The following is a 144,179-nucleotide window of genomic DNA, read 5'->3' as shown; positions in this document are numbered from 1 at the left end:
TCCGGTGCTGTACAGTATAACTTACTCAAAAGAGGTCTGCTCCCTCCCATCTCCATGTTTTTATTTAATTTATCTTAGATTCAATGAGAATAGGGCAGTAGATGCAGATTATTGTTATTTTTTTCTGTAAATTTCCAGAGGGTTGGCAGCCTCCTTTTTAATTCTAGGTCTCTGTATTTTGGCAAGTGTGCATTTAAAAAAGGATGCCAAAGCTAAAGTGTCCTTAAAGCATTAAAAAAGGAAGTTGCTTTTAAAAAGTATATATGAAGAGAAATTATGTGGGGGAGTGGGGGATGGATATTTTAGGATTAGTCATGCATCCTGCATCAGAAAATTCAAAATTATGAAATTATGTATTAAATCAATCAATTTGGGCTCTTTTTACATTAATAGCTTGCCTATAGCTCAGCATGATCAGCCCTTCCAAACCTCAAAAAATCTTTTAGGCTTAGAGCTTCTCAACCATCATCTATGGAGGGTTCCTTAAATCTTTTCCTTCCCACCACAGCTTGGATCACAAAAAATAAAAATAAAAATAAAAAATCTGTGGCTGGGAAGAAAAATGCAACACAGACCAACAAGAAAATGTTTTCTTCTTTCTCTCTCTGCTACGTAGCCCCCCCCCCCCACTTGATATATAAACAGAATTGATGCCTGCCAACATCTCATCTCATCTGGCCATCGAGATAACTCAGTGGGGGCCAGGTGGCATCAACAATTTAGTTAGAGGGGAGTAGGCACACTTTTCATAACATTAGTGATTTGGCAATTCTAAATCTCTGGTCATGTAAGTTAGATAGCTTGTGTTTGCTTTCTTTCTTCTTTTTTTAAAAGTATTTTGAGTATCAGGGTCTGTCTCTCCTGCATTCTTTGGCTAAGAGCACTGCAGCTCTTTAAGCACTTCTGATACTCAAAGAATTCACCAGAAGACATTCTTCCATGCCTACCATAATTCCTCTCTAGGCTTAAAAATGAAAATAAATTTCATTTTTAATGTGTGTCACTGTGCCCACAGTAAAACAAAATGACAAGAAAGGTTATCTATCTGTCTGTCCATCTGTCCGTCCGCCCATCCATCCATCCATCCATCCATCCATCCATCCATCCATATCTATCTATCTATCCATCCATCCATCCATCCATCCATCCATATCTATCTATCCATCCATCCATCCATCCATCCATATCTATCTATCTATCTATCTATCTATCTATCTATCTATCTATCTATCTATCTATCTATCCATCCATCCATCCATCCATCCATCCATCCATCCATCCATATATATATATCTATCTATCCATCCATCCATCCATCCATCCATCCATATCTATCTATCTATCTATCTATCTATCTATCTATCTATCTATCTATCTATCTATCTATCTATCTATCTATCTATCTATCTATCTATCTATCTATCTCTGTCTATCTAGATTGCAGCAGTAAGAGAAGTACATGTCATCTTCTTCTTCCTTACATCTTCAGTTCTTTCGGGTGGATTCCATTTTCCCACTTTTCATTTAAAAAACAATTGGCAACAGTATTTTATAAAACACCAAAGTATTGAAGTATAGGTAGTCCTCAACTTACAACCACAGTTGAGCCCAAAATTTATGTTGTTAAGTGAGACATTTGTTAAGTGAGTTTTACTCCATTTTATGACCTTGCTTGCCTCAGTTGTTAAGTGAATAATTGTAGGGGATGTTAGTAGCCTAGCTGTTAAGTGAATCTGGCTTCCCCACTGACTTTGCTGGACAGAAAGAGGATCAGATCTTGGGACACACCAACAGTCATAAATATGAACCAGTTGCCAAGCATCTGGATTTTGATCGCATAATCATGGAGATGCTGCAAAGGTCATAACTATGAAAAATAGTCATAAGTCACTTTTTCCAGTGCTGTTGTAACTTTGAATGGTCACTAAATGACAACACTAAATGTTGTAAATTGAGGACTACTTCTATAATTCCTTCATATTGTTGAGTAAATGAGATTAATCTTCTGACAAGCATTCTTGCTAATTCGTAGTAAGCACTATGTTAAGAAGAGAAATGACTTCGAATGCTGAAGACAATTGCATTATAATAATAGTTTGTTTATATATTTAGTTATCAAATATATATGGCAGCTCATCTCAAAAGAAGGGAGTCTGGGTGGCATACAGGATCACACAATTTGTTCTTTGCCCAGATTCTCATAGCTTCAAGGCACTAGGGTAAGACATTCATGGCTTTGCTTAATTTGCCAGGAGCAGAAATTATATTATTTGTAATCAACAGCATACTACAATCTCAACTAATCCCTAGAGCTCAACCTAATGAACAGAGTATCATATCTGGTGACCCCTAAAAGCTGTAAGACATTCACAGATAAACAATTGCCACACTGCTAGTAGCTGTTATGGTTCATGTAGTTTCCCAGAAATATTATACTATGGCGTTTGTCCATTCTATATTTTTTGCTTGGAGCAAAGCCTGTCAGTTACCACAGAGAGAGATATTTAATCCATGTTGCACTTTTGCACAGTATTTTTGGTCTTCTGTGCTACAGATCACAGGAGGCATGATGTAAATGGAGAAAAAGCAGCAATCCATGATTCAGGATGGTAGCATTCTAATCATCTTCTGAGCAAAGGAAAAGTGATTTTTCTGTTTATATGCCCATGTAGCTATGTATGTATATGTATGTAGAACATAGAGTAATAGTGTTGGAAGGGACCTTGGAGATATTCTAGTCCAACCCCCTGTTCAAGAAGGAAATCCTATACCATTTCAGATAAATGACCATCATTTATCTGAAATGACAGTCATTTATCTGACTGAGATCACTGGAGACTTTTGAAAGCTTCCAGTGATGGAGCACCCACAACTTCTGAAGGCAAATTATTTCATTGGTTGATTGTTCTCACTGTTAGGGAATTTCCGCTTAGTTCTAGGTTGCTTCTCTCCTTGGTTAGTTTCTATCCATTGTTTATAACAGGGGTCCCCAACCCCAGATCTGTGGACCACTACTGGGCCGCGGCATGCCAGCAACTGGTCTGCACAAACAAGGAAAGCCCCATATACGGGATGCAGGCAGCACACAAAACCATGCCCCCTCCGGTCTGCTGGCCTGGTGGTTCCAGTTTGACCAGAGGGTACAACAGCCGGGCAAATCTGTGTCGGAGTTCATCGTGGCCTTGCGACAGGCCACCTGTCTCTGCCAGTTCTCCAACCTGAGACTTCAGGACAGGCTTGTGTGTGACCTAAGAGACAAGCGTCTGCAACAGAGGCTTTTCGCAAGGCCTGATGTAACTCTCCAAGATGCTCAGGATGAGATCTTGGCCGACGAGACGACCGGAGGCACGGTGCAAGCGGTACAGACTCCCCTGCCCAGCAGCCCAGAGGAAGCAATAGACAACGAAGGCGCTACGTACGGCTGCTTAAACCCAAACTAAAATTGGAAGTCCATTTACAAGGCATTCCTTGTAAATTGGAGCTAGACTCCGGCTCTGCAGTCTCAATTATTTCTGAAGAGACATTTAAACTTGTTTGCGGCTGGAGCAAGCAGTGGGTTAAATTGAGGCCCTCCAGCATCTTGTTAACCAACTTCCAAAATGCCCCAGTAAAAGTTAAGGGGGAGGCCACCCTTTCCGTGCAGTTTAAGAGGTTTCAGGGGCACTTGGATGTTATCGTAGTCGAAGGCCGTAGGACCAGTTTAGCCGGGTTGGACTGGTTTGAGGCATTGGGCATCATAATATATGGCATCCACAGATTGTAGGGGAACAACATCAAATCTGTCTGCAAAGAGTTTGCAGACGTATCCAATAGTAAGCTGGGGAGGTACACAGGGCCCCCCATTTCATTTAAATTAAACCCCAGTGTCTTACCTATTAGAATCAAACCCAGGAGAGTCCCCTTCGCACTCAAGCACAAAACTGAGAAAGAGCTAGACAAACTAGTAGAACAGGGGGTCCTACAGTGGACAGTGGGAGACCCCGATAGTCACCCCCCTCAAAGCTAACAGGGAGATCCATATCTGTGCTGATTATAAAGCACACTAAATAGGGCCCTAAACCAGCACGCTTACCCAGTCCCCACAGTCAGCCACGTTCTTGCTTCCCTCCAAGGCGGCGCCATCTTTGCTAAACTAGACCTCGTGCAGGCATACCAGCAGCTGCCAGTTACCATGGAGACAGCAGCAGCACAAACAATTGTAACACATAAGGGAGCCTTCAGAGTTAACCGCTTGCAGTTTGGAGTAAGTGTAGCACCAGGAATTTTTCAGGAAGTAATGGAGCAAACACTTAAGAGCATCCAAGGTGTATGCCCTTATTTTGACGATGTCCTCATTGCTGGAGAAACAGAGGAGGTGTTAGCAGACAGACTGAGGGCAGTTTTACAGAGGCTTCACTCTGCAGGTCTCAAACTAAAAAGAGACAAATGCAGCATAGGGGTTACATCCACAGAATTTTTTGGGTTCAGGATTGATGCCAGCAGGATTCATCCCGCAGAATCCAAAGTGAAGGCCATTAAGATAGCTCCCACTCCCAAGAACAAGGCAGAACTGCAAGCCTTTCTGGGATTATTAAACTTTTACCACTCCTTCCTACCCCACAAAGCAGCCATAGCTGAACCCCTGCATAGACTCCTAGATAAAAAAGCTGCCTTTAAATGGACCAAGGTCCATGACAAAAGCTTCCAGGACCTAAAGGCTCTACTGTCCAACAAGTCCACGGTCACCCATTTCATAGAAACCAAGCCTATCTGCATCGCTTGTGATGCTTCACCATATGGAGTGGGAGCAGTGCTAAGCCATCTGGAGGGAAAGGGTACACAGGTTCCCATAGCTTACTACTCTAGAACCTTGTCAGGGGCAGAAAGGAACTATGCACAGATAGACAAGGAAGCCCTGGCAATAGTGGCTGGGGTCAAAAAATTCCACGACTATCTGTATGGTAGGGAGTTCACAGTGTTCACAGACCATAAGCCTCTATTAGGCTTATTCACCACTGACAAACAAACCCCACAAATACTCTCCCCTAGGATGCTCAGATGGTCCATATTCCTATCAGCTTATAATTTTAAACTGATTCATAAGCCAGGGAAAGAAATGGGCCATGCAGATGGGTTAAGTAGGCTACAGCTAGCAAACATAGAACCAGATCCGGCACCAGCTGCACAGATACTGGCAATCCAAGAGCTACCAGAATGCCCTCTCCATGCAAAGGATGTTGCAGCGGAGACAGCCTCAGACAAAATCCTGAGCAGAGTTCAGTCTTGGGTATTCACAAGGTGGCAGGATAAAAGTCCAGGCCCAGAATTCCAAGTGTATTTTGTAAGGAGGCATGAATTGTCCGCACATAAAGGATGCCTGTTGTGGGGTAGTAGGGTTATTGTACCATCAAAACTAAGATATAGGGTGCTACAATATCTACATGAAGGGTACCCTGGCATAGTTCACATGAAGGCTTTAGCAAGGAGCTACCTTTGGTGGCCAGGCAGTGGAAGAACAGGTACAGGGATGCTACACTGAGATGCCTCAAGCACCTGTCCACAAATTGGAGGCAACACATACGCCCTGGTCCAGGGTCCATATAGATTATGCTGGTCCATTTCAAGGACAGCTTTTCCTAATAGTGGTAGACAGCCACTCAAAATGGCTGGAGGTAGTGCCAGTCCCAAATATGACCACGGCCAGAACAATCCAAGTGCTCAGGAGACTTTTTGCCACACATGGTCTGCCTGATGTTGTGGTATCAGATAATGGAGCTCAATTTACCACTGCTGAATTTCATGAGAGCAAACTTGATTAGACACACCACATCCATGCCCTTCCACCCGTTGACCAGTGGACAAGCAGAAAGGATGGTGAGAACAACCAAAGACGCACTCAGGCACATTATCGTCGGTGATTGGCACCACAGGTTGGCAGAATTCCTATTATCACAACACACCACACCTTGCACAGCCATGGGAAAGAGTCCGCGGAGCTCAATTGGGGCAGGTGCCTCATCACCAAACTGGACAGGCTTCACCCTGACAGAGTGGCGTCTGAGGCTGCACAACCCAAAACCCCAAGAGAACTATACTCGGGGGACTTGGTTTGGGCCAGAAACTATGGTCTGGGACACTTGTGGATTTTGGGGGTGGTGGTTGACAAAACTGGCCCCTTATCTTACGTAGTAGGGTTGGAGGGGGGTTGTCAGGTCAGATGGCACATAGACCAAGTAAGGAAAAGAGTTCCAGAAAGGTCAACAAGCGACCACGGGGAAAATTACCCCTCATTGAGTTTCCAAGCTGCACACAAGCTAGCTCACATTCCCCCTACCAGCACCACCAACAAACAACCACGTCCGAGCCCAAAGAGGATCAGGAGAACCCTGATCAACCTGGACAGCAACTCTTCCAGGACTGCGGGCAGCCAGAGCTCACCTGCAGACTCTCCAGTTCAGGAGAACTTGGACATCCAGAATACGCCGAGTAAGGTGCCAGCCCACAAGGGGGAAGAGACCCTAAGACGTTCATCTCGGCCCCATAGGCCACCTGCGTACCTCACGGACTATGTGCGCAAATAAGGGAAGCCGGGGGCTAAGTCCATTGGGAAGTTGGTTGTCATGTATGTAAGATCATTGTACGTGTATATAGTTTTATCCTTTAAGGGGGAAGGGGTGTTTTATGTATTAGGCTTTATTGGAACATCTAAGCTTGTATAAGAGTCACCACCAGGAGGCATTGAACTGTAACTGTTTTGGCGGGAAGCATTTTCGGCGGGAAACAGAGGTTCAATCCGATTGGTTGGTTGAGTAACTGACCAGGTGCTGGACAGGTATATATAAGAGGGCAGTTAGCCCCTATTCCCCAGTACAGTCACCTCCACCAAATAAAGAGCTGTTATGTTGTACTCATCGTCTTGGCGTCCTTCCTGCTCTCCAGAACCCACTACACGACAAATATTATTATTTATAATTACCAGATTTTTCAGGAGAATGATTGCAGAGAGACCTGGGTATAAGCCTCTAAGTTAGCTTTCTAAACTTGGGCTGGCATCCAGAATTAACCTCTTAATCGTAATAATAGTAATGATACATCTGGAGCACCACTTGAACACCACTCACATAGACAAAATCACCATCAGTCAATTGCAAGATATATCCTTAATTTGAGCTGCTTACATCATAGAACATTACCTTTATTATCAAACAAAAACATTGAACAAAAACATCTTCCTTCCTTTGGGAAGGAGTTGATAGATGGAATAAAAATGCCAGTCTAAACATCTGGTTGACTGGGCAACCAATCATAATTTATTACATTTATATGCCACCCAACTTCTAACATCTTTGGGCAGCTTACAATCATTAAGCATTTAAAAATAAAGAACTGTAGAACACACACACACACACACACACACACACACACAGAGAGAGAGAGAGAGAGAGAGAGAGAGAGAGAGAGAGAGAGAGAGAGAGAGAGAGAGAGAGAGAGACCCCAGCATAAAACAAAAGACTTGTTTATAATAGACCAGAAGTTAGAGACCTCATTAAAATTTTACATTTCAAATGCAGCCTCTGGTTACAAACATTTAATCTAACTTCTTCTAAAAATGCTCTTGAGCTGAACAAAGTCTTGGTAAGTGGTTTTTTTTTGGGGGGGGGGTGTATGTTTGTGTACTATGGAAATAGTTTGACATTGCCTTTTGTTTGCCATGATTTTATTTTTCCACTACCCAACAAATAGCCCTGAAATATGCTATTGCTCCAAAATAATATGGGTTCCCTCCAGACTATGGTGTTTTGTTTTTGTTTTTTTGCATACGGGAAGAAACTTCCTTTCACCCAGCCCATCCTTGAATGAATGATACATTAAAACATTGTTAGCAAACAACACCTGTGACAGCTAATGCATGAGAAATCCAAGTTTCTTTGTATATGTGTGTTACCAGATTGTAGTCCTTGGCAACAGCTATCTGATTAATACTGAAACTGCTTGCAGCACAGAATTCCAAGTCTGGACATTGAGATCTGTGAATCACTTAGAAAGCTTAATATTAAATCTGAATCTCCCTCTGCCTGTCTTTCATCTACTCTGTTCTGTCTGGTCTTCTTTATCTTGCATCTGCTTAGAAACTATCTAGGAACAAAATGAATTAAATGAGGAAGCTAGAATGATATATGTTAAAAAAAATCCTATACATAATATCGTACCTAGATGTAAACAGTATGTATAGCAATGAAAAGAATTTTGTTTTCTATATGCTGTATTTTTTCTTCCATTTCTTTAATTTCTCCTTTGTCCCTGTATGATGAAATTCTCAAACTATTTTTTTAAAAGAATCACATCTTCCCAAATCACAGTTGCAAAATGAACCATCTCAGAAAGCTACTCCCAGAACTTTAGCCTGCCTCTACCTTTGCTCTCAAGCCGTCATACTTGCTCTGTGACAGTGCAAAATACTTTGTCCCAGTAAATATAACAAAACCAGTAATATTTCAGCCCACTTGTTTGGGTGCAGAGGCGACCTTGAACAAGCTTCTCAAACACTTCAGAAATTTCAGCTATTTGAAGTGATCTTTGTGCGTTCTCCAAACAATTTCGCAGTTGTGTGATGTGCATTGAAACCCACTTCTGAAATGAGTAGATGCTATGGAGGGTTGTTATTATGATATCAATATGTTGGTAAATAGAATCCTTTCTTTTTAAAATTGCTTTCAGTTTTATGTTTTTTTGAAGCTCATCATGAGTCAGGCAATCCTGTGACTGTCTGGGCATTCTTCCAGCCCAGGAGACTATTAAAAGGTTTCAATAAAAACTTGATTCTGGTCAGGGAACCAATGAAAGGTATGACCAAGGTTTCTGTCAATACACTGAAACAAACATTTGCATAAAAAGAGTATTCTGCTGAGCTGAGCTTTTTACTGTACTTAAAAGGAAAAGCAAACAGGACCTTTAATTACTTTTTTGGGGGGAAGGGAGGCAGGAAACTAACCCTACCACATCTTTGTAAGGAAAAAAAAAGAGGAAGTGATCCACAGTTATTTAAATGCCTGTGACTCATGGGGGATTTTTCACATCAAATGCCATTTGTTTTCCTAAAGTCCTTGCTTTAAAATGTGAATAAGATTAACTCCATATGTCGTGGAGCATCCCATGGGAGACATCTGTTTGAAAAAGGCAATTAGATAAATAAATACCCTCTTGTATGCTTTTTTTAAATGATGAAGCCCTGTATCAGTTTTAGCTCTAGAAATACAAGATAAAAATGTTGAGTATGTGTGTGGGAAAGACACACACACACAGAGAATACTTTTGAAATGCTTTTACTTTGATTTCTGCAAAAGAGTAGCATCTTAAATAAAACAAATGACAATAATGAAATTGAGAACATTTTTTCAGGGTAATGGAATCTGGACTTTTAGGTAAGGAGAGTGTAACAACAGAAAAAAAGGCTTTGTTAATTTTAGTGACTAGTTTGGATAATTGCCACTGCAGGAGAGGTTATTTTTTATCATCCAACACACCATTGCCCCTGCTTGCATATATTACATATTTATATTTATTAGATTTTATCCAACATTTATTACTTTATAGATAACTCAAAGGTGGTGAAAGTACCTAATACTCTTCCTTTTCCTATTTTACCTCCTTTGAGATGGGTTGGACTGAGAGAGAATGACTGGCACAACCGTCAGTATTTTTTTAATGCCTAAAGTGGGACTTCAAATACTTTGGCCACCTAATGAGAAGGAAGGACTCACTGGAGAAGAGCCTAATGCTGGGAAAGATTGAGGGCAATAGAAGAAGGGGACGACAGAGAATGAGGTGGCTGGATGGAGTCACTGAAGCAGTAGGCGTGAGCTTAAATGGACTCCAGAAGATGGTAGAGGACAGGAAGGCCTGGAGGAACGTTGTCCATGGGGTCGCGATGGGTCGGACACGACTTCGCAACTAACAACAACAACAACAAAAGTGGGACTGGAACTCACAGTCTCCTGGTTTCTAGCTTGGTGCCTCAGCCACTAGGCCAAACTGGCTTTTCCTTCAGCTTTTGGACATGTCTGGAGAGATGTAAGCAGTGGTGGAATTCAAATATGTGAACAACTGGTTCTCTGTGTGGATGCCACTTCTGGAAGTCCATTCTGGGTCTGGGCAACAAAAAAAGTGGTGCGAACTGGCGGAATCCCACCATTGAATGTAAGGCATTTTTACATAAAGTGTCCTGAATCTCTATGTCATGTTAAGGATAAGGAGACAGTGGTGGCACAAAAAAGCTGTTCATGCCACCTATCTGACCTCTGTCACTATGCCAATACTATCTTCGAAATGTCTCACATTTCTTTTTAGTTAATGTTTTCCCACCACCTGTAGCCAACAGATCCAGGACAACAGTAGCCTGGAAGTCCCATAGCTGAGGCTGGCTGTTTTTTCAAGAGGCCAGCAGCTGTATCTTTATATATATAAGAGCACCTTTGAAGAATAATTTGTTGGTTGCAACTGTAGCTGGAAGGTACAGCTTTGTAGTGGTCCAGATAGGGAAATAATATGGTGGGGGATGATAGATGTGGCTTTCTCTCAGGCATGGTCAGGAGCTTCAATTTCACCAAAGGTAGAGGATAAATGCAGGAGGCATTTGAACCATATGGTATGAAAATACTTTTGTTGACATGATCAGCCCAGAGACAGACTTAGCTCAAAAGGAGAATAAGGATTACACCATAAAAGGAAGCCAACTCACATGCCCACCTGGGCTTTCTTCCAGGGACAAACCAGTTTTAGTCAGTCGCAGTCACCTGCCAAGAGCTGACCTCATTGCTGCAGATTAGGAAGCAGGAGCTAGCTTTGAGAAGTACAATAAATGCTGTCATCTATTACCAAACTCTTCCAGGAAAAAAAGCAAATAACCAGATGGTTTCCTTCCAGCACCCTGTAGACAGGGTTCCCATTCAAGAAGAACAGCACTGGCATTGTTTCTGTTGGTTAATCAACGTCTTGGTTTCTCAGTGGGGAAATTCAGGTAATTGTCTGAACTTAGGGATAATAACTGCCTTGTTACCTATAAATGAAACAGTGGAATGGAGCAGAGACAATAGAGTTCATAGCAAAAAACACAATTGAGGGCAATGTGATTTATCAGAACATAGTGTCCTCTTTGGAACACCGCAGGGCTGTTGAATGGAAGAGAAGAATGAGTTTGTCACTTTGGCCTGCCTTCTTTTAAGGTCCAGTTCTTCTATTCCAGAAACCAAGCTGATGTGGCATTTCCTGTCATCACCTGTCATATCACACTGAACTTTACAAGTACTTCTGGGATTCCAATCATGAAACTGATCTAAGGTTGTGTAATACATTCTAAGAGTATGGACTTTGAGCATATAAAGAGCCTTTTCTCCTTCAATTCCATTGCTGAACTAGATAAGAGAACTTCATTAACAGTGGTGGTGTCTCATGTCGTGCCCTCTCTGGCAACACAGTTTCCTGCGTCTTTCCTGAAATAATTGCTATTTCTCTAATCCACAGAAGTCACCATAGCGAACCACTTTGTCACTGTTTGTAACCCAACAAGGAGAATAAAGTTCCATTTTACATGGAGGATGAAGGGATCACTCTGTTCTTGTTTCCTGCTTGAAATAGTAAAACTTCACGTATTGGCTGACTCTTGATAGCCAATATTTGGTTGAATTCATCTTGAATTCAGTTGTACTGGATTTCTTTAGCAGGAGTACAGTTAGCTCTTGGGCTGTAGCTCTTATATAAATGATTTCTTCAGATTTCTAGAAAGATAAAAAGAAAAATCCCCAGCAAGGAGCTAGGGGAGAAAAAGGGAGGGCATTTATTTATTTAGAAAATTTATTTAGCCACCTACTTGGTCATAGTGACTCTAGGTGGCTTACAAACAATAAAAACACAATATAGAAAAAAAACACAATTTATGAGAGACAGACAGAGAAAGAGAGAGAAGAGAGAAGAAAAAGGGAGAGAGTGAGAGAGGATGGGTGGCCAACAAAAGGTGGTCTTATTTCACTAGGCTTACCTCCTTCTATGGACACACTGATTCAAATAGAGTATAGCTTTTGGGGAAGGGAAAAAAAAACAAACAAATTTTACTGCTGAACTACCATTGGCTTGTCCTTGCTGGTTGCTGACCTTGAAAAAAGTCAGACTTTATTTATATATGGATGGAAAATCCCAGAAAAAAATCCACTTTGTAGGATAGAGCAGGAAACTAAAACATTATCTTAGAAGGACACTAGAAAACCAATTACAAGGGAACAACAATTAAGTATTCCCTAAGAGTCAAGCTCAACAGCTCAAAGAGAAATCTTGCCTTTAGTTCATGGTTTTAAATATTTGTTTAGTCTTTATCCAATAATGAGGTCCAGAAGAAAACATTACTTATATTAAAGTGGATGATTAGACGGAGAAAGACAAATTTCCTTCACCATCTTTGGTGTTGGCTATATCTCCTGATAACATAGTGACTCATCCAAGATTAAGTTGTATTCATTAACAGATGAAATTAGAGGGAGGTTGTCAAGGAGCCAAGAACTAAATTTGTTCACACATCTTTGATGTCTTGAGTTCTCTCAAACAGCCGCTGGTTGCTTTTTATAACAAAAGCGAAAATGACACTTTTGGAGGTAAGATATATTCCCTTACACTCATTCTGCATTCATTTCTTCTTGCCCTATTTTTAATTTGGAACCATCCACCCTAGAATTAATAACAAATAAGCCACAGCAAGGTTTAAATGAAGTTACTGTTGTGTCTCAAATACAGAAATCAAATACAGGACTCTCAATAGTTTTTGTTTGGTTCTATGCTTATGCACCAGCTTTTTTTTTTTAATAGAAGATTACTAATGCAGCCGGTGAATGTGAAGTTCTTATAAAATTATGAATTTCAGGTATTTTTTTAATAGATTCAGTTTGTAGATTGCCAAGTTCCCTCATGACTTTGGTGGCATATCACACAACATAGTTGAAAGCAATATAACATAAAGTGATACATTTTTTTAAAAGAAAAATAGCACAAATTCTACATGATAATTTATTTCACTCCTAGGGACTGTACAAATCTTTGGCAAGAATGTTGTTCAAGAGGGCAAATATTAAATTAAATGATAAAACTCTTTAATGGGTAAAGAGAGAGGGAGAAAAGATGGGAGTGATGGAAGCAGTATGACATATGAATTATAAACTTCCCCCAAATCTTCTTCAGATTGTTTCACAATCCAAACCAGCCTTGTCTGTTCCTGATCCTAAATCAGAATGAGTTTGGATCTGGCTCAGACATTCCCCTGCAAAGATGGCAGGGAATAAACAGCCATGTGACGTCCTGTTCCCTTCTCACACAATTATCAATTATCACAGTTGGGGCACACAAACTCTTTCATCACAAGGAGTAATTGCCTTGAGCTGAGGAAGCTTTGTTAATACCTCTGCATGGCATAAGACACTCTTCTTGCTCCAACTTGAAGAAATTTCATTGTTAGCTTTTGGAATATGAAAGTTTCAGTCTGGAACTCACTCTGCAGAGCCTTTCCTATGCCACTGGAGCCAATGGATGCTAATGGATAAGTAATTAAGACTCTTAATTACAAAAGACTTGTATTAGATCTGATGCATGTTGCCGCCAGAATGGTTACAGAGTGTTGTAAATCAATAGGGTATCCTGCTTTTGAACATTTAGAATTATGCAGAGTGCAATCATGAATTTAATGTCATGCCTTGAATTGGGATTCTGACAGAATGGCTGTTTAGGTAGAACAGACCCATCTGTCAGTTTTGGAGGTGATTCCTACTTGGAAGAGAACAAGTGCTGGAAACCTAAGGGGTATTTGTTTGTGGAACCTACAGGCAGGAAGAAACAAGAATTAGCACACACTATAGCTCAGTGATGGCAAACCTTTTAGAGACCGAGTGCCCAAAAACTGCCCTGCCACCGCCCCACTCCCCATCCCATTCTGCCCCACCCCTACTCTGCCCCTGCTCCTGCCCCACTCCCTGCCCCAACTGCCAGGCCACCCACCACCTCCACGGCCTACAGCAGATTACCCACATGGCCCAGGAACACCATGGCAGCCATGTCCTCTGCCTGCATCCTGCAGCACCATCTGCTTACGATGGGGTGCGAGGGCAGAATCTTTTCCCCACTGCCCAGCTGCCATGTTCTGGGGGGGGGACTCTCCTCTGGTGGGGCTGCTGATTATGAGGGGGCCACAGGGGGAGGCAGGGCTGAAGCAATGGCATGTGTGCCCACAGAGAGGGCTCTGAGCACTGCCTCTGGCACGTGTGCCACAGGTTCGCCATCACTGCTATAGCTAAATCTTGCTTTCACCTATGAAGAAGTGAATCCACAAAGTCAGTTGGAACTCTGCTTGTTTCTGGTGCCATTCTTCTTCAACTCTTTAACTGGAGAATTTCTAAAATGTCTGCTCAGATTTTATCCCCAAGTTTTACTTTAAAGATAGCTTCAGAGCCTTGCCTTTTATTTTAAAGGTAGTTTTTGAGCTTCTGAGCCTACATTCTCAGGAATGAAAACTGAAGCTCTAAATGGTCTCTCAGACAAGGACAGGATACTTCATATGAAATCCATTCATCCATATCTTAACACCTAAAGGCCTCTAGCAGTAAGACTCACCTGTACCTTGATATGTCAGAAGGAATGGCTTTGTGGGTCAGGAGAACGACTCACTATCAAGACAAAATAGAACTGAGTCCAGAAAGAAACTGTAACCTGGTCTATTATCTGGTCTATCTTGAAGGACTTACATCCCTAGATGAAGCTGCAAATGCTACCATCTCCATTCTATATGTAGTTTTTTTTAAAAAAAACAGAGATGAGTGTTTGGATTGACCTGGAAAGGCTAACATATGTGAGTTATTATAGCCTCAATATTGAAAGGTGGAGCTTCACTACAATTGTAGGGCTCTGTTGAATGTTGCCTTCTGGAGAGAAATTTGCCCTAATCTATCATAGTTTAAATACCATAGTATGTGCTTGAGGCTGGGCACCTGAAAAGATCCTTTATTTCACAGAGGCATATTGGTGGCTATTAGCCATGATAATGTTCATTTTTCATGATTGAATATCAATTACTTGAGTGCAATAACAGGAAATGGAGACTGTTTTCTTCCTTTGCTTGTGAGTTTCTTAAATAAATCACCACTAATTATAGATTCTTCCTTTGATTCTACAGGCTTTTCCTTATATATTTAAAATAAATTAATTTCATTTCAAAATCATTTCTTTTCTGCCAACCTGAACAAATAAATTGAACAAATATAAATATATGGCAAATCACCTCCTCCTCCTCCTCCTCCTCCTCCATCTCTCCCCCTCCTCCTCCTCTTCCTCCTCCTCCTCCTTCTTGAATCAGACTGTTTGAAGTTCTGGTGAGACCTCTGACTCATATCACACTATGTCCAATCACACTCCAGTCATTTGAACTGAGTGAAGTGATGTGGTGTCATAGGACATTTAATAACTTGCCTCACACATGGCAGATTCCCTACCTGTAAGTGTGTGTCTGATCATGTGTATACATGCTGAGACATCATCCAGGAATTGCTTAGAAAATTAAAAATGATAGATGACTACAATTTTGTGCTTTGTTTTCAAATTGAACCTAGATAATATTCAGTTGGAAGAGTATTAAGGGAGTAGCTAGACTAAGAAGTTGAAGAGCATCTAGAATGACAAAATACTTCCATATTGTTTTGAAAAAAAGACAAAGCAATATGTGAGGGAGGGAGGGAGGGAGGGAACAATTGCAATCTCCCCAGATATGTTTCTACCCTACCCTATATAGGTGACTCAATTTCTTTGCCTATAGTAGGTCTAGAATATTGTAAGGTCAACAATAAAGGAAAGTATAAAATTCATTGGCTAACTTAAAGCTCCAAGCTTGGAACTGTTGCTCTGAATAATTATCTTCATTTACACAAAGCTCTCCAGTTATGTTGGGAGGGTGCATTCTGGGAGCTGAGAATCCCATTGCATCTGGAAATAAATCTAGAAAGCTTTCATAAGAAATAGTAGTCTAAACTCAAAGCCCACAGTGCCTTTGTGTGGGAGGGAAGATTGCTCAGGCCACACACATGGAGAGGATCACATCTCAAATATAATTCAGTATTTTAAATGATCCATTGGATCTACTTTGTTTGTTGAAGGCAGTAACTCCCTAGGGTTATTTCAGAATTTCAAATTTCCTCTCAAACTGCTGTTTCTTTTTTTTTTGGGGGGGGGGAAACCTTAGCATAAGGTGCAGTGAGAAAAAGTTCAAAAATGGGTGGGCCAAGTGGACATTCTGTCTCCAAGTATTTCAGATTTTAAAACTGGGCTTTGAGAAAGCCTGCTTTGTAGGAAAAAAAAACATTCAGTTTAAAAGAATCTGGTTCTTCAGTTTAAATATCCCCCTTTATTAGAAAGCAAAGCATGCCTTAATAAGGATCAGCAAAGGCAGAGGTCCACAACCTATTGGCCACGGCCCACTACTGGGTCTTGGCCTCTTGCCCACCAGGCGGCATGAGTAGCTGGGCAGTGCATGCATGTGTGTGCACTTGCTCACACTCCCTTGTGCCACTGTTGCTGTGAGTGTTGCGTGGGTGGTGGCAGCACCACTAGTCTCGTGCAGGTGGCAGTGTTGCCACGAACCTTGTGCGGGTGGTGGCAGGCAGGCAATGGCGGAAGCCTTGCATGGGGGTGGGGGCACAAGCCTTGCCAGTGGTAGCATCTCCATGAGCCTGGTGGCGGCAGCACCACGAGCCTCACACAGATGCCGCTGTCACTGAGAGCCTCTCATGCATGCTCACAGACCTGTTTGCGTGTGTGCACATGCATGGCTGGCCACATTCACAATTGCACATTCATGCATAAGGTGCCTGCCCCTCCCTCTCCCACCATATTGGAACCTAAGATGAAAACATATTTCTATGTACATTTTTCACATCTGGGACTACATGTGGTCATAGGGTAGATATGAGAAAACAGCAGCTATGATCGTGCAATCAAAGCCACATCACTTCTATTGCATTGCAATAGATTTTTTTTTTAGCCATCTTGACATTTTAGGCCAGCCCCTGCAGAGACATCACTTTTTTTTATTTTAGAAGCCTTCACATTCACAATAACACTGCCATTTGGGGTTCCTGTCCAGTTTCTAACAAGAGAATCAAACGACCAAAGGAATTCACTTGCACCCCGGGCCCAATGAAGAAGCCACTGCTGAAATTCCACCAAACCAAGAAATCTCCCAGTTCCCCAACAGGATATTTCCTAATTTGACAGATGACAAAGACTCATTGGGGGGAGGGGGGGGAGGGATATTTTTCAACAGGATTTTAAAGATCTCTCCCCCCCCTCTTTTTTAGTGTATTATAGGTATTGTTAAGCGAGAGAGAGAGAGAGAGAGAGAGAGAGAGAGAGAGAGAGAGAGAGAGAGAGAGAGAGGGAGGAGAGAGAGAGAGAGAGAGAGAGAGAGAGAGCTAAAATGTCTTGCTTAATTGCAAAGGATGCTGGAGATGAACATTTCGTGTCTTCAAATTTGTACCATTCTGTCTATTTGTTCTCAAAGTACAGACAACAACCTCACTCTGAGTAAGCTCCCAGCCAAAGTGGCATTTTCAGTAATTACATGCAAATGAAATCCAGCAAAGTAATTCACGTTCCTCCACAAACCCATAGTGAAAACGATGCCAAGAACTGAAAGAGAATGGAGGAAAGCCCCAAATTCTTTTTTTTTCTACTAGAGTTTCCCTTCTACCAGGTTCATTAACAACTTCAAAGAAATGTGGATGAAGTGTGCAACATAATATTATTTCCTCTGCCGCAAACCAGGAAGCAACTAGCTTTGCCAAATGTAGATTACTAGCGTAGACATTCTGGTCTATAGGTCACCTCAGGACAGAGGAGAAGTGAGGACAGATGCCTACTAGAGGGGAAAAGGACAAATATACAAAACTGGATTATGCCATGATAGTAATTTTCATTACATCAGTACATTATGGAATCATGCAAATGATACAGAGATAGAATAACTTTTCTATTGAAAAAAAACTCTAAGACTTTAAACAACTAGGGTTACCAAGACTATCTGGTCTAATCCAGCCTGAAAAGTAAAAGGAATTCACTCTTGCAAGATATGGAGAAAAAATTGGGGAAATTATTTAATGATTGCCAGAGATCAAGGATTTGGGTAAATATTATTAGTGATATAATTGATAGGCTAGGAATTATAGAGTATTGGCTTTTGTGTGTTATTATTTTTATTTTTTAAAAAAAATTAAAAAGCCAAAAGCAAGCTTGTGGGACAGGAGAATAGTTCATTTGCAGTACTCAAGATTGCAAGGGACTGTCCTGACCCAATCCACATACACAAACTCATAGAGAGTTGTAAAGATTTTATTGAGACAACTCAAGCTTCCTGTAGTATTCTCTGGGTCCCATTGACACAACTGCAAAGTGTCACTGAGTTCAAGTCCGCTCAGCCTAGACAGAGTTGCAAACTCCACAGGCAAAGGCATAAGTTCATGCACACAGAGTCTGAAATCTAGGCATAGTCCAGAATCCAAAGATTACAAATCCAAGTCAAGGTAGAAATCCAAAATCCAAGAAACAGATCCAAAGCCCAAACATGCAGCCCCATAAAGCACAAGTCCAAAATTACAAGATCCAAGAGTTATGGCATTGGAGGAACATGCACGGCAGAGAAAATTGGCAAGGTTTCCAACATTGTGTTGCTCCATGCCATGGACTAAGTAGGTGTGGAATACCACAGTTGGAAGGGACCTTGGAGGTCTTCTAGTCCATGGGTTGGCAACCCATGTTTCCGGAGCCACATGTGGCTCCCAGTCCTCCTCCACCATGTGCACTCCAGAAAAAAAAAAGTGGGACTAAAAAAGTTCAACCAATCAATTCAAACTTCTCATGGAAAAAGAAACTTGTTAAGTTTGAATTGATTGGTTGAAGTTCTTTGGTTTGTGGGACTGCCCACTAACCTCTTTTCTTCTTCGGACTGCACATGGCGGCAGTGGAGGAAGAGATGGGAGGACTGCTGGAAAGGTGAGTGGGTCGGTCAGATGGGGTGTGTGTGGGTGGTGGTGATGGTGTTTCTGAGCAGCATATGGAGTCTCAAGTGCTGCCAGACCCCCTCCTACCAGCCATTCCCCACAGGTCTGACACCCACACACATGAGGGGGAGAAACAACACCAGACCGCTGCTGCCTCTACCAGCCACTCCCCGTGGGTCTGACACACACACACACAAGGGGGGGAAAACAACGCTGGACCACTGCCTCCCTATCAGATGTTCCCCACGGGTTCCCTCCACACATGCACAATGGGGAGAAACAATGCTGGAGTGACACCTCCCTAACAGATCTCCCCTGCAGAATGTGCTGCCAGGAAACTGGGCAGCCTGATGAGTGGACCGTGCAGACTGCGGCCCATCGGCCAAGGCTGGGCCAGCTCCGGGATGCTGCCAGAGTCAACGAGTGGCTTGGCGCAGCTCCGACATCGTTGGCACAGCCGGAGCACAGAGGAGCCAGTGGAGGCAGGCCAGGGCAGCTCGCAGCTCGCAGCACCAACAGCGTGAGGGATGAACCAGCATGGCAGCTGTGGGGAGAGGAATCCTTGAGAGATTCAGAGTGGGAGAAGGTGGTGCAGAGCTGCAGGAGGCAGTGGCTTGCTGGTAAAACCAACAGACTTGGAGGCCCCACAGCTGGCCTTTGGAGGTGCTGTGGACCTCCATTGACTTCCATGGGGACGCTTGGCAATGAAGGGGCTGATTGGGGCCAATTGAAATGGCTGCAGGATGGCTTTGAGTGGCACAGACACAAATTTAGTTTAGTTTATTAATATTTCTATACCGCCCTTCTCCCGAAGGACTCAGGGCGGTGTACAGGGCAAGAATAAAACATAAAGTTACAAAAATTAAAAAGTTATTAAATACATGCCCATAAAAAAACAATAAATACATTAATAAAACCCCCAATAAAATGATAATAAAAACCCCAGCAATCCCACCCTCAGGCCAGGCCGGCTTGTTCGAACAGGTATGTTTTCAGATCGCGGCGAAAGGAGCGAAGATCCGGCGCCGTCCGGAGCTCAACCGGTAACTGGTTCCATAGCTCCGGAGCGCCCACAGAGAAAGATCTCCCCCTGGGGGCCACCAGTCTACATTCTCTGACCAGTGGCACCCTGAGGAGTCCCTCTCTGTGGGAACGCACAGGGCGTTCTAGAGGAGAGGCAGCAAGGACAGGAGATGATGAGGAGGAGGTGGTGGCTCACTGGTGAACCAACGGATTTGGAGGAGTCATGCACACACACACACACACACACACACACACACATACACAGAGAGAGAGAGAGAGAGAAAGGGGGGAAAGATGGAGGGGGTCTGGCTTTAAGTGCAGGATGGCTTTAAGTGGCAGAGAGAGAGGCAGAGACAGAGAGAGAGAGGCAGCAAGGGCAGGAGACAAAGAGGAGTTAGCCTATGTCTGTGCACACGCATAGACTTAAACAGAGGCTTCCAAACCTGACACACATACACATGTGGATATCTGAAACTGGTCATTGCAAAAAATAGGGGGGGGGGAAGGGGAAAAGTGGGTGTGACTATTTAAAGACGCCCACTTTTCCTTTCCTTCCTCCTCTTTGACAGTGTTGACTTCTGCTCCTCCAATACTGGCTGCTCCTTTTAGTTCCTGCCTGCCAGCCGCTGCATTCAACTTTTTTTTTTATTTGCTTGGTGGACTGGGGAGAGAGTTGGTCTCCCACTTCTTTCCACTCCTGCCGTGGTGATTTCTCAGAGCGGGGAGCAGCTGCCTGCTGGGCAAGCCCCAAAAGCTTTCTTCCTCTCCCCGATCTTGCCTTTCTTGCTCGGCCTCTGATGTAGGCGTCTGCTGAGTTTCCTCAACCTCCTCCCCACTGTTTTATTTTAATCCCACCATCACCTCCCTCTTTCGCAAAGCCTCGGAAGATTTGCCGCAGCAGCTCCTCCTCCCCGTCGGCCTCCTCCTCCTCCGCTCCCTCAGAACCTTCACGCCAAAAGGCGGAAAGAAGAAAGTCCCAGAGAGAGAGAGAGAGAGAGAGAGAGCGCAGGGTGGAGGGAGAGCAGGCTTTTCTGAGGGGAGGAGAAGCCAGGATGGCGGAGCCGTCCATACCAGAGGTGGACGGGGGCAGGGCTGGTGCATGTCTCGCCTTAGGCTCCACTCTTCAATCAAGACCCTTGTTCTGCGCATGCACACGCTCACTTTGCGGCTCCCAGTTTTTTCTTTTGTGAGGGAACCGGTTCCGAGTGCCTCTTTCGCTGTTTCAGGTTGCCGACCCCTGTTCTAGTCCAACCCCCTGCTCAAGCAGAAGACCCTAAAAGAATCATAGAATCACAAAGTTGGAAGGTACCCCCAGAGGTCAGGTAGTCCAACCCCCTGCTCGAGTAAGAGACTATTACAGAATCACAGAGCCAGAAGGGACCTCGGAGATCATGTAGTCCAACCTCTTGCCCATGCCCTTCAGCAAATCCCTCTTCTCTTGGTAGGCCCTCCACCCACTGTTTCCTTGATGCTCCCCAGTGTGTGCCAGTGTAACTCATCAAGAGGGGCAAGGCTGCCTCCTCACAAGCAGCATCACTGACATCTTTTGCACCTCCCTCTATGCATCCTGGGATCCAATGGAAGAGGCATTTCCTCCTCATCCCCACTGACCGATTGCAACTGTGATCCTTCTGCCCTCCATGCTTTTGACTGGGTTTCAGAGCTATCCAGCTGCAGCTACATCTCTCTTCTTTCCTCTCTAGCGGGCCCTCCTCCAGTTGTTCCCCTGATGTCCCCTCTAAGATTCTTGGCCTCTCCTTTTCATCTGGCCTGGTCATTCCCTGCTCAGAGACCTCGGCATCTTGCTGACCCTCCTCTACAGCCTTCTCCAAAGTCCCCAGAGTTGTTTCTTCCTTGGCATCTGGGAGACCATTACAGGGACATGGAACATATGTCTTTCCCTTCTGCAGCAATACCCTTAGGATCTAGAAGCCAGTGGGAGGCAAAGCATAGTTAAAATAAGAAAAAAAATCTTCAGATCTAGTATATCACAGCACATATTCTTCCTTCCTTCAAAGTTTGGAATCTAGAGATATTTTTCCCCACCTTCATCCCATTTTGCAAAACTCCATCTATGATGGGAGTGGCTGACAATTCATTATTCATTAGAATGATTTTATAATGGTAAACAAGATCAGGAAATCTAGTTGGTCTAATGGTTAAGGCACCAGGGTAGAAAGCAGGAGACTATGAGTTCTAGTCCTGCCTTAGACATGAAAGCCATCTGGGTGACTTTGAGCCAGTCACTCTCTCTCTCTCTCTCTCTCTCTCTCTCTCTCTCAGCCCAAGCCACCTCAGAGAAAAGTGGAGAAAGAAGCATGCTTATTTATAAAAGTAATAAAGGTGAGATGATAAATAAATCTGTTTAATCAGAGTTTTGAATTCCATACAGTATCATTAAGCCAATCTTCAAACTACAATAGACAACAAGATAAAAGGATGGCTAATTATCTGTAGAGTTGTTCTTCAAAATTAAAGATTTATGGTTTTGTATTACACTATTAAGGGACGTGGTGGCTCAGTGGGTTAGGACGCTGAGCTTGTCGATCAGAAGGTTGACAGTTTGGCAGGTCGAATCCCGAGTGCTGCGTAACAGAGTGAGCACCTGTTACTCGTCCCAGCTTCTGCCAACCTAGCAGTTCGAAAGCATGTAAAAATGCAAGTAGAAAAATAGGGACCACTACGGTGGGAAGGTAACAGCGTTCCGTGCACCTTTGGCATCTAATCATGCCGGCCACATGACCACAGAGATGTCCTGAGACAAGCACTGGCTCTTCGGCTTTGAAACGGAGATGAGCACCAGCCCCTAGAGTTGGAAACAACTAGCACGCATGTGCGGGGGTACCTTTATGTTTACCTTTATTACACTATTACTGTATTTTTGAACCACTTTCTGGACTAGATAATTTGGAATTTTCATTAGTGTTTATATATTTGGATCACAACCAAATGAAAAACAGCCAAGCTAAAATGAATATTTAAAAATTTGTGGAGTCAGTATATTTAAAGTTCTTTGTAGAAACACGATTAAATTTTCCTAAAAGTTTTAACAGGGTAACAAAACTAGTCTTCTAATGGTGAGGCCGGGTGTGCCTTCACACAGAAAGGTCCATCTCATTGTTCTCAACAAGCTTTTATTTTTAATGCTGAGATTAGTAGAAGAGCTTTTAAAGATAATTTAAACAGTATAGATGGGAGATCTGTTATATCTATTGGAATACTTTGTCAAGCCAATAAACTGGAGTGGATTAGATAATGTCAGGCTACTTTGAAAGTTTCTAAGTTAGGCTTCCTGCTCAGCCATGTGACTAGAAAATAATTGAATAATAGTAGACTATAGTAAAAAAAAAATAGGAAGATGATGATAAACCAACATATGTGAACTAGGCACATTATTTATTACAATAGGTTTTTTTTTCCAGGGCCACTTCTAGCTACCATTAGGAGAAGACCTACTCACTATTACTTCAACATACTACCCGGTGTAACTGCATCTTTATATCTAGTATGTTTGGATAGTTGGGTGACAGATAGCTCTATCAATTGTCCACTGATCACTCTCTAAAGTCATTGCCATACCAGTAATTAACTATGTCATTTAACCACTAGTGTGCCAAAGCAACAGTAATGCGGACAAGCTTTATATCATGGTTCATGATGGCTGGATGACACTATAAAGATTTTGTAAGCCAGAAATGGGGCATGTTATGTTATTGTCCACTCACAAATATTACAGTGTGAATGCCTCAATTGCTGTCTATTGATAAAATTGCCATGGTCATGTAGAAAGAAAAATCATGAGGGTCCAGTCCAAGCTGGGAATACTCAAAATAGAGACTGCTTTAGAAAAAAAGGTTGCAGTTTATTGAAGAGGACAGCCAGACAGAAAGATGTAGCAGGGAGTGGTGGGTTTTATCCTTTCTGGGGCTCTTAAGGTTGTTTCCTGTTCTTGTTTGAGGCTTTCTATTTCCTGTGTCGTGTACTTTGACCTGAGTCTCAGTGTGCCCTTTTGGTATTGGTTGGTTAATCCTATTATGTCTCCTGTCCTTAGAATTTGGGTGGGGGTATGTAGATTTTAGGTCTCTTTGTCTTCCTAATAGCTTCCTGGCTCCAACTTTCCTGAATGGATGATTGAATTTGCATTTCTAAAAGCTGGCCTCTGCCTAGGGTCTGGGGCTGATTTCTGGGGGCTGGTTTCTGTCTTTTTTTTAAAAAAAGATCTTCTCCATTATTCCTTTGGGGAAACATATTCTGCCTTTTTAATATTTCCCAAAATATTTCCTTCTTTGGATTCTTCCCACAGTCACTACACAATATGTAGACTGAATATCTTCTCTAATTCATATTTGATGATAGGAGTCATGGATGGGGGAGAAAGGGATAAGGGTCGATGAACTTTCCTTCCCCTCTATGGACTTCATGTAGATCCACTGCATGGGTTATCTTGGACTTAAAGTTCTGTTGGAATACACAAGTAATTATGACCTTCATGTTACAACTTGCTAGAGTACAGAGCCAGCCATATCAAATTCTACTCAAGAGACATTGATCAATTTTTTTTGGAGTTTGATAGGAAGAAACTAAGCCAATTCCTTGGTTGTTCTTCTTGAGGTAAAGTGCTCTTATTCTGTGTGGCTTTTAGTTTTGCCATGGCTACATTGGTATTCTCTGTAGTGAGGTTTGAAGGATTCCTCCAAGTAGCTGGGGGAGTCCGCAGAGTACACAAGGTTATTTTATTTTAATCTCCCAGGGGCAGTGAGGTACATTAACAGATGAGAGATAAGATGCTTGCCAAGGCAAATTTCTATAATTGTTGTACAGAGATCTTGGTTCTCTTGGGGCTGACTCATTGGCAGAAGTGTCAAAGTTCATAATGGATGTGCTGAAACCATGATGCTTAGGGTGATGTATTGGTTACAGAGTTTGACTACAACTGAGAAACTAAGCAAGTCTACCTTCATGGAAGATGCTGAATGACCTTGGGTCAATCACAACTGCCCTTTTCCTACAAAATATGTGATTAGGTCACTTGGAGATCTAGTGCCTAAATTAGTACCTGTCAGACTTGGTTAGTTTTCTCACTCTTTGTTTGCATGTATGTGTATGCTTGAATCTTGTGTATTTGGTTTGTTTATGATTCAACATATTGTGCAAATTGAAAAGAAACGATTAATGTAGTAGCTGAGTTAAGCACCTTGCATAAATTCAGTTACTATCTCAGTGCAGCTGATCTCAAAGGGAAATGCTATATATTTCCATGTGCTTCTGGAGGAAATGCAAATCTAATGAATAAATCATAATAACTTCAGCACAAAAGGTGTGCAGATTGCCATAAACATTCCCCTTAAAGTCAAAGGATATGATTTTTCATACAGAGCAGTAGTAATTCTCAGCACAAAAACTTCTTAAATGTCTACCTCCAAGTCTAAGACATGACAGGATGGTAAAGGGGAAAAAAATCTTCCTCTAGGATTGCTTTTCAAGGCGCTTTTCAAAAGGCAACTAAACTTTCTTATTTTCCCCCCCTGTTTTTCAAAGAAAAAGTGGTGGGGAATGGAAGGATTTATATTCTTTACCTGGTCAGTTAGCCCTCTGAAGGTCAGTCATTAACTTTCTGAAAGTGGTTGAGGCCACCTAGGGATTTAATCAAGGTCAGCTGATTAGTTTTCCAAGGGAAAAAACTAAGAAAGTCCAGCTGCCTTTTGAAAAGCACCTTTGGGACAATCACGACCCAGAGGGCTGCGAATCTCTATAGACACTCCTCTAGGATACTGTGACCCATAAAATTATTAAATATATGAGCTATGTTCCAATGGATAAAGCTAATGATGTTATTGGCATTAAGGCTGGGCAAAAAATAAATGCACCATTAATATTGAACAACTGAAAGTTATTCTCAAATGTTATATTTAATTTTGAAGAAAAAGTTAAATAATCATAATCTTTGTAACACTAATATCCAAAACTTAAATCGACCTTAATAGAATACCCATTTCTCTGTAGTCATTACAATAAGGCATCTAAATAACTGACCATTAAGAATTTAAGCATACTATATAAAAATTATTGTACTGAAATAATATTTACTCTACTAAAACTGAAAAGATGGAGTAGAGAGGGTCTGTGTGGCTAAACCTAATAATATGTTAAAGATTAAGTTAACTCTATATTAATACTTTATGTGTATATACTGTATCTAATTTCTTCTTATGTTACACAATTAATTACTATTATGTAATACTGTTACTGTTAATTGCTATTTTGTATATTTTTATTATATTAGCAATGTTATAGTTTTGGTTGTGTTTTATCATATCTTCTAGTTGTTATTTGTTTATTCATTTATTTTTTAGATTTTTATTTTTTATTTTATTTTTTAAATTCCATTTATATCCCGCCCTTCTCCGAAGACTCAGGGCGGCTTACAAGCTTAGCAGTAGCCTTCATTCTATGTATATGCCTGCTTATTAGGGCTTTCACCCCCCCAAGCGGCATTATTACAAAGTCAGCTTAATTGCCCCCAACAATCTGGGTCTTCATTATCCTCATTATCCCATCTTAAAAAAAATGTCTAATATTCTTTCCTTCTCTTATTTTCCCTGTAACAACAAATATCCTGTGAGGTGAGTTGGGCTGAGTGACTGGCCCAAAGTCTCCCAGTCAACCATGCCTAAGTTAGCCGCCCTGAGTCCTTCGGGAGATTGGGCGGCATATAAGTCCCATAATTAAATTAAATTAAATTAATTAAGTTGGCCCTAGAACTCAAATTTTCCCAGTTTCTAGACTAGAATATTAGTCATTAAATAAAACTGGCTCCTGAATCTTTATTAATAAAATATTAAAATGTTAAAAACAATATTTTAATTAAAAACATTTTAAGTTAATCTATATATCAATTAAACATTAATACTTAAAAAAACTTTATAAAGTAAAAGCAAGTTCATTGATAATAAGCAACACCTTTAAAATCCCTTAAAAACCAAGGGAGGAATCCTCTTGCTTATTTTGCATAAATAAATATTGATTTCACTTTGAAGATGGTCACCATCATTTCCCAAGGTCAGGGGAGGGGGAAAGACATTTCTTGACTTAATTCAGCTTTTCTTAAACTGCTGCACCTTGCAAAACATTGGCAGGTTGTAAGTTATTCTCTCCCAGGGTAAAATGGTACCCATTTTATTTTCCCCTTACTTATGCTCCATTGCAATTCATCCTTCAGAGTGAGGGATATTTTGTGTCCTCCATATATAATTATATCTGCTGCATCGAGAAAATAAGCCAGGTTTCATATAGGCTTCTGGAATGGTCAGATCTCTTTGCAAATTAAGTATCTTGATTAAGATGAACAACTATAAGAAATGGAATAATAAAATAAAATAAAATAAAATAAAATAAAATAAAATAAAATAAAATAAAATAAAATAATAAAATAACATAAAATAAAATAATAAAATAAAATAAAATAAAATAAAATAAAATAAAATAAAATAAAATAAAATAAAATAAAATAAAATAAATAAAATAAAATAAAATAAAATAAAATAAAATAAAATAAAATAAATAAAATAAAATAAAATAAAATAAAATAAAATAAAATAAAATAATAAAATAAAATAAAATAATAAAATAAAATGAAATAAAATAAAATAAAATAAATCAGTAGTGTATTTTGCATCAGGCCAGTAGGCCTGTTCAGGAAGTATTCATTTCAAGTTGTTTAAATTCATGTGTATTTTTTATTGCAAAAGAATAATAAATACATGTAGCTTATTTGTATTTTATTGGGAAGTATATCTGCAAAGCTGGATTTTCCAGTGTATTTTGCATCAAGCCAGAGGAAAATTGAGAAAGATACTTTCTGGTGACCCTCCATTTATTGTCTCATGGCTGTCTGGTGTCATGACCCATACTTTGAAAATACACTGATGGCACCCTGGCTGTGACATACTTTCAAGAAATATTTATTGTACAAGAAGGCAACTCTTGGCCTAGATTTTCTAAAGTACGATGCTCAGCATTCCTTGCTTTAAGCCATCTTCCCTACAGCTGCTGAGAATGTGATTCAGCACCACTTGGAGGGTCATATGCTGTCTGTGCCTGCACTCTTGTGATAATATTTCAACACTAGGCAAACATCATACCTAGACAGCCAGCCAGATACAGACATTTTCCAGCTATCTCATATTTAGGGGTTTTTTTATGTTCAATGATTATTATTTCCACAAAAAAGAAAGAGTATCTTTGATAGGTGTAAATCTCTTTTTTCATTTTAACTGTCTGGTTTTTATGGCTGCTTTTTTTTTTAACTAGAGTCCATTTTTTTTGGCAGTGAAGGTACCTAGACTTTAATGTTTCAAATAACAAAGCTATTGCTGTCATGGCTCCTTGGAGAAATTTTTCTTCCTGCTTAATTGACCAATTATTACTTCTACTCAGATCATAGCCTCTCTCTGCTTTGCTTCTTTCCTTCCCTTTCTAGTTATATCTCCCTCCCCATTGCTAAATTAAATGAGCATCTTCCTCTTTCAGTGGGGCAGAGACCATATTTTTCAGCTTCTTAGTTCCTTTGTATAAATTTGCCTGCTATAACTCAACTATATGACACCGATTCGCCTCTGCTTCCATACATTGCAATCAGTTTCTCATCCTTCGAAGTAACTTTTTTGCTCTTCTGCTTGCTGTATGGACTTCATCTTTGGCCTTTTCTTTCAATATTGCTGTGTGGTAAAACATTGAAAATGAAGAATCACGGCTTCTTCTGCTTTCTGATGTCTGATTTAGCCAAGGTTATATTTCATCAATTGTAAACGGAAACGGAGCTGCACAAATGTCAATGGGGAAAGTGCAAATGATGGAACACAATATAACCCACTAGATCTGTAACCTATCCACAAGTGGTGGGTTTGAAATATATGAACAACCGGTTCACTGTGTTGATGCTGCTTCTGGAAGTCCGTTCTGGGCCTGGGCAACAAACAATTAACTACCAGTTCCGCCAAACTGGTGCGAACCGGCTGAATCCCACCACTGCCTGTCCATCATCACCATCCCAACAATTAAATATTGGGGCCCTCAAAACCAGCTTCTTTTCTTGTTCTGTTGAACCACTGTGGTATAATAGCTAAAGAAATTAATTAGGACAACAAAGGCCCACATCAGATGTGGAAAATCACTGAGTGATTTGGGGTTAATCACAATATCTCAACCCATTCCATCTTATAGTGTTATCAGATACCATGACGTCTGGCAGCCTGTGTGTTGCAAAAAGCTTTCTGAGCACCTAGATGGTCCTACCAGTAGTCATACTTGCAATTGGAATAACTTCTAGCCATTTAGCGTGGCTGTCAACCACTACCAAAAATTGATGTCCCTGAAAAGGCCCGGCAAAGTCGATGTGAATCCTTGACCAAGGAGTGTGAGTCTTCTCCCATCTGTGAACAGGAGCATGTGGCATTTCTGGCCTGGACTGTTGACATGTGTAACACCCATGAACTTGAGTCTTGATAGCCTTATCTAACCAAGGCCACTTCATGCCAATGCCTTCATCCGGACTATGCCTGGATGTCCCTCATGCAATGATTGAAGTACCCTGTTATTAATGAACTGGGAACAATGACCATGCTCCCTGATAATATACAACCCTTGTGAGCTGAAAGCTTGTGTCTGCATGTGAAGTAGCTCTGGAACTCAGGTCCAGGACTGTTTTCAAGCTACCCTGTGTGAATACAGGACAGCACCCTGCTTAAAACCTTCTCTGCAGCAGTTTCTGCAGCCACTTCCCCAGCATGGAGGGGAAACTCAGGCAAATCCTGAATGGACAAAATGCGAGCTGCTGGAACCGGATCTGGTTCGATCTGTGGCAATGGCAACCAGCTAAGACTGTCTGCGTGGCCCATGTCTTTGCCGGGTTTGTGAACCAGCCTGAAGCTGTAGGCTGACAAGAAAATGGACCATCTTAACATCCTGGGGGACAGGATTTGGGGTGTCTGTCTATCTGTCATAAATAACCCCAACAGTGGCTTATGGTCTGTGAAGACCGTGAATTCCCTGCCATACAAGTAATCATGGAATTTCTTCACAATGACCAAGGCCTCTTTGTCAATTTGTGCATAATTGCGCTCAGCAGAGGACAATGTCCCAGAGTAATAGGTAGGGCTTTTTTTCTAAAAAAAACAAAAAACAAACACAAGGTGCTGGAACTCTCATCTTGTTAATCTTTTATTTATATAATTTTATTTATATATTTATTTATATAATTAAACAATTATATATTCAATTCTTAACATACATTTAATTTATTGTATTTAAGGCAAATGTTCATAGAAAATTCCAAACTTTTGTCCAATTCTCATCTGGCAAAACTTCTCGACTCCTTTCCTTGCTCTTATTATCTATGGCCGAATGTCGTCCTCTAAGTAACCTCAGATCAATGTACTTTGAAGGATCGAAAGGTCTCAGACGTGGTCCGACAAGTTTGATGAACAAAAGTGCTGAAATTGTCTTAGTCTTTAATGAAGCTCTTGTTGGGGTGGCAATTAGATTCATCTGTGAAAATCCATGTTCACGTTCACTTGAAGAAATAGGAATGGTATTCAGAGTCTGTATCAAATGCAACAGTTTTTTTGGATATATCTTTTTGAGAATGTATTCACGGAATCCACGAATCATTTCTCTTTCATTTAGTTGCAGTCTGATTGATAAGTTTCTAATTTCCACTTCTCCAAATGTCAGTTGAGTATTAACATCTTCAGGCCAATGTTTTGATCAAGTACGTGAGACCAATATGCCAACTCATCGTCTTTGCTATCAAGTAATCTTTTTTCAATTGACTCTTTTAATTTTGTATAAAATATACTTGGGTCAATGGGAGGATCCTTTTTTGAATCTCTTTTGTAAAGTAAAACTCCACAAAAGCGAAGATCACTTACAGCAGCAACAGCACATTTATAATAGGGCCCAAAGTTCTGTCTTCTTTCTTCAAAAACTAGTACCAGTATTTTTATTTTCTTATTTGCCTTATACAAGTTGATGTTGCGGTCCTGTAGATCCAAACTTAAATCTGACAATTCTTGAAGAGCGTCACACATCAATCCTAGGTCCAATAAAAATTCTGTAGATGTTATTTTTCTTTTCAAGCCATCATAAGTGCATTTATTATTTTTATCTCTTGTAGGATCATTCATTGCTTGTTCAAAATGATACACAAGGGATTCAAAATTATTCCATACAGCCAAAACTGTACGCAAACTAGATGACACCCATCGGGTACTTAAAATTCTTCCAATTTTCAGCAGCTCAGTCCCCAGTAATTCTGCACATGAATGCAACTCTCTACTATTCTTTGGTGAAGCATGGTATATGACATACAGTTTATCAATAAATGATTGGAATCTATTTATTCCTGAACTTTCCTTAGCAGCATCACCTACTGATAATTCTAGTCTGTGATTAGCACAGTGCCAAACTATAATAGAAGGAAAACATTCTGATAGCAATTTTTTCACTCCACTTTTATATCTCATCATCACAGCAGCGCCATCGCATGCCAGAGAAATCAAATATTTTTTTTTCAAATAATCTTCTGTCATCCCATAAGAGTAAAGACATTAGAGGAAGGAATCAAATATTCCTTCTGCTGTTACTTTTTCAAGTTCCACCAAGTCTAAAAAGAAATTTACTGATGAATTAATTCCTGTACCTTCGATACAGTATCAAACAAATACTATGAGGGTAGGGGTTTTTTTTGCTTATTGTGGTTGATTCATCAATTATCAATGAAATTTGGATCAAACAATTTCTTTAACCACAGTTTTCCTCATTTCTTCACTTATATGATTAACAATGTTAATACACATTTGTAGAATGAAGAATACGACCCAATTCAACTCCGTTCTGTTCTTACAGATCAATTTCATTTTCAAAATGATGGAAATATTGATTTTCCTTTGCTACTTTATATGCAGTTTGAAAACTTTTTCCAGTTATTATTTTTTCACGAGATAATGATGTTAAAAAAACATTCTCAAGAGTCATTTTTTTCTCTTTCAGCAACTATTTTTAATGCTGCTTATGTGCAGCAGATTCTCTATGATCAATTTTTTTTTTGAAGTGAGCTCAACTGTTGCTTTCTATCTGCGCCAGAATATAGGTTATCTCGTTGTTAATCCATTCTTTGGAAAGTTTTATACCCATTTTTGACTCAACACCAAGAGTTCCAACTTTTTTACAAGGCATACAGCCAAGTTTCATGTTATAAGCATAGAGCCAGTCATTCTTCAAGCAAAAATCTTTTTTTTTTTTGCTCATAGGTCCAGCAGTCTGGCCAGTCATTTGCGGTTTGGCTCTGCTTCTCAAGATCAGATACACAAATATTAACAGGTGTTGTTATTTCTGTGTGTTCTGTCATGCCTGTTAATACTCTGGCCTTTTTGTTAGCAGGACAGGTTGTTGAAAAGTACCGCATATACTTGAGTATAAGCCGACTCGAGTATAAGCCGAGACCCCCAATTTTACCCCAAAACTGAAAAAAGTTATTGACTCGAGTATAAGCCGAGGCTGGGATCCGCCGTTCTGCAAGCCTCCGCCTCGATCCGCCGTTCTGCAAGCCTCCGCCGCCGGCAGAGGCTCGATCTGCCGTTCTGCAAGCCTCCGCTGCCCCATTCTCTCAATGGGAGGCTTGCTTCGGCTGCTTTTCTTTTGGCAGAGCCATCCATACTGGAGGTGGATGGGGGCAGGGCTGGTGCACGTTTTGCCTCTCTCGCCCGGTGAAAAGGGGGCAGCGGGAGCCTCTGGGTGCCCAAGCCACGTCGGAGGGTCTCCAACCTGTGTGTGTGTGTGTGTGTGTGTGTGGCAGGGGGGGAATCAAATTGGATCTTTTTATTGATGTATCGTACTTTTATTCGGTATTAGGTTTTTATGGATCAATTATGAACACCCGGGGTCCCTCTGCGACTTACGGGCAGAATATCTAACTTCAGAGCCGTCCTCTCTGGCTGCGGTGGCCTGGGGGAGGGCAGCGCGGGGCTCTAGGAGGTACTCAAGATAGTTGGGGGGATCCAACCTGCTGCGGGGGGTGGGAGTGGGACTTTAGTCACAGACGGCGAGAGGAACCTTCGGAAGGGGAAGCGGGAACGAAGAGAAGATGAGGGTGGAGCGATCGGGGAGCCGGTAACTCAAGTTCCCCGAGTGGCTTTCAGCACTGGAGAAAATGCAAAATCGCTCGAGACCAAACTCAAAGGAATCAGCTACCGGTGGGAGCGAGGCGATCCGTGCGGTCCCGTGACAGCCAGTCGGGCAAGCAACGCAAAGAGCGGCAGGGCTTTATTTTTGCACCATGGAGCTCCCCCTCCCCCTCTTCCCAAACTCCCCCTCTCTCCCCCTTCCCCCCACTTCCCAGAGCTGAATACAGGGTATTAACCGGCGGCGGAGGCTTGCAGAACGGCGGATCGAGCCTCTGTCGGCGGCGGAGGCTGGATCTGCGCTCTGCAAGCCTCTGCCGCCGGCGGAGGCTGGATCCGCGCTCCGCAAGCCTCTGCCGCCGGCGGAGGCTGGATCCGCGCTCTGCAAGCCTCTGCCGCCGGCGGAGGCTGGATTCACGCTCCGCAAGCCTCTGCCGCCGGCGGAGGCTGGATCCGCGCTCCGCAAGCCTCTGCCGCTGGCGGAGGCTGGATCCACGCTCCGCAAGCCTCTGCCGGCGGAGGAGGCTGGATCCACGCTCCGCAAGCCTCTGCCGCCGGCGGAGGCTGGATCCGCACTCCGCAAGCCTCTGCCGCCGGCTGGATCCGCACTCCGCAAGCCTCTGCCGCCCGCTGGATCCGCGCTCCGCAAGCCTCTGCCGCCGGCGGAGGCTGGATCCGCGCTCCGCAAGCCTCTGCCGCCGGCGGAGGCTGGATCCGCGCTCCGCAAGCCTCTGCTGCCGGCGGAGGCTGGATCCGCGCTCCGGAAGCCTCTGCCACCAGCTGGATCCACGCTCCGCAAGCCTCTGCCGCCGGCGGAGGCTGGATCCGTGCTCCGCAAGCCTCTGCCGCTGGCGGAGGCTGGATCCGCGCTCCGCAAGCCTCTGCCGCCGGCGGAGGCTGGATCCGTGCTCCGCAAGCCTCTGCCGCCGGCTGGATCCGCGCTCCGCAAGCCTCTGCCGCCGGCGGAGGCTGGATCCGCGCTCCGCAAGCCTCTGCCTCCTCTTCTCCAAAAAGGCCTGTTGGAAAACTGCACAGAGCAGAAGCGGCAGCCAGGAGCCCACCATCTCTCCTCTGCCACTCGCTCTCGCCGCTCCAGCCCTGGTGAGCCAAAGAGACGAAAGGCCCCGAGCAATAGGAAGGGGATCTCTGCCCTAGAGCGGGAGGGGGGAGGGAAAGGGGGGGGAGGAAAGGCCCGATCGCTTTGTGTTACCTGCCGTGAAACCAGTCCTTGCAGGCGTCGCACTCGATCATGAAGCGGGTTACATCGTAGGGCAGCCAGGCAGCGGAAAGAAGCAGGCAGGCAGGGCGCGGAGGTCCGGAGACCTGCCGACGTTTGGGGAGGTTTGGGGAGGTTTGCGCGCACCTCCCCAAACCTCCCCAAACTTCGGCAGGTCTCCGGACGGCGGCGGCTTGGGAGAGGTGTGCGCGATCCCGGAAGCACCGAAGCCTCGGCCGCGCGCAAGTCCTCGGTAAGTTCTTTTTTTGTTTACTGGAGTATAAGCCGAAGTGGATTTTTCAGCCCAAAAAGTGGGCTGAAAAATTCGGCTTATACTCAAGTATATACGGTAATTGGTGATTTTTTCCATGTTTTAATTTGGTGTCACACTTTTACACTAAAAGTAAAAAAAAGTAAAAAATATAGTTCTGCAATTATAGTTTCTTTTTAAGTTTCCTAGTATTTTTAGTAGTGTACATTGAAGTTGAGCGAATGCATGGAAGCTGACATTCATTTTTTTACACATAACAAGTTATATTTCCAGTGCCTCTGCCAGGGGTTCCATTGTTTCTTTGAAAATATAATCTTAAAGGGCTTGCCATTGTGATAGAAGATTGCTACCACTACTCCAGGGTTTGGCTAACTTAAATATGCACAGCATAATTAGATTTATTATTGCTGCTAAAGCTATGGATTACAGATTCACATTTCCCATGGCTTGTCTTCTGTCCATGGGAGGGAAGCTTGGTAGATTCTAAATTTCATAATTTTAGTTATTCCTTTGTGGCAGGGTATATATGAGAACAAGCTGCAAAGGTCTTTAAAAACATGTTTCTCACATATTTATATTTTTGAATCATAAATATTAAATCTTTCTTCTTTCCAATGATCCAAACTAATGCTTTAGAAATATCATTTCCAGTTTTAGCTACAATAAGCAAGCAAATTACACTAAAGCTAAATTTAACATTACTTGTTAAATATATTTACTATATAATATTTCAGAATTAGTATTCTTTCAGTCACAATCTTATTCCTATTCAATTTGGCTGATTTTAAAATGTGATGTAAAATCATAAGTACATAAAAAGAAAACAGAAGAAACAGCTGCAAATTAACTCAACAGTTCTATGCTTAGCAACATTTCCATTTACATCAAAGTCCTTGCTCTTTCCAAATCTATTTCAGCGTTTACTTTCTATATACACAAACAATGGGAAATGAGTTTCTGGGCTGGTTCAAATTTTTTACACATTTCAAAAATTTCAGGTAATGTATCTGTTCCATATAAATACAAAAGCATGATAGTCTCTGTATTTGTACAATGTCCGATTATCTCAGTATGCAAAAACGTAGATAACTACAAACAGAAGTTGCAAGCCCTCTCCTTTTCACTGCATGGGAGTTCAGACCTGCGATTAACTGGGCTGACAGATCTAGAATCTCATATAATTATTTAGTGACTAGCAGTCTATTTTATAACTGTGTAATAATATCAGACAGAGATACGTGATATGCTATCCAATTCAAAGATTAGTTATGGATTCAAAGAAATAAGAAATACTGTCAAACTATCTATATGGATTCTTCACTGACCCAGATCTGTGTATTTGCATAGTGTGTTTTATGAGTAACTCTGATCACAAGATAGGAGATCCATGATTCTGCCTCCTGGCCAAGGATTTACTTTATGAAAAGTGAGCATCTGTAAACTCTAGTCTGGCTCTTAAAGCTCCACTCCATGTGGGTTGGATTTCTGTGCTAGATGGCTGCATTTCACAGACATCTGGATTCAATAATCTGATTGATACAGGCCATAAAATTAGAAACTGAAGACTCCAGAAGGTAGAGGTCAACCAGTAATTTATTGTGATTTAATGTGCTGGGCAGCAGCTCTTTGTGGTCGAGTAACAAGCTGTGTAAGGAACGGAAGGGTGGGACGATGGAAAGGGATCAACCCGTACTGCTGAGCAAGGCAAGAACTAGTTTGTTTTTCACTGTCTTCTTGACCTTGGAAAGTAGAAATTGGGACCTCTAGAGGGTCTCTAGTCGGGCCCTCCCTGACAGGCGGGAAGATGTTCATGGGCTTCTACACCAGCAGCTGAGCGTTCCCGCCAGCCCCAGCCCTGCTGCCGCCACCCTGGACAGCCCGGCCAGAGAAGGTGAAGCGGCCCATGAATGCCTTCATGGTCTGGTTGTGCATGCAGTGGCGGTGGATCACACAAGAGCAGCCCCACCTGCACAACTCAGAGCTCTCCAAGTGGCTGGGTGCCACCTGGCAGCACCTCGACGCCGCCCAGAAGCAGCCCTTCATCGACGATGCCAAGCGGCTCCAGGTGCACCACATGTTCAATTACCTGGACTACAAGTAGCGGCTGGGGCGGGAGAGCCAGGCCAGCCGGGAGCCCAGCAGACACTCCTCCACTTGCCTGCCAGGGCCGTCGGCACCCCTCGGATGGACACTCGCCTGCGCCAGCTAAGCCAACGCACTCCACGGGACTGCCGGCTGGGCGGGGCTGGCACCGGGCAGCAGCTGCATGATGGCTGCAGCGTTGCCCTGTAGCAGCCTAGTCTAGAGCACACCAAGCCCCCTGCCTTTGTCACCATGCCAAGGAAGCTGGACACTGGCCTTTAGCACCTGCTGGGGGACTTCCCAGACATTGTGGCTATTTATGGGCTGCAGGGCTGCGATGTGTCTGACACAGCCACCACGGTCTGCCTCCCTGAGCCCCCTCCCCAGCTCCTGGGGTTCAGCTGCGCTGCCCACTTGCCCCCCTCTAGCAACAATGCCAGCTGCAGCTCCATGTCTGGGTTTCATCACACAAGGAAGGCACAGCCGGGAAAGACCAATATGGACATAGTTCAGAGACACACGCTAACAACCCCCCAGGTCCAGCACCAGGTAGGCCACCAGCCTGGCTGACAGGTGAGCACAAGGAAGGAGTGCACATGGACTCTGCAGAACCCACCTTCCACTCCTTGCCCTCTCTTACTTACCTAGTAGAGATGGTGTAGTTGGGCAGCAGGGAGAGGTGCAAAGTTCCTGACAAGTAGCCTTCACTGCAGACAACTTGCCTGTGCAAAGTTTCCTGGCTGGGTTTTTTGGTGGGCTCAACAGAAATTCTGGGAGAGGTGCAAAGTTCTTCACAACTAGCCTTCGCTGCAGACAACTTGCCTGTGCAAAGTTTGCTGGCCGGGTCTTTTGGCAGGCTCAGCAGCAATTCTTATTGGCTTTCAAAAGCCAATAGAACTCCTTCTATTGGATTTTGAAAGCCAATAGGAATTGCTACACAGCTTGTTGAAAAGCATTTTTTTCCCCACAAAAAAAGGTGCCGGAACGCCGTTCTGAGCGTTCTATGAGAAAAAAAGCCCTGGTAATAGGCAATTGGGACTTGAGTCCCATCACTTTCCAAATGACTTAAAACAGCCCCTACCCCATAAGGGGATGCATCACACACAAGGTATACAGGCAAAGACTCTTTAAAGTGAGTGAGCACTGAATTGGAAGACAGTAGTGACTTTACTGCATTAAAACTGCTTTTGTGGACCCTGGTCCACTTCCTTGGGGTGTTTTTGTCTAAGAGCCAGTGTAACGGCTCTGCCACTGCGGCCTTGTTAGGAAGGAATGCATGGTAAAAATTGAGGAGGCCCAGGAATGCCTGAAGCTCTCCCTTTGACCTGGGGCTAGGTGCCAGCTGAATGGCCTTCAGCTTGGACTCAGCAGGGTGGATGCCTTCAGCATCAATATGGAAACCCAGGAACTCAGTTGAGGGGACCCCTATGCTACACTTATTCTTTTTTTAGTTTAAGGCCCACTTCGTGGAACAGTTGAAGGACGGTCTTGAGCCTCCTTGCAAGTACCTCAGTGGACTCACCAGCAATGAGTACATCATCGAAATAGGGGCAGACCCCCAGAATGCCCTTGAGCATACGCTCCATAACACCTTGAAAAATGCCACGGGCTACACTAACCCCAAATTGGAGGCGTTTTACTTTTAAAAAAACCTGTGTGTTACAATGTTCTGTGCAGTGGCTGTGGCCTTGTCCACAGGTAGCGGTTGATAAGCCTGTGCCAAATCTAACTTTACAAAAACCATACCCCTTTGCAGTGATGCCAGGATGTGGCTAACTACTGGCACCAGGTACGTGTGCTCCTTAAATGCCTGATTAATGGTGCACTTGTAATCAGTGCAGATTCTGACCTCCCCATTGGCCTTAAGTGGTGTGACAATTGGGGTTTCCCATTCACCCCCATCTACGGGCTGTAGTACCCCCTGTTCAACTAGCTTGTTAAACTCAGCATCTATCTTGTGTTTAAGTGCAAATGGCACTCTCCGGGGTTTGATCCTGATAAGCATTACAGCAGGATCAAGTTTAAAGGCTATTGGAGGGCCCTTGTCTGTTCCAAAGCTGGTGTCAAAAACATCCAAGAAGTCCTTGCATACTGATGCTAAGTATGCTAAGGACACTTTCAGCTCAACCTGAAGTCAGAATTTAGGCTTAAGGGGGTGGCGAATTCCTGTGTGGCAAATGCTCCAGTGACTGGAGCAAAACCCTATGCTAAACTGTCCCAGGGCCCTGGTACATCTCTTGATCGGTTGGCGGTCCGATTGGCGGTCCTTTTGGTGACCTCTGCAGACTGAAGTAATGTGGCTTGTCTTCCTACAGGCCCGACATGTGGCTGTCCAGAACCTGCCATCCATGCATTGGTGGCTGCTGCCACAACCCAGACATTGAGAGAAGGAACTTGCCTTGTAAGTAGTCCCTTGTTGTTGGTCGCTGTACCGTTGAAGCTTGTCCACTTCATGATTGCTGTCAGAGTTTTATGTGAGTTTGGTGTCCTCGTGGTGGATGGCTTCTCATGCTGCGTGCTTTTGGCGGGCCTCATGGCTTTCACAGCCCTGGCAGTGGCTTTGTCCGCCATGGTTTCCTTCAATACTTCTTGGAGCAAGAGAATCTCTTTGGCAAAGAGTTTCTGCTGCAGCTCTCTGCTCCAAAGGCCACAGACAAGTTGGTCTCGAAGCCTCTCTTCTACATCGGTGAACTGGCAGAGACATGAAGCTTGTCTCAAAGCCATGATGAATTCGGTGGCTGTTTCACCCGGCTGCTGAACTCTCTGTTTGAATGCATGCCTCCAAGCTATTACTGAAAGCTTGGGCTGGAAATGGTCACCGAGCCATTTCTTCAAGTCCATGAATGTTAAGGACTCCAGCTGCGCCAGTGCAACCAAATTCTCCACAATGTTGAATGTGGTAGGCCTGCAGATGCACAGGAGTGTTGCGGCCTTCAGGCCGTATTCGGTGACTTGGTTGGTGCAGAGGTAGTTTTCAACCCTCAATATGTATGACAACCATCTCTCCAGGTGAGTGACATCAAATTCTTCCAGCTTTCTGACCTTCACCAACTTGGGAAATCTTCTCAGCTGGGGCTCATCTTCTTCCTTGTCCTGCTCCTTCATAGGCACAGGGACTGGTCTGGAGGGCTGGTGGTCACTAGTGTGGCTGTGCTAGGCCGACTGAGGGGGTGAACGCTTTCCCTGCCAGGCGCTTTGGCTGTCTTCACCCCCTAGTGACTTTCAGCTCTTCTGAAGGAGCAGGATCCCACCTTCGTTGCCAGTGTTGTGTACTGGGTTCTTTGCTGGAAGCAGGAGACAAGGCACATGCTTTATTGAATGCAGGAACTGAACTGTTAACCAAGGCTTCTACGCAGCTATTTATACTCTGGCCACTAGGCAGTAGCCAATAGGTTTAAAGGAACCTATTGCCACCATAGAGCCAACCAATGGCAGTCCTGGAGACGGTCTGTCTGAGGAGCCAGCGACCATTACCCAACTCTCTGCTTAAGCAATCTCACAGCATTCAAAACCCACATGGTACAACTCAAGTAAAACTAGACCCAATACATTACATGGACACTTGCCAACTGGCTTATATTTATGATGGTTACAGTGTCTGGGGCCATGTGATCACCTTTTGTGACAAGCAAAGTCAACATGGAAGCTTGATTCACTTAATAACTACGTTAATAATTTAATTGCAGCAATTCACTTAACAATTGGGGCAAGAACAGTTGTAAAATGGGGCTAAACTCATTTAGCAACTGTTTAATTTACAAACAGAAATTTTGGGTTCAATTATGGTCATTAGTTGAGGACTACCTGTCCTGTCCTGGAGAACCGATGATCACATACTTAATTGGTGGGTGGAAACTGACTCTGTATATTTTTTTTCCCAACAACATAAATCAAAATAAGCACAAAACTATTGTCAACCAAAGAGGATGGAATGTCCTAAGAACATAGCACTGCCTGCTGACTCAGAAAGAAAGATTGGTTACAGGAAACATTTGATCTGATTTTTAAAAAATAAAAATAGGATGTATGATGTAGGCTAAAGTCTTACAGTATTTTATCCAATCTGTATTTACAGGAGTTTGCTGATTATACTATGTAGAGGATTTTGTTGTTTCCATGGCAACGCACGATCTTTCACAAATATGTGGTATACCACTGACCTTCTTGGAATTCTGTGGCCCTAAAGTTACAGCCCATAAAGCTAAAGTATTCATTTCAAGTTGTTTAAATTCATGTGTATTTTTTATTGCAAAAAATAATAAATACATTTAGCCTATTTGTATTTTATTGGGAAGTATACTTGCAAAGCTAGATTTTCCAGTTTATTAGGCTGAGCCATGACAGCTTAACCATCAAGCAAGCATTTTATTTTATATGTTTATGTATTTTCTGAGAATGTTCATGGCATTTGGGTAGAATAGCTGGTGGTTAATGGAAAAATGTCACAGTGAACGTATTTTTCTAACATGTTTAGAATAATGATGATCAATTCATATGAACCCAGCCATTAAAATGAATATATTTCTTGTGCCTGATTATGTTACATATTAACAGTAAGTGTATGTTACAGTAGCTATAAATATATAGATAATATAAATAGAGATATATTAATATAATTGATATAAATATGGTATACGTATATGGTATAGTATATTTTATTGTATTAGATTATATTATTATTTATTAAATTTATTTGTCATCTCTCTCTCTCTTTGTCTCTCTCTCTCTACCCCCCTCCCCCCTCCCCCCGCTTCTCTCCTGATTACTGGATGAATTGCAAGAATATGGAAACCTTTTCCACTGGAATGAACTTGCCATTAGAAGAATCAACCAATGGAATTTTGCTTGGCTTTGTCCATTGACCCAATCAATTGTTCACCACAATTTCTTTCAGCTTTATGTCCTAAAATCCTTTATGGATGTTCAGGAGGTGATCTGAAAACTTCCTATGGCTCATTAGCAGAATCTGGCAAAATTCCTAGGCAATGGCAAGACAATAAAAAGAGCCATCAGACAAGGAATAGTTGCTAAGCTTCCTCTTGATACCTCACAGCTTTTTAAGAGATAGGCACTATCAATGCACTATCTTCTATATGGGACTATCAGCCCTTGCAGAGCTCCCATAATATTCAACTCTAATGTTCTGTGGTAAAAGTGAATATCATGAATTACTGAAACTTTGTAATGCTTGGGAGGGGTGGGTGGGTGTAAAATAATTCAAACACAGAATGCATTTGGAAGTTTTCATTCCCAGGGGATCCACAATGGAATAAAGATAGCAAACATTAGGAAGAAATTAAATCCAATGGGCACTTGTTTTCTTCATGGAAAAACTCTTTTTTTTTACATTATGGAATGGGCAAGACTTTCCCTGCAACAAAACCTCCCCATCCTCTCTGCATTAGTTGATTCTCCTCTGCAGCACTTCCTGGAATGGATATTTGTCCATGCTACTTGGTCATTCCAGGAAGCGTGCAAAGAAAAACAAGTGTCTGAGGAAGAAAGTGATTGTAGCACATTTACAAACAGATATTTCATTAGAAATCTGGATATAAATCTTACTAATTCTGTACATTTCTCAAATGGAAGGGAAAATCAAGTAGCAAAATAAAGGAGATGGGTAAAATTGAGTATAATTGCCTATAGAAAAATAGGCAAGTTTGGCCTTGGAATACAAAATAAAGCAGGGCACAGGATGATAGAATTTTGTCAACCCAAAACACAGCTCTACACATGGACATCACCAGACAGTCAACACAGAAATCAGATTGACTATATGCTCTGCAGCCAAAGATGGAGAAGCTCTACATAGTAAAAACAAGACCAGGAGCTGACTGTGGCTCAGACCATGATCTTCTCGTTGCAAAATTTAGGCTTAAACTGAAGAAAGTAGGGAAAAGCACCAGGTCACTCAGGTATGAACTAAATAATATCCCTGATGAATATACAGTAGAGGTGACAAATAGTTTTAAGGAATTAGATCTGATAGACAGAGTGCTGAAGAAGTAAGGACGGAGGTTCACAACATTGTACAAGAGGTAACAACTAAAACCATCCCAAAGAAAAAGAAATGCAAGAAAGCAAAATGGCTGTCTGAGGAAGCTTTGCAAATAGCTGAGGAAATGAGGGAAGCGAAAAGCAAGGGAGAAAAAGAAAGATACGCCCAATTGAATGCAGAATTTCAGAGAATAGCTAGAAGAGATAAGAATGAACAGTACAAAAAAATATAAGAAAACAATAGAATAGGGAGAACCAGAGATCTCCTCTAGAAAATTGGAGAGATGAAGTAAACATTTCATGCAAAAATGGGCATGATAAAGGACCAAAATGGCAGGGACCTAACAGAGGCAGAAGAGATTAAGAAGAGGTGGCAAAATTACACAGAAGAACTATACAAGAACGAGCTTAACAACCCGGATAACCACAATGAGGTGGTCACTGACCTTGAACCAGACATCCTAGAATGTGAAGTGAAGTGGGCCTTAGGAAAGCTGAGCAACAACAAAGCTAGTGGAGATGACAGTATTCCAGCTGAGCTATTCAAAATCTTAAAAGACAATGTGGTAAAAGTGCTACACTCAATTTGCCAGCAAATTTGGAAAACTCAACAGTGGCCACAGGATTGGAAAAGATCACTTTACATTCCAATTCCAAAGAAAGGCAGTGCCAAAGAATGTTCAAACTATCGCACCATTGCACTCATTTCTCATGCTAGTAAAGTTATGCTTAAAATCCTACAAGCTAGACTCCAGCAGTATGTGGATCGAGAAATACCAGAAGTACAGGCAGGATTTTGAAGAGGCAGAGGAACTAGAGATCAAATTGCCAACATACGCTGGATCATGGAGAAAGCTAGAGAGTTCCAGAAAAACATCTACTTCTGCTTCATTGACTATGCTAAAACCTTTGATTGTGTGGATCATAACAAACTGTGGCAAGTCCTTAAAGAGATGGGCATACCAGACCATCTTATTTGTCTCTTGAGAAACCTATATATGGGCCAAGAAGCACCAGTGAGAACTGGACACGGAACCACTGATTGGTTCAAAATTGGGAAAGGAGTCCGGCAAGGCTGTATACTGTCGCCTTGCCTATTTAACTTATATGCAGAGCACATCATGAGAAAGGCAGGGCTAGATGAATCAAAAGTTGGAATTAAGATTGCCGGGAGAAATATCAACAACCTAAGATATGCAGATGATACCACTTTAATGGCAGAAAGTGCGGGTGAAGAAGAAGAGTGCAAAAATTGGCTTGAAACTCAACATTAAGAAAACCAAGATCATGGCATCCGGCCCTCTCAATTCCTGGAAAATATATGGGGAAGAAATGGAGGTAGTGACAGATTTTATTTTCCTGGGCTCCAAGATCACCGCAGATGGGGACTGCAGCTAAGAAATTGAAAGACACTTGCTCCTGGGGAGGAAAGCCGTGGCAAATCTAGACAGCACCCTAAAAAGCAGAGATATCACCCTGCTGACAAAAGTGCGTATAGTCAAGGCTATGGTCTTCCCAGTTGCAATGTATGGCTGTGAAAGGTGGACCATAAAAAAGGCTGAGCGCCAAAGAATTGAGGCCTTTGAACTGTGGTGCTGGAGAAGACTCCTGCGAGTCCCTTGGACTGCGAGGCGATCAAACCGGTCAGTCCTAGAGGAGATCAACCCTGACTGCTCTTTAGGAGGCCAGATCCTGAAGCTGAAACTCAAATACTTTGGCCACCTAATGAGAAGGAAGGACTCACTGGAGAAGAGGCTAATGCTGGGAATTGTTGAGGGCAAGAGAGGAAGGGGATGACAGAGAATAAGGTGGCTGGATGGAGTCACTGAAGCAGTAGGCGTGAGCTTAAAGGGACTCCAGAAGATGGTAGAGGGCAGGAAGGCCTGGAGGAACATTGTCCATAGGGTTGCAATGGGTCAGACTCAACTTTACAACTAACAACAACAACAAAGAATCACATAGTTCCTCTGATTATCTCAGTCAACAGCTATAATTACTTTAGTGCACATGCCATCCATTTACTGATTGATGTTGCAATATATTCATATAATGTTGATCATTGATACCACCTGGAAGCTGCCCTCCCCCCCCAAAAAAAAGCCTAGAGAGCGATTCAACAGGGTTACTCTGCCAGATTCTAAAACATGCTGCTCTTCTTTCACCACTGATTAGCAGCTCAATAGCTTAATAATTACAGGCCTTTCAAAATTTTTAGAAGTCTGCTGCTGGCAAGGACTCCGTGACTTGAAAATGTTTGTGATCCAAAAGATCTGTGCATTCCACATGAAGCCCTCAGATGCCAAAAGCTTGAAAATCTAAGCTATCTTTACAAATCCTGGGACATTAAAAAGCTAGTGTGTTTCAGAATAGGTATATTGTGTTCCATGGTTTTGCAGAACCCAAATAGCATTTAATCATAAGCCTAACACATGAGGTTGTTGTTAATGGGTTTTCCTGTAAACCCCATATAATAAGAAAAGAAAGTATTAAAAAGCAAAAGAACTTTGCTTCAGAGTATGAAAAATGCCTTGTAATTCTGGACTAAGCTCTGGCTACTTTTTAAAAAATAGAAAATTATGTTAAATACTTTTGGATGTTTTTTTTTTACTAATATCAAACTCTTAAAAAATTTGTTACTCATATATGCCTAAGAAAGATAAGGGAATAACAGCACAAGGACAGATTGTGAATATGACAGTTAAAAGAGAGGCAGTTTGATTTAAGGTATCAGGCTACAAACTGGAAGATCATGAGTTCTAGTCCCATCTTAGTCATGAAATCCAGCTGGGTGACCTTGGGCGAGTCACTCTGTCTCAGGCCGGCCCACCTCACAGGGTTGTTTTTATGGACAAAATAGGAGGAGGAAGCTGTGTTGGATATGTTTGCTGTCTTGAGTTGTTTGTAAAAATAATAAAGGCAGGATGCAAATAAATAAAATAACAAGCAAACAAAAATAAAAAATATAAACTGCAGTCCTTGCTCTATAGGACCGTATTTCTCAGGCTTGGCAAACTTAAGATGCATGAACTTCAACTTCCAGAATTACCCAGCCAGCACGTTGGCTGACAAATTCTGGAACTTGAAATCCATACATCTTAAAGTTGCCAAGTTTGAAAAACACTGATTTAGGGGGATGCTATTTGGATCTATCTAGAAATATGTGGACATGTGAATCGACCTATTTTCTCCATATTACTTGAGGACTGGATTTTAAGACCCAGCAGCCATTATACTATTGGAGCCAATTTTGAAATCCAGTGGAGTCATAAAGAACAATAAATGATTGAAGTTGTTCCTCTATAGATTATATATTTTAGAGTGGGTGGGAACTGTACCGATGACAATAGTCATGGAAATGCATTGCAGTAAATAAAGGCAAAACAATCTCGGTCACTTTTGCATATTCAGAATATGCATAACAGAGCTGATAATCTGCTGCATGTCTGGACTCTGAACAAAAGCTGGATTCAGTAGGCACCAGAAGGTTTAATTAGGTCAGCCACTGTCATCAGAAAGTGAATGTGTGGTTTTCTCCCTGCTTAGATAATCAGAGGTGAATGGGCATTTCAGCAATCAGCATCCCACTGTGTTGACAAGGGTGGGCCAAGTTTCTGTACTTTGTAACTCTGCATATTTGTTGGGTGACTCATCTGGTTCTCAATGACCAATTTGCATGAAAAAAAAAGAGAGTGAGAGTGAGGGAGTGTGTGAGCGTGAGAGAGTGTGCATGAGCAAATAGCATAGATGGTAAGAGAAAATAGCCTTCACTTGTATCTGGAAGCAATGACTTCCAGGAAAGTAAAACCTTCTTATGCATTAACACCTGTTGCTATGCCAACAGTTTACCAAAGCTTTGTTTGAGGCCTTGTACAGACACTGTCTCCCAAAATATCACATCACCAAGTGAATATTCTGAGAAATAGCAAATTGTTGGAGGTTTAAAACAGAAGGGTGTTTCCTTGTCTGCTAACCTATGAGAAGCAAAGTAGATCACTGTGTTTATAACCTGCATTCATATACAATAGATAAGAAAGTGAGAGGGGCAATGTATATATCTTATTTGGCTCAGTGGGTTAGGACGCTGAGCTTGTCGATCAGAAGGTCAGCAGTTTGGTGGGTCGAATCCCGAGTGCCGCGTAGCAGAGTGAGCGCCTGTTACTCGTCCCAGCTTCTGCCAACCTAGCAGTTCGAAAGCACGTAAAAAAAATGCAAGTAGAAAAATAGGGACCACTACGGTGGAAAGGTAACAGCGTTCCGTATGCCTTTGGCATCTAGTCATGCCGGCCACATGACCACGGAGACGTCCTAGGACAAACGCTGGCTCTTCGGCTTTGAAACGGAGATGAGCACCGGCCCCTAGAGTCGGAAACGACTAGCACGCATGTGAGGGTGAACCTTTACCTTTAAGGCAAAACGATATGACGCTGGAAGATGAGCCCCTCAGGTCGGAAGGCGTCCAGTATGCTACTGGGGAAGAGCAGAGGGCTAGTACTAGTAGCGCCAGAAAGAATGAAGCGACTGGGCCAAAGCCGAAAGGACGCTCAGCTGTGGATATGTCTGGTGGTGAAAGGAAAGTCCGATGCTGTAAAGATTTTTTCTCCATAGGAACCTGGAATGTAAGATCCATGAATCAAGGAAAGCTGGACGTGGTCAAACAAGAGATGACAAGACTGAACATCGACATCTTAGGTATCAGCGAACTAAAATGGACAGGAATGGGTGAATTTAATTCAGATGACCATCAGGTATACTACTGCGGGCAAGAATCCCTCAGAAGAAATGGAGTAGCCTTCATAGTCAATAAAAGAGTAGGAAAAGCAATACTGGGATACAATCCTCAAAATGACAGAATGATCTCAGTTCGAATCCAAGGCAAACCATTCAATATCATAGTAGTCCAAGTCTATGCCCCAACCACCGGTGCTGAAGAGGATGAAATTGACCGGTTCTATGAAGCCCTACAGCACCTTATAGAACTAACACCAAAAAATGATGTCCTTATCATCATGGGGGATTGGAATGCTAAAGTAGGAAGCCAAAAGATAACCGGAATAACAGGCAAGTTTGGCCTTGGAGTACAAAATGAAGCAGGGCACAGGCTGATAGAATTTTGTCAAGAGAATACGATGCTCATAGCAAACACTCTTTTCCAACAACCCAAGAGACGGCTCTACACATGGACATCACCAGACGGTCAACACAGAAATCAGATTGACTATATGCTCTGCAGCCAAAGATGGAGAAGCTCTATACAGTCAGTAAAAACAAGACCAGGAGCTGACTGTGGCTCAGACCATGAGCTTCTTGTTGCAAAGTTTAGGCTTAAACTGAAGAAAGTAGGGAAAAGCACCAGGCCAGTCAGGTATGAATTAAATCATATCCCCGTTGAATATACAGTAGAGGTGACAAATAGATTTAAGGAATTAGATCTGATAGACAAGGTGCCTGAAGAACTATGGACAGAGGTTCGCAACATTGTACAAGAGGTAGCAACCAAAACCATCCCAAAGAAAAAGAAATGCAAGAAAGCAAAATGGCTGTCTGAGGAAGCTTTGCAAATAGCTGAGGAAAGGAGGGAAGCAAAAGGCAAGGGAGAAAAAGAAAGATACGCCCAATTGAATGCAGAATTCCAGAGAATAGCTAGAAGAGATAAGAATGCCTTCTTAAATGAACAGTGCAAAGAAATAGAAGAAAACAATAGAATAGGGAGGACCAGAGATCTTTTCAAGAAAATTGGAGAGATGAAGGGAACGTTTAATGCAAAAATGGGCATGATAAAGGACCAAAATGGCAGGGACCTAACAGAGGCAGAAGAGATTAAGAAGAGATGGCAAAATTACACAGAAGAACTATACAAGAATGAGCTTAACGTCCCTGATAATCACAATGAGGTGGTCACTGACCTCGAGCCAGACATCCTAGAATGTGAAGTGAAGTGGGCCTTAGAAAAGCTGAGCAACAACAAAGCTAGTGGAGGTGACAGTATTCCAGCTGAGCTATTCAAAATCTTAAAAGACGATGCAGTAAAAGTGCTACACTCAATTTGCCAGCAAATTTGGAAAACTCAATAGTGGCCACAGGATTGGAAAAGATCAGTTTACATTCCAATTCCAAAGAAAGGCAGTGCCAAAGAATGTTCAAACTATCGCACCATTGCACTCATTTCTCATGCTAGTAAAGTTATGCTTAAAATCCTACAAGCTAGACTCCAGCAGTATGTGGATCGAGAACTACCAGAAGTACAGGCAGGATTTCGAAGAGGCAGAGGAACTAGAGATCAAATAGCCAACATACGCTGTATCATGGAGAAAGCTAGAGAGTTCCAGAAAAACATCTACTTCTGCTTCATTGACTATGCTAAAGCCTTTGATTGTGTGGATCATAACAAACTGTGGCAAGTTCTTAAAGAGATGGGAGTACCAGAACATCTTATTTGTCTCTTGAGAAACCTATATGCGGGCCAAGAAGCAACAGTGAGAACTGGACACGGAACCACTGATTGGTTCCAAATTGGGAAAGGTGTCCGGCAAGGCTGTATACTGTCGCCTTGCCTATTTAACTTATATGCAGAGCACATCATGAGAAAGGCAGGGCTAGAGGAGTCAAAAGTTGGAATTAAGATTGCTGGAAGAAATATCAACAACCTAAGATATGCAGATGATACCACTCTAATGGCAGAAAGTGAAGAGGAACTGAAGAGTCTCTTGTTGCGAGTGAAGAAGGAGAGTGCAAAAGTTGGGTTGAAACTAAACATTAAGAAAACCAAGATCATGGCATCCGGCCCTCTCAATTCCTGGCAAATAGATGGGGAAGAAATGGAGGTAGTGACAGATTTAATTTTCCTGGGCTCCAAGATCACTGCAGATGGGGACTGTAGTCAAGAAATTAAAAGACGCTTGCTCCTCGGGAGGAAAGCCATGGCAAATCTAGACAGCACACTAAAAAGCAGAGACATCACCCTGTCAACAAAAGTGCGTATAGTCAAGGCTATGGTCTTCCCAGTTGCAATGTATGGCAGTGAAAGTTGGACCATAAGAAAGGCTGAGCGCAAAAGAATTGAGGCCTTTGAACTCTGGTGCTGGAGAAGACTCCTGCGAGTCCCTTGGACTGCAAGGCGATCAAACCGGTCAGTCCTAGAGGAGATCAACCCTGACTGCTCTTTAGAAGGCCAGATCCTGAAGCTAAAACTCAAATACTTTGGCCACCTAATGAGGAGGAAGGACTCACTGGAGAAGAATCTAATGCTGGGAAAGATTGAGGGCAATAGAAGAAGGGGACGACAGAGAATGAGGTGGCTGGATGGAGTCACTGAAGCAGTAGGCGTGAGCTTAAATGGACTCCAGAAGATGGTAGAGGACAGGAAAGCCTGGAGGAACATTGTCCATAGGGTCGCGATGGGTCGGACACGACTTCGCAACTAACAACAACAATGTGTGTATGTATGTATTATGAATGAATGAATGAATGAATGAATGAATGAATGAATGAATGAATGAATAAATAAATAAATAAATAAATAAATAAATAAATAAATAAATAAATAAATAGATAAATAAATAAATAAATAAATAAATACCATTCTATCAGTCTCATGAATTGTGCCTTGGAGTTCTAAGGACAGATTCATTAGATGAATTTATTGGACTAATTAGTTCCATGGCACACTTCCAAATCCTAGTGCTTACCATTAAGCACCTAGGTCTTTGCAGTGTTCCTCTGTCCCTGGTCCTTTCATTTGTCTCAGAAAGATGGCAAACTGATGTTTTTTGTTTTTATCTAGGCCTTTTCATTTGGTATGAAACCTATTTGGTATGAAACCTTTTTATAAACTGATATTCACTTCTATGGAGATTCTCAGTCATCGAGATGATGTTTGTCCCCAAAGTTCCTTTTTCAAAGGCAATTTTAACTTTCTTTTTTTTTCCTTGAAGACATTTTGCTTCTCATCCAAGAAGTTTCGGCAGTTCAAAACTGAAGAAGCTTCTTGGATGAGAAGCAAAATGTCTTCAAAGAAAAAAAAAGTCCAAATTGCCTTAGGAAAAAGCACTTTTCTGATATTCACTTCATTTTGTTTGGTAGTCAATCCTTGATTGATTCCCCTCCTTGATTGACAAGAAATTAGAAATGTCTTGTCTGTTTTGATGTGAGTGCCCTCAAACATTTACTGAAAAGTTGTTGGATACAAATTTATTTATAAAAGTAATATCAATGTCCATCTCACCAAAAGTGACGCTTGGAAGTGACTCTACATAAGTTTACAAATCTCAGTGAAGAATTACTTTGCTGGGTGTTGTTTTTGTTTTTGTTTTCCCTGATAACACTATGCCAGAAGCTTTGTTTAAGAGTTGGTGTTTTTTTGTTTGTTTGTGTGTATGTGTGTGTTTCAAAAAAGTTGCAACATACATAAAAATGGATAAGGTTTTGATGGCATAATTGTGGCCATCTTGTTTTTGTTTTTTTTTAGCCTCCATCTTAGACAATCAAATTGTAGGAAGAAAAGTCTTCATCATGGTTCCATGCAAGCCGGGGATAAACAACATGGTGATTGCTTTAGGAAGAAGGTTACAGTTTATTGCAGAGGAAAACCAGACAGAAAGATGGATCCTGTAGTGTCTGGAGTGGGTTCCTGATCAATAAGGACAGCAGACTTGGTAGATTTCAGCTGGTTTATTTCGTCTCCTCAGGAACGCTGACAGCACGTTTAAAAACCTCATTTTATACTATAGCCAGCGAGTCTTCACCCAATCCCCGGCCGAGGATTATTCTGCCGCTTACGTTTTTAACCAATAAGTGGTAACCGCGTGTGGAGCTGTCAAACTCGCAGCTGTCAGCAGTAACCGCATGTGGAGCTGTCAGCTGTCAGAGGGAGCTGTCAAACCTGCGCTGTCAAACCGCAACTGTTAAATGCACTTTTAACTTTCATACATTACATCCCTTCCCCCTGCAATTAAACAAATAACTATTTACAGAATTCTTGTTGTACAGTGTTCATTTCAGCCGGACTCCTGACCCCCAGACCATACATAGTGTCAGAATCCATTTATATCACATTTCATAAATGTATAGGTAGAACAATGTGCTTATTCTGGGGATTCTGCCATCTCTCCGAAGGGGGGGGGGGAGGATAGACTTAAGGTGATCTTCTAACAACAGGGAACATTTGAACTGGGGGAGGGAGGGGGAGAGACAGATCTGGATTGCATCTTCATTTACAACTAAAAAGGAAAGCAATAACCATAAAACCAAGGAGAGTTCCCTTTCCCACAGAAGGGCCTGACCAAATGGATGAGGGGAGGGGCTGAAATGGGAATGCTTTATATAGGATTGAAATGTAACTTTGTTAGATTCCGTCTTGTATTGCCACAATCGATTCTATCCTAGTAAACATTTTCCTTTTGGATTAAACTTGCATCCAAGAGTTCTTATTTCCTAAGATGTGGATTGAGGTGGGTCCTGACAGTAGAACCTTCCCTGGTTGATGGTGTTGTAGGATGTAAGGGATTCGTAGCCACAGAGTTTTTGCTGCCCTGGTGACTTAGGGCAACATTGGGGGTTGCCCCTATCTGGGGGTTTTCCCTAGAGTCTGGAAGGTTTTCTAGTCCATCTTGCTGGGGCATTTCCTGGGTGTTGGGGGCAAGGGTGACTGGTTCCTACAGAGATGGTTGTCCACCAGGGGCTTCAGGCTGGTTACTTACCCCCCTTTTCCTTAATTGATCTATGTGCCATCTAAACTGACAGCCTCCTTCCCCCTCAACAAGATAAGAAATAGGCCCAGTGTGCATAATAACCACTCCCGGTAACCATTTGTTCCCCAGTCCAAAGTTTCTGGCCCACACATAATCCCCAACATTGAATTATCTTGGAGGAACTGGTGGTTCTGGTTCAGCTGCCACCCTGTCAGGGTGCAATCTGTCAAGTTTTGTGACCAGTCGGCAGCCCCAACGTAACTCCGCAGGACTCTTGCCAGTGGCTGTGCAGGGGGTAGAGTGCTGGGCTAAAAGAAACTGTGCCAAAAGTTGGTGCCAGTTGCCAGTGATGATGCGGCGTAAAGCGTCTTTAGTTGTTTGGACCATGACTTCAGCCAAGCCGTTAGTGGATGGCCGAAAGAGAGCAGAGGTGATGTGTTTAATCAAGTTGGCCTTGATGAAAATCTGGAAATTGGCAGAAGTAAATTGTGGCCCATTATCTGAGATTATCACATCAGGGAGACCATGTGTAGCGAAGAGCCCCCTAAGCACTTGTACAGTGCTGGCTGTGGTTATATTTTTAACTGGGATCACCTCTAGCCACCTTGAATAACTATCAACTACAATGAGGAATAGCTGCCCCTGGAAGGGTCCTGCAAAGTCAATGTGGATCCTAGACCAGGGGTTGTGAGCTGATTCCCATCTGTGTAGAGGAGTGTGAGGGGGCCCTGGCCTGGACTGCTGACAACGGTGACATCCAGCTACATGTTCTTGAATATTTTTGTCTAAGCCCGGCCACCACAAGTAGCTTCGTGCTAAAGCCTTCATTTTTACTACTCCAGGATGACCTTCATGTAGTGCTAGGAGGGCTCTATCTCTATGTTTGTCTGGAATGACAACTCTGCTTCCCCATAAGACATACCCTTACAAAATAGGCATGGAACTCAGCCCCTGGGCTATGGCCTTGCCACCCTGAGGTTACCCAAGCTAACACCCTACTCAGGATTTTATCTGTGGTTGTTGCTGAGGCAATGTCCTTTACCTGCAAGGGCAATCAGGTAGTTCTTCAATGGCTAAGATTTGCCCCCCAGGTGTTGGGTCAGGGTCAATATCAGCTAAGGGTAGTCTCCTTAACCCGTCAGCACAACACATTTCCTTACCCGGTCTATAGATCAATTTGAATGAATATGCAGATAAGAATGTGGACCAACGCAGAATCCTTGGGGATAGAATTTGAGGGGTCTGTTTATCATCGGTGAATAATCCCAATAAGGGTTTGTGATCTGTAAAGATCGTGAATTCCCTTCCATATAAATAATCATGAATTTTTTTTTACCCCTGCAACGATGGCTAGTGCCTCTTTGTCAATTTGGGCATAATTTCTTTCAGCCCTGGATAAGGTCCTGGAGTAGTAAGCAATAGGTTTCTGAACTCCACTTTCTTCTAAATGGCTTAGCACGGCGCTGAACCCATAAGGAGAGGCGTCACACGCTACACAAATTGGTTTGTGTTCATTGTAATGGGTGATGGTTGAGTTGCTGGACAGTAAGTTTTTTAGGTCCCTGAAACAGGTTTCATGGAGAGATGACCACTTCCAAGGAGTTTTTTTTTTATCCAGCAGCCTGTGTAAGGGTTCTGCAATAGCTGCTTTCTGGGGAAGAAAGGTGTGGTAAAAATTTAAGAGCCCCAAGAAAGCTTGTAATTCTGCTTTTTTCCTGGGTGTTGGGGCCATTTTAATAGCCCGCACTTTAGATTCTGTGGGATGGATTCCCTGTGCATCTATCCTATAAGCCAGGAATTCTGTGGATGTCACCCCTATTGAGCATTTTTCTTTTTTAAGTTTTAACCCTGCGGCACGAAATCTGCTTAGCACCATCTGCAACCTTTCTGCCAGCATCTCTTCGCATTCTCCGGTGATTAGAATGTCGTTGAAGTATGGACACACCCATGGGATGCCTTTCAAATTTTGTTCCATAATTTCCTAAAAAATTCCAGGGGCAACAGAAATGCCAAACTGCAGCCTGTTAACTTTGAAAGCCCCGCGGTGTGTCACGATCGTTTGCGCATCTGGTAACAGGGAGCTGCAAATAGGCATGCGCGAGATCGAGCTTAGCAAAGATGGTGCCGGACTGAATCACAGAGAGGACGTGCTTCACCGATGGGACAGGGTAAGCATGGGGGTTCAATGCGTGGTTGAGGGTGGCCTTATAGTCAGCGCAGATCCGAACCTCATCATTAGGTTTAACGGGGGTGACTATAGGGGTTTCCCAGCTTCCCCTGTCCACGGGTTCCAGTACTCCCAAATTTACAAGGTGTTCCAGTTCATTCTCAATTTTTTGTTTGAGGGCAAACGGAACCCTTCTAGCCTTAATTCTGACTGGGAGGACGTCAGGTTTTAATTTCAGGGAAATAGGGGCCCCTGTGTATTTTCCTAAAGAGCCATCAAATACGTCTGCAAATTACATTACAGATCCAGCAGAAAAAGGACTGAGCACATGTGGGGAGTGGGTTTTTATACCCCCTCAACTCTATTGTTTGGTTATTTCCTGTTTCAGGCTTTGTATTTCCTGTGTAACATATTCTGACCTGAGTCTGGGTGTGGCTTTCTGGTATTCTTGATGGTTGTGGGTCAATCCTATTATGACCAAAGGTCATATGCTGTTTTTCTGGGGCTGGAGTATGTTGATTTTAGGCCTTTGTCTTCCTAAGCTTCTAGCTCCAACCTTTTTGATGGTTTACATTTGCATGTGTATAGAACTAGTTTTCTGCTTGGGGGAAGGAGACCTGGGCTATTAAGAAAACTGGGCATGGTTTTCTGGTTCTTCAATATCTTTTTAGGAAATATATTTTTCTGCCCCTTTTAATATTTTCTTTTCTGGGGGAGCTGACTTCCCTCACTAGCTTCACCTCTTTCATACATGAGTATGATCTCACATTGCGTGTACAAAAGAACAGAACTTGTGTTTCTATGCCATGATGTTGCTTTCATTATTTTATTTTGTTGCTGTTCTCCTGCATCAGAAGCTACTGGTCCTCTTTATTAGAAACTGTTTTCTGCAATGAACGGCCACATTTAGCATAAAACCTAAAATCCAGAAAGGGAAAATTCCACACAGTCTCTGTTTGGGATAAATGAGAAGATATCCTGGCTCTCTTTTTGGACAGAAGTTACAGAAGTTCTTCTCCAACAAAACATGAATGGCTTGAAGTTTTTTAAAAAAATGAAAGTGAAACTGTTAAATTGGAGGCCTCAATAAGGAGCTTTCAAAAGAATAAGTGAAATTAAAAATAAGAGGGATCACCTTTAAATAATTAGGGGGGAATGAATTGAGAGGAAGAATGTTTTAGAGATTTATATCAGAATGATAGGGAGTGTGAAAAAATTGCATGCTTTGAATTTTAGCGTCCAAAGGAAAAATGGTGAAAAGGAAATCATAAATGTTGTGAGAATGTTTAATAATAATAAGGCTGTAAGTACAGACGAATTGACTTGGTAAATATTTAACTGTGGGTGTAGTTTCTTTATGAAATAACTGCAAATTATTTAAAGGCTATATCTGTGCCTGACAAATGGAAGAATGTTGTCACTGTTTCAAAGGAAAGGTTCAAGCAATATTGCAAACTGTTCAGAATTCCTGGGAAATGAATTTGGCAGGTAAAATAAATAGCAATGAAAACCTTTAAAAAGTTGATTGTAGCTCTATGGTGGGCAAGGGGTGTACAGACTATATTTCTTGCTCTTAACATTTCATTCAAATGCACAAATGTGAAGTATTAAAGTTTATTCCGGGTTTGTTCATTTAGAAGAAATTATACAGATTTGAACTGTGAAAGAAATATGGAGTTAAGAATTGGTCACTAGATCAAGGAAATCATGCCTGGAAATTAAGACTCTGCTTAGAGAATGACTCAGTGTTGAACAGGTAGCAAATGCATATTGAAATGCTCAGAAATGGTTTCGCAAATTGTTAGCTTTATAAGCAAATGGGACCAATGAAAGATAACAGAGCTATCTCTAACCTTTTTCATAGGTAATGAACCCAAATATTTTGGGTAGGACTGAAATTTGATATCAGATCTACTAGGAATCCAAACTCCAGCTCAAAATAATTCCCATATGATATCTTATCAGGGCTGTAAGCTAGACCAGGAAGGAAGGAAGGAAGGAAGGAAGGAAGGAAGGAAGGAAGGAAGGAAGGAAGGAAGGAAGGAAGGAAGGAAGGAAGGAAGGAAGGAAGGAAGGAGGGAGGGAGGGAGGGAGGGAGGGAGGGAGGGAGGGAGGGAGGGAGGGAGGGAGGGAAAGAAAGCTATAGCTAATCACTTCTGTATTGCTGCCAAATGCTTGTCCTCCATAAATATAACCATTTACTTTGAAATTGAGAAATAAATTGAACTAAAGGCAAGGAGAGATATGCCATTTAATTATTTTGTCCCTTGGCATTTTCCCAATCAAAGTCATTCCCCATTTTCTTTTCTTTCTTTTTCTCCACAAACAAAACAATCTCTTGTTATTCATGTTAGTGCTTAGATTATGGACCAAAAATAGCTTTGCCAGAGTGGTTGATTTTAACCTGTAGAACTCTTGAAGATATTCCTCCCTCTTCCTGCTTGTTAATTTCTATTTTTTTTTCTTTTTTCTCCTGCTATCGGCTGTATCTCCTGTGGCTACTATTAACACTCAAAACACCCAGACACGCATACACATGCAGTCAGATGATCTTGTTCATAGACCTTATGAATCATCTTTTGTGGGTCTCTAGACAAGCATTTTTTAAAGCATATGCTGCAGAAAATGAAGATTTGTATTCATTATGGAAAGATGCACCAAATATAAACAGTAAATTAAAATCTATCTCAAGACTGTTTTTCATCTTACCGATGGCATCCTTATAGAGACATTCCCTTGAGAGGTAGAAATAACACCCAAACAGAGAAAACACAATGAAAAGGAAAACTTTCTTATCTTTCTTATGTTGTTACTGTTCCTAGTTTTTCAGTGGTTAAAAAAAACAAAACATTATATGGTCTCCTTGCTTTTTCAGATCACTTGCAGATATGACTTCTTTTTCTTTCTCTTTTTAATCAAAATCACTATTATGCAGAAGTTGAACAGGTTTGGTGTAATCGTTAAGGCATCAGTCTAGAAACTGGGAGGTGTGAGTTATAGTCCCTGCTCAAGGATGAAGGTGATTTTGGCTAGTCCCTTTCTCTCAGCCCTAGTAAGAATGGAAAGCCACTTTTGAAAAATTTTACCATGAAAACTGCAGTATTTTACAGATAGTCTGTGAGAACTGTACACAATTGAACAGAAAAAAAAATGGAATTGATTCAGTGAAAGAATTTAATTGGAAGTCCAGCAAGTTTACTCTATACTTTCTCTAAGATTCTATGCATCCAAACTTCCAGCTTCAGTTTTATCTTCATAAAACCCTACTAATGGTAATATACATTACAAAGACTAGACTAGACTAGACTAGACTAGACTAGACTAGAAGAATAGAATAGAATAGAATAGAATAGAATAGAATAGAATAGAATAGAATAGAATAGAATAGAATAGAATAGAATAGAATAGAATAGAATAGAATAGAATAGAATAGAATTCTTTATTGGCCAAGTGTGGTTGGACACACAAGGATGTCTATGGTGCATAAGCTCTCAGTGTACATACAAGTAATAATGATAATCATGACCATAAACAGCATGAAAATACATTCATCATAAATCGTAAAATACAACACTTCATCATAAATCATAAGATGCAACACTTAGTGATAGTCATGGGATACTAGCTAAGCAAACAACATAAATCATACTGGGATACTATTTATTTATTTTATTTATTAGTTTTATTTGTATACCGCCCTTCTCCCAAAGGACTCAGGGCGGTGAACAGGGCAATACATATTAAAAACATACTAATAAACAATATAAGTTGTAAGATACAAGCAACAAAGTTACAGTCATAAGAAGGATAGTAATAGGAAAGAGGAGGAGTATCATAGTAACCAGCTTTACTAATTAATTTGACAGTGTTGTAGGAATTAGTCATTAAGCAGAGTGATGGCATGAAAGAAAATAAATTGTCCTTGTATCTATCTAGTCATTCTGGCGTGCAATGCCCTATTAGTATCATCTTGAGGAAAGAGGTTGAAATAGTTTATGTCCAGGATGTGAGCGCTCTGTAGATATTTTCACTGCCTTCTTTCTTGTTTGTGCAGTGTACAGGTTCTCATTGGAAGGCAGGCTGGTAGCAATTGTTTTTTCTGCAGTTCTAACTAATTTATTGAAGTCTGTGTCTGTCCTGTTTGGTTGCAGTGCCAAACCAGACAGTTATAGAGGTGCAAATGACAGATTCAATAATTCCCTTGTAGAATGTGTTTTATGATAGCGTGGCACCTATCCGTGTGTTTAACTTAAACAATATTATTTAAATGCCAGGAATACGTATTATTGTGCAACAAAAAAGGGACCTGATAATTTTCCTAAGACTTCATCCATGTGAATAATGAGATGTTTGTTCAGACAGTGTAATGTCCAATAAGGAGTAAGGGTTCTGTCACATGATCTCAGCTGCCACAAGAAAGAATAAAAAATGCAGTAGAGGATGTTTAATCTTGGTGCCAATGTTGTAATATATGCTCTAGTCAAGATTTTATATTAGGTACTGAGATCCCCCCCCCTTTCCACATTCCTGAGCAAATTCAAAAGTTTTGAGAAATACATAAAACAAATTTGTAACAGCCATTCAATAACAGAATCACATGTTAAGAAAATTCATTGCAGTTACATTATATTTGCAAGAAGCATATATCAGATGCCATTTTATCCATATATTCTTTCTATTACATACACATTGTTTGAGACCATTGTTAGATTTCTTTTAAGATAAGGTGGGAAAACAGCTGTTGACTTTGGGATTTGAGAATTAAATCTGATCTAACTACACAAATATTAAGGTTAGTTTTATAGTTGGTTTTTTTTAGATATATGGTTATTCATATCTGACCATTTATTATTAGGCAAAGCTTTTTTTTAAAAAAAAGTGCAAAATGGGTGAGAGTGGAGAGACACAGGGCACCCTGATTATTCAATTAGCTATAAGTAGAAGATATAATGTATGAAAGGCAAGTGAGAAAAGAATGGTTAAACTTGGTGATTCACAAGACTGTAAGAAGTCTGTACGTGTAACAAATTACTATGGTTATTTCAGACTTCAAAGGTTGTTCCAGCCTGCAAGGGCACATTGCCACTGTTGAGAGATGTCTTTGATGGGCAAAAGCTCCTTGTTAAAGACATCATCATTTCGCTCAGCTGGAAGTAGCCATCAAAGGAGGAAAAATTGGGTAAGGAATGAGCTGCTGTCAAACTCTGGAGTAGACTACTAAATGTGCACCGCTCAAGGTGAAGCCAGAAGCATCATCCTGAACCACAAAATATTAAGTGAGACATGAAAGATAGGTGGAGTAAGAAAAAGACCGACTGGATTTTTGAATCCCAATGAAAGGGAATCCCTTTCTTGGTAAAGTTGTGTAGGACTATAAAACTTACTCCTTTTGTTAATTTATTGTGAACGTTAAATGCCTCTCACCTCAGCAAGAGATGACTTAGTAGCTTTGACCAAGCCCAGGCATGGTAAGAAAACAACATTCTGAGAGAAATGGCCAGTTCAAAAATGTGGAAAATAAAAGCAAATAAACATGGGTAGGAGGTAGCGGGGGGTTTGCTCTCTGTTTGTATAGAAGTGGCTTGTCATGTCAGTATTGGTGGGAGTCTGTGTTTGTTTATTTGTTTATAGACACACACATAAACAGATCTTCCTGTCTGTGTGTTCACATGTGTATGTATATCTGTATATATCAATGTAATTATCAATAGAAGGAAATATTTGTGGCTCAGAATTTAATTGTATAATCATTGTTACTCTCTGAGCTTGATATATATGCAGTATGCATATGTATATTGATCAGTGTTTGTGTATGTGTGTATTATGTGTGTATACATATAAACATTGTATATATCTATATATACACATGCAGTATATATCCATATCTATCTGTTATCTATCTATCTATCTATCTATCTATCTATCTATCTATCTATCTATCTATCTATCTATCTATCTATCTATCATCTATCTATCATCTATCATCTATCTATCTGTCATCATATGTCTGTCTATCTATAGAGAGGGAAAGAGAGAAAAAAGAGAGAGGGAGAGAGACAGAATATACGTATGAGTGTATATGTGTGTGTATTAGTGTAAACATCATTGAGTTCTCCTTCCAATTTTGTTGTTTTTATGTTCTTTCATTCATAGTTTGCCCTGAGCTATCTTTATCTGTGCAGAATATCTTGTAATCTTTGCTATCATCAAAGCATTATTTTGTGGTTGATCAAATGACAAACGCTGTCATTTAAGGTGAACAAATTGGAAGGTTTAATTCATTATGATTTGTAAAATAAAATCATACTACTTAAGCAAATTGCAACACCTACCCTTCAAGATTCAGGCCTCCCCAAAAATATCTGGACTGCAATGTATTCAACAATTGCCAAATTGTTTCAGAACACTCTTCCAAAAATCAATAATTACTGCAAAATCTTTAAATGAATGGCTTAATTTTAAGATGGTGGGAGAAATTCTCCTCTTTTAAGAAGTCTTCTTAAGATCTATTGGGAAAAAAATCTTGTTGATACCATATCCTGATTAGGGTCTTGACTGAAAAGACTTTGTGGACCATACCCACATTTTGAAATATCACAATTGGACAGATCTCCTCCCCGCAGTCTGATTTTTCACTTAAATTGTTCATGTTCTGTCAGGCCTTTCTTTAACTGGATATATAATATCATATGTGTCCGTTCTCATTTTTAAATGATGCAACTTTATTTGAATTTGTAAACTAAGCTGTCTTTTAAAAAATTGATTACAGTATAAAATATAAATGGAAGCACAATTGATGAAGGAATAGGAAAAAAAAGTAAAGTAGAGAAGAAGAGTGCAAGCTAAAAAGGAAAGGACAAAAAAAATCAGTAATTTTAACTTTCTTTGGTATAGCAGAATATCAGATACAGTTACAACTTCAACTGTTTGCCTTACATATTTAGTGAGTAGCAGACATTTCTATTACAACAAAATTAACCATGAAAACCTAAAATCAAAATTTAATTTTTAATGTTTCGAGCATAAAATCCATAAACAGTTTCCAAGTGGAAACAAAAGTTATCTTTAATTAAAGCAGTTAGCCACCTCTGCCAACTTCATTACTTTTTCCGTTCTTCTATTGCAAGATTAACATGTCTTTCCATCTTTGCACATAGAGGATTCTTGCCACAGTCAACGTATATAATGTTCCATTTTTTCCCCCTCAAATTCTTTATTCAAGCTATCTAAAAGAAAATCTTCTGGTTTTAGTTTTACATCTGCTTTAAGAATCCTCTGAATTAAAAGAAAAAAAATAATCAGTGGAATGACTTACCTCCAGAAGCTGTGGATGCTCCAACACTGGAAGATTTTAAGAAGAGATTGGACAATCATTTGTCTGAAATGTTATAGGGTTTCCTACCTGAGCAAGCAGTTGGACTAGAAGACCTCCAAGGTCCCTTCCAACTCTGTTATTATGTTGTATTATTTTATTAAGTGTGACCCCATAAATTAACCTGTTTTAAGTGAGGTGCTTAAATGCCTTAAGAGAACATAATTCTGAAAATAAATATGCCATTACATAAGTGATTTGAAAATGGCATATTTAATGATTTCATCCTCTAGATTCCTTAATAAAAATGAACAAATTCTTGATACTTAACTATCAAATATAGTGGTTCTCATGTTTAAGAGGAAATGCAACATAGTTTACCATTAACTTTAAAGCAGATTTGCAAAATCTGTCAAATCTTGCTGTATCCACAGCTTGAAGAGGAATATTCAATAACTCCACTATTATCTGTCTTCCTCTACTCAAAAATTTGTGCATACAGAGGCAAAAATCAAAACACTTATGACATGGTTTCTTTAAAACAGGGGTCGTCAAACTTGACCCTTTTATGACATGCCTGGCTGAGGAATTCTGGGACTTGAAGTCCATAAGTCATAAAAGGGTCAAGTTTGAAGACCCCTGCTTTTTTAAAAAAAGGGATGTTTTTTTAAGGTTTCATATAAAGAGTTTTAGAAAAAACTCTTTTCTGAAGAGTTATTAGAAAAGCCGACACTGAAGTAATTTACATTTAATATCTCTGCATCAATTACATGTTTACGAGCTCACTGTTAATTGTGCTGTCTATTTAAAGGCCAGATGTAATGCTCAACTTACAACTTGGATTGTTCTGGAAAAGATGAAGTTTGAGGAATCTGTTATTTTAAAGCTGACTGAGATGTAGCCCTCCTTGGAATACCAGAAATGAGGGGTGGGGAAAATCAGTCCCAGGTTCATACAGTGCTAATTATTTGTTACTCTGGATATGCCAGGCCAGAAATGGAACAAGGAATTTTAAATTCATGATCTGAAGGGTAAGAAATCAAAGCAAACTCACAAAAGGCAAAATACAAGTAGTCCTCAACCTATGACCACAATTGAGCCAAAAAATTCAGTTGTTAAGTGAGACAGTTCTTAAGAGAACTTTGGTCCATTTTACGACCTTTCTTGCCCCTGTTATTAACTGAATAACTGAAATTATTAAGTTAGTAACACGGTTGTTAAATGAATCTGGCTTCCCCATTGATTTTGTGTGTCAGAGGTTTGCAACAGGTGATCACATGACCCTAGGACACTGCAACCATCATAAATATGAGTCAGTTGCCAAGTATCCAAAATTTTATCACCATTTTATAACCATGGCAATGCTACAATGGTTATAAGTGTGAAAAATGATCATGTCATTTTTCAGTGCTTTCTAACTTCAAATGGTGAATGAACTGTTGTAAGTTGAAGACTACCTATATTCACAAAATTATTAAATCAGACATGTGTTTAGAAAAGACTTGGCATCTTTTATCCCTTTTTCCAAGTGGAAAACCAATAGATATCTTTTTAGAGATTTCTTTATATGTGAAAGGTGTACTATAGGAAGCAGGTTCAACAGGAAAGTATCATTTTACTGAAAAATCTGTGAACACTGTTAGAAAACAACCTTTTATACTCAAAATATTAACATCATTTTCAAAGAGAATCTTAGGCTAGGAGACAAAATTAAATATCATTTTTCTTTATCCTCTCTGACTTTCATTAAAGTGTTTCACAATAGCTGTAAGAGAGTGGATTATATGTACCCTGTGTCATCTTGGGCCATATTTCTTAGGTTATCAAAAGATATTTTGGCATATTTCCCAAGCACTGAGTGAATGACATATACTTAGGAATATTTTTGACACCTACTGATATTCCTTCCTTCCTTCCTTCCTTCCTTCCTTCCTTCCTTCCTTCCTTCCTTCCTTCCTTCCTTCCTTCCTTCCTTCGGAATTATCTTGGGAAGAATAAGATAATAATATTCCAATCTGTATCCATCCTCACAGAATATGCTATATTTGAGCACCTCAGGGAACAGGAAATTGCTTTATATCAGATCACACGTATTAAGGTCGATGTGTTTATATGTGTTTGCACAAAAATGTGCTCAGGGGAACTCGTGACAATAAAATGACTGCAAAGTTAACCATTGTCATCAATATATGTCACCAAATAAATCCAGAACAGATAACAAAGCATCAATAAAATAAACCCATAAAAATAAAGGGCAGTTGAAATGAGAACAAAGAGAGAGCATAACATAGTGACAAAATGAAGGGAATCAGCTAATCAAGTCAAACGCATATCTTAATCCAAAGCTATTTATTGGTATAAAGTTGTAAGAATATGGTCAGTACTTTTAAAGAGAAACTATTAACATCTGCTTTGTTTATGGAAAAGATTGATAAGTTAATGACGGTTGGTTTAGTTTACATAGGAAATGGCATTTATTAGGAACTGTAAAAAAAATTACAAGGAACTGTGAGTTTATGGTACACATAAATATAGGCTTTCTCTAGACTTTTATTTTTGACAGAATACAGTCTTTACATCCATGCTATGTACACATTCAAGCCTCAACAATTCTGTGAAGAAGCTGTTGCAACCCCCAATCAAACACATGATATTGATAGTTTACAATTGCTAAGTACGTAGCTCTTAAATGACTGCTGGATAGATCAGTTGATTTGAAAAGTAGTATTCTGCAAGCACAAAGTGTGTTAGATTGCATGTGATCACACATTTGCTTGTCTAGGAAGGAAAGGAGACAATATCATTTGGCTATAACAAATGTTCCTTTCAACAACGTATCTAGTTTTTAGCATTTTTCATTGGATTTTGTGTCAGGAACAATAGTAAGTGAAAAAATAAGCTAATAATGTACTGAAATATTAGCTTCCAAACCATTAATGTTTTTACTTATTTTTAAAAAATAGTAAGAAACCCTCATTCAAAATCTACAGCAGGGATTTAAAGATTTGGAAGTTTAAAAGGAAGGCTAATTAGTTTCAAATCTTGCAATTAGCACCACTGTGGAAACTCAGCCATGTGGGAGCTGAGCAAACAACATTAATATTAACAGCACAATAAAAATAACATCTGAACTAGTCAAAGTTTAGATCAATGGCACTTGGAATTGATAAATAATGAATTGCTACAGGAAATGATTTGTGATAGAAAAAAAATATGAATCCACAAAGGATACCAAAAGAAATATTAAATCTAATCCTGAAGCATGAGCAAAAAGACCCCCACAGTCTGCACAGATTGGGGCTGAGATATTTTGTGCTAAGCTAACAGATTAGCTGCAATTATTTTTTTTCTTGCCCAGCTTCTGATCTTTAGATTCTTCTCTGACTCTTAACCCTGTTCTCTGTTGATAGCCTGATGTTGCTTGGTTGCTGACCTGGAAACAATTTCTGATACCATTTTGCTCTCTTTGATTAACTATTGCCACTGTGGAATGCCATAAATCAGGGCTCTTCAAACTTGGCCCTTTTATGACTTGTGGACTTCAGCTCCCAGAATTCCTCAGTCAGTTCTTTGTATGTTTTAACCTCCGGTTCCCAAATCATCTTTGTTGCTTTTCTTCATACTCTTTCTAGATTCTCATCATCTTTTTTAGTGTGTGTGTGTGTGTGTGTGTGTGTGTGTGTTTATTTTATTTATTTATTAAATTTATTTATTGCCCATTTCACTGTGCAGCTACTCTGGGTGCCTTACAACAACAGAATGTAAAATTACAAAAATGTAAAAATAATAGTAAAACATGAAACAATAAAAATAAATAATGAAAGTACAATATAAATTAGAAGATAAGTGGGGAGGGAGCAGGATGCATAGGGAGAGGTGGGGCTAGCTATTAATCTAATAGCCACCTCCTGTGTGATGCTTCCCCATTGATATACCCCAGCCCAAACAGGAAAGCCAGGTCTTCAGGCTTTTGCAGAAGGACAGGAGTGTGGGGACAGACATCCACCAAGGAGGCAGGATGTTCTGGCGGGAATATAGGAATCTACATAAGTGTGTAAACAGCCTTTAAAATAACTGCATCAGCCTTCAAAAGTGCTTTAACAAAAGTGGACTCTGCTCATGTTAATGCATGTTATGGACCATAAGTATCTGAAACACCCTTGACAATGCTTCACATAACTCTGGGTATTCACATTTAAGTAAAACCAGAAGTAGAGACATCTGCAGGATCAAAATGAATCAGACTGATGAAAGTATTGCAGTGACACAGCACAAGTCCTGCTTTTTTTTGCATGTGTTGTGACATCCCACACATACAGTATAAAAAGTGGCAGAGCCTGTGGCATGATGCCATTCTTGTCATTCTGACAAAAGCCACAAGAACCTGTGGACTCTTCTGATCATAAACCACCAAACAGATGGAGAAAAATTTTGGATTTTATTTATAGCATTCATGGGATACAATTATTTTAATAAACATTCTGGAGGTATCTCAGACCTTCTGATATTCTGAGGCTGAGGTGAAAAAGATTGCCTTTGAGACTGTGACACATGAGAGAGGTGTCAATCCAATCTTCAGACTGTGATCAAGAAACAATAACAAAGGGTATCTGTTGTACATAATTCCTGCTCATGAGAAAAGGAGATACATCAGCTAAAGACACTGGACTTGGTAGTGCAAGTTCCCATCCTTCAAAAGAAGATGTAAAGGAGCTCATATTGAAGCAGATACATCTGTGTCAAGTCTTTTGTGGAAGGCACTCCCAACAGTCTCTCTGAGTACATGCACTTAGAAGCCCTTCACAAATAACCCCATGGAATCTGAAGTATATTTTTAAAAGATTTGTAGAAGTCTCCTTGATAGGCCGTACTAATAATCTTCTAAATCCACTCCAAGTGATGAAGAGCACCATATTACAATGGTTCTATTCTTTCTTCAGTGAAGAGTTATAGCTGGTGGTTATGGAAGAATGTCAGCTGAAGAAGCTGAAGTTATTCCAGTTTGGTTATTATTATTATTATTATTATTATTATTATTATTATTATTATTATTATTATTATTATTATTATTATTATTATTATTATTATTATTATTATTAATTTTATTTGTATACTGCCCTTCTCCCGAAGGACTCAGGGCAGTGAACAGGGCAGTACATGTTAAAAGACAAAATACAAAAATTAAAAGAGATTAAACAAAATGCCCACAACTCTTACAATAAGTTAAAACACATTTAAAAAGTAGGTTAAAACACATTAATAAAACCCAACCCCATCCCATTAGGCCAGGCCAGCTTGTTCGAAGAGGTAAGTCTTTAGATCGCGCCGGAAGGAGCGGAGGTCGGGCGCCATCTGGAGCTCAACCGGAAGATGGTTCCATAAATCCGGCGCGCCCACAGAGAACGCCCTCCCCCTGGGGGCCACCAGTCGGCATTCTTTGACCGGTGGCACCCTGAGGAGGCCCTCTCTGTGGGAGCGTACTGGGCGGAGGGAAGTTGACGCCGGCCGCAGGTGCTCCCTAAGGTATTCCGGACCCATGCCATGTAGGGCTTTGTAGGTCATTACCAACACCTTGAATCTCACCCGGAAGACAACTGGAAGCCAATGCAGCTCGCGGAGCAGAGGTGTAACATGGGAGTATCGGGAAACTCTCAACACAACTCTCGCGGCTGCATTCTGTACCAGTTGGAGCCTCCAAGTGGTCTTCAAGGGCAGCCCCATGTAGAGAGCATTGCAGTAGTCCAAACGAGAGGTCACGAGCGCATGAATGACCGTACGTAAGGCATCCCGGTCTAAATAGGGCCGCAACTGGAGCACCAGGCGGACCTGGGCAAAGGCCCCCCTATTCACAGCTACTATATGGTCTTCTAAAGAAAGCTGTGAATCTAGGACTCCCAAGTTGCGAGCCCTATCTACGGGGGGTAATAACTCACCTCCCATAGAAAGAGATGGAATATCCTGTATATCCCGAGATGCCGGTATGCACAGCCACTCAGTCTTGTCAGGGTTGAGTCGAAGCCTGTTCCTCCCCATCCAGACCCGAACCGCCTCCAGGCAATGGGACATCATGTCGAGGACATCACTGGGGTGGTTTGGGGTCGAAATGAAAAGCTGGGTATCATCAGCATACTGATGATACCCAACTCCAAAACCACGAATGATGTCACCCAGCGGTTTCATGTAGATGTTGAACAGGAGAGGCGAGAGGACCGACCCCTGAGGGACTCCACAAGCGAGAGGCCTCGAGGTCGACCTCTGCCCCCCTGCCAACACCGACTGCGAACGTCCCAGGAGATAGGAGAACCACTGAAGAACCGTGCTTCCCACTCCCAATCCCCTGAGACACCGCAGCAAGATACCATGGTCGATGGTATCGAAAGCCGCTGAGAGGTCTAATAGGACTAGGACAGAGGAATATCCCCTGTCCCGAGCCCTCCAGAGATCATTCACCAGAGCAACCAATGCCATCTCCGTGCTGTACCCGGGCCTGAAGCCCGATTGCTACGGGTCTAGATAATCCGCTTCATCTAGAACCAGAGGGAGCTGATGCGCCACCACACTCTCAACAACCTTCGCAAGAAAGCGAAGGTTGGAGACCGGACGAAAGTTATTTAACACAGCTGGGTCCAAGGCAGGCTTCTTGAGGAGGGGAAACTACCCTCACTCAAAGAGGCAGATATAACCGCCTGGAACCAGCCTCGTGTCCCCTCCCGGGCTGCATAAACCAGCCAGGAAGGGCACGGGTCCAATAAACATGTGGTGGAGCTCAGCCTCCCCATAATCCCGTCCACTTCCTCTGGAGTTACAGGATCAAACTCCTCCCAGATAACATTGACAAGACCACCCGTGTCCTGATCGTCAGACTCTGCCCAGTCAGAGTCCAAACCGGTCCGAATCCGAGCGATTTTGTCCAACAGATGTTGACTAAACTCCTCGGCACGCCCCTGCAAGGGTTCCTCACTCACCTCCTGATTAAGGAGGGAGCGGGTCACCCTAAACAGGGTGGTCGGGCAATTATCTGCGGACGCAATAAGGGTAGCGAAGTAATTAGACCTCGCCACCCTTATCGCTGCGAGATAAGACCTAATATGGGTTCTTAGTCACAATCGGTTGGATTCAGATTGGCTGGATCTCCAACTGCTTTCTAGGCCCCATCTCCGATGCTTCATCTCCTGGAGCTCCACGGAGAATCATGGAGCCCACTGGGATCTGCGCCGGGTCAGGGGCCGCAAGGGTACAACTCGGTCAAGTGCCTCCGTGGCCGTCCTTTCCCAGGCTTCCACTAAGGCATCTGCCAAGCTGTGAGCAAAGGAGGCAGGTGGGGACCCCAGCGCTGCCTGGAACCTCTCAGGGTCCATTAAGCGCCTGGGGCGGAACCGTCTAGTTGGCTCAACACACCCACGGTGGGGAGTGTTATTTAACATTTCTGTGAAACTAACTAAAAATACCTTCCAGTTAGTTTAGTAAAAGAATCGTCAGAACTTTGATAATGCTCAATTATACATCCTGAGTCCAGGCCATATTGGAGACAATATTGAAATCCTTTTTGAAGTTTTGGAGGGACTGGATGGAACAAAACAAGCTTAAATTAAATCTCCATAAGAAGGAGATGCTATATAGAGATAAACCTTTTGGTGTCTTAGTTCCATGGTTAGGTCTGGACACAATAATAGTTTCTCTGAAAGAGTAGATTTATGACGTGTGTTCTCCTGCACTCATAGTTCTAGTCTGAGCTGCAGTTAGAGATTGTGGCCATAGATCATTTTCCCAACTTTGGTTAATATGCTTATTGCAGTCTTTTTTCCCCCTTTCTTGCACTGGAATATTCTTTTGTGCCCTTTTAATCTCCCATGTACACTACTGTAATAAGCCAGACTGGAAATTTCAGCTGATTCAAACTATACGCTACTGGCAGAGTTGGGGTCCCATTCAAAGTTCTTATAATATGGCTCTGCTTCTGCTTCCATTTAAAACTGCATCTTCCAATCGGAATCCATCTATCTTGTCTGATCAGTTTGAGAAAAGAGGCTTAGGATGCCCAGCCCACAACAAACCAAAACAATAAAAGGCCAGCAGTAGACCTTCTAAATGGCAGTCCAAACATTGAGAAACAGCTTACACCCTGAGTTATATTTGACCCCATCTTGATAAGTGTTCCAGAAAGTCATTAAAATAACCCAGATTTCCAAATATATAGGAAATACTAGCAGTGGCTTTGGGGATAGATTTTAATTCTGGTTGCAGATTTTAAGTATGGGATAATGAATTTGGATATTGGCTGCCATCCAATGTCACTGAGACAACCATCAACTATATGGCTCATAACATGGATGTGCACTGAATCACATTCTCTTTAAAAGGATGATATCACAGTGCTCTGTAACCTTAGACATTTTAAGGTCCCAAGATAAGTGCTTCAAGTGATGAGAGAGTTTGAAGAAGATTAAAATGAGGAAAAGAAAAGAATAAAATTATCTCCTGCATGTGAAGCACGTTCACTGGGAATCTCATGTTAAATACTCCTCCTCCAAAACAAACTGGAGTAGCAGGTATATATAACGTTTCCCATCTTAACTGAAAAGAAATGCCCAAACTTTCACAAGCTTATCTTTAATCTCTTGCATAAAAGCACATGGCAGGGTGCCCACTACATTTTTACAGTGGCATGCTGACTCAGGCAACCAGGATTATCTTCACATACAGATCTGGCTACGTGTAAGATTTATTTGTGGATGGAACAAAAATGTTTGGGGGTGATAATTCTCATTCTATTTGTTCTATCTATGTTATTACTTTGATGACTCCTTAACTTAACTCCTTTATTAACTACCAAGAATATATATGTGTGTGTGTGTGTGTGTGTGTGTGTGTGTGTCTGTATGTGTATATGTGTGTATATATATGTGTATGTATATATATGTGTGTGTGTGTGTGTATACACATGTATATTTGTTTTCTGAGGTTTTCGCGGGTGTTTGTATGTAGATCTTTGGTCATTCAGGTTTTTTCCCATGTAGAATTGGAGGTATCAGGGCAACGTTTCAACAAAATCTCATCCGTCATCTTCAGGCTGGTGACTTCAGCTTCGTTAACAGGTGAAACTCAAAAAATTAGAATATCGTGCAAAAGTTCATTTATTTCAGTAATCCCACTTAAAAGGGGAAAGTAATATATGAGATAGACTCATTACATGCAAAGCAAGATAGTTCAAGCCGTGATTTGTCATAATTGTGATGATTATGGCATACAGCTCATGAAAACCCCAAATCCACAATCTCAGAAAATTACAATATTACATGCAATCTATAAAACAAGGAGTGTACATAGAACAATATTGGACCTCTGAAAAGTATAAGCATGCATATGTACACAGTACTTGGTTTGGGCCCCTTTTGCAGCAATTACTGCCTCAATGCGCAATTCGCTCTCCTTCATGTTTCTTTGCCTGGTTGCTGCAAAATTGCTTACACACTCCACGAGGACATCTGCTCCCTTCCACAGCAGAATCAAGCCTGCGACGATTGCACACAAGGGAACGAGACGACCTCCTTGACTCTACTTCGAATGAAGAGCCTGTCAGCCAGCACATGACTACACGCGGCGCAATGAGACTTACACACCTAACAGCTGATATGCGCCAAGCAGCTGCTAGGCGCGACTTTCAAAAATCAACCAGAGACCGGACTTTTCCAGCAAAGCCAGAACCACTGTGATTATAAATGAGCGAGCTTGTCACGAACAGGCCACACCCACATTCCACAATTTGAACGTTATAACTGCCATACAAGTGTATGTACTGACTCCCTTATCATTCAGCCCTTGCTCTGATGATGTCAGAGCTCAGCAATAAAGAAGAATTTTCTCCTATATCCCAGAGTTCATCGTTTTCATTTTTACTAACTTCAAATGTCTACACCTGGGATTCCAGTTTTTAAATTTATTATACATGTATATGTATATGTATATGTATATGTATATGTATATGTATATGTATATGTATATGTATATGTATATGTATATGTATATGTATATACACATAGACACACACACATATATATATATGTATGTGTGTGTGTGTGTGTATATATATATGTGTGTGTGTGTGTGTGTATGTGTATAAGTATATATGTATATGTCTTTCTGTGTGTGTGTGTGTGTATTGTGTTGTGTCTATTGCCTTCAATTATCATAGTGGTTTACAAATGCTCTATGAAATCTTCACTTCAGGAGCAGGAAAGCTGTGTCTTGTGGGCCTGATTCCACTCTCCAATACACAGAGAAATTTGTAGGCAAAGTAGGCAGACTTTGGTCACACCATTCCAAATAAGCCACAATATTAACCAGGAGCAAGAGACTTCTGAGAATGAAACTGTTTCCATCCACCAAATGGGCCAAAAATCATCATGCTAGGGACCTGAATTTTAGCACATGGGTGTGAGGGTCTTTAGGATGAGAACTGAAGTGGAAGCAAAAATAGTTTTATTTATTTATTTATTTATTTATTTTTGGGATTTATATGCCGCCCTATCTCCCAAAGGACTCAGGGCGGCTTACAACAATAAAAAACAACAATACAAAAATTAAAAAACGAATTAAATAACAGCCCCAAAATAAATTAACTACAGTTAAAAATTAAAACATATTTAAAAACCCATCATCAATCCAGGTCAGCCTGATGGAAGAGAAAAGTTTTGAGGTCACGGCGAAAGGACCGGAGGTCCAGGGCCATCCGAAGCTCAAGGGGAAGCTGGTTCCAAAGGGCTGGTGCTCCCACAGAGAAGGCCCTCCCCCTGGGGGTCGCCAGCCGACATTGTCTGGCCGATGGCACCCTGAGGAGGCCCTCTCTGTGTGAGCGCACTGGGCGATGGGAAGTCGTCCCCGGTAGCAGACGGTCCTGCAAGTATCCCGGGCCTAAGCCATGTAGGGCTTTAAAGGTAAGTACCAGCACCTTAAATCTCGCCCAGAAGACAACTGGTAGCCAATGCAGCTCACGCAGGAGGGGTGTAATATGGGAGTATCGGGATGCTCCCATCACTACCCGCGCGGCTGCATTCTGCACCAGCTGAAGCCTCCGGGTGGTCTTCAAGGGCAGCCCCATGTAGAGAGCATTGCAGTAATCTATCCGAGAGGTAACGAGTGCATGAGTGACCGTACATAGGGCAGCTCGGTCCAGATAGGGGCACAACTGGCGCACCAGGTGAACCTGGGCAAATGCCCCCCTGGCCACGACTCCAATATGATCTTCAAAACTGAGTCGTGAGTCCAGGAGGACACCTAAATTGCGCGCCCTATCAACGGGAGGCAACACCTCTCCTCCCATAACCAAAGATGGAACCTCTTTGACGAGTTGAGATGCCGGTACGTAAAGCCACTCAGTCTTGGCTGGGTTGAGCTGGAGCCTGTTCTTCCCCATCCAAATCTGTACCGCTTCCAGGCAACGGGACATCATGTCGAGGGCATCACTGGCTTGGTTCGGGGTGGAGATAAAGAGCTGGTTATCATCGGCATATTGATGATACCTCACCCCAAAACCATGGATGATCTCACCCAGCGGCTTCATATAGATGTTGAACAGGAGGGGCGAGAGCACCGACCCCTGAGGCACCCCACAATTAAGGGGCCTAGGGGTTGACCTCTGCCCTCCTGTCAACACCGTCTGCAAGCAGCCCGAGAGGTAGGAGGTAGGAGGAGAACCACCGTAAAACGGTTTGAAAGAAACCAGCAACAATCCAACCTGCTTTTCTATTTTTTAAAAAATACCACAATAATATAATAATAATAAACCTTTATTGTCAAAGTACAACATGTATACATTGAGATTAGCTGAGCCTCCCCCCGTGCTCTCTCCCCCCAACACACAGTGACAACAAACCCTCCAACCTACCACACCATGTGAACCAACAACACCACACACCGGCAACAATGAAAAACAATGAAAAGCAAAATTCTGAGGAATGCCAGTCTTTCAGACGATCCGATCCTGAAGCAATTGTTACTTTAGAGGAGAAGAGGTAATTGGCTGGAGACCTAATATTCTAATAACAGTCTGAAACAAGCAGGTGAGAAGAGCAGAACCTCAATTGAATGACATGAGCCATGTATTTCCTCTGACAGACTTCCCATTTTCTTTCTTCTTTATTTTTTTGCTTCCCCCTTTACCTTAGTGCGCAAAAAAGAAAAAAAAGAGAAAAGAAAGAAAAAGAAAAAAGAAAAAGGCCAGAGAAATCTTACTAAAGGCCTTAATAGCTTACAATTAGGTTGAGCCTGTTTGGAATTAGCCACGAGCTGTTGTCCTTCCTTTAGCTGGCAATGTTAATGCTTCCATCATTTCATACATAGGCTAGGCTAATACTTCCTGATATGACTAAGCATGTAGATCAGCTTCCAATCTAGTGCCTTCCAGGAATGTCAGGAGGGCAGTTCCCAAAATTCCTAGCCAACTGATTTATGGTTACATGGTATCTGCTGCCCCATCTTGCTGGATATAAAGAAGACTTTACACAATCTATCATCGTAGTTGAGACTATTGCAGTAGAGATAGAATCTCTATCTTACTGGGATCCCAATATTATCAACAGATACATGGTGAGATCTACAGGCCTTAATTAATTTAGATCAATATCATTTTCTCTCCTTCCCTTCCCCTCTTTCTTAGCCCAAATTAATTACAGAGATCAACAGAAGAGAGAATATTTGTTGCTCAGGGTTGAATTTTGGAGACCTTGAAGCTCTTTGAACTTGGTTATTTTCGTGAAGACGTTTCAGTACCCAGGTAATATCATCAGTGCTGGATGGGAGTGGATTTTTCTTCAGAATTCAGATATGGTATATAACTGTGAGTTTCCACAGAGGCTCACAGCATAGTAGAGATTTTGGTACCAAACTATTAAAAAAATGACTTTTTACTATTTTCTAGTAGGATGTGTACCTGTATATATGTAAGATAAAAAGCAATTATGAATGTTCATAAGCTTTCTGAGACTTTGTAAATAAGAACCAATGCCCAAATTTTCCTCCTTTTCTCCAGAGTTTCAATCTTACTCACCTATATTTGGTAATCATGTTACCCTCTCTGATGGTGACCTTAACTAACTTATTATTTTTCCCCTTACAGTAGCAATCTTCTTAATGAAGTGTAAGATGAAAGAGAAGTTATCTTAAATTGTAAGGGAGATAAAGGCCAGAGTAAGGAATTTAAAAGGTGTCCATAAGAAAAATTAAGATTTTTTTCCAGAGCAAATAACAAGAAAATTAGTAGTACTAGTAATAATAATAATAATAATAATAATAATAATAATAATAATAATAATAATAATAATAATAATAATAATAACAACAATAATAATAATAGTAGACACTCTTTATTTCAAGAAATTCAAATTACCTACAAGTCATTTTCTTGAGCATGTTGTTAATAATCAATCTTGTTTTAGAAACTGTAACGAGGCCACAAAGAATCCTTAAGTGTAAGTTGGAGATAGGAAGCTATTAGCCAAATGCATTTCATCTTTACAAGCTTCTTCAGCATCTTAAAAAAAGAAGTAATTTGATAGCCCTAGATTTTAGTTCAGATTCAGACTGATGTCCATTTACGTGGATAATCTGATAATCCAAATAAGATTTTTTTAAAAAAATCCCAGGCTTTGCTGAGCATTTTCTTTCCTTCATTGCATTGATCACCCAATGACATTTTCCTTTTGAGCAGATTGGATGCATAAAAATGTAAAATATTAATCTTTATAATATTAAATACAAGAAACAGCTGGTTCATTCTCTTCTCTTCTAGTTTGGTGTTCTTGTTCATTGCTTCTTATTATATTGTTTTCCTACTCTCTGGTATCTCATGAGTCACCCACAGTCATTTGGAATCAGGCGTCAGCAAATCAAATGAAGCAAATAAATAATAAAAAAGGGGGAGAATAATAGAACACACTTCATAGCATAAATAAAAATACATCTATGCCCAGCTTGAGCTTGATTATTTTTTGATACCAGTTCAGGGTAACCTGTCCTAAATAATTATATTTAAAGAAATCAATGTCTTTCAACTTTACTCTTCCACAAAAGTGTTTAGTGATTTGGGGAATTGTGGTGCTATGAAAGAGTGCTAAAAACGTTTTCTCCAATAACCTAAAGTATTGGACACAGGGCAAGCCATATAAAACAGCTAGACATCTTATGAAGCGTCTTTCCTATCCTTCCTTGTGTCATGGTAATGATTGATGGATGCAGCAAACATTCAAGGATGATATCAGTGTGGTTCCAGGATAATGCAAGCCTCTCCCTCTTGCATAAGCAACATGATATCACATGCACAGGGACTGGAGCTTGTGGTGTGATGGAGTAATGGAATGTCTGTATTACCTTGGGAGATGAGGGAAAGAGTTGCTGTCTAGGAAATGATCAGACAACAGAAGCAAGACCTCAGAGTTGTTAATAGAAAAATCACGGAAAGAAACTTAGGGAGAAACTGTCAGGCCTATCTCAGTTTGGGCACTTAGAAAAGTAGGACCCTCAATTCCAGTTGTAGCAAAAGGTATACTTTTACTAAAGCCAAGTGATTATAGCATAAGCAAAGCCAGACCTGAATATTCCTATGCAAACCCAGTGCTTTTCCCTTCTCCTGGGCCCTCCCCTGTTGCTCATTTTGTAAATTTCTAGTGGTATTCAAACTTGGTCTTTTGTAACAGTCTTAAAGTTTGGTGCCTCTTTGGTGGGCACTTGCATTCCATTCTCACATTTGTGCCCTTGGATCTGCCAGGCTCTTTTCTGGGCTGGCACCTCTGGTTCCTGTCATGCTATCATCCCCCCTTCCTATGTGTCCTTACTCCTCTCTCTCCTCTTTTTATGGCAGGATGCCTTCGAAGCAAAGCAGGGCTGAAGCAATGCAATGGCAGATCTGACAGGCTCACCCTAACTGGAAAAGACAGTTAAAAGGTTGGTAGGAAGTCTGTATCTTCAGACTTGCAAGACTGATGTCAGCCCTGCAAGGTAGACAAGACAGGAAACATAGCTAAATGAGCTAAATCTGTGTTATAATAAGGCTAGAATAACATAATTTTGCAAGTCTGGAGGTACAAACTACTCACTACCATTTGATGGGGCAAATCAATTAGGACAGATCCTTCCTAAGTTTCTTTTTTTATGATCATTAAATAATTGTGGGCTCCTCTGTTTCTTGTCTGACCATGCCCTAGGCAGAATCTCTTTTTCTCATCCCCCAAGGCCATACACATGTTCCATTACAGATGGCAAGATGCTGCTGGTGTCCTTTGAACAGAAGGAGCAGGAGCTATGGCCACCCTTGGGTAAATGGCTTTCCACCAGCTAGTGACATCTCATAAAGGAGAAGGCAGCAAGGTCAAAGGGTTTACCTAATCGTATTGCTTAACATGTCTTGTAAATATGCAGCCAGATTGCCATCACTTGGTGGAAAGTCAAAGCAGAGAAGGCAGATATTTATGGGATGGGTTTCAAATAGATGAAGAATAGGGATCAGAAACTGGAATAGCAAATTTGGCAGAGATTTTTGCTGACTCAGATTTGGCATGCAGGAGACGCTCATACTTCATTCATCTATTAAACAGTTCTTTATTACATGATATCCAGTGATTACATCTATTCCCATTTTAAAAAGGGGGATCCAGACAGGGAGGGCTGTTCAGAAATGGCTGTTCGTTTTCCATATTATATATTACACTGAACATCATTTATAATACTGAGAATTCACTTGCAGTTTTCCCTAAACAGCGTGGGTGTATTTGTGGAAGCGAGAGGATAGTAATGGATTTTAAACTCTAGTTTTAAATAGTATTTCAAGTATTGTGCATAAGTGTATATTTCCCCACAGGTCCAGATTTTGTAAACAACAAAACTCCCAGTTAAAACCAATAAAGCATTACCAGTGTAAAAATGTAAAGAAGACTCAAAATCATTATTTACCCAGAGATCAAATAGTTTACTTACAAATAATCTTATCCACTTGGAAGATTCTTTGAAGCTCCCAACCAGGTACTTAGTACCCAGCCAGAAGAAATGGCTTGTTTAGAGTCATTGAGCTCTATTGGGTAATTACTTTAATTAGTTCATTTTTGGGAAACTGCACATTAGCTACATGACAGATCAGAATAGTTGTGGTCTGTAGAGTAATTATTTAATTAGGCCATGTTTTAAAAACAGTTTATCACTCATATAATGGACTGGAACTATCTCCTTCTGGTCTTTTGTGAAAATATTTAATGAGGCCAAATGTACTATCAATTGCAAAAGAGAGAGAGAGAGAGAGAGAGAGAGAGAGAGAGAGAGAGAGAGAGAGAGAGAGAGAGAGAGAGAGAGAGAGAGAGAGAGAGAGAGAGAGAGAGAGAGAGAGAGTGAGAGAGAGAGAAAGCTGGAAGGATGAGAGAGACCAAACTATTTTGCAACATAGTAAAAAAAAAAGAATTTAATGCATAAGACACCAGATGCTTTCTGCACAGGGAACCCTAAAAGACTTCTCAGGCGACTGAAGATATTTTATTGGCTGTAATATGGGCAGTTTTCTATAATCATTCCATTCATGGGCTGGAGATAAGGGGGGGGAAATTATATCACACACACACACAATCACATACACAAATGTTTTGCTGATCTTTGCTGATTGGTGTTTTCTTAAGGGAGGTAACTAAAGAGGAACTTCAAGTTGTTGGGAAAGTGAACCTGGGATCTAACATGATCTGGCACCATTTTGATGATTCAGGCTCAATTAAATCCAGCAATGAAATGATCAATGTAGAAATATGCCTACAAGTAAACCTTGGGGCAAGTGGCAAAAATATGTTTTTACTCACTCTGTGCAGGACGACTCAAACAACCATTTCTTCCCACCCTTTTCAGATATTATTGTGTATATAATAATTTGCCAAATTTTATCTCTATATAAAATTGTGTACACACACATGCACATGCACATAAAATAGCTAGATAGATAGACAGACAAAAAGATAGATAGATAGCTACATAGACAGATATACATGCAGATGGATGGATGGATAGATAGATAGATGATAGATAGATAGATAGATAGATAGATAGATAGATAGATAGATAGATAGATAGATAGATAGGTAGGTAGGTAGGTAGGTAGGTAGGTAGATAGATAGATAGATAGATAGATAGATAGATAGATAGATAGATAGATAGATAGATAGATAGATAGATAGATAGGTAGGTAGGTAGGTAGGTAGGTAGGTAGGTAGGTAGGTAGGTAGATAGATAGATAGATAGATAGATAGATAGATAGATAGATAGGTAGGTAGGTAGGTAGGTAGGTAGGTAGGTAGGTAGGTAGGTGGACAGGTAGACAGGTAGGTAGGTAGGTAGGTAGGTAGATAGATAGATAGATAGATAGATAGATAGATAGATGATAGATAGATAGATAGATAGATAGATAGATAGATAGATAGATAGATAGATAGATAGATAGATAGATAGATACAGTAGATAGATAGGCAAGCAGGCAGACAGGTGGGCAGCAAGCTTTCTTTATGTCTGTCTGTCTATCTATCATCTGTCTGTCTATTTATCATCTATCATCCATCATCCATCCATCTGTCTATCTATCTATCTATCTATCTATCTATCTATCTATCTATCTATCTATCTATCTATCTATGAGTTTGTTGATTAACACAGTTAGGCTTCCAGGACTCAAAGTTTTCTTCCTCCATGATGCCTAGAAACATATGACCAGCTTGACCAGCCAAGTAGTTGTCTTTTAAATAAAAAATGTCTTCCAGCTTTCAAATAATTAGCCTATAGCAGAAGATCTTAAACTCCTTATGATTTACTAAAATAATAATTGAACCTATGCGACTTTCCTATGAATCAGCAAATGGGCAAGAAACAAATATGCTATTGACTTTCAATAATTATATCTTAATCAATACATCATAAAAGGTTATGAAACATTGTGTTCCCCCAATTGCCCATCACAGTTTGTGCAGGCAACATGAGAAGCAAATTACAATGGCAGTGAAAAAGGGATTTACTACCTGTCCTTGCAGAACATCTCCATGATAAAATTTCAGGCACTTGGCAACCAACATGTATTTACAATTGCAGCATCTGAAATTATACGATCACCATTTGCAACCTTCCCAACTATCTCCCACCAAACAAAGTCAATGGAGAAAACTGGATTCAATTTCAAAACTGAATGCAACTCAGCTAACAACTGTTTATTACTCAAGCCTTGCTTAACAATGGATGTTCTGGTCCCAATTGTGATCGTAAATCGAGGACTACCTGTAAAAGGAACATGAGAGTCCAAGTGCACCTTTTATTTGGTATATATTTAAATGTTTTGTGATAGGCTTAGTTTAGCTACCTGGGTCAATTCCTTATTTTAGCCTATTTAGGTGCCATTAAGTTTTGTTTGTCCTTTTGTTTCAGTGTTCTCCCACAAAACCCATATTTAACATATTTGTGTGTGTATATGTTTCCCCCCCCCTCTATTTATAGCTTGTTCAGAAAACAGCACCAAGCCCAGAAATATCATGTTTGTTTTTCTTTGGATTTGAGTCTTCATTTCAAATGCATACAATTATTTGGAAGCAAAAACAAGCAATGAGCAAAACCCACAATGAAGCAAATAGTTCAGGAGTGACTAGGTGTAACAGCATGTTAAATTTAGGGATAGCAAAATGCTTCTGGGAAAATACAATTTATTTCTGTCTAAAATAAGCCTATTGCAATCTTGTAAGAAAATGGTGTGCATTATTTGCTTAGTATGAAAGTATTAACCTAGTTTCAGGAATTTAGCCCAATGCATCATCTTGAGAAAGGCTGATATAAGTCATTATATTAGCTATAAGAGTTGAAGCTGTCAAAATAGAATTAGCAGATCTTAGGCAACACAAAAAAATCCAAAAAACCTGAACTTATGACTCCAAATCTTAAGGCAGTAAAAGAAATGCCCCTGTTCTCATTTATTTTAAAAAAAAACCTAGAAAGAAAATAGCTAGGATTTAAACACAGGAGTTGCAGGCCTCTGCAAGTGTATGTTTTGTGACATCACAATGCAAACATATTTATGTACTTGTATCTGACATTAAGACACAATCACAACAGGGCAGGATTTGAGCTGGAATGTTCTGCAACTCATCATCATAGTTCATAAAGAACACCAGTGCTTGGAGCACATTCACCCCTGCACCTGCCTTTACAATTATGTGATAGTGTGTTTTCCAAAAGGCAAATCTTCTGTCTATTTATGACTTTTAATTTCTCTTTAATAAAGCCATTTACCTAGCTACAGGTAGTCCTCAACTTACAACCATTTTTTTAGTGACAGTTCAAAGTCACAATGGCAATGAAAAAAGTGACGATCATTTTTCACACTTAAGACCATGGAAGCATTGCCATGGTCATGTGATTAAAATTTTGGCAGTTGTCAGCCAGCATGCATAAGTAGAAAACAGCTACATTCATTCCTGCACTCCAGATCTGACGATGGCCTTCACTGGGACAGCCTTGCAGGGTGGATATATCAGAATCCAATAAGCAAGGCAAGAAAGAGGTAACTTTTCTATTTGTCTTTCCCAGTCTGGGAAGAAATATTTTGAGGGATATTAAAAAGGCAGAATATATTTCCCCAAAGGATCTTAAAGGCAGAAAAGCAAGCCCAGTTTTTCTTAATAGCCCCAAGCAGAAACTAGGCAGAGGCCAGCTTTTAGAAATGCAGATGTGATAATCCTGTTCAGGAAGGTTGGAGCCAGGAAGCTAGAAGCTGATGAGTTTAGAAAGACAATGTCCCTTAAAATCTACACCTGTAATGACCTTTAGGACATAATAGGATTAACCCACCAATACCAAAAGGACACACTCAGACTCAGCTCAAAGAACATGAAACAAGAAATAGAAAGCCTCAAACAGGAATGGGAAACAACCCAAGAAGGTATAAAAACCCACCACTCCCAGCAACATGTGGTCAGCTTTTCCAGAGCCACGCTTCTGTCTGGCTTTGCTCTTCAATAAACTACAACCTTCTTTCTAAAGCAGTTTCCATTTTGTTTATTACCAGCTTGGACTGGACCCTGATGAAGATTTTTCTTTCAACATCAGGAAATAATTTTTAGAAGTGTATTGCTTTTCAAATGTGGTGAGATATCTAATAATTCGTAATCATAATGTCTTCTTCAGTACATCCCTGTGAAAAATTATATCATAGAGCATTAATTTAGTCTAATAGGGCAAAACCTAGATGGCGGATGAAAATATAAAATAATTGTAGATTCCATCTTGATTTAAAATGTTTACCTTTAAGTCTTTTCTGATCTGCTGTAACATCACATGATCATTCAGTCCTTCCTGGAGGGCATCTGAGTCCCTTCTATGAACAAAATGTTGGCACTTTTCCTTTGAACTGAACCAAAAATTATTTATTGAGTCAAATATTTGTCATGCTCTTTTCTCAAAAGCTTGCTTTTGTGTGTCATATATTCCCCCACCCAAAGGCGTAAAACATTACAAGGGGGAAAAGGCAGAAAGGGAAGGAATGGAAAAGAAAGAGAGGGGGAGACCAATTCTCCTGGCTTGAGTCTCTTAATATTCATGAAAGCAGAAAGTGCTATACCTATTTCGTGTGAAGCGGAGAAAGCTCATACATACCAGGGAAAAGTTTCAAAGAAAGAGAAAAACTCAATAATGGAGATATATTGTGTTTGTGTGTGTGTGCGTGTGTGTGTGCGTGTGTGCATGTGTATGTGCATGTGTGTGCGTATGCGCGCACACGCGCATGAGTGCACACGTGCATTTGAAATGAGAGGCAGAAGATGAAGAATGTGAGAGACAAGGGCAAAGAAAAAGATGAAAAAGCGAGTAAAATTAAACTAGGTGAGATAAAAATGATGTATTTTATATAGGGTCTCTTTAAAGAAGGGTACCAAAGAAGAGAATTGCTGACAGAGTAGGCCCATCTGAAATACAATTCATTATTTGACAGGATCGACTGAATTAATATACTTTTTTAAAAAAAATCCAGGCAGTTTAAAATGGAATGTCCGAGCTTACATCCCGATTTCAAATTTCCATAAACATGTAATATTCAGTTATTGAGTTCAATGGATGAAAAATACTTGGGAAATGGATGGAAGAATTAAAATCAATGGAGGATGTATCTAATGGATGGGTGGGGCTCAGAGGAACATTCTGCCTCTTTCAACTCTCCAGAGTCATAAAAGACCCAGATTTCATGATACAGTGGTACTTCGGTATCATCCTTAATTGGTTCCGGTAGGAGGGATGTGTATTAAAAAGGATGAGTACCAAGCAAACGATGTGACTTATAACATGATCTTTTGTTTTGGCCAGGAAGGATTTCTTATTTATTTTATTTTATTTTATTTTAATTCCATTTATATCCCGCCCTTCTCCGAAGACTCAGGGCGGCTTACAAACTTAGCAGTAGCCTTCATTCTATGTATACGCCTGCTTATTAGGGCTTTCACACACACCCCAAGCGGCATTATTACAAAGTCAGCTTAATTGCCCCCAACAATCTGGGTCCTCATTTTACCTACCTCGGAAGGATGGAAGGCTGAGTCAACCTTGAGCCTGGTGGGACTCGAACCTGCACTAATTGCAGGCAGCTGGTGTTACTTAAGGAGGCATTAGCCCACTGCTCCACCAAGGCTCTATATTATTTGTCCTTTTTCCAACCTTCTCAGCATGGCCAACTTGGTGTCCGTCCTCAGCAGCTATCCCCCATGTCCTTTTTGCAGTGCATCAAATACCAAACAAATGATGAGTACCGGGACAATATTTTTACATCAAAATGCCTCAATTACCAAATCTGACAAGTTTTGAAGCATTTAAATGTCCAGGTACCACTGTACTTAAAAGAGAACAGCCACTGCTTAAATCTAAAGACCTGAAAATTTCCAAAGCTGAGAACAAAATAGATGAAGTATAGTTAGGATGAGATGATGGGACTACAAAATATACAAATATCTGCTGGCCTGCTCCCATGACCTCAGATATTGAGTAAACTGAGATATTTTTTTTTAACCAAGCCTCCCCCAGTGCCCACACATATATGCCCACACATTTGAAAAATGTTTCTCCTAGTTCCTCTGGATGGCAGGGCACATAGATATCTTAGAAGATTTTATGGTTAGAGTATTCCAAACAGAATTTGTTTATTTCCTATAGCTGTAAACCATATAAAGTGGCTGTGCTATGTATTTTCCTGTCAAGGCTGAAAAGTACAAGACCATAAAAAAAAAACAAGATATGTCTTTTGGTCTCAGTTGGCTATAGCCACCGTGCATTTGGCAGACACAGAAGAGACTCCTTAAAAGGTTTTTGCTAGTTTTTCCGAACAAATGTATCACACACGCACACACACACACACTCACACACACACAAACACAACACAAACTGCTTTAGCTAGTAAGCAGGCGAGACAGCAAGTTTAACAGTTAACTTCTTTTATTCTGAACCAGGCGAAGAACAAGAGAACAAGACATCTATTTATACTTGACAGCTGCCGACGGTTTGGCCAATCGGGGGTGAGTACGTTCCCGCGCCGTTGTCTCTGCCAATCGGGGCCACCCGGTTTTGACAGCTTGGAGCTGTCAGCGGTAGCGCGTGTTGAGCTGTCACTTGCTGGCGCTTGCGCAGTTTCGTCCGGCAGCTTTTGACAGCTGTCAAAAGCTACCGCGCTTTTACCTCAGCCTTGTTAACTTCTGTTTAACTTAATGTATAACAATAACAATAAGTAAATACACAACACCCCTTACCCCTCCCTCTGATTGCGTTGATTTTTCCCCAACTGTTTCTTTTTCGGGTTTCCCCATTCGAAGTCTTTTAGGTAGGTAGGCGGTCTTTTTATTCTTTCGGAGCGCCAGGGGGTTGTCTCGGTTGGTTGTTCCTTTTCCCCAGGGGCTTCTAGGTTGGGCCCCGGGGGCAGGGGGTCTGGCTCTGCAGGTTCCGCGTCACTTGGAGTGGGGCGTTGTAATGGTATATTCCGATCGGGGGAATTTTGGCGTGCGAGGCTCCGATCGGGGGAATTTTGGCATGCGAGGCTTCGTGGCGGTGCTTCTGTTAGCAATTCGTCGTTACCCCTTCCCCCAATGTTTTGAGGACTGCGCTGCCGCAGTTGGTCTATGTGTCTGCGGATATGTGAATCTTGCCCAATGTCTATGATGTATGACAGGGGGCCTGTTTGTTCGATGACCACCCCTGGTGTCCATTTGTTGCCCCCCCCTGTAATTCCTTGCCCAGACAGCTTGTCCTGTGTTAAGAGTTCTATGTTGGAGGGGTGGTTTAGGGTCTGGAGGGGATCTGTCTGGGTGTAGACGGTCTAGTTTGGTAGTTAATCTTTTGCCCCAGCGAAGCTCTGCTGGGGACTTCCCAGTAGTTGTGCATGGTGTGGTATGTTGTGATAAGAGAAATTGTGCCAGTCTTCGGTGCCAGTTGCCGGAGATTATTTTCCGCAGTGCCTCCTTGGTTGATTTCACCATCACCTCTGCCAAACCGTTCGCCAATGGGTGAAAGGGAGCCGTGGTGGTGTGCCTAATAGAGTTCGCCGTGGTGAAACTCTGGAATTCGTAGGAGGTAAATTGGGGGCCATTATCAGAAACTATAACGTCAGGGAGCCCATGTGTTGCGAATAATCCCCTTAAAACTTGAATTGTGGCTGATGAAGTTGTGCTAGCTACTGGCGCTACCTCTAGCCATTTCGAATAGCTGTCTACTACAATTAAGAATGATTGTCCTTGGAATGGACCTGCGTAATCTATATGAATACGAGACCAGGGTGTCTTTGTGGTTTCCCATCTATGTATGGGAGCCTGTGGCTGGGCGGCTCTCACCAGTTGGCAGGAATAGCAGCCGGCTACGTGTGTCTCAATCTGTTTGTCTAATCCTGGCCACCAGACATAGCTTCTGGCCAGAGCCTTCATCTTGACGGTACCAGGGTGCCCTTCGTGGAGGCTCTCTAACACCCTGAGTCTGTGTTTGTTGGGTATGATTACCCTGCTACCCCACAGTAAACATCCTTGATGGGTGGATAATTCCCCTTGTTTTAAAATATAAGGTTGGAAGTCTGGGTCTGGGGGTGTGCATTGCCAGCCAGTCGTGACATATCCTAAGACTCTGCCTAAGATCTTGTCTGCAGCGGTCGCTGCAGAGATATCTTTCACGGATAATGGGCATTCAGGCAATTCAGAGATAGCTAGTATCCTTCCAGCTGGTGCTGGGTCTGGGTCGACTATTGGTTGGGGTAGTCTGCTCAGGCCATCAGCATGGCCCATGGCTTTCCCTGGCCTGTATTCGAGCTTGTATGAATAGGCTGACAGGAAGGTGGACCATCTCAGGATGCGGGGGGATAATATCTGTGGTGTCAGCTTGTTTACAGTAAAAAGTCCTAGCAGGGGCTTATGGTCTGTAAAGATAGTAAAGGGTCGGCCGTACAGATAATCATGAAATTTTTTTACGCTAGCTACTATAGCTAAAGCCTCTTTGTCGATCTGAGCGTAATTGCGCTCAGGTTTTGACAGCGTTCTGGAATAGAACGCTACAGGGGTCTGTATTCCTTCTTTAGTTAAATGGCTTAGGACCGCTCCGATGCCGTAGGGGGAGGCATCGCAAGCTAGACATAAGGGCAGCTGTTCATTAAACAGGGCTACTGTTGTGTTGCTGGAGAGTAAGTTTTTTAATAGATTAAAACTTTTGTCATGCTCAGAGGACCAAGTCCAGGGTTTGCCTTTGTCTAATAGCCTATGTAAAGGTTCCGCAATGGAGGCTTTATGAGGCAGGAAGGCGTGATAAAAGTTAACTAATCCCAGGAAGGCTTGAAGTTCTTGTTTATTTTTAGGGGTTGGTGCTGTTTTAATAGCTTTAATTTTTGTGTCAGTGGGGTGAATTCCCTTAGCGTCTATTTTAAAACCTAAGAACTCTGTTGAGGGCACCCCAATGGAGCATTTGTCTCTTTTTAATTTGAGGCCCGCCTTCCTGAACCTTAGGAGCACCTTAGTTAATTTGTCAGCTAGGTCTTTTTCTGATTCCCCAGCAATTAGGACGTCGTCAAAATATGGGCAGACCCCGGGAATCCCTTTAAGTGTTTTCTTCATAATTTCCTGGAAGATTCCCGGGGCTGCGGATATGCCGAATTGAAGGCGGTTAATTTTGAATGCTCCCTTGTGGGTGACAATTGTTTGAGCCAAAGCGGTGTCAGGGGTGACAGGCAGCTGTAAATACACCTGCGCCAAATCTAACTTGGCAAATATGGCGCCTGACTTAATGGCCACGAGGATGTCTTTGACAGCCGGGACCGGGTAGGCATGTGCATTCAATGCGAGGTTGAGGGTCGCCTTATAGTCGGCACATAATCTTATTTGGCCGTTTGGCTTAACTGGGGTCACTATGGGTGTCTCCCACTCTGCCCCTTCTACCGGTTCGAGGACCCCTAAGTTTGTTAATCTGTCAAGCTCCGCTTCTATTTTTTCCCTCAGGGCGAAGGGAACTCTTCTTGCCTTGATTCTGACAGGCATTACATTCGGGTTTAGTTTAAGGGATACGGGCGGTCCCGTGTACTTCCCAAGCGAGCTGTCAAAGACGTCCACGAATTGAAGGCAGACGGATTCCAAGTTTGACAGCTGAATGGCGTTGACACCTGTCAACGCGATCCCTAGTGCCTCAAACCAGTCTAATCCTAGCAGGCTGATTCTGTTTTCTTGGGTCACAAGAATAGGGAGGGATCCTTTAAATTTCTTGAACTCTACGGGGATGGAAGCTTTTCCCCGGAGTTTAATGGGCGTTTTCTGGAAGTCAGCTAGGCGGAGTTTGGTGGGTCGGAGGGCGGGCTGTTCCCTACTTCTGTTACAAATGTCCCTGTACGTTTGCCATGAGATGAGTGAGACGGAGGACCCGGAGTCCACTTCCATCTCACAGGGAATTCCTTGAATCCGAACGTCCACTTTGACTTTGGGCTTAAGCGTGCTGTGGACTGTATATTTCTCCGCCCTCCCCCTTACATTAAGCACTAGGGTTCCGGGACTGTGCCTGGCTCTGGGTGTGTGTAGGGTCATACCTTCGGCTGTCACCTCCAGATCATGCAGGTTTTCCTGGCTCCGGCTGCGGCACACGGCTTTGAGGTGACCGGTTTTCCCGCACCCGTGGCATTTGGCACTGCGGAACCGGCACGTCGCTCTTGGGTGGTTCCCGCCGCAGCTCGCACACTTTGCTCTGTTTGGCGGGAAGTTAGCGCCCCTCTGATTGTTGGCAGGCCCCCCCCGTAGTTGCGTTGCAGCCTGAGTTTTTTGAATCGCCGCTGTACCGCATCTATGTCTGTGGGGCCGTCGTCATCTTCGGGACCGCTGAACCCGCCATCCTCCTGGTGCACGGACCCCCTGGGTCCGCTGTCAGGTGCACATCGGTTGTCTCCGTGGCAGTCCTCGTATGCAATGACTTCTCTCGCCACATCGGTCATCGTCATTTCGGGCTTGGCGATCAGCTTCTTCCTCAGCCGTTCGTCTTTGAGCCCTATGACGATCTGGTCCCGGATTCGGTCTTCTAAATCCGGGAACCGGCACCAACGTGCGGCGTGTCTGACCTGGGTTATGAAATCGTTTGCTGGCTCGTCAGGTAGCTGAAGTTTCCGTGCGAAGTTCACTCTCCAGTAGAGTTCTGACTTGATGGGCATGAAGTATTTGCTCAGCCCCTCGGTAAGGTCGGCGTATGAGATAGTGGCGATCGGCTCCGGGGTGAAGATCCCCACAGCGGCATCGTATACGGCGGGGCCGCTGAGCCACAGGAGGGCGGCTGCCTTGGCCCGGTCGTCCGTAATCTTCTTGACTACCAGGTATCCTTCTACCTGGCCCAGATGCGATTCCCAACCTTCTGGGTGGCGGGTATCGAATTCTCTAATGTGGCCGTGGTTCGTCATGCTGTCTGCGATTGTGGGTGCCGCTGCTTGCGTTGAATGGAAGTTCGGCTTCCAGTGACTTCAGCAAGTGACCAGCTCGGCTAAGGGAAAAAATCTCTTCTCCCCTTAGGTAGTGACTTCAGCTTAGGCAAGCGGGCATCCCATCCTCGTCGCCAGTGCTTTAGCTAGTAAGCAGGCGAGACAGCAAGTTTAACAGTTAACTTCTTTTATTCTGAACCAGGCGAAGAACAAGAGAACAAGACATCTATTTATACTTGACAGCTGCCGACGGTTTGGCCAATCGGGGGTGAGTACGTTCCCGCGCCGTTGTCTCCGCCAATCGGGGCCGCCCGGTTTTGACAGCTTGGAGCTGTCAGCGGTAGCGCGTGTTGAGCTGTCACTTGCTGGCGCTTGCGCAGTTTCGTCCGGCAGCTTTTGACAGCTGTCAAAAGCTGCCGCGCTTTTACCTCAGCCTTGTTAACTTCTGTTTAACTTAATGTATAACAATAACAATAAGTAAATACACAACACAAACACATAGACAAAAAGCCAAGAGCTTTGGTGTACTTAAGTCATTGATCTTATTTTACTATCACATAAATGGATCGTGTCCACTGCATCAGATCTATAATGTAAATTCTCATGAAAGGAATTTGATAAAGGCCTATATGGATAAGTGGATGGAAAAAAGGCAAGATTAGTTTAAAGGTCATAAACTTCATTGCAGCTCCCCTGTGCTTGTGAGTTTTTTCAGGTTTTCGCAAAAACTCACTGGATGAGATTTGGTAACAAAGCTGCCCTCAGCTTCTCTAATTCTAATTCGATTACTGAGGACCTGCTTTGTATCACGCATGGATTCTGCTTATACACCAGAGCCTGCCAGATGGATTGAAAGCCATCTGGAACTCTGGTTAGTGTTATGTGATATGGGTTAAAACATGCTCAAAGTACATCTGCGCTCTCTGTCTCTGTCCACCTCTGCCTGTCTCTGCACGTGTAAGTACACACACAGCTATGAATTCTCTAAGGGCAGATTTTCCACTCTGGGTCTTTCTTGTGTCCTTTCAGCTGGAACTTTTGGGGTTTTTTTAATGTTTTTTGTTTTTTAAAAAAAAAAATCCTGAGGAGAAAGGAGAAGAGAAGATTGCCAGGCTGCTGTCAAGAACACTGGTACTGCTGGGCCGGGCCCAAAGTTGCTAGGTTAGAGATGGATGACTTTCTAAACAGGATAGGCAGCAAAACTCCTTTACTGAGGAGCTGATCTTTATTTGTGGTGGTTTTCCTCATATCTAGGATCTCTGTGAGAAGCACAAGGCTACCACAGGATAGTAAGTGCCCTTCACTGCTGGGGTTGCTGTTTGCTGTTCTATTAAACACATAGCTCTTGCAGGCACTGTTTACTGTTTAAATAAATCTTTTTTTTTAATTCTTGGCTCAAATCCTTGTGTTTACTTTCAGATTAGAGAGCCTATAAAGAGAAAATGCCTTTTCTCTGAGCCCCCTTGGTACAGCTGGCTGATGAAGGAGCAGAAGCAATGAACATTTCTGTGTTGTTTGCTTACTGAAGGGAAAAAGTCAAGGAGACTGAAAGCCACTTCAGAATCTCCAAGCTCTTTCTATTTCTGTACAGTTTTTGTAGGGCTGGCTCTAGGTTAGTAGAGCATTTGGCAAAATGCCCTGTGGTGGCAACTTTCCTATATTAGTAACTTATCCCCTATTACATTTAATTAGTGGCAAGAATAGATAGCAATGACAACAGTGATTCAAACAGCAATAAGCCATGAGCAGCCATTTTAATTTCCCATAGCACCCTTGAATAGGATTTTTTCCAGGAAATGTGAAGGGCTGCCACAAAGAAACGGTGATCAGCTTATTTTCCAATGCACCAGAAGGCGAGACAAGAGACAATGGATGGAAACTAATCAAGGACAGAAACAATAAACTCCTGGAATTAAGGAGAAACCTCCTAACAGTGAGGACAATTAACCAGGGTTAATTAAGCTTGCCTCCAGAAGTTGTGGGGTGCTTCATCACTGAAGGTTTTTTAAGAAGAGACTGGATAACCACTTGTCTGAAATGCTATAGGTTTTCCTGCTTGAGCAGGGGGTTGGACTAGAAGACCTCCAAACTGCCTTCCATTTCTAATTGTAATTATAAATTTTAGAAGTTCAAATGGCTTTCAAAATCTCGTACTGGCTGAAAAGTCAATGGTAGTTCCATTTGGGTCCCTAACCCTGTATATGATTGCAATACTCACAGCAAGCTTGACAAATGTGTAAAAATGTTCATGTAATGGCCTTAATGAGAAAAGCCAAACAGCTGATTTCTTTTTTAAAGACAAGAATAGAAAATTGTTTTCCCAGCAGTCTGTTTTCCCATAATAGGAGGTTGGGAACAATAGGTGAATCTAAATGCAGTGGTGTTTCCTTTTCCTATTTCCTTTGCCTTTTCTCATAATGATTATCATAGGAGAGGACAAAAAAAATGCAAATAGTCGGTCACGCACACACACACACACACACACACACACACTACAAATTCTAAAAATTATTTAAAGGATAGCTCCTTGTTTTTCTCTGAGCTTGGATGTTTTCTTGCAGACATTTCATTATCACCATGCTAGCTAGCACTGATGATTACCTAGTTTGAGTAATGAAACTCAAAGAGCCTTCATTTCAACACTGAGCTACAAATATTCTTCTTTATTGTTATCTGAAGGATTGTCATGCTAAATTAGAAGTAGGTGAAGAAGGATGTGGTCCAGTGCCCAAAGAAGAGCCCAATAATAACAAGGAACTGTGCTTTAATCAAAGGGTCTTTGATTTTTATTTCAATCTGCTAATCCTGAAGTCACTGGGGATATAAATTTCAGAAAAGTATTGGTGCTTTTGATCTTTGATATTGGAGAAGTCTCCTGAGAATATCATGAACAGCCAAGAAACAAAACCAAAGGATCATCAAATAAAGCAGCACAGAATTCTCACCTGATACTCAAATTATCATGCTTCAAAACACATTGCAGGTAGTCCTTGACTTATCTTTATCTTTATTAGACTTATATACCGCCCTTCTCCCGTAGGACTCAGGGCGGTTCACAAGGTTTTTAAAATAACAATACAACAACTACAGCTGAGCCCCAAATTTCCTTTGCTAAGCAAAGCAATTGTTAAGTGAGTTTGCCCCATTTTATGATCTTTTTTGCTACAGTTGTTAAGTGAACTAATCCACTTGTTAAGTAAATCGCATGGTTATTAAATGAATCTGGCTTCTCCCATTGAATTTGCTTGTCAGAAGAGAACTGGGATAGTTATAAATGGTGATTACATGAACCCGGGATAATGTCTGTGTCATAAGTACATGTCAGTTGCCCAGTACCCACATATGGATCTCTTAACCATGGGGATGCTATAATGGTTGTAAGGATGAAAACATGCACTAAGTCATCTTTTTTGAGTGCTGTTGTAATTTTGAACAGTCTCTAAAGAAATGGTTGCATATCAAGGACTACCTGTATGCAAAGAACCATCTTTCTGGAGAGGTTTTTAATTTGGGGGAAAACAGAAGGAAAGAGAAGAAGAGGACAACCAGTGCAAGGTGATTACGGGGTAATGAATGCACCAATAGAAAAAATGGAGGACCAGGTTATGGATAAATCATCATGGAGAAAATCTATTTATGAGGTTGCTAATAATGGATAGCAGCTTGACAAAGCTAATCCCTAACTAAATGGCTGTTTGTTTAATGATGGTTTCAAGGTATGACAGCCTTGGAAAAAGGGACTTATGACTGTTGCACAACCTCCAAAGTCATGTGATCCCAATCCAGGAACTAAGCAACAGACTTGCCTTTACCATGGTTATAGTGTCTTACATCACAAGAGCACGATTTGCAATTTTCCCAACCACCTTCCAACAAAGTCAATTTAGGAAGCTGGATTTGCTTAATGACCCCATGATTCCCTTAACAGTTGCAGAGATTCTCTTACAGACCATGGTAAAAATGATTGTAAAATTGGATCCAGTCACATGATGTCTTGCTTTGCAACTATGTCATTTAGCGACTGAAATTCTGATCCCATTAGTGATTATAAATGGAGGACTACTTGCTTTCAGTGGATCAATCAGTATCCCTTTCTACATTTCATTGGGTTGGGTTGGTTTATGCCTAGGCCAGACTTTTCCAACCTGTTCTGAATGTATTAGACCACTCACACATCCCTGATTAAAAGGTAAAGGTAAAGGTTCCCCCGCATATGTGTGCTAGTCGTTTCCAACTCTAGAGGCCGGTGTTCATCTCTGTTTCAAAGCCGAAGAGCCAGGCGCTTGTCCGAGGACATCTCCGTGGTCATGTGGCCAGCATGACTAGATGCCAAAGGCGCACGGAACGCTGTTACCTTCCCACTGTAGTGGTCCCTATTTTTCTACTTGCATTTTTACGTGCTTTCAAACTGCTAGGTTGGCAGAAGCTGGGACGAGTAACAGGCGCTCACTCTGTTACATGGCACTCGGGATTCGACCTGCCGAACTGCCGACCATCTGATCGACAAGCTCAGCGTCCTAACCCACTGAGCCACCGAGTCCCTGATTAGAATGGCTTAATTTCTAATGCTTAATTTCTTTAACAGAGAGGCTATAAGGGAGTTGTGTGATGGATTTCAATTCAAAGAGAATTTAAGTCTATCACATCTGGAGCATACTAAGCAAAGGGAGGCTGACTTTAGAAGACTGGCTAAGAACAGGAACATTTAGGTTGTAACCCTATGATTGGTGACACATAGACTGCACACAAACCCACTCTCATTTTTATAATCTACCTCCTAGTACAAGATTGTAGCAATGTTTTACATATTTTCCCCCTACCCCAGGATTAATATACTTATTTTACTGAGTTCCTATTCCCCAAATACACACACACACACACACACACACACACACACACACAAAGAGATGAACAATATGACCTATGTCCTTCAGACATCGTTGCCATATTTTTTGTGGGTCCCTCTGAGACTGAAAAGAAAAGTTTGACCCTTGGTCCTCTAAAGGCTTCCTATCTTTTCTATACATCCCCAAATAATTCACACTGATGACTCAAGATGCATAGGATTGAACTGTATAACTCAATAGGTTACTTAAGTATGTGAAAAGCCTTGAATGAGCAGAAGCAAGAGAACATTCTGAATCTTTAGCTGGGCCAAGTACTAATAACAGCCATTGTTTTTCTGCTTTCTGATCTTGTAGCACTGTTGTGTCTGTCATTTGCCCAGTATTTGAAGTTCTATGGAAGAAGTAGAAAATTATTAGATCATTAAATGTTTCTAAAATCATTAAAAGGTAAAAAGACCAAATAGCAAAACACAATTAACAAATAGTCCGAGAAGCATTTAATCAGACCTAGGACAAAATGGAAATGCCTCAGTAGGAGAGAAATGTCTTTGGCAGTGAATAAACATAATATAGGTAGTCCTCAATTTACGGCCACAACTGAGCCCAAAGTTTATGTTGCTAAGTGAGAAATTTGTTAAGTGGGTTTTGCCCCATTTTACAACTTTTCTGGCCATTTGTTAAGTGAATCACTGTATTTGTTAAGTTAGTAACACAGTTGTTCAAGTGAATCTGGCTTCCCCATTGACTTTGTCAGAAATGATCACATGACACTGCAACTGTCATAAATATTAACCAGTATCTGAATGTAAACTGACCATGGGGATGCTGTAAAAGTTGTAAGTGTGAAAAATGGTCATAACTTTTTTTCAGTACCATTGTAACTTCGAACTGTCACTAAACAAATGGTTGTAAATTGAGGCCTACCTGCATGAGTCCCAGGCAGAGTTTTCTAGTTCGAAGAGGTGGTGATGATAATGTTGTCTATTCAGTTGAGTCCAACTCTTAGCGATTTTAAGGGCCAGGTCTCTTCATATCTCCCAATTTTGCACTGCTTCTTTGAGTAGTTCTATGCTATGGCTGGTCTCAGCTTTGATGTGGACTAACCACCATATTCTTTGGTTGCCTGCTTTCCTTTTACCACTAACTTAATTGCTTTCCCAACATAATTGCTTTCTTCTGTGAATTCCCTTGTATGACATGGCCAAACTAAGTGAGATGCAGTTTTGTGATTTTTCCCTTTCAGTGACATGTCTGGTGTTATGCGCTCCAGAACTTGTTTGTTGGTCACTAGTGATGTCCAAGGAAGTCTGGAGAGAAAATTCCATAAACTGGTTCCCTTAAGTCACCTGATTTCCTATCCTTGGTGGAGAATCTTCAAAACTGACAGAAAGGACCTGGGAAGTTACATTAGGGGAAGACATTCTTTGCGAGACTTGATTGGAGAACTACTGTAAGCTATATATTTTCTCCTTCCCTCTCATTCCAAAGCTAAAAATACAGAAGCTGTTTGGAAGAGCTTAAATTTTAAAAGTTTAAGGTCATAACCCTTGAAAGCTGAAAGGCTCTTAAGGGTCAGCTAGTTGAAATAGCCATTAGTTAGGTCTAATCGGTCACAGGTGAAATGGCTGGATTTCACTTGGAGCAGCCAGCACTTAGGTAAATGGTAAATTCTGAAAAAGAGAGAAGTGTCTCAGTTAATACATACAATGTGGTCGGTCATAAATACTTTTGTTGTGACAGGTCAAAAGGATGCAATGTGCTGGCTTTCAGCCTATGCATTGAGACATTCCGGTTGTACGTGCAATGAGGAAAGCACTTCAGCATTTTACAATTTGTTTTTGCATACCAGGACAAGTATGCAAGAATAAGCATTTAGATTAAGTGCAGCCAGATAACCCAGTGCCATTTTCCTCAGCTAAGCTTCATGGATTTCTTATCTGTGAAAGGAATACCCAGAACGTCTCTCCACATATATTTAAGATGACTCAGAGAGTCAAATTGAAATAATCCTTCTTCTGTGAGGCAACCCAGATGAAGATTAGCCAAATTTATCAGGTAGAATGGGAGAGATTTTATGTGTTTACATTTTATGAGGGCCCAAGAAGGCTGCAAGTTGAATCTTGCTTAACATTCTGTGCAGATCCCAAACCTTATGAGGTGATTAAGAGCCAAGCTAAATCATATAGAAAATGTGGAAATGCCGTGCAAAAGAGAAGCCATATATTTAGTTCCCCAATTCTGTTATAATATGTAACATCATATCACCATGGATCACATTCTCTACTACTTACAGCAAGTGACCTGGAAACAGAATGATCTAATGAAGCTCTTGAAATCAAGTGATCTCAAAATTCCTTGACTGGGCTCTTGGTATGTAAATAACATTTCCCTTCAGATTTTAGAAGTCACATTTCCCTCCAAAAAATGGTATCTCAAAAATAGACTTCATTGCTAACATTTTAGTTCTTTTCTCAGTCAAGTAAATATAAAGAACCCAGAATATTATATTACTAAAACCATATATTAGAAAATCGTAGAAGTATATATTGCATATAGACATTTTCTATTTTTTTAAAGATCTTAGTAATAAGTGAAATGTTGTGATACCACCAGATACTATGTTCAGGTTGATTTGCACATTTTTACTACAGTGCCCATAATTTCCCCAGATCAAAGCATAGGGGCACTGTAAAACAAAACATCTAAAGAACTCCAAGTTGGAGAAGAATGATCTAAAGCTAATTTTGCAATTAATTTTTGTGTAAGAATGGAGTTCTGAATCTTTCAGAGTCTTCCTGTCCTCTAAAATGTTTAAACGTAATCTCTTAATCAGGCTGATATCTAAATTATAGTCATTGCAGTGAGTTTCTCAGTTCAATGTAAGCTGTGCTTAAAATTTAGGAAAAGGAAGGTATCTTTTCATGAGACATATCATTAAATAATCCATTTATCAGCAGATTTTCCTATTGCCCCACAAGTAGATTTTCTCATTACATCACTCTGTATATGCATCTCTGTGTTATCTCAAGGTTAACAATAACATGTTCTTTCCTATTGAAATGCTGTAATTTATAAAGACAAAGAAGTTGCTTTATTATGTCCCCAGAATATCCAAACCAAGCTTTCTTGCCAAGCTATTAACCACTCAGTCTTTAGGATCAACTGCTCTTGTCTACAGGTAGTCCTTGGCTTACAAGCACTCATTTAGTGACCATTCAAAGTTACAACACCAACAAAGTCGCAACATAGTCATGTGATGAAAATTTGGACTCTTGACAACTGGCATATATTTATATTTATGCAGGGATCATGTGATTATTTTTTTGCAAACTTCTGTTAAGCAAAGTCAATGGGGAAGACAGATTCACTTAGCAACTTTGTTACTAACTTAACAAGAGTTAAGTTTCTGTACAAGGAACTTCAAGAAAATGGAATGGGTAACCAAGAAAGTCAAATATGCACCATTCAGGAACCCAGTAAATCAGAACAATAAAATGTTCTTGCCCTTTCCTTGGAGAGAATTTCCTTACTAACAGATAAGGTCATTGGATGAAACCTATATTGGGCTCCTATGACTTGCAGAAGGCATATTGGAGGATGCTTGTTCGCATATTTTTTCTTGACACAGCTAATATCTCTGCTGTGTGTATTGCACAATTTCAGCTTCCAGTCTGGCTTTTCAGTTAAAACTGAGTGAAAACATGTCTTCTCTCTCCTTTGCTTCCTCCTTCCTCTCCTATCTGTTTTCACATTTTGCTTTGCCTGTTGATAACTTTGACATGGATATGAAATTTGAGATTTTTTCCAAGACTTACCTTACAAGCAAACATAATGGTTTGATTACTCTGATCAATAATGGATTTAATGTGTACTATCAATGTGTAAACTGAATAGTCACAGTCTGGATTTTATTTTTTATTTTTATTTTTTAATATTGAGATTAACCTGCCTTTCCTTGTGCCCCGGGTCAAAATAAAGAGTGGGATTTTTTTTCTTTTTTTTTCTTTTTGCTCAGCACTACAGTGAGTGATTTTCAAATTATTGTAAAATATACAATATTTTAAGGGGAGCAATGCTGAATGTTAGAAAGACAGTATGGCTGGTTCAGAGATAATGCTTTTAGGCCACTCAAATGATGTCCCTTTGCCCTTGTGATATCAATCACTTATGTCAGTGACCTAATCATGTCATAACAGAGCAAAATCCAGTCCTCCAAGAAAGTTTTGGTGCCTCAGAAAAAAAAAACCTTTTCTGATGCAAAGTCTTAGAACAGTTTTCAAAAAGGGATGGCACTTAAAACATGAAAATTACAGAAATTTACATTATTGCTTCCAAACAACAACAACCTGGCATTCACTGAAAGTAGCTACATCACCTTCCAAGCAAATGCATTAAAAAAGAAAGGACATATTCATATGTCATTTGTATGTCCTTGTGTACTGGTAATGCTACACATTGAGAAATGATTAGAATTATTTGAAAAAAAAAGAAGTGTAGTGTCCATCTCTCACTAGTGGGAAAGGTTGTGATTAAGACAGTTGCATGCCTGTTCAGACTATTGCACAGATTCTAATTGCAGATGGCTAATTTCAAGCCAACTCTCTCCTTTTCTGCTCTTATGCAAGCCCTCCAGATATGCGTGGAATACCAGTGTGCTGCAGCTGCCAAAAAAGCCAATGAAGTCCTAGGCTGTATTAACAGAGGGATAGAATCAAGATCACATGAAGCATTAATACTATTTATAATGCCTTGTTAAGACCACACTTGGAACTCTGCATCCAGTTTGGTCACCACGATATAAAAACAATGTTTGCACTCTAGAAAGAGAAGAGCAACAAATATGATTAGAGGACTGGAGGCAAAATCATATGAAGAACAGTTGCAGGAATTGGGTATGTTTAGTTTAATGAAAAGAAGGACTAGGGGAGACATGATAGCAGTGTTCCAATATGTAAGGGGATGCTACAAAGAAAAGGGAGTCAAACTATTCTCCAAAGCACCTGAAGGGAGCACAAGAAGCAATGGATAGAAACTAATCAAAGAGAGAAACAACCTAGAACTAAAGGAGAAATTTCCTGACAGAACAATTAATCAGTGGAATGACTTACCTCCAGAAGTTGTGAGGGCTCCAACCCTGGAAGTTTTTAAAAAGAGACTGGACAATCACCTGTCTGAAATGGTATAGGGTTTCCTGCCTGAGCAGGAGGTTGAACTAGAAGACCTCCAAGGTTCTTTCCAGCTCCATTATTCTGTTATTCTGTTATGTTTGGATTGCTGATTTTTTAAAAAAAGTCTGGCTATTTGGAAGTTGCTATCTCAATTCCTATGGGGTTCCTATGTTGAGACAAGTCAAAGCAAAGGCTACCCTGAATAGGGCCTTTTTATTTTAACCATTCCTGATGGAATTCATGCCAGTAGCACTACTGCTTTTCCATTGTGAAATATTGACAATGTTCTCCATTCAGGTTTCCCTTTGTAGAGAAACACAGGAGGTAAATAAATGCTAAAGGAAAATTAGCAGAAAAGTGGATGGCAGTCCAAGCCTTTACTGCAAGTGATATTTTCCAACTGGGGTTGGGAAATGGTTGTTGGAGTTACCATCTCCTTATTTCTAATCACTGTTCCTTGTGCTCTGAATAAAAAAAAGACCACTAGTAATGAATAAAAGAATGGTGCTAAAGGGAGAACATAACTCTTTTGAAGATACACCATAAATTTCAGGCAGAAGCTTTTAGGAGAGTGCTGATAGCAATATTGGGCATGGGTGGAAATGAAACATCAAGACATTTTTATCACTTGCTTTTGTGAATCTAAGATGCCCCATTTCCTTTCTGTACAGCTAAAGAGTGTTATTTAAATATGAAAGACCCCAGGTGTTCCACTAGGAAAGGTTGGTGAGTTAATTCAATAGCATTTTCTGGCAGAACTCCCATAAAGTCAGAAAAGAACCGGCAAGATAAATCCAGAACTGTGCAGATGTGAAACCACTGGCATCTTGGAAAAGATATGGGTTCATGTGTATGTCTAAATCTGACCATACAAATTTGAATAAAACTAAGCTAAGTCAGTGTCCTAGAGAATAATGAGTAATGATACTCTTCAAAATAATATGATATGGAATTGTCTGGCGAAATAGCAATATTGTTGACCAGGGAGATTTCATAATGATGTCACTCAGATGCTTCTAGCTTCAAATCTTCCTTCTTAAAATACTCATATTAGTTTAACAGAAGCCTTGGAGGAAGGGGAGATAATGGGTGTTAAGCATTGTCTCTATAGATACAGTTGTTGGATTGCTCAAATAAAGTCAATGCAGTTCTTATAAATCCATTTTGGACTGAATTAAAAAAAATGCTAGTAAAAGAAGAAAGTTGATATGGCTGAGCATGCCAGAATCAAGTGTGATATTAAGTATAATGGTGTTTATGGATGATTCTGCAAATATCTGGAGACAATGGGTGTCAGTCTGCTGTTCTTCTAGTAGTTCAACCCTAATAAGAAAGTTGCTTCCTCTATGAGACTTGCTTCCAAATAATAAATGCCTCAAAAATTCTGTTAGACAATATTTTGTATGTGTTAGGAAACCTATGTTGGTAAACTAAGACTGATCTTTCTCATTTGATTCTAAAGGGCAAATGCACATCAGCCCTATTTTGCTTTGATGGCAGTCTGCCATAAAGTATGGGGGACAGAGAAAGGGAAGATGCAGGGAGGGGGGATGACAGAAACCAGAGGTGTCTACAGTTGAATGATCCAAGGACACAGGCATGGGAATGGAATGTGAATGTGAATGCCTACCAAAGAGGCACCAAACTTTAGAACTATTACCAAAACAACTGAGGTAAACTTTATTGGACACTCATAGGATGATCGGGGGGAAGGCCTGGGAGAAAGGAAAATCAAAAATTTTACACAAGAATCCTCAGATCTGGCTTTTATTATGCTGTAATCACTTGGCTTTAGTAAAAGTATACCTTTCACTGCAAAAGGAGTTGAGGATCTTTCTTTCCTAAACACCCAAGCTGGGACAGGCCTGACACTCAGTGCTTTGGAAATGCTTCTGTTCAATTGAATATTTATTTATTAAATTTCCTCCTCACCCTTTACAGCCCCATAACAAAACCATATAAACACACAAATAAAAGTACAGAATAAAAACAGAATTAAGAACAAGTTAAAACTTTTAGGTAAAAACAAAAACGAAAGATAAAAAATTCAGAAGAGTAAAAGATGAACAAGGCAGTAGGAGTGTCCTCAAGCCACCAACCATCACAGGGACTGCATCACATTCATAGATCTCCATGCTAATTGGCAAGGCCAGATGTTAACACACTTCTGGAAAATTGTAAGAATGGGTCATTGTCTTATCTCTGGGCATAAGATGTTCCAAAGTGTGGGAACAGCAGCTGAGAAGGACCCCCTTCCTAGATATCATCAGTCAAAATTCCTTCACCATCATGATAAGCAGCATTTCCTCTAAGTTTGACCATGTGAGATGAGGCAATGTATTTGGGGTCAGGAATTGAGTACTGAATATCATTGCATATATCATTGAATATACCTCAATGGTCAAGCTGATTAGAAATTTAAAGACTTTTACCTCAAATTGGAGAAAGCATGAAAATATCCATCATAGTGTTCTACAGAAGCACCTTCTCCTTTTTCTCTTCTTCCGCTTCCATTTCCTTTTCTGTTTTAAACAAAACTCTAAAGTCTCATTTTGCTGTTACTTTTGAATTGTAGGGTCCCTCCTGATTTGGTTATTTTTACTGCTCATGGCAAAATTTAAAATTCAGTGATAATATAATGCTGAAGCTGCCTAAGAAACAATAATGAGAACTGAGTTCTGAGATGATTAAGCATTTTATTTTCCCAAGGTGCATTATGCTGGTATATAATTTTATGTAATGACAATTTAATAGAACAAAATGAACCAAATTCATCACAGAAATCCATAGAGTTTCCTCTGGGATGAATTTAGTTTTATATATGTTCACAGATGAAAGCAGTAAGTGCAGAAATACAGGTAGCAAAGCAGTCATTTTCCAATTAAGCCTCCTAGCTTCACGACAGTTAAGGGAAACTGACATATGAAAAACAGTTTTATTATTGAAAGACCAACATCCATAATTTGGGAGTTCGCTGAAGCAGCGATGGGATACAGACCCTTGATGTTCTCAATGTGAGCCTATTATTATTATGATATAATTGCACGGTCTGCCAGATGTTTAGACTGGATCTGGTATTTCTACCCACCTATCAAGCCTTTCCCAAGGACCTAAGGTACATACCGGTAGATGCTGTTTGATAGTGTTAAAGGTATCAGCACAGGATGTAAGCTGCTCTAAGTAAAGCTACCTTTTGTAATTGACTGACAGTGATTTTGCCAATGCTGATTGATGGTGTTCAAGTGGTGCTCCCGTTGCTTTGGCATTGCATTCAAGGCATCTATCACTTTTAGTATTAACCTTGTTTTCTTTTGCCACAGTTGTTCTGTTTCTCTTTCTATTTCTATTTTGTGATTTTTCTCCAGTTCTTTTTCTTCTGTTTCACTGACTCCTGGAACTAAGTCCACTATCCACACTTTTTCTTTTCAACAATTGTAAAGTCTGTGGTGTTATATGACAGGTGCCTATTGGTATTATTATAATTATAGTTCATTGCACAGTTAACCAGATGTTCAGACTGCATTTTGCATTTTTATCCATCTATTGAATCTTTATTTTCAAAATAAATTCTTCATAGCTGAGGTCAGATCCCCTTTAATAAAAATTCATGAACAAGAAATGTTTCAGGCTTAAAGCTGTATTGAAAAACAAGAACGGGGGAGCCTTGAAGACTCCTTCAGATAATATTTTAATGAGACACCAGGAAGGAAAGGGAAAGAGACAGAACTAGTAGAGATATCAAGAATATACTATAGATTCCAGACCTAGCTTGACCTATGTCTCATACATAATGTACACTAAAAAAAATCCCATTAAAAATAAATTCATAGTTACTGAACCTTGCTTTCTGTGTTGTGTATTTTATTAACTTTTCTGTCAAGCGCACTCAAATGGCTCATGTTCTGATGCTATTGCAGAAGTTCAGTCATTCCTCTCTACCTGACTGCCTGTCAGAAATCAAAAGTCAACCCTGTTTGATGCAGGATAAGTGTCATTTGGTGGTCCCAAAAATGGCACTGCAAATTTTTCCATCCATCTTTTTCATTCATCTTTCTTGGCTGATTTGACAATTCTCCTAAACTGCCACCCTTCACTTGAAGTCTCCATGTGGCTGTGACCTTTATCCTCATAGTTTACTGGGATGGGGAAGCTGTTTCTCTCCAAGTGAAGCTTCATCAATAGTCTCCCCAGGTTTTTGACCTTTGGTTCTTTCCATTGACACCTGTGAGGCAACTTGTGTAAATAGTATGACACTTTCCCATTTTCTCGTGGTGGTGAGGGAATAGAAAGGGATCCAGTTTATTTGCTTTATGCTTTGAGGTACAAATGGTTACTGAGGGAGAAAATTGCATTCTTCCAGGTAAAGTTTAAGATGTTGATGTCTTTAACCCACACAGCACTAAAACTATGGTTATTTTTTCCCAGCTTTGTGACAGATCATTTACTACTACCATCACCAGCTGTGATAGAAAGGCAGAGATGACAACACCCAGGTTCTTAAGTTCAATCTCCTTTGGCTATGGCAAAAATATTGGAGACCTTTTCCTTCTCTGCCTGAGTTATTTAGAAGACAAATAGCCAAAGAAATTGATCTTTGCTTTTCATAACCTTGGAAAACTAAACATTGGCTTTGAAGATTTCCGAGCTATATTGGATACACTGCAAAGCCATATTTATTCTATAAAATGAACTCAATGTAATAACCATTATTTTTGCCAGGGAATCCTCTGAACAGTTGGTCTGAGAGGCTGGTCTCTAAATCACAGGTTTCATATCAGCCTAAAAAGCAAAATTAACAGTACTGATCATGCCAAAAAGAATCTGAAATCCATGGAGGCAGTGTTTTAATACACTAACGGTGGTTTTATAAAATGGCTTCAAGCTTTTGAATTGCCAAGAACTCTTCATAGATTAAAAAAAGTGTGGGGGGATGGCTAAGGAAAATGGTTGAACTTAGAACAAAATCCAATTTATCTTATAAACAACTAGTTCATAAACAACTATACCAGTTTATAAACAACCAGACAAACAACCAGAAAACTTCATTCTCCCATGAACTGATGATGTTAGTTAGTCCGGTAATTATAAGTTTACAGAAAAAACAATGAAGTTCAAAGGACACAAAGATCCCAACAATTCAACCCTCCACCACATATATTCTCCACCGCTAGATATACCATTTTGTGCTATTAGATGAAGTCAGGAAGAATCTCCTAGGTTAATACAGCTAGATTCTATTAAACTGAGTTGTTGGCTCTCTGAAAAACAGGCAAATGTCTATAAGTCCCAAAGTTTTTTTGGGGGGAAGACTATCAAAATAATGTCCATTCAGAATCTTTTGCTAATGGAGGATTTTAAAAAATCCACAAGGTGGTCTTCATATCAGCAGCTCAGAATATGTTGTACATTGTTCCTTAAGATAACAAAAGTCAATCAAAGAGAAATAGGATGCAATTACCTAGAGGCAGACTGTAGCATGTCTTCAAATGCAGCCAGGTGATGCAATGACTTGCTTCTTTTATGTAGACATAGATTGCAATTTTTAATATGATGGAATGGGAAAATTATGAAAGAAAGAGTAATCATATTAGCTATCTTTAATTTTAATTAGATGTGACAGTAAAAGAAACGACTTCAAGTTTGTCCCCCGCCAACTACTCTCCAGTCTTTAGCATGCCACCCAAAGCCCAGGTGTTGTCTCAGACATTGGGTTAGGAAAAAAACAATATGCAATAGTGGAGAATATTGATATTTCAGAATCAGTCTATTGGCTTTGCTTTAAGAACTTTTCTCTTAGACTAGCCAGATCCCTACTCACTTAAGTCAAGCAAAGGCCCCAAGTAAATTTTAGAGGTGCATCACAGTGCAGCTTCTGATGGGATGGTCTGCATTCATACGGGTAATCCTTGAGTAACAACTATGTTTGAGTCCAAAATTTATGTTGCTAAGCGAGACAGTTGTTAAGTGAGTTTTGCCCATTTTACAACTTTTCTTGCCACGGTTGTTAAGTGAACATAGTAATACAGTCGTTAAGTGAACCTGGCTTCCCCATTGACTTTGCTTGTCAGAAAGTCACAAATGTGATCCCGTGACTCTGGGATACTACAACTATTATAAATATGAAGCAGTTGCCAAGTGTCTGAATTTTGGTTACGTGACCACAGGAAATCTGTAAAGGCCATAAGAGTGAAAAATGGTCATAAATCACTTTCTTTCCCAGTGCGGTTGTAATTTTGAATGGTCACTAGAATTGTTGTAAGTTGAGGGCTACATGTATTATAACAGCTTTGTTCAATTACATCATGCTTCAGAACAAAATTCTTGGCTGGATGAACCTTGGAAAAGCCTATCAAAAAAAATATTCTTCTGTTCCATTGATATCCCAGATGCAAAATAAAATTTAGGATGCATGCTTTAAAGCTTCAGGGACCATTCTTCAGTTGAACTAATCAGCCTGCACAAATTTTGTCATGTTTGTCTGCTATCCCCAGAACATCTTGAAATCCATACATGGATTTCTGTGCTGCGTGACAAACCTATATATGTGAGCATAGTTAGTGTTTATTTATATTTAGAAAACACTGTAGATAGAAGTGGGTTATTGTGTCTTTACACTGACTTTTGGTGGTGTAGGTACATGGATATTTTTCTCCCCTGTTCAAAGAAGGTATAAAATCTGAACTTTTACCTGGGTCAGCCCCAGGAGATGTTTGTCAATAAGAAAGTATTAAAACAGGTAGTAAGAACGGAATGTGTTCTTTTTTTTCAGTATCAGCATGCTATTGCACTAGACTTTGCTTCACAAGTTGAGAAGATATATTTTCAAGATGAAGCAACCAACACTCGTTCATTTAAACACAGACAAGTCATAACAGAGTTGGCTCACAAAGAGTGCTGCAACTGCTCCCTTTCCAGCCTAAACAAAAACAAATCCAATTTTCAAATCCATTTTCAGGGAGCAATAGTTCTTCAAGGTTGTTATTCTTTGGTAAGTGCAGTGCAGAAGTCAGCTATCTGCTGAGTAAGCAATGCATGCTCAGCAGAATAATCGGAAAGGGAAAGAAATGGGGCATTTAAACGTAAGATCTTTTCTGTGAAAGATAATAATAATAATAATAATAATAATAATAATAATAATAATAATAATAATAATAATAATAATAATAATAATAATAATAATAATAATAATATAGTTGGAAGGGTCATTGGAGGTCATCTAGTCCAACCCCCTGTTTAGGCAGGAAATCCTATACCATTTCAGACAAATGGCTACTCAGGCTCTTCTTAAAAACTTCTAGTGTTGGAGCATTCACAGCTTCTGGAGGCAGGTTGTTCCACTGATTAATTGTTCTTACTGTCAAGAAATTTCTCCTTAGTTCTAGGTTGCTTCTCTCTTTGGTTAGTTTCTATCCATTGCTTCTTGTCCTGCCTTCAGGTGCTTTGGGGAATAGCTTGACTCCCTCTTCTTTATGGCAACATATTCGGATATGTGTCACAAATGGAACTAATTTGGGCAGTCTATCAAAATTCACTGGAAGCAAAGTTTATTGAACTATCACAAATTTGCATGATAAACTGAATCTATCCTGTTGGCTGACTTGGCTGTAGGGGAAGACCATGGATTTCAAATATTGAATGGAATTATCTTCATCAGCAGCACCAGATTTTCCCATACCTCCATCCAGGTCAATGTGAAGTTCATCCTTTCACTGTCTCTTAAGTTATGGGCATAAAGGACAGTATAGCATTTATAACCATTAATTACTTAAGCAGGCAAAGGCACTAGTTAAAAATTCAATCTGAAGTGCAACCTTATTTAAGTTTCAATCTAGAGCCAAAATAGACAGCAACTAGTTGCCAGATGTCTTAGTCTCAGACAATGGGGCCCAATTCACTGCTGCTGAATTTCAGGCTTTCCTTAGAGCAAATCTCATCAGACATGCAATGTCTGTGCCTTTTCATCCATCTTCTAATGGTCAAGCTGAACGCATGGTGAGGACAACGAAGGAATCACTCAAGCGAATTGTAACAGGTTACTGGCATCACAGATTGGCAGATTTTCTACTCTGCCAGCATTCTATGCCCTGCATTGCTACAGGCAAAAGTCCTTCAGAACTACGTTGGGGGAAGCAATTGATCACTAAACTGGACAGGTTGCATCCAGATAGAGGGGCAGCATAAGCCTTTTGACCAAAACCCCCTAGGGGGCGGCAAATGGGCGATTGGGTTTGGGCCAGGAACTATGGTCATGGGAATCTGTGGGTTCCTGGTCAAATTACCAAGGCATCCGGATCCCTGTCTTATGAAGTGGGGTTGGAGGAAGGGCAAGTTGTCAGACGCCACATTGATCAACTCAGAAAACGGTTTCCAGAACAGCCACTAAGTGAGGACTGCATCATAAGTCCCTCCTAAGGTCCTCAAAATTGTGGCCAAGCCAGTCCTCACATGGACTCTCAGGGCTTTTCTTTCATAACTGAGAAGGAACTAGAGGGAGAAGTGGGGAGTCCAGGAATGCAAGATGGATCGCCTGAAGGAGCAAGCCAACCGGACTTCAGCAACCACTGTGCCTACTCTGCTGATCAATCTGACTCTGGGGTGGGCCAACCTGGAGAGGCCAGCCAGAGAGCATCTAATCCCCTTGACTCAGGAGCACCAAGGGACACAGGTCTACCCAGCGCACTGGGTAAGCTGGTAGACCACAAAGTGACTGGAACTCTGAGATGTTCCACTAGGGCACACAAGCCTCCTTCATATTTTGCTGATTACGTTGTAAAATAAAGAGCTATAATATTGTTGTATTGCAACTTGCCAGTGTACTACAGAAACTAGCGTTATGATCTTAACTGTCTAGTGTGCTGTCAATGAAGCCTATTCATTCAGATGTTGTTTATTAACATTGTAATCTATATGGGTTTTTTCTCTATTATTATTTAATATTGTTTTGATAAGAAGTCTTGATAATTTGCATTGACTAACTTGTGTTATAATATTGTCTGATCTAAGAGGGGAGGGGTGTTATGTATTGGGCTCATTAGTAATACCACATGGGTTGCTGGAGCAGCTAACGGCTTTCCAGCAACCCAGACTACAAGTCTCCAGTGCTGCAATTGGCTATCCATAGGCGGCAATGGTTGCTTCAAACTTATTGGCTGCCGCCTAAGGGCTAGACTATAAATTGTGGCTAGTTACAGCCATTTGTTCAGTTCAGATTTTGCAAGCAATAAACCATGAGTTTTCCTGAACTCACTTGCCTCGTCTTCATTCCTGCGTTAAAGAACCCGCTACACAACATCCATCATTTTATACTGTAAATCAGGGCCACTGTAAATCTATTTGCAACTGGGCTACATGTGCATGTAACTCACCTTGCACAAGTGGCGATGCATGCCAGCCTGGTGCTCATGTGGTTCCGTTCTGCCCCTCTACAGGGCCACCAAGCTGCAAAGGTTGGAGACCGTTGCTGTAAATTGCATTTATGCTTATAAATATATTCCAATTTTCTCCTATTTAAGAGGCAATACAGGTTTGTTTCTAGCCAAGGTATGGCTTTTACTCTGTGATGTGATCTCTTAAGGAGATTCCTTGGAAAGTCATTGATTGTGTATTTGCTTTCTGAAAAAAAACATAATGACTAAGAATAAAAAAAAACATTTGAGCAATCACTGCCTTAGACAACTTGGATGCAGCTAGCAAAATGTCTCATTTCATTAAACTGTTTGTACTTTTGTATTTTTGATTTGGATACAAATTATTTCTTGTAGACAACAAAGTTCTTAGGAGAGTTGACAGCTTGCCACTATAACTTATAAAGAACTCTCTCTCTCTCTCTCTCTCTCTCTCTTTCTATCTAACTGAAATGAAAAAAAATCTCCAATTATTAAGACCTTGGCAGTCCTTATGTTACTGCTCTTATCCTTTTCTCTTTTTTCAGTTTTTCAATATCCTTTGGGATGACATTTTGCCAATTATCAGTTTATTCACCAGTGTAAATGCAAATTATCATTGAGTATGCCCTGTGCTGCTCATAAGCAGTTTGACTAGGGAATAATGAATATATTTATTTTCAGCCAATCATTTATTTGTACTAGATTCTCAGTAACATTTGACATTACTTTGAGGCCATCCTTTTCTCTTATAAATTATTGTCAATATTCATTCATTCAATCAATAAATCAAGGGTATGATCTGGGATTATTGTCAACCTTATTTTGGACTGAAGACTTTATTTGATTTATGTATTCTGAGTCACAGCCACAAAATGAAGGTTGGGACAAACAAAAGATTAGGAAAAAAAATAAACAAAATAAGCTAAGGAAAAGAACCTATTTGAATTGAATAATAATTAAATCTAAGGTTCTCAAAGGGTGATTGGTTTTTGTTTGTGTTAAAGGAAGCCACATAGTTGAATTTTAGTAGAGAGTGGTAAATTTTGATAATTTGGGAAAGAATTAGGAGCTATATAAGTCTGGAAGTATATAATTTTCAGTTATGGACTGTCCTCATTTTTTTAGATAAATGGCTCATAATATGGAGTCAGTTACCATGGAGAATAATTTAAAGATGACTTAGAAGATAGTGTGTTTATATTTATCATTCATATCTTGCTCAGAAAGAATCCAATGACTATTTCTAATCAAGGTAATCTTTGATTCCTTAGCAGAACAAAAGAAGCTACTTCTCCTTCCTATTGTATAGGAACACAAATAAAAACAAGAGAGAATTCAGTCCCACAAATTAAGCAACTTATTCACCCATTTTTAAAATGACCACATATAATTTTCTTAAAGATAGGTTGGTTTTCTTAAAGGCAGCTTTTTCAGGAAGCAAGACATGGGTGCTAGTTAATAGGTTGAATGCGTCAGTCTTTTAATCTTAATTTACAGTGTTGAAGGAAAAATCTTCATCATGGTTCAGTCCAAGCCGGGAATAAACAACATGGTGACTACTTTAGAAAGAAGGTTGCAGTTTATTGAAGAGGAGAACCAGATAGAAAGATGGCTCTGGAAGAAAAGAAAAGAGAGCACATGTAGGGAGTGGGTTTTTATACCCTCTGGGGCTCTTGAGGCTGTTTCCTGTTCCTGTTTGAGGCTTTGTATTTCCTGTGTCATGTATTTTGGCATGAGTCTGAGTGTGCACTTTGGCATCTTTGGGTTAATCCAATTATGTCCTCTCTTAGAGTTTGGTTGTCTCTGTCTTTCTAAGCTTCTAGCTGGGGGCCTCCAACCTTCCTGGATTATTTATATCTGCATTTCTACAGAGCTGGTTTCTGCTTGGGGGAGGGAGACTTGGAAATATTATGAAAAACTGGGCATGCTTTTCTGCCTCTTTCAAGATTCTTTGAGGAAATATAATATTCTGCCCTTTTAATATTTTATTCTCTGGTGGGGCTGACTTCCCACAATAGTTCAAGATGTCTGCTGGTGATGTTTAGAGTTAAGACATCTAATAACAATAATAATAAGTAAGTTGGAAGGGACCTTGGAGGTCAACTAGTCCAACCCACTGCTCAGACAGGAAACCCTATACCTTCTCAGGCAAATGGCTGTCCAGTCTCCTCTTAAAAACTTCCAGTGTTGGAGTATTCACCACTTCTGGAGGCAGGTTGTTCCACTGGTTAATTGTTCTAACTGTCAGGAAGTTTCTCCTTAGTTCTAAGTTGCTTCTCTCCTTGACTAGTTTCCATCCATTGCTTCTTCTCCTGCTTTCAGGTGCTTTGGAGAACAGCTTGATTCCCTCTTCTTTGTGGCAGCCCCTGAGATATTGGAACACTGCTATCATGTCACCCCTCACCCTTCTCTTCATTAAACTACACATACCCAATTCCAGCAACCGTTCCCTATATGTTTTAGCCTCCAATCACCCAATCATCTTTGTTGCCCTTCTCTGTACCCTTTCTAGAGTCTCAACATCTTTTTTACATCGTGGTAACCAAAACTGGATGCAGTATTCCAGGGGTGGCCTTACCAAGGCATTGTAAAGTGCTATTAGTACTTCACGTGATCTTGATTCTATCCCTCTGTTAATGCAGCCTAGCACTGTGTTGGCTTTTTTGGCAGCTGCAGCACACTGCTGGCTCATATTGAAATGATTGTCTACTAGGACTCTGAGATCCCTCTCGTAGTTATTACTATTGAGCAAGGTACCACCTATACTATACCTGTGCATTTGATTTTTCCTGCCTAAATGTAGAACCTTACTTTTTTCACCATTGAATTTCATTTTGTTAGATAGCACCCAGTGTTCGAGTCTGTCCCGATCCTCCTGTATTTTAAGCCTATCTTCTGGAGTATTGTCTATTCCTGCCAGCTTGGTGTTGTCTGAAAATTTGATGAGTTCCCCATCTATCCCCTCATCCAAATCATTGATGAAGATGTTGAAGAGCACTGGGCTCAGAACAGAGCCCTGGGACCCCACACTACACACTTTTCATCCAAGAAGCTTCTTCAGCTCTGATTGGATGGTGGGAAATAGAATCATTTATACTCCTTGCAGACAGCTGATCATTTGCATTCTTTTAGCAATTTGTTGAAGCCCCTGGAGGCTAATCTGTGTCATCAGGGATACCTGAGTAGTGCAAAAGGGTGCAGAGCCTTCTTGGACTTGTTGAAAGGACTGTGTTGTAGATTGAAGATAGATGATGTTGTATCCATCCCACTCTGTTGAGGGAAGGCTGTTCAATTTTTGACATAGATGGCCTCTTTCAAAGTAGCAGTCCTCTCTGTCCAAAATGTGGACTTTTCTATCTTCAAAAGAGTGGCCTTTGTTTTTTAAATGCAGATGGACTGCTGAATCTTATCCTGATGGGTTTGTTCTCCTATGCTGTGCCATACATTTTATGAATTGGTTGTTTTGTTTCACCAATGTACAGATCTGTACATGGCTTACTATGTATATCATGTTGCTCACTTTGTGCCTGGTTGTTTTATCCTTGGGGTGAACAAGCTTCTACCTTAGTGTATTTTTGGATTTAAAATGTGTACATATGTTGTGTTGGCTAAAGATCCTCTTGAGCTTTTCAGATATTCTTGCAATGTATGGAATGACAACATTGCTTCATTTATTGATCTGTTCTTTTTCTGTTTTGAAGGAGCTCCTATTGGGTCTTTTTTGGGATTTGATGAAGGCCCACTTGGAATAGCCACAAGTTCTGAGGGCTTTCTTGAGGTGTTTTAATTCTTTTTCTTTCCCATCTTTGCTGGTAGGCAAGCCTTTAGCGTGGAGGTGTAGGGTTCTGATAACTCATTTTGTGCTCCATTGGGTGGTGAGAATCAAAATGTAAATATTGATCTCTGTGTGTGGATTTTCTGTAAACCTCAATGTTAAGGCTTCATCTTCCTTAATGTTAATTAGAAGACTTTTTCCCTGATTTTGGGAAAAATTGAAGAGAAAAGAAGAAGGGGATGGCAGAAGACAAGATGGTTAGATAGTGTTTTCAATGCAATGAACATGAATTTGAGCAAACTCCTGGAACCAGTAGAGAATGGCTGCTGGAGGGGGCTGTCATACTATGGGCCATGGGACTGCAAAGAGTTGGATATGACTTAGTGGCTGAATAACACAATAAAGCAAAATGTATAACTACAAACACTGGCATGGCTTTTCATGGCCCTAATTTCTTAGTCTCACAAATATCTGTGTTGTTGAATTAGACTGTAATCACAGGTATTGTTAGTGATCAGGGTGGATATGTTTAAGGATGATCCCTGTCAAAGTGTTAGCCTTTTGAGGTAGACCAAATTGTTCAAGGTCAAGGCCATCTCCCTGGTTTTCTGCAGACAGAAAACCCTTTAGCCCAGTATATGTTGCCACTCATTGCCATTAAAATTGGAAAGCTTACAAACAGAAAGGTTTTATTGTCTCACTCGTACCTTATTCCCTCCTAAAATTCTATTTTAAATGGATCAAGACCATAAATTGCTCGATATATTTTATGGGAAAAAGTCCAAAGTAATAGGTATCATAGACATTTTTCATTTGAAGGGGACGCGGTTCGAGATGAGACAACATTTTGAATGGTGGATGGACTTTTACAAGCTTTCTGAGTTCTGAAAATCCATGTGGAGGGCTCCATGGAGAAATGAAGCAGCAATATGAGCGATTGATAAATCAATAGGCATAGTGAAGAAAACGCATACTTTCATGTTAACCTTCATTCCTCCTGTGGAAGTTGTTGCTGCTGTCTGTAATTCTTATTTATTGTTAGTGTTTCTTCTTTCCTATCTGTTGCTTGTCAATGTGCATTCAGTAATATTGGAATACAATGAACTATGTGGCAGATTGTGCTTACTGATATCTTGATTAATGTATGAATAACTCAGAATGCTAATATTAGTTGAACAATAATAACCTGTTGTTTTCTTAAAAAGCAGTTTATCTGTAAGGGCAAATTCACCTGCTGTCATATTTCATAATTTTAGAAATATTTCTTTATACAAGGAAAAGTGTATATAAAACAAAGAGGTAGCCAATACTTGCAGCTGCTTGGTCTTCAGAGGGTTTTGAATGTAGGAAGCAATATAGAGATATATTTTCCCATCTACAAGTAATCCTCAATTTATGATGGCAATTGAGCCTGGAATTATGGTCGTAAATTATCGTGAACATTAAGCAAGTCACACTATGACTGCACCTGATTTTATGGCCTTTTTTGTGGCAGTTGTTAAGTGAATCTAGTTGTTGTAAAGCAAATTCAGTGGTCATTAAGTAAATCCATTTTATCTAATGGACTTTTTTTTTGCCTGAAACTGGAAGTAAACACTGGAAACTGGCAAAAAAGTAAAAAAAAATATCATGGTCATGTGACTGCAGGATGTTGCAAATGGCCGAAAAGATGAATTGGTTGCCAAGGGCCTAAAATGCAATGTGTGACCATTTGTGTGTGTGTGTGTGTGTGTGTGTGTGTGTGTGTGATTGGAACTTCAAAATTGGGTTGTAATCAGCTGTTATTAATTGACTAATCATTAAGGAATGATTACCTGAAGATAGTGTTATAGTCTTTGGGGATACTTTTAACTCGGCCCTAAAATGAATATCACAGTCTGTAATGTATGTAGAATAACCTTGGGGGGGGGGCATGAAAAAGATGCTGCCCTAAGGGAATGGTCAGATAACAGGGATAAGACAGATAACTCACAGCTCCATAGTGGGAAAAGGTTCAGGAAGGAGTTATGTGGCTGTAAATGTGACAGCAGGAAAATTGTACTTTCATACTTGCAAGATTCTGTTAGTGTAGCTTTACAATAAAGTAGAATTATTGTAAAGGAATGGGTGAATTTAATTCAGATGACCATCAGGTATACTACTGCGGGAAAGAATCCCTCAGAAGAAATGGAGTAGCCTTCATAGTCAATAAAGGAGTAGGAAAAGCAATACTGGGATACAATCCTCAAAATGACAGAATGATCTCAGTTCGAATCCAAGGCAAACCATTCAATATCATAGTAGTCCAAGTCTATGCCCCAACCACCAGTGCTGAAGAGGATGAAATTGACTGGTTCTATGAAGCCCTACAGCACCTTATAGAACTAACACCAAAAAATGATGTCCTTATCATCATGGGGGATTGGAATGCTAAAGTAGGAAGCCAAAAGATAACCGGAATAACAGGCAAGTTTGGCCTTGGAGTACAAAATGAAGCAGGGCACAGGCTGATAGAATTTTGTCAAGAGAATACACTGGTCATAGTAAACACTCTTTTCCAACAACCCAAGAGACGGCTCTACACATGGACATCACCAGACAGTCAACACAGAAATCAGATTGACTATATGCTCTGCAGCTAAAGATGGAGAAGCTCTATACAGTCAGTAAAAACAAGACCAGGAGCTGACTGTGGCTCAGACCATGAGCTTCTCATTGCAAAGTTTAGACTTAAACTGAAGAAAGTAGGGAAAAGCACTAGGCCACTCAGGTATGAATTAAATCATATCCCTGTTGAATATACAGTAGAGGTGACAAACAAATTTAAGGAATTAGATCTGATAGACAGAGTGCCTGAAGAACTATGGACAGAGGTTCGCAACATTGTACAAGAGGTAGCAACAAAACCATCCCAAAGAAAAAGAAAGGCAAGAAAGCAAAATGGCTGTCTGAGGAAGCTTTGCAAATAGCTGAGGAAAGGAGGGAAGCGAAAGGCAAGGGAGAAAAGGAAAGATACGCCCAATTGAATGCAGAATTCCAGAGAATAGCTAGAAGAGAAAAGAATGCCTTCTTAAATGAACAGTGCAAAGAAATAGAAGAAAACAATAGAATAGGGAGGACCAGAGATCTTTTCAAGAAAATTGGAGAGATGAAGGGAATGTTTAATGCGAAAATGGGCATGATAAAGGACCAAAATGGCAGGGACCTAACAGAGGCAGAAGAGATTAAGAAGAGGTGGCAAAATTACACAGAAGAACTATACATCTATATGAAGCCACTGGGCGAGGTCATTCATGGTTTCGGGGTGGGGTATCATCAGTACGCTAATGATACCCAACTTTTTTTTCTCCACCCCGAACATCCTCGCCGTGATGTCCCGTTGCCTGGAGGTGGTCCGGGTCTGGATGGGGAGAAACAGGCTTCGTCTCAATCCTGCCAAGACTGAGTGGCTTTTCGTATCAGCATCTCAGGCTAACCAAACTATTCCACCTTTAACGATGGGGGTGAGGTGTTATCCCCCGTTGATAGGGCTCGCAACCTGGGCATCCTCCTGGACTCATGGCTCAATTTTGAAGATCATATAGGAGCCGTGACCAGGGGGGCTTTTGCCCAGGTTCGCCTGGTGCGCCAGTTACGACCCTACCTGGACTGAGATGCCCTACGCACACTCACTTCATGCGCTCGTGACCTCCCATTTAGACTACTGCAACACTCTCTACATGGGGCTGCCCTTGAGGACCACTCGGAGGCTTCAACTGGTGCAGAATGCGGCCGCACGAGTTGTGATGGGGGTTTCCCGATACTCCCATGTAACACCTCTACTCCGTGAGCTTCATTGGCTTCCGGTTGCCCTCAGGGTGAGATTCAAGGTGCTGGTGATGACCTATAAAGCCCTAAATGGCTTGGGTTCAGGATATTTGAGGGAACACCTGCTGCCAGCATCAAGTTCCCTTCGTCCAGTGCACTGGCACAGGGAGGGTCTTCTCAGGGTGCCACCGGTAAAAGATTGCCGGCGGATAGCACCCAGGGGGAGGGCCTTCTCTGTGGGTGTGCCTGCCCTCTGTAACCCGCTGCCCGTGGAGCTCAGGACTGCCCCTGACCTGTGTTCATTCCGCTGGGACCTGAAGACTTGGCTCTTTGAGCTCTCTGGCCCAGGCTGAGAATTTTAACTGTTCTATTTGCAGGGATAATTTAATCTTCTTAATTGTCTTTTAACTTTTGTATTTTGTATTGATGTGATTTTAAAATGCCCTGTAAACCGCCCTGAGTCCTTCGGGAAAGGGCGGTATATAAATCTAATAAAATAAAATAAATAAAATAAATAAATAATACAAGAATGAACTTAACTTCCCTGATAACCACGATGAAGTGGTCACTGGCCTCAAGCCAGACATCCTAGAATGTGAAATGAAGTGGGCCTTAGAAAAGCTGAGCAACAACAAAGCTAGTGGAGGTGACAGTATTCCAGCTGAGCTATTCAAAATCTTAAAAGACGATGCAGTAAAAGTGCTACACTCAATTTGCCAGCAAATTTGGAAAACTCAACAGTGGCCACAGGATTGGAAAAGATCAGTTTACATTCCAATTCCAAAGAAAGGCAGTGCCAAAGAATGTTCAAACTATCACACCATTGCACTCATTTCACATGCTAGTAAAGTTATGCTTAAAATCCTACAAGCTAGACTCCAGCAGTATGTGGATTGAGAACTGCCAGAAGTACAGGCAGGATTTCCAAGAGGCAGAGGAACTAAAGATCAAATTGCCAACATACGCTGGATCATGAAGAAAGCTAAAGAGTTCCAGAAAAACATCTACTTCTGCTTCATTGACTATGCCAAAACCTTTCATTGTGTAGATCATAACAAACTGTGGCAAGTTCTTAAAGTGATGGGCGTACCAGACCATCTTATTTATCTCTTGAGAAACCTATATGTGGGCCAAGAAGCAACAGTGAGAACTGGACACGGAAGCACTGATTGGTTCAAAATTGGGAAAGGAGTCCGGCAAGGCTGTATACTGTCACCCTGCCTATTTAACTTATATGCAGAGCACATCATGAGAAAGACAGGGCTTGATGAATCAAAAGTTGGAATTAAGATTGCCGGAAGAAATATCAGCAACCTTATATATGCAGATGATACCACTCTAATGGCAGAAAGTGAAGAGGAACTAAAGAGCCTCTTGTTGCAGGTGAAGAAGGAGAGTGCAAAACTTAGGTTGAAACTTAACATTAAGAAAACCAAGATCATGGCATCCAGCCCTCTCAATTCCTGGCAAATAGATGGGGAAGAAATGGAGGTAGTGACAGATTTTATTTTCCTGGGCTCCAAGATCACCGCAGATGGGGACTGTAGCCAAGTAATTAAAAGACGCTTGCTCCTGGGGTGGAAAGCCATGGCAAATCTAGACAGCACACTATAAAGCAGAGATATCACCGTGTCAACAAAAGTGCATATAGTCAAGGGCATGGTCTTCCCAGTTGCAAAGTTGGACCATAAGAAAGGCTGAGCGCCAAAGAATTGAGGCCTTTGAACTATGGTGCTGGAGAAGACTCCTGCGAGTCCCTGGGACTGCAAGGTGATCAAACTGGTCAGTCCTAGAGGAAATCAACCCTGACTGCTCTTTAGAAGGCCAGATTCTGAAGCTAAAAGTCAAATACTTTGGCCACCTAATGAGAAGGAAGGACTCCCTGGAGAAGAGCCTAATGCTGGGAAAGATTGAGGGCAATAGAAGAAGGGGATGACAGAGAATGAGGTGGCTGGATGGAGTCACTGAAGCAGTAGGCGTGAGCTTAAATGGACTCCAGAAGATGATAGAGGACAGGAAGGCCTGGAGGAACGTTGTCCATAGGGTTGCGATGGGTCGGACACAACTTCGCAGCTAACAACAACAACAAAGAATTATTTTATTGGGCAGCATTTCTTGTCTGTACCCTCCAGTAGGGCTAACACTTGCTCACTATTACAGGTCTTGCAAGCTGTTGTATGTATCATCAGTGATAAGAAGTACCCATTTCATATTCTGTCAGTCTGTTTTATTATTATTTTTTTTGGATAGCCTTCAATTATTTCAAGCTCTACTCCAGTGATGCTTGCCATCATAATACATGACCAAAACAGTCAAGCTTTAGCTTTATTACTAGAGTTTTCAGTGTATATTTTGGTTTTATTTAAGCTACAATGGAAATATTTGTTTTTCTTGTAGTTCATGATATTCTCAATACTTTTCTCTAGTACTGCAGTTCCAAAGCATCAGGTTTATTTCATTTAGCCTTTGTTTTTATGTTATTTTTTTAATCACAGTGTTTTATTAGCTTATAATATAAAATACAAAAAGACAGAAGCAAATAGTAGGGAGCAAAACTGATAGTCCAGCTTTTACAACCATATGATACAACTGGGAAAATTAAAACCACATCCTCAATACGTACTTTGCAGTTATAGGCAAATATTTCTGGTGAATTGATGTCCATCAGGTCACCAAGAATCAGCAGAGACTGAATTACTAAATGATAGCAATAAAGCTTTTAAAAAATGAAATGTGTTCCTCCACAGCAAACTCTATGCTGTAAAATAAGTGTTTATTAGATTAATATCCTACTGTCTTCTGGGAGTTCAAGAAGGCATGCATGGTGCTCCCTCATTATTTTTTTTTCCTGCAGAGTCAACCCTGCAAGTAGGTTGGATGTGTGAAAATGACAGATCCAATGGCATTCAAGAGGTTTTTGCACCTCTTGAAGCTGGGCTCACTGTGGTCTTGAATCAATGGTTTAGCATTTGGTCACCTGGTCTAGAAGACCACATCTATTAAGCCTTGTAATACCCCAGCCTTTCAACTTGTTCCTCTATCCAGGCAAATTGTATTACTGGAGGAGACTATTTTTGCTACAACACCTAGCTTTTTCATGGAATCATTGTGGAATGAATGAATGAATGGAGGGAGGGAGGGAGGGAGGAAAGGAAGAAGAGAGGGAAGAAAGGAAGGAGGGAAAGAGGTGGGAAAAGAAGAAGGGAGGAATGAATGAAGAAAAATCTAAGTTCTAAATACCCTTTTAATCTTAGCTTCTGAATAAATTGTTCAGAGCGTCTCTTAGCCTTTTATTCAGAAACAAATATTCTGATTTCATTTAGGCTAAAATGGACTCTTGTAGTCTATGGTATTCTTTTTTAAGTGTAATGTTTATTAAAACTTTTAAACAAGAAAATAAAATTGAATACAAACTAATGGAAAGTAAGAAAGGAAAAAGAAAAAGAAAGAAATCAAAGAGAAAAAATATGCAAGAAAAAAAATAAAATAATAAAAAAATAATAAATGAAGGTAAATTTCTATAATAAAAGAAGTTAATTATCCATTTCAGCAAAGTTTATTAACTGGCAGTATTGATCTTTAAAATCCTATATATTTAGTTCTTTTTAAAAGCTTTTTTGCATATCCCCAAACATGATCAAACATCCCTTCCTGTTGTTGACGTTTTCAAAATAGATTTGAAGTGCCTTCATACATTCTAGATAATTTCTCTGGCACCATGTATCAACAATAATATATATATATCTTATAATCTGAATAAATTTGAAAATTTATTCAGATTATCCCCAATATCATTTAACATCTAAATGAGGAATTGGGGGCAGGGTAGATGTCATCTATATGCTTATAAAAGTAAGATTTTCTCCGCCTCCCTTTTGAGATTGGATTAGTTTAAGTACAGTGGTTTTGATCTATAGGCCTTTTACTTACACTGTAACAGTGTTTGTTTTTCAATCTTAGCAATTTAAACTTGATGGACTTCAACTCCCAGAATTCTCCAGCTAGCATACTAGCTAGGGAATTCTGGGAATTGAAGTCCACCTATTTTAAAGTTGCCATGGTTGAGAAACACCACCTAGAACCTCAGGTAGTATTACAGATTACACTGAAGAAGTTGAATTTTTCAGGATAGACTTCTAAGTTATATCAACAACTCACAATTTCTTATCTTTAAGCCCAGTATCAAGCTTATTCTTTTATTTTAAAAATTGTATGGTGTCCAAACTTCAAAATATGAGCATACAATCAAAACAAGATAAATAAAAAATACATTATAAAAACTGCAACACTTGTGACAGCCAAAACAGAGGCCCCAAACACAACTTTCAAAATTCTTTATATATTTTCCACACAGTTTCATTAAGTATATATACTGAGGGTGGCCCAGACTTGAAATGGAGGAAATTCTTGACTGCTAGAATTATTAGGTAAAAGGATAGTTGGGGTTCCACCAAAGGTTTCCCAGAAAAGATTGGACAGCAATTTTTCTGGGATATTTATCAAATTTCTATATTATCATCACATTAATATGTTTTTGGCCAGAAAGTTCCAACTCCCTTCCCGCCATCTGATTGTATAAATCCTTGGGACTGACAGACTCAAACTCTTCCTTAATAATCACAATACAATGTGATGCAGGATTGAAGATTAGAAATAAGCAGCGGTGGCTATAAAGGATTCATATTGATAGAAAGCAATATCTAATATCTAATATTCCTAATACATCATAAAGATTCTTATCTACTCATGCTAGATAAGATATTTTGGAGAACCTTCAGTTCAGTACTAGTTTATGGCCTAAGTCATAGAAAATGTTTGCCAAGTTCTCACCACTGAGAATCTGATGGTTGTGTGGCTGCTAATTATAAGTGAATCAGGTTCAGAATTTTGCTGTTGACGTGTAAGATCCTGAACAATGTAAGACCAGGATATCTGACAGATTGCTTTTCCAAACTGGTCTGATTGCTTGAAATCATCAGTGGAAGTTATAATGCCTGTGTTGAGAACTGCAAAATTCATCTAAATGTTGGTACTTGTCCTGGATGCAGTCTCCTACTCTAACATCTTCTGACTTCCAATTAAAATTCTACCTCTTCATGAGTGCTTTATGTATACTTTTTACTTTTAATTATTTTTATTAATTTAAATTTATTGGCTGTGCAACTCTAAGGGACTCTTAATGTTGTTATTTTTCCATTTTCTGGCCCAATATGGACTTCCAGAAGCGGCATCCACACAGAGAGCCAGTTGTTCACTTATTTGAATCCAACCACTGATTCTAATATTCTATATGACTTACATTCAAAGCCATAATGGGATGTTCAATTAGCTCAAGATTCAGTCCTTTAGTTAGAGTTCTCAGTGTAGAGCACGTAAGAGCAGTTTTAGCTTAGTTTTAGCTATGTTATAGGAAAACAAATATTAAGCCCTCATGTGAGTATCATGGTAATTGTCTGTAGGCTTATCCTTTCAGTCTGATGTAGTATAGCTTGTCCCATCAAATGTCCACCTTTCACTGGCCTAATATATCTTCTGACATGGAAGTGATATAGGTTAAAGATCCCACCAATCTGATTCAGCCAGTTTCTCAACAATCAGATTTCAAGTGCTGTTGCTTATGTCTGTGGAAATTCTTGTGCTGTTACAGATATTACTACCACAATCTCTGCTCCAGAGATAGAAAATCTGGTCTGCAGATTTTGTTACTGTCTGGATAGAATAATGAAACTGTATCCCTGTTCATAGACTATTCACAGCACCACTCCTAGGATCTGCATTGCAGGGTGGGATGATGCATTGTCTCCTCATTTCATTCAGGAGATTATTCACAAAGCATACCTCCCCCAAGAATCACCAAAAACAATCCCTTGATATGTAAAGCCACATCCTGTTGGAGCGTTTCCAACCAAGACCTGGGAGCTGACTGTAGTAACATCGGAAAATATTCTTCACGTTAATAGACATTCCCAATTACTTAGACAATGTGATGTTATTGATTGTACTTGATACAGCAAGATATGCTCTATTTTTAATATAAATTTTATTTAAAATTTAAAGAGAACATAAAAACTAATACAAACTAGTACAGAATAAAGAAAAAGAGAAAGAAAAGAAAAATGTAGAAAGAAAAGATAAAGGAAATAGAAAAAAGAATCTTCCAATTTCCTCTGAAGCAAATTACAATCTTTTACTACACGGCTATAAAAAGAACTCACTTTCTTTTATTATTATTTTTCTAATCACCAAAACCATAAGGACATTTTGTTCTGTTTATACAAAAAAAAAAATCTATAACAAAAAGCAAAATTTTGCTCTATCACCAAGAGAAGGAGACACCACTGGAAACTGTAGGTGCAAGGTAGCAATTGAGCAATTGCTCTTCTGTTCTCTATTTATTTATTTATTTATTTATTTATTTATTTATTTGATTTGATTTGTATACCGCCCTTCTCCTGAAGGACTCAGGGCGGTGAACAGGGACATAAATATCAAAATACCCAAAATACAGAAATTAAAAACAAATTAAACCCTAGTGCCCAAATGCAGAAAAAAAATTACATTAAAACAATAATTAAAACAAAACCTATCAGACTAGGCCGGCTTGTTCAAACAAATAGGTTTTTAGGTCACGTCGGAGGGAGCGAAGGTCGGGAGCCATCCGGAGCTCAACCGGTAAACGGTTCCACAGGTCAGGCGCACCCACAGAGAACGCCCTCCCCCTGGGGGTCACCAGACGGCATTCTCCGAACGGCAGCACCCTGAGGAGGCCCTCTCTGTGGGAGCGCACTGGGCAGAGGGAAGTTGATGCTGGTCGCAGGTGCTCCCTAAGGTACTCCGGACCCAAGCCATGTAGGGCTTTGTAGGTCTATGAGCCTCTATGAGCCTTTTTCCTGCATTCAGAGATCAAAGTCATAGTTCAACCCAACATTGTGCAACTCCTAAAATAACCTACTACTATTAGATGTATTCAGGGATATAATTATTCTGTAGCATGGGATGGACAACCTTCTTAATGTTTTGCATTGTTCTGAACAGGATCCCTGGTTTTTTTTCTGAATGAGAGTAATGGAAGTTGAAACTTATCACATTTGGACAACATCTGGTTCTCTACTCCAGCCACAACCAGAACTGAAATAAGCTTTTGTCTACTTTTATACATTATTTTAGCTTCAAGTAATATATATATATATATATCTTGATATGGTCTTGAAGCCTTTGAGATTAGGTTGAGATCGCTTGGAATTTGATATTTGGTCTATTTAAGGGGCTAATCCTTTGATACTAAGGAGGTACTAGGGATACTAGGAAGGTGCGATCTCAAAGACACTGAGCTTGCTAGCTGGAGAACTGACAGCCCAGGTTTGAGATCTGAGCTCCATGCAACAGTGTGAGCTCCTGTTACTTGCCCCAGCTCCTGCCAACCCAGCAGTTTGAAAGTATGCAAATGCAAGTAGATTAATAAGTACCACTTTGGTGGGAAGGTAACAGCATTCCTTGCACCTTTGGTGTATAACCATGCTGACCAAACAACCATGGGAATTATCTTTGGACAATGCTAGCTCCCTTGTCCAAACAATAGAGATGAGACTCATGTCCTTGAGTCAGACATGACTGACAGGAAAACCTTTACCTTTGACACTGATGCACTGCAGCAATCCAGTAATGGAAAAAGGCCTTCCTATTTTAACTTCACCTAAGGTAATTTTATTCTATAATTTTATAAAAATTCTGACCTAATATCTGCTTCATATCAGATGGTAGAATCCCTTTTCTGAGATTGCTGTGGTAGATTTTCCCACTTTATCTCTATTGAAAGGTGTAATAGGTGTGCCATGTTGCAAGAGTGACTGATAAGTTTCTTTTTGCGTTTCCTGAATTACAATTCACTGTTGTATTCCAGGATGTATATATCTGTCACTTTCCGTGCGTCACAAAAAGTCAAAAGAAGTTTCTTTCAGCAAGCTTGTAATGCTCAGATGTTGACATTTTCTTGTGGAAAAAGCACTAAATGTGAACAAAACATGTCAAATTAAAGCCTTCCAGACTGAAAGAATATACTTCAGATGCCAAGCAAATTTACCAATAAATAGAACTGTTTTCTTAAGCATCAGGTTTTCCTCTCAGCTAATAAACTACATGATTTCTGAATCACTTACAGTTCCAGTTACTGCGAGAAAATTATTAAATGTACATTTTTAAAAAATCTTTGAACCTTGAAAAAAAATAATTGAACAATTCTCAGCTAAAAGGTCTTCCTATAAAGCAGCTTTTAACATTTCAGAGCTTATGATGGAACATTTATTTGCGACATACTGAAACAATTGTAGTAATAGCAATACTAGGGGGTCCTGAACTAATGTGCACAAATGACAGCAATTTATTTCTAATGTTTTTAACTAGCTGTAATACTTTCTCCTTACTCCAATGGGACATCATCAGTCTACAAGTGTTTATGGAATGTTCTTCTCCACATTTTTCAGGGTCTTTTTTCCTTCAATTTTCCTTTGGGTGGTGTCCCCATAATTGCAGTTTTGGACTGGCATTGCTTTGGAAGATGTAAAATATGTCTTACAAAGTTTTGTCATTCTGTCTTGACATGAGACACTTCTTTGTAAGGTCTCGGTGTAGATAGGCTATTTAACATAGGGAGCACTTGGAAGTCACTTATTCATTGTGTTATTTAATGCATCCTCTTTGATGTTTCATTGGTACATGTTGCAGTTAGAAAAACAATGCTGTTGTAAAACTAGAATGTTGTTTCAATAGTTGTTTAATAGTTGACATGGATCAGATGGGGCACAGATTCTGAAATAGCACTGATGTTCTTGTGATACTGGCTTTAAAATCTAGTTCAGCATCTCCATCACTGCAGCATGCTTCTCAGATAGATGAACTGCTCCACCTCCTCGATGTGTTTGCCTCTGGCAAAAATGCTTGTGGTTCCTTTAGCACAGGAGGCTTCAAACTTGGCCCTTTTATGACTTATGGACTTCAACTCCCAGAATTCCTCAGCCAGTGTGCTGGAACACCATAGCTCCTCTAGAACATTGTAGTGTTCTATAACAATTGTGTATGCACATTGCTGAGGAAATTGATCACCATAAATTGTTGGAATTCAAGGTTCTGTTCAATGATATTATGCATTGTAGAAATTTATTTATAACACAATCTGTGGCACAACTTTTTTTTCTCATGTAGCACATCATCTACAGCACCAAGAAGTCATTTCAGCTATCAAATTCCCAAAGAAATGTATTACTTTTCTTTGGGACTTGCCATTCTTTTGGGAGGGGGAACGCTTTGGGGATGCCTTGCACTGCCTTCCTACTCTGTTCTTTCCCCAGGGGAAGGAATTCCACTGAATGGCATCACCCTTATCCAGAAGATGGTTGGAACCAGTGGGAAATGAAACTGAGAGACCTTGAGGAGTGCACCAAAGGAGCCAGTTACCACAACAATATACCACCTGTGGATTGGCTGAGATTCAAATGGACAGTGGGACCCTGTGGGAAGTAGTAACGAATACTGCTCCTGATATACTGCTTGCTCGGGATTTTTTGCTTTGATTCCTTGCTGTTACTAGCTCCTAATAAAAGTTCCTTTTAAGACAATGCCTGTTTCAAGAGTTCTGCTTTTTTGGAAGACCTAGCGGAGGCAGGTCCTTACATGAGCAGAATACCTTGATGGTCTTTGTGAGCAGTTTGCTCTCACCAGTTGTTAGAATCTTTGATAATTTCATGTTTTTGTTATCAATCAAAAAAACACCGGTGCTGCAAGAAACATACTTCTGTTGCTGTATCTTAAAAATCATAACATAATTATAATTCATGCATGTAAAGCAAATGGAAATATTTCAGATGGATTCCAGTGAAGAGTTAGAAAACATCTGATATTGGATTGTAACAGTGTCATTTGTTATAACTCCTTTGAAAGAAACTGAACTCATGTATAACAAATGAACACATATTTATTAATAATAAATAAATAGTCAGTAAGCAATAGTCTGATAGCAGATAAGATTTTTTTTTCTCCACTTACATTTCCTCTGTATAAAATCTGTGGTGTACTTTGGAGTATATTTTCTGCTGACAACGCTGACCAAAATTCAGAGAAAAGCTCTATTGGCTCCGTAGGCATAAATTGTCTGTTATTGGTTAAAAAAGGAAAATTAATTGTTGAAGTTGGCAATTAAGCTTCATAACAAAAAGCTATCATTGATTCAGAAGAGCACTTTGAAATTATAGAAAAGATCAGCATCTTAGAATATCATCTACAGTATAGTTTGAAATCTGATTAGATCGCATCAGGATTCATATGAATTTACATCACACAAAAAAGGTATTTAAAGGCCAGTGCTCTGACAGACAAGCAAAATTCAAAGCACACTGAAGATGCCCACCTCTCCCCCTCAAATGGAGATGATACATTTGCAGCCAAATCGCTGAACTCAGAGTTCAAACCAACAGCCCAACTATCAACTCAAGCTACTAATATTCAAACACATCTCATATGGAAAGAAGGAAGGAAGGAAGGAAGGAAGGAAGGAAGGAAGGAAGGAAGGAAGGAAGGAAGGAAGGAAGGAAGGAAGGAAGGAAGGAAAGAAGTTTTTCATTTGGGGGAGAATGTCAGTGGATTTAGAGGATTGAATGGGTTTAGAATATAGAATATAAACTGGATGGTAGTACTAAATTTGATATTTTTTCCCATGTCCACCATATTATCCCACAGATTCCATTCATACTCTACAATGGTTACATTGCATATTAGCTGTTGTAAAAATAATATATGTATAATCAATGAGTATAAAAACTATGGTAATAGTGATCAATGACTATCTGTGCTTACAGAAACTACAATAACTAGGCGAAGACTAATATGCACAGATAATTTTCCACACCCTGTCTCTGGATCCCAGACAGCATAGATTATGATTGCTAAAACTGACTTTCAACTGCCAACCATATCCTAACTTGCCAGCAAAGAACCCAAGTTTGATCCAACTCTTGGCCTGTTGCCATACGTGCTGTGTGAACTACATTTATTTCTTTAATGCTTTTGATTTTTCTGCTCTGTAATTCAAGGATAATGCAATACAGGCAGTCCTTGTTTAACAGTGGTAATTGAAATTGGCAACTCTGACATTAAACAACAGAATCATAAAACAAAACTATGATGACCTGTCATAAGTTCTCCTTGTTCAGCAATATTGTAACTTCCAATGATTGCTGAATGAATGGACATTCAATGAGGATTACCTATAGAATAGTCCTTGACTTACAACAGTTAATGGTTGTTCAAAGTTACAATGGCAGTGAAAAAAGTGACTGATTACCAGCTTTCACACTAACAACTATTACAGCATTCCCTTGAACATGTGATCAGAATTCAGAAATTTGGCAACTGACTCACATTTATGTTGGCTGCAGTCAGTGATAGGATTCAAATAAGTGAACAACTGGTTCTCTGTGGATGCCACTTCCAGAAGTCTACTCTGGGCCTGGGCAATAAAAAATTAGCTACCAGTTCTGCTAAACTTGTGTGAACTGGCTGAATCCCACCACTGGATACAGTGTTCGAGGATCATGTGATCACCTTTTGACAAACAAAGTCAATGGGGAAGCCAGAGTCACAACTGTGTTACTTACTTAACAACTGTGGCAAGAAAGGTCATAAAATGAGGCAAAACTCACTTAACAAATGTCACACTTAGCAACAGAAATTTGGGGCTCAGTTGTTGTAAGTTGAGAACTATATGTTATTAGGTAGTTTGCTAAATGGAAAGATGACAGCTGGTTCTTGTTACCAAGACAACAAATTATTTTTAGGGTTGACTTACAATTACATTGGTGTTGTTCACTCTAGGCTAGAACATGATCTGGACTCTTGATGTAGCAGAGAGAGACTTCTTGTGTTCTCTTTATCTTAAATTCCCTGCACCGTGTTCCAGTCCAATTGGAATTTCTACTTCAAATTCAATAATCAAAGATTGAGCAAAGTGTACTTTTAAAATCTAAAGCTCAAAAGAGCTTGAATCCAGGATACATTACAGATTGTCTTCTCCTTTATTAGTTTTCTATAATTTGATGTCCTTCAGCTGTGTTGAAACTGAACCTCAAAGATTTCCTAATGGTTGGAGGTTGTGGGGAATCCAACCACAATGGATCTAAAAGACTCTAGATTGCATAGAATGGACTTCTCTACTTATGAAGACTTTTGTTCCATTCCACCTTCCTTCTGTAGTTAACTATGTCTGGACTTTTTCACTCATAGCGGCCTGATTCTTATCAAGAAGACTATCATGGCAATTAGATAATATAGGTTGACCTTATATAACTTTTAGCTTTCCCAAGCCTTTGAGATCTATGTGATGCTTTGATCCAGAATTCTATTGTTCTACTTTTTCTAATAGTGTCATTCAAATGTCACTTTCTTTCTTAGCTATTTATTTTATTATAATGTCTGTTTTGTAACTGTTTTACGTACCAGTCTACTTTCTGGATTTGCCTCTCAAAACATTTTTCCTTTGTTCTAAAAGGACAGTTTCATGCCTTCAGTGTTGTTTTATTACCAGTTGTATAACTCTTGTGAAAGTTAACCTGCAAATAAAACAAGTAAAAATGCCTACCTAAATACTCTCTCTCTCTCTCTCTCTCTCTCTCTCACACACACACACACACACAAAAACACACACACAAAGAGAGAGAGAGAGAGAGAGACAGACAGACAGACAGAGGTTTAGATATAAATTAAAGTGAAATACTTTAAATATATCAAAACATGTTTTTAAATACAATGTTGATATATTTAAAACATTGTAGCACTTGCAGAAGAAAAGGAATACACAGGAGGCTATTGATACAGGTAGTTCTCAATTTGCAACAGTTCATTTAGTAACCATTCAAAGTTACAAAGGCGCTGAAAAAAGTGACTTATGATTATTTTTCACACCTACAACCATTGCAGCATTCCCATGGTCATGTGATCAAAAGTCAGTTGCTTGGCAACTGACTCATATTTATGATGGTTGCGGTGTCCCGGGGTCATGTGATCATCTTTTTCAACCTTCTGGCAAGCAAAGTCAATGGGAAAACCAGATTTACTTAACAACTGTGTTACTACTTTAAGAACTGCAGTGATTTACTTAGCAACTGCAAGAAAGATTGTAAAATGGGGCAAAATTCACTTAACAACTGTCTTGCTTAGCAACATAAATTGGGAGCTCAGTTATGGTCATAAATCAAGGACTGCTTGTATAATGGCCAAACACTCGATTAGGATTGGTGAAACCCAGGTTCAAGCCTTGAAAAATCATTGCCACATACTGAATCCATACATTGGATCAATCCTATACCATCTCAATCCAGGTAGAACTGTTGGAAAAAATAGAATGAGGAATATCATGCACACCACTCTCAGCAATTTTAGAACAGGTGGGTTACAAATCCAAGAAATTAAAACCTGGTATATGACTCACTTTGAACATCCTGTTTCGGAAAGTTAAATGGTACCAATAAAGGAGAATATTTGCAGCTCAGGGTTGAAATGAGGAGTCGTTGATGCTCTTTGAGCTTTGTTGTTTTCTTGCAGATGTTTCATTCCCCAAACTAGATAACATTTACCTACTTTGAGTAATGAAACATCTTGAAGAAAACAACCAAGTTCAGAGAGCACTAAGTGTCAGGTGCAAGAAATCAAGAGCTAGGATAGAATTCAAAAGCACTGTGAGTTTATTTCATGCTACCTACACACAAGAATTTGATCTACTCATGATCAAGGCAAATTGGTGCCAGTTAAGAGTCAACTGACTTTGAGGAGAGGTGAACTTAGGTCTCTTACAGGGCCGTAGAGACCCCACACCAATGTCTTTGACCCCCACTTTTGGACTCAGCCTTGTCTTCTCCTACACCAAGTAACCCTTAAAGTTAAAGGGATACAGTTAATGTTTTTGTTATTTATAAAGTGCCAAATTAGCGCTGGGGTGTTCTGGATGAGTTACAAACTTATTTAAAATGCAAAAGGTTTCTAACACATTCAAAACCTATCGTTAGTAGTAATATTTATGAGTCATGAGTCACATTTCATTGTTTTAACAATCCCAGAGCATAAATTCAATTAGAAGTAAAAACTTAATCAAAAATACTTAATTAAAAAAAACTGTTCCAATTGGAAGCAAAAATGAATATACTAGGGAAAACTTTAAAATATATATTTAAACTTATAAATCACTTAAGGGTTTATGAGGACAAGACAGTAATACTGTTCAGATGAAAACAATGAACTGTAACAGTTAATCAAAAAGAACAGATTCAAGTTAACCTGATGTCTAAAGTTTATACAAGCCTAATTGAAGAGGGGAAAGTTCCTTCACTTAGTTAAAAGGAACGTTTTCTTCAAGTCACGGTCCATTTCTGGGGACTTGATAGACAGGTGTATGTAGTTTGAGAGACTCCTACAAAGACGAGGGGGTCAAACTGTTTTCCAAAGTACCAAAAGGCAAGACAAAAAGCAACGGATGGAAACTAACCAAGGAGAGACCAACCTAGAACCAAGGAGGCATTTCCTGACAGTGAAAACAATCGGTGGAGCAGCTTGCCTTCAGAAGTTGTGCGTGCTCCATCACTGGAGGTTTTCAAAAAGAGACTGAACAAACATTTGTCTGAAATAATATAGGGTCTTCTGTTCAAGCAGGGGGTTGGACTAGAAGACCAACTCTATTTTCTATGTTGTTTCCTTGATATCAATCAAACCAATTTTGGGGGGATTAATTTTTCTTTTACAGTTTCAGATTACAGGTAGTCCTCAATTTATGACCACTACGTAAGGCAGTTGTTAAGTGAATCACATCCATTTTTATGGAGTATTTTTTTGCTGCCGTTATTAAGTGAATCACTGCAATTGTTAATCCTATGGTCATTAAGTGAAATCAGGGTTGCCCGTTGACTTTGGTTTTGGAAGTCACCTGGAAATGTAGCAAATGGAGATCACGTGACCCCACTATGCTGCAGCCATGGCAAATACATGCTAGTTGCCAACACTTGAATTTTCATCACATGATTGTGGGGATGCTTGGATGGTTATTAATGTGAGGACCATCGTAAGTTGCTTTTTTCAGTGCTGCTGTAACTTCAGCCACTAAATGGTTGTAAGTTAAGGACAACCTGTATGGGGTTAATAAATTCTGCCATTGGGCAAATATCTGTAGTTGATAATTTTATCAAAATGCACATGAAGACTTTTAATGTTTGATTAAATAATAGCTAGTCATCAATATCTTCAGGAAAACAAAATGTAAGCATGTACTTATCCATCCTGACAATAACTTGCTAATAAGCCACTGATGTATGCTGAATACCTATACAAAGTACTGTCCCATACATTGTTTGAGGCAAATTGCCAGCACAAGTGAATGAATAGAATTGTAACTATTAAACTGATAGCATCTCAATTTATAATTAAGTTCTAATTACCCTCTAAGCTTTTTGAGTTTTGCTGTTCCTTTCCAGGTACAAAGTTTTATGCCTTTAAATGTTCTTTTATCTGTTTTCTTAATCTCCTTGAAGAAATCTGTCCAGAGTCTCAGACATTGGTTAGTGTTTTTATTTAAATACATTTTTGTGGGATTTTAAAATGCAGATTCTTTGCCTTAGAAAAGTGGAATGATTGGAAATTAGTCATTGCTAGTGGCTCTGGTTCATCCCATTGAGGAGAATTTATAATCATTTTAATCCTCTGGAAGAAAATAAAGATAATGAAAGGAAAAATTAAATTCCCTTTAATAACAGAAAGACCTCAAAGCACAAAGAAAAGCAGCCAAAAAGGGGGGAAGGCAGGTGAAATTTATTTCTTAATAAGTATAAAGTGATGCTCTGTGCATACTAATAATAATAGTTATGCACAGCAGAGGGAGGAGAGAGAGGGAGGGAGGGAGGGGGGAAAGGAGGAGGGAAGGAGGGAGGGGGAGAGAGAGAGTTATCTGAGATATTATTGATAAAAATAGTACAAAAAGGATTTATTTCTGTTCAGACTGACTCCGGACATAAAATAGTTGTTGACTTCAATGTCATAAATGACAGATATAAGAAAACAATTTGCTGTATTGCTTAGCCTGGAGAAGAAAATATTAAAAGGAGTCTTCATAGTAGAGTTCAGATTTCTGAAGGGCTGTCAGACTAAGACACAACAACTGGATGCATTGGAGAAGAAAATGTCAGCTAAAAAAATATAGGGAAGAACTTTTCAATGGTGGGACTGACTGGTCTCAGAAAAAGTGCATTCACAAGTGGAAGAAAAGCTGGCTTGCCCCCTGTAAGGGTTGCTATAATGATATTTTATTATTATTATATTAGAAATTTGTATTACACCTTTATTATTTTTTTTTTATAAATAACTCAAAGCAGTGAATATACCTAATACTCCTTCCTCGTCCTATTTTGCCCATAACAACAATCTTGTGCTGTAGGTTGGAATGAGAGAAAGTGATTGGTCAAAATCCAACCAGCTTTCCTGAGTAAGGGTTGAGTGGAACTCACAGTCTTCTGGTGATCAACCCCTAAGTCAGCCAGCTGGCTTTCATGCCTAAGACTAGAACTCAAAATCTCTTGGTTTCTAATTTAGATGCCTTAAATACTAGGCCAAACTGGCTCTGATGGTGGATATGCATGCTTATTTAGGACTTAGAATTCTTATTCATTTTCCCTTCTACCAATCCATAACAGAGAAAGCTGATGAGATGAACTACTGTCCAAATGGCTAGGCAGCCAAGCAATCAGTTCAGACCATATACTCAGTAGCCACTGCATTCTTTGCTCTAATTATGTTAGAATAAGTGGAGTGGAGTGGAGTGGAGTGGAGTGGAGTGGAGTGGAGTGGAGTGGAGTGGAATGGAATGGAATAAAATGGAGTGGAGTGGAGTGCAATAGAATAGAATAGAATAGAATAGAATAGAATAGAATAGAATAGAATAGAATAGAATAGAATAGAATAGAATAGAATAGAATAGAATAGAATAGAATAGAATGGAATGGAATGGAATGGAATGGAATGGAATGGAATGGAATGGAATGGAATGGAATAGAATAGCAGAGTTGGAAGGGACCTTGGAATTCTTCTAGTCCAACCCCCTGCTCAGGCAGGAAACCCTATACCATTTCAGACAAATGGCTGTCCAGTCTCTTCTTAAAAACTTCCAGTGTTGGAGCATTCACAACTTCTGGAGGCAGGTTGTTCCACTGATTAATTGTTCTAACTGTTAAGAAATTTCTTCTTAGTTCTAGGTTGCTTCTCTCCTTGAATAGTTTCCATCCTTTGCTTCTTGTCCCTCAGGTGCTTTGGGGAATAGCTTGACTCCCTCTTTATTCAACCCCTTAGAAATTGGAACACCTCTATCATGTCACCCCTAATCCTCCTTTTCATTAAACTAGACATACCCAATTTCAGCAACCATTCTTTATAAGTTTTAGCCTCCAGTCTTCTGATCATCTTTGTTGCTCTTCTCTGCACTCTAGTCTCAACATCTTTTTTACATTGTAGCGACCAAAACTGGATGCAGTATTCCAGGTGTGGTCTTACCATGGCATTGTAAAGTGGTATTACACTTCACATGATCTTGATTCTATCCCTCTGTTTTCATGCACTGTTGTATCAAAACATTTGTCTATATGGGCATCAAGCAGCATTGGTGCAGTGTGACAAATGACTATGGTACAGTCATGGGTACTAGCTATCCTGCACCTTGCAAGTTAATATATCAACTTTGAGATGCTAATTTGGGTGTTTATTCAAGGTCAGAGCCGAAATATGACCCATCAGTTAAGGTGATGAGTTTCAGTTTTGCAGGACTGGGTGGGATGAGGGCATTTTTTTCATCATCTCAAGTGACAATATGCCGTAGACTGTCTTCAAGTCAATCCCTCACCCTAGCATTCCTTTTAAGATTTTTTTTTTAAAGTCCAAGACATAGTTTTGCATAGATAAATGCAAGCCAGCAGTGAGCACAGCACAAAACTTGATTCAAATTAACTGAATAATCAAACACAAAGGGGAATGTATTATTCCTTGGAAGCCAGATCCTGTGCAGTACTGAATAACCCAAGTTCAAACTAACGTCAGCAATATTTGATGGTCCCTGGCAATGCAGAGTGGCCCTAGAGGGCTTCAGCATATTGCCAAATGCACTATCTCATATCTTTCCCAAACTAACTTAATTAAATCTCTTATTTCATTTCCAACATAGCAAAGCCAGAAAAACCTGAATCTTTCTTGAATGCTAAATAAATGCTCAAACAAGTATTGGATGCAAAATAGACTCATTAAAAGCATGCAGTCATCCAGCACACTGCAGTACACAATGGTTTCCTTGATTTAACCTGGTTACAAAATTAATCCACTTTGGGGAATGGTACAATATGTTAAACAAATATTGTTTTTTAAAAACCAAAACAAAATGAGCTGCCTTCACACAATATACTAACCACCCAAAAGCAAATGAAAGTTAAAACTAATGAAGCTTAGTATGGTGCACGACTGAGTGGCAGCACTGAAGGCAACAATGAGATTAGAGGTAAGTTGAATTAAAGCTGCAAATGCCAACTTCTAGACAAATACGGTAATTACTGATACTATAGTTCATGTCGAAATCCTTTCTGAAGGTTACGTTTCTCATTCAAGAAAATTCTTCAGTACATTCTTCTCATCCAAGAAGCTTTTTCAGAACTGAAGAAGCTTCTTGGATGAGAAGCAAAATGTCTTCATGACTAAGGTGATTAAGAATCTCCAGACACCTAAAAGAGGATGCTGGTTTAGTATAGATACTGCACATTAAAAGAGAATATTTGTAGCTCAGGGTTGAACTGTGGGGCTCTTGATACTCTCTGGGCTCAGTGGTATTCTTTGCAGATACTTCATTACCCAATTAAGTAACATCATTAGTGCATTGTTGATATTATCCAGTTGGGTAATGAAATATCTACAGGAAAGCAACCACGTTCAGAGCACAAAAGACCTCCTAGTGCACTTTCTTGGTCAATAGAAACACCAGAAATTTTATAATGGGCCATGTGTGCTTTCAGAAAAAAATCTCCTATGAGGGCCTTTCCTGTTCATGATGTCTCCAATGGTTATGTAGCAGCAGTCACAAAACAAAAAATTACCAGAAGTTGAACTGATAACATTGCTCCCTACCATCTCCTCTTGAGCCCTCCATCTCTATATCTTACTTACTTCTTCTGTTCACATAGTTTACTGAGCCTATGAATTACTTTCAAGCCCTTGGGTTGAAGACAAGCAACATGTTAGTTTTCCAGTCCCTATGGAGTTTCTGTAGGATATAAGTATACAAGAATATTATTTCCATAAATAAAGATGAAGTTGAATGATGGGTCCTGTCCTCTTCACAATAAATCTTATTTAACCTCTATTATGGTTGTTAATTATTATTACTGTTTTGCAAGTCAGTGAAATGGGAGAAGTACACAGCAGGTTTCAGATATGCATACTTAAATATTGCTCTCAGAATGTAGAATGATAAACTTGTGTATATGTTGTCAATAACCAGCAACAGTGGAAGAATGCTGTTCATGAATTTTAGAAAAAATGACTTCTGGGGAAAAGAAGAAGAAGGTGGGGTTTATCACGTGGTGTGCAAACAATAGCAACAATGACAACAAGATTATATTGATGAGTCTCATTAAGTAAATGCTTGAGAGTTATCATAATTAGGCATACCCTACCATTAAATCCACCCATCCATCATTTTTTCCTTACTCCACCCACTTAGAAATTCCACCTCTGTAATTTCCTCGATTGATCTCTACCACATGCCTCAGGGACAGAGGAATGTATTATTTCATCTGTCTTGGTTCATATATTTGATTCTGTAAAGATTGCCAAATGCACAATGTTGCATGGTTAATGCAGGAAAAGACATGGACTTTTGCAGACTTTCAATCTTTGCACCAAAGTCCTTGCTCCATCATGCTCAATGTTCATTAGGAAGCGGCTGCTTGGACACTTTCTTAGAATCAGCCAAGATTAATCTCGTACATGTCAAGTGCTAGTTCAGTGGGATGAAAGATTTTGGTGTCAAAGGGTCACAACAATTAATGTCCTCAATTAAGTAAGGGGCTGTGAGTCCTGAAAGATTTTTTTTTAAACTCTATTTTGTTAGCTGGGGCTAGGATTTTTTTTTCTTTCAAGTCTTATAGAATTATATTGTATTCATTTTCCACAAAATGAAATTGTTAATCTGATCATGGAGATCATAGACCATCAAAAATCACCTGCAACAACTACTCCTGGTCTTTTGTTTTTCTTTTTCCAACATTTTTGCCTCCTTTCCCCCTTTTTTTTCAGAATAGAATGAAAACAGCAGGAATGTTTGATCTTTAGACAGACCAGACAATTATCATTGCCATATTTTCAGGGTTCCCGTAGTAATTTTTACAAATGCTTCTTGTACTTCTTTTAAGGTAGAGATAGCAGGCATGAGAAACAACAAGCACAACAGCTCCCATGTTTTTCTACAAACAACCTACATAGGAGTTGTGTTAAACCAATAGAGAAAGAATCCCCTCTTAACTTAAAGGCATTGAAAAATGGATCATTTAAAATTGGAATGTTTATTTTTGTGCTTATTTTTTTGCAATTGTCAGACTTTATCATGGCATTAAAATGATTATTACCTTGGCTTTTTTTTGGTCATGTGATGCCCCTGTTACTTTTGCTCACTGGGTTTCCTGGAATGTCAAAACAATTGGCACAACTGGCTGTCCCAAGATGGTGGATTGTTGCTAATTAGTAAATGTAGCCTGGCTGGCATACATATACACAGATGTTGGCAAGCCATAAAAAAGAATGGCACATAACAAATGGCATTTATAAGTCCATCACTCTGTTCTTCTTCCTTGAAAATGTGTTAAATATTAGATTCAGCACCTATTGTCTGCACTAGTAACTTACAGCATCTTCTAGAGTCATCTGTGCATTGTTATATCAAAATTACTTTAATGAGGACAAGCTTTATAGCACTTTAATGATTACTGAATGATGGCTATGAAGATATTATCAGTTGCTTGTTGGAAATGGCCTAAGTGTTAGTTTGCTTCTTTTCACTCACTGCCAAGAGAGTTTAATGTGCTTCAATCATGCACGATTTAAAAGTATTGATTTGACACAAGAGGGCATGCCAGACTAGCTGGCCTTGAGTTCACATTTAGAATGATAAGAGCTTTGAGCTCCCACTTGTGTTGGCAGTTTCAGCATGGAAGTATAACAACCCATGAATGCAAACCAAAGCAGAATAAAGACTCACCTTTTAAGGAAGTTGAAATCCGAAAACAGAACCCGGTGCCCAAAGCATGTATCCCAGAATTGTAATAAGCAAATGTGTCTGTATAAGAGGGTGAGAGACAGGTATCTTGGTCTATATACCAAACGAATGACCCATTGGGATCCTCATATCAAAATAACTTATATTATGTCCGGTCAGAACTTGAAAATAACATTTAACGTAGCACAGTATTTAAACAAAATGATCCGGTTAAGATCTGCATATGTGGGACTGATTGGGGTAGATTGCAAGGGCGACTCCGAAATATAATGTTATCATATTTTATCTATATCTTAAATTTGTATTTTATTACTATTTCATCTTAAATTGTATTTTATTTTAATTCCATTTTAAATTGTATTTTATCAAATTCCATTTTGGATTGCTTTTATCAAGTTTTGGTGACGGCTTGTTGCTGGAACTTTGCACTTTGATATGGCCCAAGGGCTAATCAATAAAGTTGTTGTTGTTGTTATAATAAGCAAATGTTTGGTCTAGTGTCTGAAACCAGGAGATTGTGAGTTTTAGACATGAAAACTGATAGGATGTCAGGGTACTGTAAATTCTAGTGCCACCTTAGCCATGAAAACTGCCTGGGTAACTTTTGGCCCATCACCAGGAAAATGGGAATTCTAGTCCTGCCTTAGGCATGAAAGCAGGCTGAGTGACTTGCTAAAAGTTTACCTTGGTTGCTTTATAACTTTAAACAATTGCATTCATAATTTCCAAATGTTATTTTCTGTGATCTCATGTCTTTCTTTCCCAGCTTCTATGTTATCTCAGGAAAGGGTGTAGCTGTTTGAAGTTGATCCAGACACTTGCACCCTCCAAAGCTTCTTTAAATTAAGTCTGAAACATTCATATCACTACTAATTATGACAACGATCTACCTTTATTTGAAAGTCAGCACTGGCTTTCCACATAAAATACTCTTGAAGAGGTATTTCTTCAAAGTAGTCACTTTGATTTTTACATGTATTTGCTTTGGAGATAATCCTATATAGACCACCCTAAGAATAAGTTCTAGTGGGTTTAATGTAATTTCTTCTCTGCTAAGTGGGTATAACACTACCTTCCTGTGTATTTACATAAATTGATTTAACTCCCTGTAATGAATCTGTGAGAAATTAATTCAATAAAATATTTGTCCCATCACATCCAACGTACAGATTTAAGACCATAAATCTGTTGAGATTCATTAATTTAAGAAAAAATGCTCAATACTTTGTTTCTTTTAATGAATTTTTAGATTTAAATTCTGATGAATCTGAATGTAGCATAACATTTAATCTATTTTAACTCATGTAGTTCACTGAAGCTGGAAATCTTTGATTAATTTGCTTCAACTTCCCTTAATTCATTAGTTTTCTTGTTTGCTAAATGAAGGTGAATGGAGCCCCCTTGAATGGTTCTGTGAAAGAGGCAAATTAAATGAAACCCAGCAAAACATACTTACCAGATTGCTAAATACCGACCAGCAAATTATAAATGTACCAAGGAGGAGAGAAGTGAAAAACAAGTTGTAAAAGTACATTGAAAGATTTTTATCACAATTTGCCATGCAGAAAGAATGGAGAAATCCATTTTCAAAACAGTAATTTTGCAAAAGCTAAATTTTCTTTTTTTTCAATGTAAGGAATAAAAAGCCTCCTAAAGCACCTGCAAACTTTTTTCAAAAACTGAAAAATTATGCTTGAGAGATGTGGAACTAGCATCGTATACTTGATTGACTTGGAGCATTCATTCCCTTATTGTCCAATGCAATAGCATAACTTGAACATTTTCTTTTAAAATTCAAGTTGTAAATTGTGATCCCTTTAAATGACATCTGCTCATTAGCAACACAATCAGACTACTTTCAGGCAAGAGTTTGGATGACTCAGGGATCTAATCATGCTGTGCTATCAATACATTTGTCTAGGTTCTCCAAAGTATCCTCCATTCTCTCAACATATGACGTCTATCTTGTATGTATTAAGAGTACTTCACAAGGAACAAAACCAGCTCTATATAATAATAGAAATGTTGGTACAGGCTCAGTGTGAGAAATGAGACTCAGGAACTTCTCAAAGAACATTTCTTGAATAAATTAAAAAGAGAGAAATAAATCCCTTTTCTCTTTTCTCATTTTCTTCCCCAGACCTTCATATTTCCTTGGATCAAAAATGATAGGAGGACTGTTTATTTGTAATTGTATTTTTTTTGTTGTTGTTCCCAGGCCATTCATATTACCTTCTTTCCTCAATAAAATTTAGATTTTCCCAGTACAGCTTTGAAAACCTGTTGTCATGGTCCCGGTTGAAAAGACCAACAAAGTAAACCCACCAATTGCAACCTCTAATGTAAAACTTTATTAAGCATAGCATATCAGTATGATAGAAGGAATACCAGCTCTGGCAATAGGGCAGAAAAAAGTTAATTAAAAGAGTAAAACCTTCCCTCCCCTCTCTGACAGTTTAGGTCACATTGTCCAATTAGTCCTCAAGCTTCTGTTAAGAAGAAAAACTTCATTCGTCAAAACAATTCTTCAATGATGTTGGCTATCACACTGATATCAGCTACCTGTAAATTCCTCCTCCATCCTGATTGTTAGCAAGCTAGAAGCATCGGGGCACTTCTAAATCAAGGGATCTTCACAGTCGGACCCTTTGGATTTTCTTCAGCCATTTGAGCCCTTTTTGTTATTAACTTCAGGGGGAAAAATACCTTGGTACTGCAATGCTGCACTATACTCCCCCCCCCCCAAGTATTCTCTGATTTAATGATTTTTTGTCCCCTTCCAAGTTTAAAAATTAAAGCAAATTCAAAGAAATCAATGGGAAGGTTACCCAACTACAAACTGCAGTCTTAATTTCTGAAGCATTTTTCTTTAGAAATTCTAAAGGGCCTATGAGAGCTAGGCAGAGGAGAAAGTGGCGGCAGGGTTGTGTGGAGGAATCTTAACATCAAAAGAATGCAGAATTCCAAAGAATAGCTAGAAGGGATAAGAATGCCTTCTTAAATGAACAGTGCAAAGAAATAGAAGAAAACAATAGAATAGGGAGGACCAGAGATCTTTTCAAGAAAATTGGTGAGATGAAGGGAACGTTTAATGCAAAAATGGGCATGATAAAGGGCCAAAATGGCAGGGACCTAACAGAGGCAGAAGAGATTAAGACTAGGTGGCAAAATTACACAGAAGAACTATACAAGAATGAGCTTAATGTCCCTGATAATCACAATGAGGTGGTCACTGACCTCGAGCCAGACATCCTAGAATGTGAATTGAAGTGGGCCTTAGAAAAACTGAGCAACAACAAAGCTAGTGGAGGTGACAGTATTCCAGCTGAGCTATTCAAAATCTTAAAAGACGATGCAGTAAAAGTGCTACACTTAATTTGCCAGCAAATTTGGAAAACTCAACAATGGCCACAGGATTGGAAAAGATCACTTTACATTCCAATTCCAAAGAAAGGCAGTGCCAAAGAATGTTCAAATTATCACACCATTGCACTCATTTCACATGCTAGTAAAGTTATGCTTAAAATCCTACAACCTAGACTCCAGCAGTACTTCTGCTTCATTGACTATGCTAAAGCCTTTGATTGTGTGGATCATAATAAACTGTGGCAAGTTCTTAAAGAGATGGGAGTACCAGACCATCTTATTTGTCTCTTGAGAAACCTATATGCGGGTCAAGAAGCAACAGTAAGAACTGGACACGGAACTACTTATATGCAGAGCACATCATGAGAAAGGTAGGGCTACATGAATCAAAAGTTGGAATTAATATTGCTGGGAGAAATATTAACAACCTAAGATATGCAGATGATACCACTCTAATGGCAGAAAGTGAAGAAGATATGCAGATGATACCACTCTAATGGCAGAAAGTGAAGAAGAACTAAAGAGCCTCTTGTTGCAGGTGAAGAAGGAGAGTGCAAAAGTTGGGTTGATACTTAATAAGAAAACCAAGATCATGGCCTCTGGCCCTCTCAATTCCTGGCAAATAGATGGGGGAAAAATGGAGGTAGTGACAGATTTTATTTTCCTGGGCTCCAAGATCACTGCAGATGGAGACTTTAGCCAAGAAATTAAAAGACGCTTGCTCCTCGGGAGGAAAGCCATGACAAATCTAGACAGCACACTAAAAAGCAGAGATATCATCCTGTCAACAAAAGTGCATATAGTCAAGGGCATGGTCTTCCCAGTTGCAAAGTTGGACCATAAGAAAAGCTGAGCACCAAAGAATTGAGGCCTTTGAACTATGGTGCTGGAGAAGACTCCTGCAAGTCCCTGGGACTGCAAGGTGATCAAACTGGTCAGTCCTAGTGGAAATCAACCCTGACTGCTCTTTAGAAGGCCAGATCCTGAAGTTGAAACTCAAATACTTTGGCCACCTAATGAGAAGGAAGGATTTAGTGGAGAAGAGCCTAATTGTCAGGACCCACCTCAATCCACATCTTAGGAAATAAGAACTCTTGGATGCAAGTTTAGTCCAAAAGGAAAATGTTTACTAGGATGGAATCGATTGTGGGAATACAAGACGGAATCTGAGAAAAGTTACATTTCAATCCTATATAAACCATTCCCATTCCAGCCCCTCCCCTCATCCATTTGGTCAGGCTGTCGTCAGTTGCTAGGTGTCAGGTCCTTCCATGGGAAAGGGAACTCTCCTTGGTTTTATGGTTATTGCTTTCCTTTTCAGTTGTAAATGAAGATACAATCCAGACCTGTCTGTCCCCCCTCCCTTCCCCAGTAAAACATCCCCTGTTGTTTGAAAATCGCTTTAGTAACCATCCTCTCCCCCCCCCCTCGGAGAGATGGCAGAATCCCCAGAAATAGCACGTTGTTCTACCTATACAATTATGAAATGTGATATAAATGGATTCTGACACTAATGCTGGGAAAGACTGAGGGCAATAGAAGAAGGGGACGACGGAGAATGAGGTGGCTGGATGGAGTCACTGAAGCAGTAGGCGTGAGCTTAAATGGACTCCAGAAGATGGTAGAGGACAGGAAGGCCTAGAGGAACATTGTCCATGGGGTCGCGATAGGTCAGACACGACTTCGCAGCTAACAACAACAAAGTCATTCTGATTTTAAGGAAACTAATTTGTTGTAAATCAGACATGGAGAAATGATAGTTTCACAATGTATAATTATTCAGTCCATCAAAAATTAATGATGGGATGATGGGAAAACTGGTTCATCAGTATTAGAAATTTTTCAGATTCCTTACCTTGCTATAGGTAGTATAGCTTTGGGGTTTAAGAATGTTTGCAGTGATTGTTAGTGCATCTTGTGTATAATAAAGCAAAATGGGACCTATTCAGCTCAATTTTAATTCTATAGCATGACTATTTTTGCTGTGAGTAGTATAGGTGCCTTCATGCTGATATACATTGGATGAAAGAGGAAGTGATTGGTATCTGCCTGAATAATGTGCTATATTTGAGATTATTATAGCACACTGATTATACACACTGAACCATGTATTTTGAAGGATTGAATGGAAAGATTACAGTTTTATGGATTTATTGATTTTGGAGCTGGCAATATGTAATAGTTAAATGCTTTAGATGAGGACCAAAAAGCATCATCTACAAAAGCTATTGTCCCAGTTGTGTTGCAGTTCCTTAAAAATTAAGTCACCACTTGTTCTTACATAGGACAATGTGCAGCGAGATTGTTATATGTCAAAAGTGGAAAGACTCAACACTAACCACAACAGAAAAATGCTGGGTGAAGAGAAAGGAATTTGCTAGATTGGAACGGCTAAACTGACTTTCTTGATTACAGAAATGTTAGTATCTACATTTAAGGCTGAGACTGGAAACCTCTTATAGACTTTTTGCATGAAACAGAAAAAAAATCACTTGTGACATGTGATTTTGATAGTTAAACATAATTAGGTAATACAAAAAAAGTGAAATTTTCAGAATCAATAGAGTAAGTGATGACTTTTATACCATACTTGTATTTGCTGAAAAGGAAATTAGAATCTTCTTTTTATTTTTACCTTTTCTTTCTACACTTTTATTTTTTTTCTCTGTCTTTTTCTTTATTCTGTATTAGTTTTGGTTAGTTTTTATACTCATACTCAACCTTTCATGCCTTGGGACCAGGTTATCTGAGGGACCATCTCTTGCCAGTCACATCTATCCCATCCACTCCTGTGGGGAGGCAAGGAATGTTGTTGTTATTATTATTATTATTATTATTATTATTATTATTATTATTATTATTATTATTATTATTATTATTATTATTATTATTATTATTATTATTATTATTATTATTTATTATTTTTTATTATTATTATTATTATTATTATTATTATTATTATTATTATTATTATTATTATTATTATTATTATTATTATTATTATTATTATTATTATTAATTTAATTTCTATACCGCCCTTCTCCTGAGGGACTCAGGGCAGTGTACAGGGCAATAAAATGCAATAAAAGTACAATATACAAAAGTTAAAAATGAGATTAAATAGACTAGCCCATTACAATAAATAATTAATTTAAAATTACAAATTAAAATACCCCAAACCCATTAGACCAGGCTGGCTTGTTCAAATAGGTGAGTTTTCAGGTCACGGCGGAAAGAGCAAAGGTCAGGAGCCATCCAGAGATCAACCGGTAATTGATTCCAAAGGGCTGGCGTGCCCACAGAGAACGCCCTCTATTGTGGGTCCTCTGAGGAGATACATCTGGTGGGATGCCCAAAATGTGTTCACATGACTAGAGAGTAGGATAAGATAGAACTTAACTTTTTTTTTTGGGGGGGGGGTCTATCATAACTTAAAGTGCTTTCTAAACAACTAATGATAAGTCAAGCTCTCCCCATATATGACTTTCTGTGACTCCATGAATGCTAGAGTCCATTCTTGTTTGCAGTTCTGTACATTATATTCCAAGTATTCAAATGCTCATCTCAAAATATATTCACCCAAAGATGTCTTGTTATC

Source organism: Vipera berus (assembly GCF_964194415.1).
Source record: "Vipera berus genome assembly, chromosome: Z".
Classification (NCBI taxonomy): Eukaryota; Metazoa; Chordata; class Lepidosauria; order Squamata; family Viperidae; genus Vipera; species Vipera berus.
This window is presented reverse-complemented; position numbering follows the sequence as displayed.